General features: G+C 47.6%; 1 protein-coding gene and 2 long non-coding RNA genes across 6 annotated transcripts; 1 reads left to right on the top strand and 2 right to left on the bottom strand.

The window, feature by feature from the left end:
* Window positions 1–8458: 8458 nt before the first annotated feature.
* Window positions 8459–29412, bottom strand: LOC120368986. The gene is made up of 5 exons (XR_005582874.1): window positions 29254–29412; window positions 22947–23097; window positions 14985–15090; window positions 11264–11325; window positions 8459–9252 (listed from the first exon to the last, which is right to left on the bottom strand). It is a non-coding gene; the product is annotated as an uncharacterized LOC120368986 (long non-coding RNA).
* Window positions 29413–39212: 9800 nt separating this feature from the next.
* On the top strand, window positions 39213–137066 carry PAX2 (paired box 2). 3 transcript variants are annotated; one of them, XM_039482394.1, is made up of 10 exons: window positions 39213–39255; window positions 42706–42871; window positions 43977–44174; window positions 79563–79648; window positions 81624–81743; window positions 104778–104953; window positions 106698–106824; window positions 126289–126390; window positions 132789–132875; window positions 134324–137066. In XM_039482394.1, exons 1-10 carry the CDS (start codon window positions 39213–39215, stop codon window positions 134398–134400), a joined length of 1182 nt encoding a protein of 393 aa, XP_039338328.1. In that variant the 3' UTR covers window positions 134401–137066. The 3 variants fall into 3 exon arrangements, with proteins under 3 accessions (XP_039338328.1, XP_039338327.1, XP_039338329.1); XM_039482393.1 differs by having other exon boundaries at window positions 42703–42871; window positions 134343–137065; XM_039482395.1 differs by lacking the exon at window positions 126289–126390 and having other exon boundaries at window positions 79563–79588; window positions 81588–81743.
* On the bottom strand, window positions 47988–63706 carry LOC120369279. Of its 2 annotated transcripts, none has more exons than XR_005583029.1 (3): window positions 63574–63706; window positions 53932–54165; window positions 47988–49293 (listed from the first exon to the last, which is right to left on the bottom strand). It is a non-coding gene; the product is annotated as an uncharacterized LOC120369279 (long non-coding RNA). The 2 variants fall into 2 exon arrangements; XR_005583028.1 differs by lacking the exon at window positions 47988–49293 and adding an exon at window positions 52820–52987.
* Window positions 137067–144179: the final 7113 nt, after the last annotated feature.

Raw genomic sequence — 144179 nt, 5'->3', positions numbered from 1 at the left:
CAATCTAACGGTGACTCATCCCAAAGTCCTGAGAATCATAGAATCATAGAATATCAGGGTTGGAAGGGACCTCAGAAGGTCATCTAGTCCAACCCCCTGCTAAAAGCAGGACCAATCCCAAGCTAAATCATCCCAGCCAGGGCTCTATCAAGCCTGACCTTAAAAACTTCTAAGGAAGGAGATTCCACCACCTCCCTAGGTAACCCATTCCAGTGCTTCACCACCCTCCTAGTGAAAAAGTTTTTCCTAATATCCAACCTAAACCTCCTCCACTGCAACTTAAGACCATTACTCCTTGTTCTGTCATCCACTACCACTGAGAACAGTCTAGATCCATCCTCTTCGGAACCCCTTTTCAGGTAGTTGAAAGCAGCTATCAAATCCCCCCTCATTCTTCTCTTCTGCCAACTAAACAATCCCAGTTCCCTCAGACTCTCCTCATAAGTCATGTGCTCCAGCCCCCTAATCATTTTGTTGCCCTCCACTAGACTCTTTCCAATTTTTCCACATCCTTCTTGTAGTGTGAGGCCCAAAACTGGACACAGTACTCCAGATGAGGCCTCACCAATGTCCAATAGAGGGGAATGATCACATCCCTCAATCTGCTGGCAATGTCTCTACTTATACAGCCCAAAATGCCATTAGACTTTTTGGCAACAAAGGCACACTGTCAACTCATATCCAGCTTCTAGTCCACTGTAACCCCTAGGTCCTTTTCTGCAGAACTGACATCAATGGATGGGACCAGCCACTGATCTGGTCCCCATGCCCCAAGGTCCTGCTTCTCCACTTCTTTATGGAGCCACATACACCAATGCAGGGTGGATGTCAAATACTATTAAGTCAGAATTTTGCTGGCTTAAAATACTATTAAGTCACATTTTGCACCTGCTTTGCCTTAGTATAAAAAACTTCATGCATGCCAGGGAGTGGGGAATCAGATCTATGCACTGAAATCTGCTCAGCTTTCATATCAAGTCTCAATGAATTTTAAAACAAAAGGAGAAACATAAGTTGCAAAGTCCTATTGCATCACAGCCTCCCTCGGGGTGAGGGGACAGCCATCTCCAGAGAGGAGGAGCCCACTTCCAGGCAGCTTCTTTCCTTCCTCCTGCAGAGCTGACAGATCTTACTTTCTTCCCTCACTGACAGTCGGTTTGTTCAGTATCCCTCCCCGCTTGACATGCTCCTGGGATCTGCGCTCCACGCACCCTGCTGCTTGTGCCTCCAAGCTTCAGGTTGAGTGCCATTAGTCCAGACATTCAGGGAATTATGGGGTCCTTGTTGCTGCAGCTGTTGGTTTAAAAACAGAAGAGTAAGGGGAGACTTGGAAATATTAAACATAGCAGTGGGTGCAGGTGGCCTCCATCTGGTTGTGTTCCAGGAATTGATGTGACCATGGGCAACTCCCTTCTCCACTCTATGCTCCTGTTTGCACTCCCAGCCTTTGTCTGTCTTGTCCATTTAGACTGTAAGTTCTTCGTGGCAGGGGCTGTCTCCTGGGATGTGTATATACAGCACCTAGCACTTTGGGTCCTGATATTGGTTGGGATCTCTAGAGCTACTGTAATGCTAATAATAATTAATAACAACGGTAACCACTGCATGCCACTTAAGGGGAAAGTCATGGAGAACTGAGGAAACACTGGGACAGACATGACCTTCAACAACCAGCGGAGAGACAGCAAATGTTCCTGTACCTTTGTAGCGGCCCTTAAAAAAGTGTCTGGCAAAATCCCCCTAGAAAACCAATGTCAGATCAGCTTGGGTAGAAGCAGCATCATGTGGACTGAAAACGGGCTGCTGGACCAGAAAGCAAGGGTCAGGTGACATGGCGCACCGAGCTGGGGGAGATGCCCTTTCGGGAACTTTAGGGTTTGGTGTTCAAATAGTGATTAATGATATGGGAAAGGGATGAATGAATGTGTGGCTGATACTTAGAGGGGAGTAGTTGCAAAAGTCACTGGAGACAGATAAATAACGGGCTTGAAGAGAATGGGAGCCCTGCCATTGACTCCAGTGGGCCCAGTAACCCAAAGCAGCCAGGGGGTTAGAAGCATGAACAGGAAAGAACAGGAGATGGTCAGATGAGGTTAGAAACCTGTTCATAAAAAGTCTGCCAAATGAGACAGTGGTTGTCAGTTTGGCCTGTTCTTATCCCTGTGTTATTTGCTGTTCATGGACCTTCAGATAACCAGATATGAGGCCAGCAGCTCCCAGAAAGTGGGTATCAGGTGAGTCACCCAAATTCATGTGATCAACAAACTAAATGAGCTAGGCTGCCAAGCTGGGATAGACACGTGCCAGTCACGAAGCAGGAAGGGAATGGGCCTTCCCTAGCAGAGTGAACAAGAGCAGCAATAATGTTGGAGGGTCTCATAGGAGGAGAGCAAGTTACAAGAACTAAAGGGATCCGATCCTGAGCTGGTGCAAACCAGCATAGTTTGTGTGATGTGTCGGCTGGCCAAGGGGGTATCGGGGAGGAAAGAGTCTCTGCAGGGCATCCAGCACAGTGAGGAGCCAGATGAGTTATTTAGGGCGTTCCACAGGGGTGGCACTAAGAGTGATGGGGCGGAAATGAGCAAAGGGGAATTTAAGCTAAATATCAGAAGAAACTTCCTGGCAGTGAGATCTCTGCAGCTGTGGAACAGCCTCTCCATGGAAGCAAAGGAAGCCTCAGGGTTTGAGTCATTTACAACTCGACTGGACAAAGCACTGGAGCATATACTGCAAAAAAAACCTGCGGTGGCCCATGGGGAAGGGGGTGATAAAACGACCTAGCAGGTCTTTTCCATCCCATTGGCAGATTAGGAGATAACAAGGTACAACTTACAATGCATGCGGCTCTTCCATGGAGAGGAGCATTGCAGCGCATCCAGGCAAAAGCCAAACTAGTGATTAGGACGCCTGTCAGGGCCTCGAGTCCTCGCCGAGAAGTTTGGCTCATCAGCCCATGATGTGAGTTCCTTCCTTTGCCCAAGCAGCCTGCTGATTAACTAGGAATTAAGCTGGCATGAGACAAGAGCTTGTTGATGTCTCTATAATGCTTCAGTTGATAGACAAAAATAACTTTTGTGACATCTATTCTGCTTCATCTTCTGCAAACATATCCCACACTGCTGGGCTGTCAGCCAAGGTCCTCCTGACAGTGCAGTATTATACTTGTACTGCAACAGGAAGAGATGTATACACTCACTTGCACACCCAGCCCTGCGTACTCACACAGATCATGCACAAACACGTCCCCCTCCCACACTAAACATGTATGCACACATTCACATGCAAAGACTGAGGCACCCACACATTTGTATGAGGATACGGACTTACACACTACATGCATGTGCAAAGATCCACAGGCCAACACACACAGAACATACAAATCCGCAGGGACCTATACATTCACATCCACCCTCGTACACACACATGCATGTTCACAAACATACAATGATGCACACTCTAGCACCCACACGTTGATGCACAAGTACACAGAAATACACACACATATGTGCAAAGATCCACAAACATAAAGCTACACAATCCTACTCACATGCACACTGACATATAAACATGTCTATGGATGCATGCTCACACCGCACACACTAAAGACATACAAACACATATATACCTGCAAAGATGCACAAGCATCTATGCACAAACACACTCACATATGAACCTACACACATACTACACACTCAGACATGCCTGCACAGGCTCACAGAGCGCATGCAAACCCCTAGAGAGACTCTGGCATTTTCAGAAGTACACTTACATTCATGCACATGTCTGAGTGAGGATGCACTGGGAAATGAAGTGATTCCAGTCCCATGAGAGAGGGAGCAGAACTTCCTTTGCTGGGAATCCGCTCCTTGCTGCATACCCCTTCAGAGACAGATTATTGTGGCAGGAACCTGGAGTCATTTTTAAACTGAAGGTTTTTGTCACCATATTAAGCAGCAAATAATTTAATATGCGTGTGTCTAAAAGTGTTTTCCCTCCCACAAACCAGCTGTTGGGAAAAGACTGAAATGCCACCCTGTTCCTGGTACATGGTCCTTCTCCCGCTGCTTCTTGCCTGCACCTCTGCGCCCAGTGCAGCGACACCTTCCTCCCCGGGGCCTGGCACAGAACACCACCCTGCACTTCTGGGCCTGACACTGCATGAGAGTAAATTACTGGTGTAAGCCCTGTTTTGCACCGAGTCTGTTTGCACTGGCATAACTATGAATATAGTTCCCTTGTCTAGACAAAAGCATAGGCCTGCCAGGCCTAAAGACCCAAGATTGCAAGTTCAAGTTCTTTTGCTGACAAACACCTAATTTTCTCTGTCACACAGCCTGTTCTCCATGGTTGGCTCAGTGACACAAATCCAGCCATCCTCTACAGATTCCATTTCCCCTCCACTGACTCCCTATTGCACACTGGGTTCTCTGCAAATTCTCTGATGCACACTCAGTTCGCCACAGACATTCCGATGCACGTTTACTTCACTACTGCGGTATCTACTGCATATCTAGCTTTTCAGTCGCTGATGTAAACGCTGTTCCTCTCCAAAGTGGCTGCTTCATAACCACTCCATTCACATTAAAAGCTTTAATAACTTTTTAGTTGGAAAACAATTTCCTTCAAAAGTAGCTAATGCACCAGCTAGTAGGAAAATCTAAAGGCATGAAAAGTTTGCATTTATTAAACCCATCTGTGTTGGAATTAGGACACCCCAAAAATATGTGAGGCGCTAAGCAGAAGTTAAAACCAGGCTGCATTTTCACTAAATGCAAGTGGGCACAACTGCTTCCCAATAGCCACAGCGATCGGTCTCTGGCTTGGCACTAAGCCCCAGCCTTTTCAGGACAGGACCAGTGGGGTTTGGGGAGAAAAAGCAGAGTATAGAATGGAAAAGTTCTTACCACTTTCATTGTGGCTTGACTTCTTCCATGAAAACTTAAGCTACCCCTAGAGATCCCATCCTAGTGGAGTATAGCACAGGCTTTTAGGGTTTCCCCTTCAGCTGACTCCATTGTCCATGGCTTCTACCTTCACTTGGTACCCCACAGCAGCCAGACAACTTCTTATTTTCTTTGAAACATCTGAAAAAGCAGGTTGGCTGGTTCTTGTGGTAACTAGGAAACTAGTAACAGGACAGAGAGCCTTGCATGATTTCATCACCACCACTCTGAGTACAACCCCGAGCTACAGAAAGTGAAAACTGTTACCCTCTCATGTCTGCATTTCACTGGTCTCTGCGAGAAAGGTCCCACTCCAGACGGGGCAGGTGTCCCCATCACACAAACCAGCACCACTGACGGGCTTCCTCTACCATGGTCTCTACAGCAAGGCCAAGGACTGCATGGCTGGTCCTTCCAGGCCAGACTTCAGGACATGGATAGGGACAGCACAGGGGATTTTGCACTGTTTCGACCTGTGGATAAAGGAAAAGCATGTGCCTGCCTCATCACTGTGTTACTCCTGTTTTATGCCAATAGACCGCTATTATTTATTTGTATTATTATTAATAATATCATAATCAGCCAGCAGGCAAAATTTGAATATCAACTCTGTGCCCACATAGAACTAGAACAGGGGTCGGCAACCTTTCAGAAGTGTTGTGCCGAGTCTTCATTTATTTACTCTTATTTAAGGTTTCATGTGCCGGTAATACATTTTAACGTTTTTGGAAGATCTCTTTTTATAAGTCTATAATATATAACTAAACTATTGTTGTATGTAAAGTAAATAAGGTTTTTAAAATTTTTAAGAAACTTCATTTAGAATTAAATTAAAATGCAGAGTCCCCCAGACTGGTGGTCAGGACTCGGGCAGTGTGAGTGCCGCTGAAAATCAGCTCACGTGCCGCCTTCGGCAGGCGTGCCATAGGTTGCCTATCCCTGAACTAGAAGATCCCAAGTTAGGTTCGGAGTTCAGTGCATTGGTTATTAGAGTCCCAGTTCAATGCTCCAAAGCCCATTGAAATGGATGGAGAGATTCCCCATTGACTACAATGGGCTCTTCCTGAATATATCCGCAATCCCTTCCTGCATCATGTCCCCCTTCCCCTCTTTACGCCTCGAGGTGACCCTGGACCTGGTCCCTTTCTGAGATAACAGGAGTTGTTGGGGATCATATTTCTGCACACTCTCTTCCTCACCTTCTTCTTTCTCCTGCATCACCGTAATCTCTGCCAGTCTTGCCCCTTCCAGTGGTGCTTTCCACAGCTGTCGATAGATCTGCTCATCTGCTCATTCTTCGGCTGACATGGTCATATCCCTTCATGCAGCAGAAGTCTTCTTTGTCTTCATAGCAGAACAGGATCCCAGTGCATCCTCTGCACTGGCTCGCCCTCATTCCATTGCCCACTCCTCTGTCCTGCTCAGCTTCACCTTGTGGCTACGCTCTCTTTTATTTTTCCATGCCTTCCGGGAGTTATAGGGGCAGGAACTGTCTTTTTGTTCTATATTTGTACAGCACCTGGCACAACAGGCTCCTGGGCCATGACCAGGGCTCCTAGGTTCTACCACAATACAAATAATAAATGATACTCATAATACATCAACAGATACTTCTGCTCTTCTCTGGAAGGCCAGGGCACCCATCTGCAGGACTGGGGCCTTAGTATGAACCTTCCACTGTAACTGAATTAGCGGCATCCCCTGTATGGCAACCAAGCCCTCTTGCCACCTTCTATGTTGCCCTCCTACTTTGTAACTCCAGGTTAACTACATCCCTATGTCCCTCTGCTAAACCCTCAGCCTTGTATTCTAAATACATATATTCACTGGGCTTGAGGGCAATAGCAATCACTTATTGGCCAGGGTTTAATTTAGCTTTGGTTGGGCTTTATTTATTTCATTTAAGAACATAAGAGCTGCTATACTGGTTCAGACCATGGCCCATCTTGCCCAGTATCCTGTCTCTGACAGTGGTCTGTACAGAGCTTCAGGGGGAGCCTACAGAACAGGGCAATTATCAAGTGATCCACCCCATCTTCCACTCCCAGCTTCTGGTAGGAAGAGGTTATGGGTTGCCCTGAGCATGGTTGCGTCCATGGCCATCTTGACTAATAGCCATTGATGGACCTACCCTTCCTGAACTTATCCAGTTCTTTTTTGACTTGCTAGTAACAAATAACTAAAAGCCACTAGCAAAGTGAGAGTCATTAGCCATTGGAACAGCTTAGCAGGGCTGCCGGGCATTCTCTATCACTGACCATTTGTAAATCAAGATTGGATTGTTTCTAAAAGCGATGTTCAAGTTCAAACAGGAATGATTGTAGGGGAGGTTTCTAGCCTGTGTTGTGCAGGTGTCAGACTCGATAGTCACAGTGATCCCTTGTGGCCTTAGAATATGTGAATCGATATTAAAATCACATTCAGACAAGGCTGGCTCAGCAGCCTCCACTCATGCTGCAAAACCACCAAATCACCAAGAAGCAAATCCAACTCTAACCCCAGCGATATCCCACCCCCACAATCGCCTTCCAGTTTGTTCTGAAGGTCACAGATTTGGGTCAGAGTCAAGGAGCTACCCCATAGAAGACAACCCTATAACTTTATTCAGGATCACAGCTGCTATTTTCCACTTAGCTCTAAAACTAGAGGTAAAATCCCCTGTGTTAATAGGCTGGGCTATGGACTCTACTGCACTTACAGCGTGATAATATACAGCCTTGCACCAAAGCCCTGAGTTTTGGCCATCAGCCTCTTCCGAAGATTGTAACTCCTTGGACTACCATTCCAGGGTGAGGATATCGCTGACCTGTAAGGCTGGGAATGGGAACCCTGGCACCAGATGCTGGTGTGAGGATCCTTCTACACCCTCAGACTTGGCATTCTGGACAGGCTCTTTCTTCTCCCCCACTCCCCCTGCCGTGTGTGTGTGTGCACACACGCATCAGGTTGAATTAGCATAGTAAGATCCACAGCTGCTTAATTCTGAGGAGTGACTTTATTATATTATTATTATTTGTTATTTGTATTATTGCAAAGCCTAGCAGGACCAGGATGCCCAGGTGCCAGGCCTTGGACAAAAAGAGTCCCTGCCCCAAAGAGCCGACAATATCAGTGTGATGTTGTCACAGGCTGGCTGGCCCTTTACGGCAAGCTTGGCTCAGTCTTGCCTGTGACCTACCAGCCAGCCCCCAGCTGATGGTGAAGTGGCAACTGAATGATAATTTGTGACCCCACCTGTGTAAGAAGCAGTCTAAGAGGCATTCTGCAGGGCCCAGGAGTAGGGGCAAAGCAGTAGCCTTTAGAGCCAGGGCCGTCCGGGGGGGGGGGCAAGTGGGGCCCCACAGGGGCCCCGCAAGCCCTGGCCCAGTGGCGCTCCTGGTCTTTGGAAGCATTTCGGCGGCGGGGGGCCCTTCAGTGCTGCTGAAGACGTGGAGTGACTGAAGGGCCCCCCGCTGCCAAAATGCCGCCGAAGACCCAGGCCGTCACTGGGTGAATACAAGCGCCGCAGCTCCCCCGCTTTCCCCCAGGCCCTTGAATCCTCTGGGTGGCCCTGTTTAGAGCAGCCCGAGAGGGGCAGGAGAAATTATTAGCTTAGAGATTGATTTTGAACTAACAGTGGGACCTTTATTACCCCCCAGGGGACTGAACTTGTAAGTGACCTACCCAGAGGCCCAGGCCACAGAAGACCCATCAGAGACATGCAATGGTGGGGCCAAGGACTTGGCCACCAAGGGCCATTAAAGACAAGGATTCCCTGCAACATCTTGCCATGCTCTGCGAGGACCCAGCCATAGCAGATGCATTCCTGATTGAAGTGCTTTTGCTTTCTCTAGGCTGGATAAAGATGGCCTGGAAGCTTTTTTACCACAAATAAATAAATCATCTTGGGGCTTGTCTTGTTTTGCAATTCATTAATAAAGCAGGTCTCCAATACCCTGGGAGAGTCTATGTCTTCTAGAGAACTAGTGAGACAATGGCATCACAGGAAACTAAAAGCTGAGAGGGAGAAGGATTTTTCCTCAGACTATGTAAAATTCTTGGGTTTTGTGAACACCTATTGAACTCTGATATCTATTGAGCATGTGCAAAAAAGGACATCTTTGTTAAACATTCAACACTCCCGGTGTTTCCAAGTCAGGCTACTAGAGGTCACCAAAACACTGGTGAGATCCCAAGTAGTCCTCCAGCAGAACCAGACGTCTGCACCTTCAGGACTTCTTTGTTCAGTATAAATCATCAAAAACTGGAGGAGGGAAGCATCAGATGTGCCCCTTGGCAGCCAGCAGTTCTGTGCCTCTGGCGGTAGATCCTATAGACATGGAGGGGCTTTGTCAAAAAGGGGTGAGGCCAACCCCATACCCAATTCTGCACAGAAAGCTATACAAGAAGGGCACACCACATCATGCATGCCAGTTAGGACACCTCTTGAGGCAGAGTAGACAGGGCTCACATGAGTCCTTCGCTAATGTGGAGCTGGCAGGAGCCAACTGCCAATGTATGTTTGTGCAAAGGCATTAGCTGCTGCAAAAAGCCTGATGCAAACTATTGCATCCAGCAAACATGTTCTCTAGCTTCTTCTTTGCTTTATTAGTTAACTCATTAATAGACTTTAAGGCCAAAAGGGACCATCATGATCATCTAGTCTGACTTCCTGCACACTGCAGGCCACAGAACCTCACCCACCCATTCCCGCAACAGCCCCATCACCACCTCTGGCTGAGTCACTGACGTCCTTAACTCTCCCCTCCTGACACAATGGAAAAGTGGCCTGATCTTGCTCAGGGCACTTCCCAGTCAATTAAGACATTTCATTTCATAATCCCTTATAAAATAGTAGGGTAAAAATCATGAAATCCAGCATGAGCACCAGACTAAGAAACCAGACAGGGGTTTGATCCAAAGACCATTTAAGTCAATGAGATCCATTCCACTGCTACGACTAGGCCCTTAGAAAGGAAGGATGGCCTTGTGACTTAGGCACTTGTCCATCAGGACTCAGGAGAGCTAAGCTAATTCCAAGCTCTGCCACTGACTTCCTATGTGACCTTGGGCAAATCACTTGACCTCCTTTTTATGTCTCTGCTCTTCAGCAATAAAAAGGGGATAATATTCCCTTTTGATGCCTTCTCTGTTTAGACCCTGATTCAGGAAAGCCCTTAAGCACATGCTTAACTTTAAGCATGTGCTAAGTCCTATTGACTTCAATGGTGCTTAAAGTTAAGTAAAGCAAAGCAAATGGTCTTAAAGTTAATCACATGCTTAAGTGCTTTCCTGCATGGCGATGTTTTCCTCAATACGGGTCTTAGACTGCAAGGTCTGCAGAGCTTGGACTGTCTCTTATTAGGTGTTTGTGTGGTACCTAGCACAACAGAACCTTAATCTCAGATCAAGGTGCTACTATAATACAAATAAATAATAATAATAATAATTTGGATCCACTAAAAGATTAAAAAATCAAGAGGGTTTAGAAAGAGACATTTGCAGCTGTGCAACTCATTTGTTTAAATTAAGAGCATGAAATAAATAACAGACACCTACAATGTTATAATTGTACTTGGAAAGATTAGATTTTTATCAGTAAATGTCAATAAGTGTTGATTTCACCGTACACATACAAACCAATGAAAAAATATTTCCATTGATAATAGCAGAAATTTACAGATACACAAAGTAAGAAAAATGCTGCTTGAGAACTTAGTAGCGTTTAATTTAAAGCTATCTACTCTACATTTTAACATGTGATGTTGACAATTTGTATTTTAATGGCTTTAAAGCTTTAACTTTTTTAAATCAACATTGACTGTCATTAAATATTTATTGTCTGATGCCCCCAATAATTTCCCCAACTGTGAAAATTTAAATTGATAAAAAAAGCTTAAAAAGAGACATCAGTATTATCTCTCAAAATTATAATAAAATCAAAATCTGCCAAGCATAGTTATAATAAAATTAAAATAACAAAAATTAAAATGAGAAATCAGGAAAACTGTATATATATATAATTAAACTGTTTTTGTTTGTTTTGTTTTCATTTTCAGATTATTCTTTGGACTCTGAATTTAAAGCAAATTATGCATATGGCCAACTAATAGCATTCTAAATTAGGGAAATGATCTTTGCCATTCAAACTACTGAAATGACCTGTTTTGTATTTGCAAAGGAGGTAGAAGCTGTTTTAATAACTAAACACACTATATGCAATATGGCCAACCCCAAGCATTTTGAAATCACAAGTCAGGCCCCTGAAAATTCATTAAATTTGCTTATTGATTATGAAATGTTAAAAGAAGAAGAATAAAATTTGGATTCTTTTTATTTACCTTCTGGTTTTTGAGATTTTAGGTTCCATTTTGGGTTACATTTTCAAGCTTTTTTCCTTTAACTACAATGACAAGAAACACACTTTTTAATATACACAAGAGCTGGAATTCTCACATATCAACTTGACACCAAAAGCTTTTTAAAAAAACACCAAATATTGTGAGACTTGCAATTTAGCTGCTCTAGGGGACCGCAGCCTGAGATATAGCCCTAGCTAGTAGCTGACCCCTATTCATGCTGCTGTCATGAATATGCAAGCCATGCCTGTATTGCGCTCTCAGCCACCGTTTAGGCTGAGTATCAGAACAAAGTTCTGAAAGTCTAACAACCCAGGTAAATACAAACCATCTAATCAAGGTTAGATATACATTCAGAATTCCCCATTCACCAGGGGAGGGGGCATTCAGTCTGTTATTGGGATAGGATTCTTTTTCCTGTTGGGTGGTTATTTGCCATTGCAAGTCTAATTCATCATCAGGGCACTGACAGCTTTTTGGCTGGTGCGGGGGGGGGGGGGTATTCCTATTTAAATCTAAGGAACTATGGGGCAGTTAATATAATAAGTTTCAGTACATTATTATCTGAAAATTCACCTCCGCTAGGCTGGTATGGTTTTAGATCTTTTACCATCCAGCTCTACTGGGGGGCTCCCCAAAGGTACTTACACACCTAAGTCCTGTTTTTAGGCACCACTGCAACTCACAAAATTCCCACTTGGCTACCACCTACCCTGTAGGCACCTAAACTTGCTCATTGCCTAAGTGTTTGGAGTAAATGGTCCCCAGGTGCCTGCATTTCTGCCTCTGGGCCTGCACTGTTGCCTCAGTCTAGGTATCCAGGCACCCTTCTCCCACCTGTACTTTGGAGCAAGTCACAAACCAGGGAAAATGGGCTTTCAGCACCTAACTCATGTGCCGGGCCAGGCTTGGTAGGCATGCTCAGAGGCCACCTATCAATCAGCCCCGGCACACAAGGTCACTCAATACAACCGTGGGACGGAAGGGGCAAGAGGTGCTAGCTCCCTTATAACCATTAGCCTAGGGGGTCAGAGACCTCCCCTAGGGGTGGGAGGCTCCTAGGTCAAGTCTCCCCTCTGCCTGATAAGGACAAGGAATCTGCCACTTCTCCAGTGAGTGCCCTAACCACTGGGTTATAGAGTCCTCCTAATGCTTTCTCTGGCCCAGTGATCATTTAATTATTTAAATAAAGCAGAGCAACTTCCATGGGACACGCATATCAGAATAGCTCCCAGCCACACGCAAAATTGCCCCTACCCCCAAAAAAATCCTGGGAGAGGCTCTAGTGAGACCTGCCAACTCATGACACCCAGCAGTGCAGGAGGATTAGCTGCTGGGTTCCTCTCCCCAGCAAATCAGGGTCAGGTGAAGCTGGATAGCGCTCGGCTAGGGAAGGAAATGGGACTCCTTATTTAACAGGGGGGGGGGGAATAAACCCGATCTAGTAGAGGCAGCACAAGAGAGTGGGAGAATGGAGACTTCTGAATACCCCCCCTCTCCCTTCGAAGGGAAGCTGAAATAAAAGGCAGAGGGAGCCTTGTGTGTGTTTTTATTATTATTATTTCTGATTAAAGAGGAATTCATTTCATCTCTGCCTCCTGCCAGGGGCTGAGGTGCCACCATTGAGGTTAACGGTGCGGAAGAATACAAAAAAATTTCATTGAGGAGGATTATAAAAGTTACTAGCTGGAACATTAACAGAAGAGTAACTTGTAAAAAATGCAATATTACAATATTCACAAGGACGGTAGAGCGTGGTAAAGCCATAAAATTCAACATTAAAATCTTCTACAGCCTAGATAACCTAGTTAACAAACATTGTATTGGAACTACTTTTCTGCAGGGCTGAGGGATACGCTTGGCCCAGGCTGGAGTGCTGGGGCCAGCAGGGAGAGGAGGCAGCTGGTGGGATGGGTGCTGGGGCTGGGTGGCCATTGGGGTCCTGGGGGGACGCTGTGCGGTCGGTGTTTCTAGCAGTGGATAGGGAAGAGGGGGGTGGAAAATGGCCTGATCTATGGATCCCACTTGAGCCAGGGCTCCAGCCCCACAGCATGACATCTAAGGCGTGGGGGGCAGAGGGGACACTAAGGATGCCCCAGTTGAACCCAGTCCCTCCTGGGCTCTCCTTCCCCCCCTCCCCGCGCAGTGCCTTCGGTCATACCTGCTCCCCCTTCCCTTGCCTCGGGGTCTCTTTAAAGCCATTCCCCGGAGCCAATTGCACTTGTAGGGTTTGCCTAACACGCCCAATTTACCCCCGCCCCTCCCAAAGGTTACCCCGTGGTCCAAAGAAAACCTCCAGGCGGCTAGTTCGCTTCTGGTGGCAGGGGTTGGGGAGGGTGTCTCCGGCCCCTTTGCAGTGGCCTTTTCCCCTATCGAGGGTCCCTTTCCTCCTGGGATGTCAGCACCCAGGAGAAGGCTGGCGGGCAGCGGCTCAAGGGACGGGGAACACCCCCCCCCCCAACCCCCTGCCCTCCTTCGCCAGGGCAACGTCCCAGGCCCCTCGGGGTGCGCAGATCTCCGGGCAGGGAGAACAAGTCACAGCTGTTGGGGGGGAGGGGCTGCCTGAGGAGGGTCGGGAGCCAGGCCCCCGCTGGAAAGGATCATGGGAAGGGGGAAGAGGAGACGCAGATGCGAGAATAGTAGGGGAGCGGGTGGGGCAGAGAGAGGAAGGCGATGGGGCTGGAGAGGGGGCAGGGAACCAAGCGTGCCAGAGGGTAGGAAGGTGAGGGTGGGATCTCTGTAGTGGGTCCCCGCGCGACCCATATGTCACCCTCCTCCCTGGAAATGGGACTGCAACGATTACAAAGCCAGTGTCCACTACACACGTGGAGTCGGGAAACACGGGGCTTGAACCACAGAACCACACGGCTCCAAGGTCTGGCAGGCAGGAGGGGCGAGCAGCTGGGGATCCGGAAGTGGCATCAGGCCTGGCTATGCTCAGCCTTGAGTTATTTTGCAGGTGGCCAGAGAGGGAAATACCATCTGAACTTGCTGGAAAGTTACTTTAAACCACGAGGCCAGTTGTATCCGCCCTGGTTGAATAGTTAGATCCACAGAAAAGTGGGATTTAGACATAAAATGGATAGCCGAAAGAAAGGAAGGAAGGAAGAAAGAAAAAGAAAGAAAGAAAGAGAAGCAGTAATGGTGAAGTGGAGTTAGCCACAGGTGACCTGTGCATTATCTGATCAGAAATGCGCCTTAGTGCCCTGGGTCACCCCAGTCCAATTTGCGCCTCTTGGTCATTTAGTTTCGCTCTTTGCAAGGAATATGGTCTTTACACAACAATTCCTCGGGGGTTCAGTGGGGGCCCTGCACTGATGCGGAGCTGATGAACTTCTTCTCATTAGCACGGCTTGGGCAGTGATTTGTCTAATCCAGAGCAGCAAACTCAAAGCATCGATTCTTTGGATTTGTCGCCAGCCCGATGTGCCCATATAAACGACAGCCAATATATTTTGCAGCGCCAATTGAATTTTTCACGTCAAAACAGTTGAGGTGTTTTAAATGTTGCATGGAGGAGAATCCGGTTATTATATTATTGTGTTATTATATTACTGATTTTATTAAGCGTTATAATGATAATTAATTGAGAATTAATAGGGACAGTTCTGTTGCAAAAACGCCAGATTAAAGGAAAAGTGCTCAGGCGGCTTCCAAAACTGTTACTGACACTTTGAGCTGTTACGGCATCAGGCGAACTTACTTCTCTTGCAATAGGTGGGGGGTTCATTTCCCTGTTATCTGTTGTTTTAATGTTGCTTGTCGCTGCATCTCTCTTTCTGTTCTCTGCTCTCTCGCCGTTCTCAAGGCTGTTGAGATGCAAGAAGCAGGGAGTGTGAAAGGGCCAGAAGAAAGACAGGGGAAGAAGGGGGGCGGGGGGAGAGCGAGAGAGAGAATTGCTCTGAGCTGCTATGGAGTGAAATTCAGTTCCCTGGGGAGTTAGCAGACAGTTTGTGGAGATGTTACTCCAGAGTTTCAGACTATGATAAATATGATAATTTGTATAAAATTTGAATGGGTTCTTGTTTTCAGGGAGAATGCCTCTGATGATGAATGTTCATGATTTTCAGATAGATGGCTGATAAAAAGTGTATTGAATTGTTGAAAGCGATTTTAATTTTAATTCTCTACCTGCAGATGTCTGATAATAATAATGTCTCCTAATAAAATAGGAAGGTGTCAGTTTAAGCAGCAGTATCTCGCTTCACTTCATCCTTCCCATCCCCAGACTGTGGCAACATTAACCTCTTCTTATAAAAAGGCACATAAAATTATTATAATTACAGAGTTATTAATTTTAAAAAGAGGGTTAGCAGGATTTTTATTATTATTAATAGAGCTCGCACACTACCCCAGAAGTAAATCCCTCTGTGAAATGATGGAACCGATTGCTAATTCTATTATTAGATATTGCCTCGGAATTGCCTTTCGGGTTTTTAATTAGAGCCATTGAAACCCAAAGAGGGTGGGGCTAATTATTTGTATTCCCCCCCCCTTTGTTGTTATTTAAAAGCCACTGTCAGAAGCAGATTTCCAGCAAAGGGGAGATCCGGTATAAAGATCGCTGCGTTTGTAGGTTTTTCTTCCAAGCAGCGTGGGTGGATTGCGTTAATTGGGTTCTGTGCGATCGCCTAGACAAAACTAGTTGGGCCAGGGATGCCGCTTTGCACCCGGCTCCGAGTGCCTCTGATCTGGGCTGAAATTTCACATCAAAAAGCCAACCAAACAAAAAAAACCCACCACAACTTTGGTAACATGAAATCAATGACCTGGCAGTTACACTCCAATTAGCGCCTCCTGCGAAGCAGCCCTGAGCCAGTGCAAGAAAATTAAACACAACACAGAACTAACATTCTTCAAAGGGTCTAGCCCCCACTCTGGGCAGCCCAGACCCAGCCAAAAACTCTTTCGGATTCCTTTAAAATAAGTTCGCTACCAAAAACTATATTTGCACACACACAAACACACAGAGAGGGAGTATTCGGCGCTATCATATTTGGGGCTGTGGATTGAAAATGAATCCGTTTAAACCAACAAAACAAGAATCAAACCCACTCCGATCCCTGCGAGGTAGCCACCAAATAGACCACGATTTTGGTGTCCTTTGCAGGGCTATTCCCCCTCGCCCCCGAAATACAGAGATAAATTTTATATTCATCAGAGGCTGAAATTTGGCGCTTGTGGTTAATTCAAAGTCGGATGATACAGGACAAGAGCTAGGGAAATTATTAAATATTGTGTATTAGTATTTAGGGGACAACCCCCTGAAATAGGAGTTTCTTTGAGAAATAGGAGTGGTGTTTTAGCAACAACAAAATCATCTTGCGAAAGAGTAGAGAACTGGGCAGATCTTATCAATTCTTTATAGAAGACATCAAGTTAATATTTCATATACACATGCCCAGAGAAAGAGATATCCATATAAACACACGGAGATATATACACATATGTCTATATACGTGTGTACCTTTCTATAGATGTGTGTGAAATGTTAACTTGATGTCTTAAAAATAATTGGTTATCTGCAATAATACATGTATATATTAAATGTTTTATATTTTATAGAGAATTGGTTATTTATATATTTCACTGGACACATATATACAGGTCTATACAGAGAATCAGAAAACTGGTAATACAGCGAGTTAGAATTGATAATATAAAGAACAGTCATAGATAGTTATATAAAAAGAATTGGTAATATATAATATAGTATATATATTCTAAATTCTTTATATGACTATATAAAACAATATACACAGAGATGAACATATGTATATGTATGTATGCACGTATAATATATAAACACACACACATATAGAAACATATATTTATATATATTCTCGATTCTCGATATGACTATATAGAACTATATATATATAGTTTTCCACTCGGAATTAGAGCAGTTGCAAGTTTCTGACTACTGTGCCATCGAGGCAATTACCAGAAGGGTTCAGTTGTCTGGTCACCCTCAGATCTGTATTCAGGGCAATTAGAGAGCAGGTACCGCTTCAGAAAAATGGATATATTAAGGGGGAAAGGAGTTCAAATTATTGTAAAAAATGCACATAAACGATTCCAACAAAGTAGGGAAGCAGAAGCAGCTTGGCGTGCAAGGTTTCATATTGGAACTGCTTCTGCTTTAGACCTCGGGATTAATCAAAGAAATCGGTGCATTTGATGAGGAGTTATTCAGCAGCTGAGCTCTGGAAAACTGCATCCCTGCTCTCTTTATACATTTTATTATTTTCAATTGGGTTGAAAAATTAGGAGTGTTTAGAAAAAAGAAATACACATTTCTTCTTCCAGCGGGCTGGAAAGCTTTTATTTATATTCCCCCTCTTCTTGTCTTTCCTTCCCTTTCTATTCCCCCACCTCCCCCTTCTTCCCTGATGGGGGCGTGGGGGATGCATTTGAGACTGTCAAAGCGTGGACTGGATGTTCATGTCCTAACTGATACTTCTTCCCAATTCTAGCCTCCAGCTCCAGCATTTGTTGTGCTGGTTTCTATTTAGAAGCCCAACTCTCTGAGTGAGTAGCCAGATCTGCTTGGCCCCTCTATGCCAATGCGTGTCAGAGAGATGAAGATGGCACACTTCGAGCTAAGCATGTCAGCTTCCTTTCAAGTCTCCTTAAACTTCTCTCTCTCTCTCTTTAAAAGCTCGGGGAATATCTCTATGTCTGGGTGGGGAATCCGCCCACGACTCTTCAAAACTGTAGTCTCAGGACTTGCCAGCAGATTGAACTCTTGGCATGGCGAGAAATTATCCCTGCAGCCAGAGGTACCCATCACACACCGCCCTTAGTAACTTTCTCTGCTGAAATGTGCTTCCAGGGCTGGCAGCCGTTGGGCGGGTTGCTTTCTTTTTCTAATGCAGCTGGTTGTTTGTGCGGGACCGCGCTCAGAAGCTGCCCCCGTCACTTAGCTGTGCTGGGGGTGCAGCTAAGGAGATCTTGGAAAGGGGACACATAGGAAGAGGCGATTCCTGCCGCACCGTTGCTAAATCCTGTCCTTGCCTGCACAGGGACCGCTTCGGAAACAAGGGAGCTTTCCTATTGATTGGCTGGAGAAAAGCAAGGTGTTTTTTTTCCTTCCTGCTGCATGGGGGTGGGTGGAGATCTTGAGCCAATTTGTCAGTTATTAAAGGACCCTGCCTGGACCTGGAGAGCTCAGGGGCATTTCTCATCTCAACTCCAAATAGGAGAGAAAAAAATGGCAGTCAGCTATCTGTGATCATTGACTCGAGGGCACATTTCACATCATCTCGCAAATCTGCATTTTGTATGAAGTGGCCAAAACGTGTGCTGGGTGCCTAATTTTCTCTCCCTTATAGGCGCTAAGGAGACTAATGAGAAATCGGCTTGAAATTAGCTTGTTCCTACCCCTGCAGCCTTTTCCCCCCATGGGGGAGATTGGAACCCCCTCTTATATCAACTGGTTGAGAGCCGGCCCTAACAGAGTTAGGAGACAGACCTGCAACTTTCCTTTCTGCAGCTCCCACGCCATAGCAGGGACACCCGGTCCTGGTCCTGGACTAAGGTGGCAGGCCCAGGAGTTAAATCCCCCCCTGCCTCTTACAGTCTCTAGTGACGTTCTGAGCCTCCCCCTAAACACAAAAATCTTTGTCGCTCTCTGAATGTGCAGAGAGGGGGTTCACATAGCGGAGCTCAGCCAGTCCGGAGCAGCCGGTGGGGGTATTATTACAATTATTTCTACTTATAATAATTTGTTTTCCTAGAGCATTTCTAATCCCCCTCCATTCAAAGCGGGCTGTTATGGGTGGGTACATTTTATCTGGAACTTCTACAGTTCTCCACCCCACCAAAACTCCCCCCCCCCCCCCCCCGCTGAGAGGGGAGAATGGATTTCAATCTATTGAAACTTCAAGTGTGGTCACATAAACCACCGAGGGTGAAATCCCGGCTCCATTCAACCCAGCAGCGGGCCCGGATTTCACCCCTGCTCTTTTAGAAATCAGTTCTCTATGGAAGGTGGCTGTTTATTCAGCTCTCTAGTGTTTTTTAAACTGCTACTTCTGCCAAGCTGATTTTCCTCCTGGGGTGTCAGTCCCCTTGGGCGACTGATCTCGTAGTAGCAACGGTACCAGATGCGGGGATCTCTGTGTTAGCCACCCAGTTCTGGCTCCGAGAGGCAAGCTACTGAAAAATACCAGACTGTGCCCAGCAATGTCCTCTGGGGGTTATATGTAAAAGCAGAAGGCTGTAGTCAGTTCAGACCAAACTTCCTGGCAAAGTTTTTGAGAGTCATACAGGGCGTTCGATTATTCATTATTATTGTTTAGTTGTGGAGGGTGAAAGAGGAGAAATGAACCAGAATAGATATAAACGGGAATTCCAGCGCCGCAGAAGGACAGTAGCAAGGGCCGATTCCCTAATCAAATCCCCGGTTCTTCTAAGAACTGTCAGGAGATCACTTTCTGGAAAAAATGGAGAGAGAGAGAGAGAGAGAGAGAGAGAGAGAGTCCCATAGGGGCGCGTGCACACACGCACGCACACACACACTCTCAAAGAATCCTAAACCGAAGGATAAAAATTCAAGCTAAAAAAAAAGTGTGGCAACAAAATCTTAAACTTTAAAAACAAATTAAAACAGCGATTTAGGGGCTTCATAAAATTCCAGTGTCAAAACCACCTCCTCACGATGTGTGATAAATGTTGCTGCTTTTCCGTTTTCATGCTAATATCCACCAAGGGTTTGACTTGCTCTTAAAAAATCTCATCATGTCTCTGCTTCCGTCCTGCCTTTCTCTCTCTCCTCTTTTTCCTCATTCTCTTGGTTTGTCGTTTTCTTTCTTAAATACTATAATCTATCCACCCTCTTTTTCATTTTCTCATTCAGTTTCTCCCCTTTTTTATTCTCTCACTTTGTCTTTTGTTAGTAAAAAATCTCTCTCTCCTGGTTTTCATCCTATCATTCACTTTTATCCTTCTCTTATATTCTCCTTTTCCTTTCTTCTCCATGCTAATGAAATTTCCTCGCTCTCTTTATATCTCTCCCTCCTTTTGATTTTCTCTGTTTTCTCTTCCTCTTCTGCTAAGGACATTAGCCCCAACAAATTCACACCGACAAACCCAAGCTACTAACTCTATAGTGGGGGGTTCCCTCCGCCCAGCCCAGGCTGTCCTTTACAGAGGGCAAACCCAGCCCACCCCAGCTGACAGCTCCTCACCTGGCAAACCCGATCTCTAGCTAGAAACTATTCAGAACCCACCAGGAAAAAAAATAATAATAGTTCACCAACCCATGTGCTTGTAACCCGCCCGCTTCTAGCAACTCCTTCTCACTTTCGTGCGCTGAGCAGCCACCTAGGGGAGTTTGCATCTCAGAGCAACTTCGCTGGGTTTTGTTCTCGGCTGGGTGGGGGCTTTGTGCGGAGAGCGGCTGGGAATGGATTTTGTTTTATAGCTGAGCTGCAGTGGGTGTCCAAAAATATCGCCCCCTCGCCTGTGCTCCAGGGCACCTGGCCTGGGGGAGACACCGCAGAAGAGAGCTGCAGCCTGCAGGAGTTTCTGGGTGGGTAGAAGCTCCCCGCACAGGCCGGCTGTACTGCCCCCTCTGGTGAACTGATCCGCTCCCCGTGCAATGCCCGAGTAGAGTTATCGCTGGGCGCTTAAGCCTGAAATAACAACCGGCTAGGGCAGGCGTCCTCCTCGCAGTGCCTGGGTCATAATCGACAGGCATCAGGTATTGCCTTCGGCAGCAAGTTTAACCCGCGGTTGTTTCCGAAGGGAGAAAAGTCTCCCTTTAGCAAGGATAGGTGGATAGAGCCGCTTCAACTTTGTGTGTGTGTGTGTGTGAGAAAGAGAGAGAGATGGTTAAAATTCCCTTTGCGAGGGCAGGTGTTTGAATTGCAAATGTTCTGAACATTTTGGTTAATAATTTCCTGGAGCTCCAAACTCTGATGCTAATGATACCCGTCAGCCCAGGACTGAGCAACCTGGGCTGAATCCGCTCTGCTGTAGCTTCCAAATTGCCCTGCCCCACACGCCCATCTATTCCGACTGCAACTTTAACCCCCGGCCCAGCCCGTTCGCTTTTTCGCTCCGCTGGTCCCTGCCTCGCACCCAGCCCTCCCAGCTATGTCACTTCACGTGTGTCTCAGGCACATCCCAGAATAATCCCCCACAGAACTGCCAGACACTCGGACCAGCCCAGATCCTGGCCCCAGGGGGTCTAGTCACTGATCCCTGTCAGGAACAACGCACTGAAATCCCCCCCAGGCCAGGCCAGGCCCAGCTCACCCAGTAACCTGGCCTGCCTCGCCCACATCTTGGTCCTGCCCCCTGGCAGCTCCTCTACCTGTTCCCTACTCGCCCATGCCCTGTGGCTCCCTATTCCCTGGCCTGCCCCAGACCCCATTGCAAACCACGTGCACCATCTCTGCATCTCTCTCCAGTAGCAGATGAGCATCCTCATCTATCCCACTCCTAAACCCGGCTCGCCCCACCCAAGAGCCATCGTTTTGCCAATCCTCTACAGCCCCAAAGCATCGCTATCCCTGAACCCTGGCGTTCTCCGCCCCGTCTCGCTGCAACCCGAACCTCTGGCTCCATCCCAGCCCCGCAGCTAATTCCAACCCAGCCCAGTCTCGGCCAACCCAGCCCAAGCATGAAGCCGGCCCAGCGCTAATCCCACAGCAACCCAGCTACAGTTGGATCCCAGTGCAGTTTCACTCCAACGGACTCCTCATCCAAACCCCCCTAATCCCACTCCCGCTGTAGGTGGGACCTACTGCAAACCTGGACCCCGTTCCCACCTGTTTCCTCTGCAATGAACCGGGGGGGGGGGACAAAATCCCGCAGTTCCCGGCTGTCCTCAGCGCCCAGCAGCACCCCCTTCTTCCTTGCTGCCCCCATCACACCAAACACCGCCCGGTTCACACTCAGCCCCTGAACCAGAGCGAATCCCAAACCACCCTGCTCCAGCAAGCCTTATTCCAAACTCAGGCTCCTCTCAAACTCCCCCTTACCCTGGGCGGTCAGTGCCCAACCCACCTTAAAAACTCAATGGCAACCCCAGCATCCAGCTAACCTCCCTCCCTGCACCAGCCCACCCCACTTCTAAACCCGGAGCCCATCCACTCAGTCCCTTCGACCAGGCCAGCCCCGAAGGTCATCCCAGTGCACTCCAAAGCAGCGCCTGTCCCCAGCCAGCGCTCACCCCCAGCTACCTTCCTCCTCCGACACTCACTGCTCTGTGTCCGGGGAAAGCACCCAGAGGAGGTGGGGTGAGTGAGCCCTGGTTTGTGGAGTCGGGTTGCTAAAAGACCTATTCTGCATTGGACAAATCGGTAGGCAATGCCAGGAAAACGGAACAGTCCCGGCTTCCTGGCGATTCTCTACAGGGAAACAGGCGAGAAACCTGCATTTTTATTCTACACTAAAATGTACCACCCCACGGAAGCCAGTTGCTTGTGACTGTGTTGCCTGTTGCAGTGAAATCTTTCTTGACCTATGGAGAAGGTGATTTGTGCCATCACCCCCCGTCTCCTCTGTTTCTTTAAATGTTGGCTCCGTGATTTATTTCCTAAAACGACCAGAGTCAGCTGGTGATCTGAGCCCGGAACTAAGGAGCAGATTTCTCCAAGAGGGGGCTTTATGAACTGAATTATCGCAGTTATAGGAATGAGTGCCAGGTGCTCACACTTTGCAGGGGAGAGTCGCTTCTGTCTCGCTGCACTTCCCTGGGAACTTTCTCTTCTAGAGTTAACTATTAACTGCTGGAAAGCAGGCAATTTTCTTCGGAATGTAAACTATTTCCTTTATACGGGAGATAGACGGAGTGATTGATTAATCTGAAAATAGATATTAAAATTAAATATGGCTAATATGTGTGTTCATTTTAGATATACCTCGCCCAGAGAAATACAAATGTAGGTCTATGCAGACCCCAGGAAAAGAAATTAATTAATGCATTCAAAGTGATCCTCTTTCTTATTTTTGTTTGCAGGGCGGTATTTTAATTGTTTAATATGTGCAATTACTAATGTCATTATGTACTGTATGAGATTATGTACTACATGCATGTTATGACTTTTAAACTAAACTTAGTACTTTTGGATAATTAAGCATTATACCCAGATGTACAGACACTCTTTCCTTAACCTGTGTATTAGATAATTTTAACATTAGCTTTATATTTAAAACAATATACATTCAGATAGATAAATAGATGTGTATAATACATTTTAAAGAAAAAGACTATGTATAAACGTATACAGAATTATAAGTGTATACTGTATGTTGCCTATATAGGGCTAAAATATATAGATTATATATAGTACGTCTATAATAGGTCTATATAGTATGTCTATTTCTAGCATCTAACTATATATTTATACGCATATCGATTTGAATGTGTGTATATATATATATATATATACACATACACACACTATGTAGAAGTATATGCATGTGTATGTACAATCTAATTAGATATTTACACACGTATAGATTTGAATGTACACAGCATATATATATTTATACTATAGCCTTTATTTTCTTCCTATATATGAACGTAGAGGGTACACACATATATATATTTATACATAGTGCGTGTATGTATATATATGTGTGTGTGTACTCTCTATGTTCATATATAGGAAGAAAATAAAGGCTATAGCAGATGTGTCTATATTTCTAGATTCTAATTAATTGTATATCCGTTTAGCAAATATAGCTGATATATACATAGGTACATACGTACACACATACACATACGTATCTCGCACTCAGGGATTTACCGGAATTATTTCGGTAAGCACTTTTGCGTTTTGTTTAAGAACAAAGGCTCGGTGCCCTCTTGCCTGACCCCAATGGGAAATGTTACATCCCGGAAATCTGGGAAGAGAGCGATCAATATAAACCCGGATCCTTCCATGTGTTGCTTTCATCCCTCCGCCAATCCCGCTCTAATGAAATGGTGCCTATTTGAATGAAGAGGAAGAAGTGGTCGCACAGAAGGCGCTCTGCAAAGAAGCGCCCAGCCCCACGCCGCACCTGAGACAGGCGCGGGGGCTCAGCTCCCCGGTCCTTGCCCTGCAGCGAGCTGGGACTGCCCCGGTACATAGCACAGCCGCACAGCCCGAGGCGTGCGGGGACACCGCCCGGGTCTCTCCGCGATGCTTGGAGCCCCTCTCTCCTCCAGCCAGGCTTGGCACAAGGACTGCCCTCCTTTGTCGTCCCACTCTGCCTACCTTTCTCCATTGCTCACCCTCTCGATCCCTCTCCCTCCTGTCCCACCCTCGCTCTTTCCTGCCCCTGTTCGCTGTGTCTCTCCCGCGCCCTTTTATTTTCGTTGCTCCTGCTATTTTTTCTTTCATCGCCCTGAATTTCTCTTTCTCTCCGCCCTTGCCCTGGGATCTCCCCCTGCCCCGTTAGCCTCTCTTTCTCTCCCCATTTCTTTCTCTCTCTCTCTCATTCCCCACAGGCCCCGTTTCCCTTTCCCTGTGTTATTTGTGTGTCCCCATTTCCACCCCCCAGAACTCCAACACACACCACACTCCCCCGCCCCCCAACAATGACCGCGGTGTATGAAGTTCTAACTGGTTTGCGTCAGACAGTTCTTCCTCACTCCGATGTAGCCTGGCGTGACGGATTAAACATCAACTAGTTAAATAAAAATTAATATCAACTGCCTCCAAACTTCTAATGTCATGTTGTTTATAACTAATGAACTGATTAGGGGATAAACACATCAGGAAGACATTTCTGCTTCCCTGCTCTTTTGAGAGAGGTTTGCAGAACTCGAAGTAAAGCTCCCAGCGTCCCTTTTGTTGCGTTTTCCCCCAGACTAGCTGGGGAGGGGTATCCTTCGGCGGCTGTTGGGGGCAGGACTGGCGGAATCCGGGGTGCGTGTGTGTGTTGGGGGGAGGTATTTGGAATTATTTAAATATCTCCCCGTGGAGGCAAGTTTCAAAGCAGCGGTTCTGCTTTGCTCGGAGCAGGGTTCTGCCCGGGTGAGGGGAGCTGGTGAATTTCACTAGACAATGGCACAAAGTAGTCTTTGTGATGATGCCTTAGGAAAATAATCGTTCCCGCGATCACTGGCTTTTTATTGTCTCCTATTTTAATATTTAAAGAGAAACTTTTTTCTTTGCTTGAAGCTACAATCGATTATTTTTAAGTGTGATGAAACCAACGTCTCATTCCAGCCCGGTATTTTATACAATCATCTACTTCGCTGCTTTGTTCCCCCTGTATCTGGTGTTAACATTTTCCTAAAGACTTTAGGGAAAAAAACAACAATTCAGCCTCATTTTGGAGAAAAAACCATCCCAAGCTTTTAAATACTGTTTGCCCAGTACTGTCGGCCCTGACAAGACAATAATAACAGGGGAAGCTTTTTAAAACCAATTTAGCAAATGCAGAAATGCAATTTTAATGAAGAATCGATAGGAGAATGGTTCATTTTTCCTGGGACTCCTTGTTGGAGCTGAGAGAGATTTTCAATCAATGCAGGGATGGTGGGGGGAAGCGAAAGAGAGAAAGAAAAATACTCGCTCAGGGGTGTGTTACCACTGAGGATTTTTCTTCACAGCTCTTACGCTTTGAAACCGTGAGGTCTTTAATAGGGCTTCCAAGATGTGACAATCGTAGATAGATAGATAGATAGATTAAAACGTCTCACTGAAACAAACACAGCCAAAACTTCATCATAACAGACAGAGACTTTACAAATCTGCCTGTATATGTACCCAAACCGAACTTCTCCCTCTAAACGAGCGAGCCCCGGTATGTCTGGAAACTGAAGGGGCAGGGTAGCCCCCCAGGCCAACCTCCAGAGTTGGCCATCTGTTTAGATGAGCTGCACTGAACCCCGTCCTCCTTGTCCACTTCCCAGCCTCCGCACCCCCTTTCTCTCCGGCTGGAAAAGCTGCCTGACACCACTCAGCATTCCCTTCGCTTGCACCCAGTTCTCTCTCCCCCCCCCCCCCCAGCCCAGCAGCCTCCCTGTAAACTTCCAGGAAGTTGCTCCGCAGCCCTGCCTCACCTCGCGCCCCTGGCCCTGCCCAGCCCCGCGGCTGCACTGCCCCGATGCTGGGGTCAGGTGAGTCCCGCTGCACTTCGAGAAGCAGCAGCGCGGCATTGGCGTGGATTGTTATTTATTTCCCCCTCCTTCGCGCCTGTCCCGGCTCAGTAGAGCGGCGGCTCGCTCTCCGGGGCTGGCTCTTTCCGTGTGTGCGCGGGCCGGCTGGGTGCGCGCTCTTATCTAAACCGTTTAGTTGTGGGTGGTTGCGCCTAGATCCTGCGAGTCCGCGGGGGAAAGCGGGACACCCAAGCGGGGAGGAGACGCAGCAAGCCAAGGCCGCGGCGGATCTCCTGGGCTGCAGCCGTCCCGGGGAGACGGACCATTAGGCAAAGGAGCCATGGCTCAGAGCTCAGGGAGAGCAGGTAAGGGGCGGGGGCGTGAATATTCAGAAGGGAGGGGATGAGCCAGTCACCCCAACTCCCTCCCTTGGCAGGAGGCAGCTGAGCTGCATCACCGCTTGGGCCTCCTCTCCTCCACCAGGTCCCCCAACATTTCCACCCTACCTGCTAAATACCCATCCCCCAGCACACTTCCTACAGCGTCCGCGCTTCGGACCACGTCAGGCTTGGGTTCTCACCTTGTTTCTAGTGAGTGCTTTGCTGGCAACCCGCAAGAGAACAGCCAGATGGGTGTGAGAGACATACACGCATGCACTCTGTGTGTGTGTGTGTGTGTGTGAGAGAGAGAGAGAGAGAGAGAGAGAGAGAGATGCATGCAGTGTGTGTGACATGTATGTACTACGTGCGTGTGACATGCATGCACTATGTGTGTGTCTGTGACATGCATTGTGTGTGTGTGAAATGCATGAATTGTGTCTGGCTGGCATGCATTCACTCTGTGTGTGTGTGACATGCATGCACTGTTTGTGTGACATGCGCTCGGGGTGTGTGTGAGTCTGTGACATGCACTGTGTGCGCGTGTGTGTGCATAGTACACTGCCTGGGCTCCTCGTATTTACTCTCGCTCGCTCTCCCCTTCCCAGTTCAGCCGGCTGCATCTATTGCAAACTGAACCCCCGCCCTACCCCGTATATAATTTTATTTTTGAAACTTCTACTTTTCCTAGCACGAGTTTTGTCCCGCCTGGAGAAGGCTAACGGCATTGTATCCAACTCCCCTCGGACGCTTTTCCCGTGGGCTGCTTGGTGCGTGTGTTGGGTTTCCCGCGTGTGCTGAAGGTTGTTTGCGCCTTGCCAGTGGGAGTGTGGGGTGTGAGGAGCGAGCAGTTCTCGCGTGTGTGTGTTGTGCGCCCTGGGTGTGCTGTGCTGCGCGTGTTGTGAGTCAGGGCATTGGTTTGAGGGAGCGGCATTGGAGAGTTCAGGTTCCAGCGCTAGGATCTGGAGCTCGGAACAGGGATTGCGAGGTTTACACTGGGAGCTAATGATTTGGCTCCATTTAGCTACTCCACACCCACCTCCTGCCCCCAGACCATGCTCTGACAGGGAAATCTTCCTTTCCCATTGACGGCTTTTTTTTTAATGATTTGCAAACAAAGCTTCAAACAACCCCTTCTGTGCAGGAGAATTTCCTCGGGGCTCCTGACCGGCTGATCACGGGCTAGGCGCACCATTGTGCAGTTTGGTTCTTTCAAATTACATCTAGAGCTGGGATTTTTAATGTCACTGTGAAAAACAGAATCCTACTTGAGGTTTGTGTGACAAACCTTGCCGTGTGCCAGCGCTGACTCGTTTGCTGTCTTAGTGTCTAACTGCTGCTAAGAGCCAGGATTGGGGGGGGGGGGGGGATTCCATGTTACGTTTGGTAACTAATGTTTGCTGCTATGATTTTCTTTTGCCATTTCTGATCGAGTCATAAAATGCAATATCCACGAGCTAGGAACGTGGGAGTGCGCGCGCGCATATATACAGATCTAGGCAGAGAGAGAGAGATACATATGGATATGCACACACACATACATACATACATACATATGCACACACCCCTACCAGGCGGCAGGTCTAGTACATATATATGAGTACAGTAGAGTTATATACATCCATAATATAGGCACGTTCATTCGGTATATATAGTGGATTTGATTGTGAATATATACTCGGTGTTCCTTTTCCCTTCTGTGTTTTTAAAGGGTCTGCTGAAGTCCCTTTGCATCTGAGGTTTAAGTAGGGAGATCAATAGCAAACAGTTGTAATGATCTAATTAATTATGGCAAAATTAAAAGCGAGTAGAAAATCAATCTCTGATGGTGTTGAAGATGGAATTAAATTGATAGTCCATCTGTTCACCTCCTAGACCGTATAAATATGCAACCCAAGGACGGAGCTAATGGGATCAGGCTGCCTGGGAGACACTCTCTCTCTCTCTCTCAATCTCTCTCTTCTTTTTTACTTCTCTCATTTCTGAAGTGCAAACCTGCAAAATCAGCCTCCGCTGCGCTTTCCCCTCCGCTCTGTATTTACACTGCACATTAGAGACTCGCAAAAGAGGCTTGTCCCCCACCACCAAAACCAGCAACAACCGCCACCGTCCCTGAGTGTAAACAAATAAATCTCTATTTTCAGGGTGAAACCACGTGCAATAATATGAATTTTCTCGTTCGCTCCCCTTTATTAAGACAGGCGACCGGGTTATTATATTAATTATTATTATCATTATTACGTATTATTTATGTATTTAGATATTAGTACCCAGGTTTTTCGGGAATCTCGCGCTCTGTTTTAAGGGTCCTTTTGACTGGCTCAGGTTTGAGAAAAGTGATCAGTTCCTTTAGCACTATTAGTCTGAAATGGCATGTGAGTGTTTCCCTGGAGGGAGGCCCAGGCTGGCAGGAAGGGAATATGCAGATAGTTGTTGTTTGATTTTGTTCTGGCCATATGGAGTAACCTGGAAACGTATCTAGTTAAGGGGGGCTTCACAACCCATAACTGCCCCGTAACCCACCCTCTCTCACCTCCACCACATACCTGCACCTGTCCCAGCTCCGCCATCCTCCGCCAAAGGGCCGCTCGCCTGGCTGGGAACTTCCTGTGGCTTCCTACAGCTACACAAATATTCACAACATTTGTTTTGTTTTGCATTAGCAGAGGCATTTCAAAGAAAGGAGACCTGATGTCATGGCTACATTACAGAGCGAGCATCGAAGTCCTACGACACAATCCATTATGCGCTACGTGTATACGGTTCTTTTAAAAATAATAATAAAGTCACTATTTCCCTCCCATTTCCCCTCTGATTTGTATATGTGGGAAGCGTAGCAGCAGAAGAGAGAGCAGCCCACCTAGGATGAATTGCCAGCTTGGAGGAGTTTTGTAGCTTCCTGGCCCCTTTTAATTATGAAAAATGAAACCTTGGGGCTGCAGTTCACTTTGAAATTAACCGAACAAAACCGATGATGTTTATTCCCCGGGTCAGAGTTGCGTGGCGTGGGGTAGGGAGAGGGGGTGTCGTTTAAATAAGTGCAGGCTAAATATCAATCAAATAACGAGGGGAATTTACAGGCCCTGTTCTAATCGCGCGTACACACACACACACACACAAACACACACAGAGACAAAAAATATTCGCCACTGAGATATCTCACTAAACTGTACTAATTTAACTGCACAGCCTGAAGGCTCCACATAGGGAATTCTCTCTCCTGTTCATTTCCCCCTCTCTGTTTTCTTTCCTTCCCTTCCGTCCTTGTGTGTCCCCTTTTTAAACACCCGGCTTGTTTCCACAGGCCAGGGCTTTATACTGGCTCCTCAAACCTTTGCCTCGCCTGAGATCTCATTCTGGTTTTGGCTCCTTGTCCTTGTACTTATTTTTAAGCTCAGGATTCGAATGCTTCTCAGTTCATGCCTCGAGGAGGGGGGAAAGGTGTCTGGCTGCTATTTGAGGACAGTTTCCTTCTAACTTCGCGTTCCCCACTCACTTACCCACCCAGAGAGGTACCCTGGAGGCGCTATCACCAATCGGATTTATTAATTGGTGTATTGAAAAGGATTGATTGGCATTTCCTAATGGAAAGTACAACCTCGTTTTCTGCCGGACGCTACGCTCCCGGGTATCCCTTAATAAAGGAGCCCTGAAAGCGAAAGGTAGATTTTCATTTAAAGTGGCCCCAACCTCAATTTCACAGAGTAGATACATTTTAAACACACACACACACACTGCAAATTAGAGCTAATTACATTAGAACCGAAACCTGGGCATACATGTGGATTCGCCCCCAAAGATTGAATGCCACAGTCTTCCCCCTCAGTCTGGTAAATTAAAGATTTATTTCGGTTAATCACAATTTATATAGAGATATATTTAAATTACTGATTCTGTATATTGTTAACAAAATCCAAGGGGCTGTTTTGTTTGCCCACTTTGGGGCGTCAAAACCTTCGTGTCAGAAATTAACTGATCCCCTGCTGGTTGTTTCTCTGCCTCCGTCCCTCCCAGAGAAAGGATTCGCTTACACAGAAAAGTTTGTATAGAAGTATAAGGTTGTAATTCGGAACTTACAGGTAATGAACAAGTCGGGAGCGGCAGATTTGGGAGTCCGGCCGGTCAGGATCACACACACACGCACACGCACACACACACACACACACAGCGAGAGGCTTATCGATTGGTGACGTTTTGTTTGCAAACCTCAGAGAGAGGAGAACGGAGGGCAGGGAGCAGGGTGGCAAAGGAGGAGAAGAGCGGCAGGCGAGGTGGGCAAACCCTTCCGCAGTTCAGTAGAGAGAGATCCTTTCTTCCTCTGCCTGGCTCTCTCTAGCCCGTGTGTTTTTCCCCCGATGTCTCTCTCGCTTCTCTGATCCTGCAGAGGCAAAGGGGAGATGGAAAGGGTTGGTGACTGCTTACAGTTTAGTTCTGGGGAGCCGGAGTCTGCCCCTCCCCCCGCGCTTTTATCCAGTCACTCCTTTTGGGGGGGGGGTCTTTCTCTTTTTTCTGTTTCTTTTCCTTCTCCCCCCCCGCGCCCCGTAAATTCTCCTTCCCTTTCCCAGTGGCTCTGATTAAATCCATTCTCGCCTGCTTCTCTCGGCTCCCCTCTCTCACAGTCCTGTCCTCGGAGTCACTAGAACTCCGAGCCCGTTAGCAGCTGATGCTAGAGATGAATGACTCTCGCTGCCACTCTTTTTAATTAGGCGTCAGACTCGGGCTTTAGCTCTGACCGGTGGAGGAAATCGTCACCTTAAAAAAAAAATAATAAAGACGATCGAAAATCGTCATTTCTCGCTGCTTTCACAGAAGGAAAGTGTGTGTGTGTGTGTGTGTGTGTGTGTGTGTGTGTGTGTGTGTGTGTGTGTGTGTGTTGGGGGCCCCCCAGAAACTTACTGCCCGTTTGTGCCCGATCCCTGAAAATGCCCCATATGCAAATAAACTCCCTAGACAGGAGCCCCTGACTGCTCCTGGCAAATGTCCCCAAGCCCTCTCCTCACCTGCGTCTCCCTCACTGGGGAGGGGGATCCCTTTGTTGGTGCGTTTTCATTCTTTGTTCAGTGGCGAAAATGGCCCTTCCTTCCCCAGAGAAACTCCCTCTCGGATCCCCTCTGGTTATGAACCTAGCCAGTTCCGAAAGGGGACCCGGGCGGGGGGGGGGTGGGGTGGGGTGGGGAGAGAAAGTGTATGGAGGGGGGGGGGTAGCGGCAGGGTTACAGAGACCCTGGAAAGAGCTGCTAGAAATGTCACATTTTGCAACTTTCTTTCTGTCTGATGGATTCATTTACCTAAAGAATCGGCCCTTACTTAGCTCTGAAAGAAAGAAAGAAAGAAAGAAAGAAAGAAAGAAAGAAAGAAAGAAAGAAAGAAAGAGGGAGGGAGAGCAGTTGCTGGGAAATATGGTACTTTCTTACGAGTGTGAAGAAGTCCCCACCAAACTTGCCTGCTTGGCCCTGTAACATGGGGAGCCGGCTGTGGTGCCGGACGCAGTCGCTGCCTTTCTGTCCTCGGGTCTCTTTATGAGCTGATTTTTGGAAATGAATTCCAGGCAGTCATTACCCACCTCGGCCCCTGGGACTGCTGGAATTACCCTTTCCAGGAACTTTAATGGGAGAGCGAAGGGGTTTTCGCTGATCCGCAGCACTTTTCGCTCTCTCCCCGTTTTATGGGTGCATTATAGCGGGGTTATAGAAATGGGTTTGTGTGAGAGAGAACTGTAAATCCGAACATTTGCAAATGGCCCTCAGGCAAACTAGCCTTGGACGGGCAGAGAGAGAACGAGAGAGGAAGGGGAGAGAGGGAGGGTCTCCCCTTAGCACTGATTAAAAGGAGACTCTAAAAAGCGTCTAATTCTCTCATCTGGAGTTTTATGGAGAAATTAGAGGAGGACAAAAAATATCTCCAGCAGGGGGAAAAATCCCAGGCCCTACCCCTACCTCCTGCCCGGAGCAAAGGGAAACCCAGCAAGGTCGGCGTTATGGCTCCCAGAGCTCCATACCAACATCAAGGTACATTTGGACCCAGTTTGTCTGGGACAGCCAAGCAGTGTCCACCTCTCTCTCCCCGCACATACCTATCAAGAAGCACCCTCCACCGCCCCGCAGGTCCCCAGGGGAAGAAGAAATGAACTAGGATTTCAAATATTCTGCTATTCAGGGGAAAGATGAGAGATCCGGCAGGGTTTTATCCCTACATCTCCAGATCCCACAGCGTTCTGACTGTGGCTATGCTGTCTGCCTCTGCATGCATGTTTGCTGTATGTATGTGCAGGCAGGACAGAGGGATGTCTAGATGCATGCAAGTTTGCAGTCTCTTTGCAGGTATGTCTGTTATCTGTAAACATGTCACCCCAGTCATGCTAAGTACACACATGATCACGTCAACACACCTCTCACATGCATGTGATGTCTGCCTGCATGTTTGCCATCTGTTCGTGTGCCGGTATATTGGTGGTGTGGTTGCCTGGATGTTTGCAGTCCATCTGCATGCATGCACAATGACGAGGTGCACACATGCATGAATATGTACAGTCTGTCTGTACACACGTGTTTGGTAGTGTATGTGCATGGTATTATTATCTACAGCATGTATGTTGATGCACGGTTGCAGTCTGTGTGCCTGCATGTTGGTGCTGTGCACGCAGGCATGTACCTCTGCTTTCTGGATGCATGCTTAGGAGGATGCACGCATGCTCCTAAGCATGCATCCATGCACGCATGTTTGCATTATATCCATGCACGCATGTTTGCATTAAGGCTGTCCGTATGTCCATGGCCTGGGACGCTACTTGCTGTGTTTTTTTCAGCCCTGGCCAGGATCTGCCTCCAGCTCTGGCCGGCCCGGTGCTCTAAGAGGTGGCTTTGTTGCAAAAGAGTCTCTCCACAATGTTGGCTCTTCCCCCCACCCCCTCTCAATGAGGCTGTAAAAGGTCTCCGGCTTGTCTCGTTTTTGTGGCAAACCCTCTCTTGTAAAGAGGAGAGGTTAAAGTGTCGGTTACTGAATAAAGAGCAGCACACGTGGGCTATTACCATTCAGGGCAAACAAATGCAGAGGGGGAAAGCCAACAGTAGCAGCGGCAGGCAGAGCAAAGGAGCAGAGCAAAGCCCCTTCCTCCCTTTTCTGCCCAGTGCCAGGATGCCCAAGGAGCCTGTCCCCCAGACATGGAACCCACCCATGAGTCACAAAAGAGAGAAAGAGGGAGAGGGAGAAACGAGGGGGTCTTAGATGGGAGGGGGGGGAGAAAAAGAAAGAAAGTAGCTTTAGGGGGAATGTGCTGTGGAGTGTGAAATTGCAGCCCATGGTGCTCCATATTGTACCAGAAGCTCTCCAAAAAGCTCATCCTCCAACGTGACCAGAGGTGCTTAGAGAGAGGGGGGCTCGGAGACACACGGGGGAGGGGCCGAGACAAATATTGGGCGTTTTTAATTGTTCGTTTGAAGCTAACTTTATTTCAAAAGGGAAGGGAAAACAGTGGCCTCGTGTCTCCCCGATGCATCGATTTCGGGGTGTGAGTGAGAGAGTGCCAGGGACTTTAACCAGGACCCCCTAATTCCTCTCCCAGAGCCCCCTCTCTGCTCGAGCTCTCCTGAAGTCCGGAGTCGTCCCTTTGAGCCGCCCTTAAATTTCGGAATTTCTTGAATGCAATACTCTCCCCCCCGACACACACACCCCAACAAAATCCCCCCGAGCGCAGCTCCCTAGTTAAGTTGTTGGGAAAAAAGGAGAAATCAGACAAAAAGTTTGGGAGTTCTCACTCCCCCCCTCCCCGCATGTGTGAGGGGTATACGGGCCGCGGGGGGTATCAAGGACAGATCCAAGGTGTATCCCCATCCCTACCCCCTCAAATCAGATTCTAACTCGCGGGATCAAATCCAAGTAGTCACATAATGGTTCCATAAACCCTCCAACACCTCACCTTGAGGCAACCCCCTTCCTCCAAATTGACTCTCCCCAGAAGCAACCTACAGGATCGGGTTTTCTTCTTCCTTGGGAATAAGGTTCTTGACCCACTTGAGGTGAAAGGAGTTTGCAGAGTTTGAGAGGGGGAGATAGCCAGGGTGGATTTTAATGTCAAATCATGAGAGAGAGAGAGAGAGAGAGAGAGAGAGTGTAGGCCCTCTGAAATAAACCACCTAAAAACGAAGGATATTTAGAATGAATCATTTCACAAGCCTGCAAAAAGAAAAATTGATTTTGTGACGCTCAGGAATTAGCAACATTTTTAGATAACATAAATATGAGAATTGTCCCCACAACAACCCAATTCCGTAGGAGTAGATTCGGCGCCTTTCCAACCTTATAGACATGTATATAAAACGACCAAGCTATGGTTTTGGAGTAATGATCTCAGTCAAAACCATTTTTTAAATAGGCCCGAATCCTAAAAAGAAATAAACAAAAAGCCCCGGATCATTATTCCCACCACCCCTCCCCCTCCCCCTCCCCCGCTTTCAGATTCGGAAATCGCTTCCGCTCCCCACTTTTGCGGGACTGGGAAGAGGCGGTTGTTAAAACTAACATTTCATTAACTCCCTTCCAAGAGCGAATACAAACTTGCCAGGTCTGAAGAACAGCCCCAGAGCATTCAGCGAGAATTTGAGGGGAGCTGAGCAGGGCATTGGGGTGTGTGCCTGGGGGTAGGGGAGCGAGTGGGATCAATAGCAAAGATTTGGGCTTGATCAGTCGGCGAAAGGCAGCTAATGAAGCAAATCCAAAGATCGGTATCACCTCAACTCCTCCAAAAGTTTATTTTTCTTTAAATTTCCGCATAGAGGCGGTCGCCTCTTTTGAAGTGTAAATGTTTCTAGCGGAGGGGAGGGAGTTAAGGGAAGGGGAGAGACTCTCTTTGGAATAAAAAAGAAAGAAAGAGACAGAAAGGTTCATTTAAAGTCGGACGGGAAAAAGCACCCAAGCCTGACCGAATGGGAGCCGAGTTTGGGGGGTTCACCTAAAAAGAAGAGTGGGCGCTGCCAGCAGACCCCGCATTGTTTCTGATCTTGAATTATTAAACGTGCGCGGGGAATATTCTCAGAGATCCTTGTGGTCTTGGATATTCCCCTCTCCCCCCGCAAATAGAAATTGTTCTGTGGATTTGAACGTTGACAAAGCAGTTCTTCCAGGAAGCCGTGGGGAGGGAAGGGGCGCCAGGTGACGGTGCGGTATGGGGCGGGGAACTCTCTGAGATTATCTCCTTCCCTCTTGGGGAAGCAAAAGGCTTCCTTGTCCACATGGGGAAATTGGCCCGATTTAACTGGATCAGACACTGGTTTCGTTAAACTGGGCGAGCCGCTGGCGCCGACGCGGCTCCAGAGTCATTGCGGGTTCCTGGACCCCTTTGCTAATGCGGGGACTGTAGTAGGGGAACAGGGTCAAAGTGACAACTCCCACAGGCTCGGGGGGAAATTCGTCTTCTCCCCCGGCCCCACCCGAGGAAAGTTGCTGTCTCATTAACACACAAGGCGTTATAACGCCCCAAGAGCATCTGCGTCGAGGAAGCTCCCCCAAAAGGACTCCCCGAAGCGCTAATCTGGTCCAGGGGGTCCCCTAGCAGCGGAGGCCCCTGGGGCGGGGTGGTCAGGGAAAGGAGCTATCAGACTGGGAGCTAGGACAATTCCTGGCTTTCCCAGTCCCCAATGCAAACCGAAGTTATTGGAGGGGGGAAGAGGTCATGGCAACTGACTTTGTAATTGTGTGTGTTTATCAGTCTGTCTCTCGCCCCCCCACCCTCACCTTCCCTTTCCTTCTGCCCAGCGCTGGCCGGTGAGTGTCAGAGGCTTGTCAGCCATTTGCTAATATTTGCTGCGGCTACTGGGTGGCGGATTAAGTTCAAATCCGGTTAATCTGAAACTTTTCCCCTGCGATAGGAATTGACGTGGATCAGTTTGTAGCCGCGGACAAAAACCAAACCGGAGAGCGCCATCTACAGGCCACGGGAGGGAAAGGAACGCCCGCCCCCTTCCCGCACACCTTACACGGGGTTTGATTCTGAGCAGTCAGGCCCGCTTCACCTGCAGCCGTCCAGTCCTGAACGCTGCCCCCTTCCTCCTCCCTGCCAGCTTCCCCCACCTGCTCCGTGCGCGAGCGGGGAAAGGGTTCCTCTTTGATCTACCTCCTCAGCCGGGCGAGTGGAGAAAGGCAGCTAGCAAAGTAGGAGGCAGTGAATAATAGAAGGGAGGGGATAGGATGGATGGCGGGGGGGTTCAGCATGGGGAACAGTGAGTTTGCCGATGGCAGACTAGGGCTATGTGAGTTGCAAAGGGGAGAAATGAATGCTCGAGAAAGGGACACAGATGCCCTCCCTCCCCCAAACCAGACGTAATAATGCTCCGTACGGAGTATTTCCATACGCACACACAGGGGCTCTGAGCCAGAACCGCTCACAAGCCTCTTCCAAACTTTGCACCTGGTGGAAATTCAAAGTCCTGGGATTTTTCTCCAAAAATCAGGGAGGGAAATCACAGTCATGCCGGGCTTGATGATAATAATAATGAGCATTAATACAAATAAGCATTAATTGTAACAGCAATACTAATTATTATTACTTATCCGACTACAAATACTCCAAACCTCCATTAAAAACATAAGAAAAATGTAGCCTTCGGAGAGAGAGTTTGGATATTTTGGTTTCCACTGGCTTTTTTTTTTAATGTACACCTCTAAAACAGGTATTGTTGTCTTTCTCTGCATTTAACCATATATAGTGTCGGAAAGATTTTTAAATCAGGGTTTGCAAACTCAGGGGAAAGAGAGAGATAAAACATCAGCTGAAGTGCCAAAATGATTTATGAGATGGTGGAAAATATTTCATAAAGATCTCTCGGAGATTCTTTACTTAACCAGTCAGAAAACAAAGGGGCTATTTTGTGACAGATAAGCAAAGAGGTGGGGAAGGAGGGACCAAGAAAGGAAGAGGAGAAACGAACAGTGTTTCATATGATGATAAACACATATGGAAACAAAAATTTAGCTCACAGCAAATTGCCCCATTTTCACGTGTGAATTTATTTATCCCCAGGTAGGCGTTTCTCTTCTGCTTTCTTGTTAGGTTAAAGCCGCCTCTTTTACTTTTCGACCCGTTTCCGAAATACTTTATAAATCCTCTGCAGGAAAAAAACCCAAACACATGGGGAGGGGGGAAACTCTGGGTTATTTTATTGTCCTTATTTTGACACACGCGCGCGCAAAACCAGAGAAACTTTGTAACCCCCGGATTTGTCATCTCCCAGTCCCAAATATGCCACTTCAAAGCGATACAATAAGGAGGTTTTTTTTTAAGTTAAACACCGAGAAAGCTTTGATGTGTATCAAATCCCAGCCGCTTTAGCTCGAGAGATCTCCTGGATCCTGACGGCGGAAAGCACTTTCATCGGCGGATGAGGGTGCAAAAGAGAAAAAGAAAAAAGGCCGAGGAAACTGACAAGCGCCGTGTATGCGTGGGGTGGGAGGGAGAATGTGCTTAAATAGGGGAGTTGAAGGCGCCGCAAACAAAGCAGGGAATCAGGCTGTTTAAGCTCAGCTCATCCTCCTGTGTCCCCTAAACATTTAGAGCCCCGTCCCCTCTGCAGCCCTTATCTAGAGTTTGTCTTATCTGGTAGTTTCGTTTTTCTCTGTAGTTTTAATCCCAACTCTACCCCCCCCCCCCCAGCGCCCTGGCACTCCCCCCTCCCCCTCTCCTCTGCCCGAGTGACAGAAGCACGGACCTCCTCGCCCGGGCTCCGTCTCCGCGCGCTGGCGAATCAGAGAGTGTTGGAATCTATTGCCTTTGTCTGACAAGTCATCCATCTCCCGGCAAAGGGGGAGGGCGAGGAGGGGTGGGGGTGGGGTGGGGGGGAGAGATCTGGAGGGGGCTTTGCAGCTTTTAGAGAGACACACGCGGGGAGAGGAGGCTCCATTCTCCAGCCAAAGCTCCTCGCAAACACATCCCACCTTGCGAGAAAGTCTGCCAGGAGCGGGACCCTCTGCCTGGGGAGCAGGAGGAGGCGAGGGGACGCAGGGAGGGGGCTGCCGGTGCTCAGAGATCCCGGGGATTTCTACTCCACTTTGAACTTAAATGAACTAGCCCCAGACTTGGCGAAGGAAGAGGAAGGAAGCCGCATCATCCTCGGCCGCTGCTGCTGCTGCTTCACCACCGTCATCATCCTCACCTTGCTTCCGACGCGCTCTAGCCTCCAGCCCCTCGCTGACCCGGCTGCCAGGGATGATCTGACCCGAGCGCTCCAGCCATGACATCCACCTGCCCCCCGGCCGCTGCCTCTCGCTGCCCGCTGGGACGCCGCTGACCAGAACCACCGGGCTCCGCTTGCTCTGCCCCAGCTCGAGCCAGCTCCCAGTCCACGGCCCCCGGAAAGTTCTCCGCTCCTCGGGCAGGGCCGAGCGCCAGCCCCCCGCCTCCCCTCGCCCTGCTGGCTGTTTTTTTTTGTTTTGTTTTCTCCCCTAAGTCTTGAAGTTGAGTTTTAGAGGCGACACGGCGGCTTCAGCCGACTTCTTCCCCTTCCTTTGCCTCCCCATGGATATGCACTGCAAGGCAGACCCCTTCTCGGCAATGCACCGTGAGTACCGGAGCCCAGCTCCTTCCGCTGCATCCCTCCATGCCTCCTTCCCCAACCCTTCTTCCTCACCTGACCCTCTGTCCAGGCCATCCTCCCAGCCGTCTGCCGCCTCCGCCAGCCAAGGTGGGCTCCGAACCCCCTGCCTTGCTTTGCCACCACCGGCCACAGCTGCTCCCTAGCTCCTTCGGGGCTAACAGCCCCACCAAGGGGGATCCCCGAGCCTGGAAAACCCCCAAACTTACTGGAGGGAATGAGTGTGTGTGTGTGTGAAAGGGAACAACAACAACAAAATCAGGTCTTGCTCCAAATCCACTTTGCAAATTGTGCCTCCGAGGGGGAGTAGTTGATTCCGACGCGTGTGTCCAATTGTATTTTTGATCGTTTATATTTTAATCTGCAACGTGGGTCAAAGCTTAATTTTTTAAATTTTAAATACATATATATGTGTGGAACCACAGCCCTCCCTGTAATTTTTTGTTCTTTAAACCGAAGAGGGGGTAAATGTCATTTTTAAATGACTGGGAAGGTGATTGTTTGTTTTAAGGATGAATTAGTGGAAGAAAGAGGACAATTATGTTGTTGGGAAATCTGGCATTTTCGAGGGTTATTAAGAAGTCACAGTCCTCCTTTTTTCTTTTTCTTTTAAATTTATTTATTTCCAAGATCCCTGGGGTGCATTTTAAATGCATTATTGACATACAAGAAAGTGGATTCCTGGTATGTTTTCAGACTAGAATCTCGTTTCAATCGAAGGAGTGGGGAAAGGAAAAAACAACCCATGACAATTATTGTAATAATGAAATTGCAATTCATTTGAGCTAACCGCAGGCAGGAAAAATAATTCAGGGATTTAAAAAGACAGGAAGAAAAATAAAAATCTGAGATAGAGACCATACTGAGTCAGGAAATGAATAATTAAGAACAATTTGTAACTTTCCACGGCGAAACTTTTCAAGACGCTGCCCTGGCAGCTGTATAAAAATAACCCATTATTTAAAGGATACACTCTACAATATTTGGGGGTTTAAAAAAATGATTTGCAAGAAGAAAACGAGCAGAAATATAAAGCCCAAGAAAAGGGTTGGCTGCAGCTTTATTTCTTTTTCAAAATTGCTGATTTCTGAGCGATTTTGTTAGGGAACAAATATTGTTTCCCAAGTATATTCACTGAAAATACTCCCAGCGTTTGGAAATATTTTGTTTGCACCCCGGCGGCTTTCTTTTTTAATTGATTGCAATACCTTTGCATTTAATTTAATTTGGAAAATATATTTAATCGATAGAAATATTTCACAACACAGCGGATGATTTAAAGAAAACCCAGTGAGATTTGGGAACGTTTTATTTTTGCTGCCGAATTTTGAAAAAAAGCATGATTCAGTTTGGGCCGTTTATATAATATATATATTAGCAGGCAATTATAATACACATGAGCGCCGATTTCCTCACGCGCTCACACATGTATACAGACTATAGTATGTGTTCTGTTCAAAGGGACAGATGTGTGTCTCTTTCTTTATATATATATATATAAAGAGAGAGAAAGAGAGAGAGAGTGTGTGTAATAAGGTTTGAAAGGGACCGATCTAAATTAAAACAAGCCGGGGGGGGGGGGGGAAGAAACACTGGGTGCAATAATTTGAATTATTAATTTTTTAATCTTTTTTGCATCTGATGCCTTTTAATATTCTGTAATGCGAGTTATCAAAGGTGCCTTGAATTATTTATCAGTGAGGTGCTGAAGAAACTGCTGGCTTGTAACTTTAGAGGCAACATGTGCAAAAGGTGGTCTGGACAAATGAAGAAAAAACACACACGCACCATTCAAGAAAGACCCAAATGATACCGGGGGGTGGGAGGAGGTAGAGGGCAGGAAGAAATGTCCACTACCACCACCCAATAATCCCAAGCCTTTTTTTCACAAAGAGGTTTTAAAAAAATAACTAATCTGGCCAAAAAGAACGGTCTAAAGAAACCATCCTGGGATTATGTGCAAGGCAGTTTGGAGGGTGTTTCTTAGGTGTTAATGGGGGGGCGGGTTGTGAGAGAGGAAAAAACTCTATTTGTGAAGAAGGACTTGGATCGATCGTAGGGCAAATGAGAGTTCCCACTAAGTTCAGAGCCAATAAGTCAGTGTCAAAAGCAGGAGAGAAAAAAAATCAGCAAAAATATAAACAGATCATTTTTCAGCAACCTGCAAAACCAGCTGAAGATCTCTTTCCAGGAGAAGCTGCAGCAGGTTAGCGCTGTGTGAAAGGAAGACTCTAAACTCAGTATACACACACTGCACAGTTCTATCGATACGGATACCTAGGGATCATGGCAAATGAAGATATACCTTCTGTAAATATTTATGGGCACATACATATCTACGAATGCGCGTTTGTAGTATAGCTCTGGCGCACACACTTAGGTGCAAGCGTCACAAACACAGCTCATATTTTGCTAATATCCGAATGAAGATATTTCCTCATTCCTGGCAGCCTTCCTGCCTGACAACATTTATTTAGCAGGTGCAAAGCCCATCCTTGCCGTATTCATCCGAATTATTACTTGAAAAAAGGCAACCCAGGCGCCCCATGGAAGACAGAGCTGGGGTTTTGTCTGAAGGGGGTTGAATGGGGAATTTTTATTTTCCCTTGAACAGAATCCCTGTTTAAAAAAATCAAGGCGAGGTTGTTGTTTTTCTGGCGGATTTCCCCCCCCCTAAAAGATCGAAATCTTATGAGAGAGAGAGGTTTTGTTTATATAAACTGTAACCGTTTGCGGGACACAAAGACAGGTATCTTTCTTTCTTTCTTTCTTTCTTTCTTTCTTTCCGAAAATAAATGGTGAAAACGAGCTAGACCAGGTAACAGTTCTCCGGGGTGAGAGGCGCAGAACTAAATGCAGCAGGGAATGTGATGGAAAATCATGGCACGGGAATGAAGTGAGAGGGGGAAGGAGCAGCCGCAGAAAGACGGGGAAAATCCGAAAGGGCTCTGCCTGGAGCCGCTAGAAGCGAAACTCAGGAGTTCGGGAGAAAATCTCTTCCCAACTCCTGGAGCAGGCACGAGCCTGGGGATTGGGATTGTTCCCGTGCTCGTCCCTAGAATAATACCCCTGAAATGCTGCTGTTCCATCAGGCCGTTTCAGAGATCCTGGGAATAAAGGGGCACAATTGCCGCTGGAGAGTATCTGGGTGTGTGAAGGGAGGAAAGAGACATTCGTTAGAAATTCACTCCTCTGGGTTAGGTTTTCTCTTCTTTCTTTCTTTCTTTCTTTCTTTCTTTCTTTCTTTCTTTCTTCCGTCCTTCCTTCTTGTCCTTCCCCAAACCCTCGCCCCCTCCATCGCCTCCATTCATAGCTAGTCACTGGAGATTTTACCCGCGGGTCGCTAACTGTCCCCGACTAACGGTCTGTTTCTGGGGTGCGTGGGTTGTTGTGTTTTTTATTCTCTCTCCCCAGCAGGGCATGGGGGAGTGAACCAGCTCGGGGGGGTGTTTGTGAATGGCAGGCCCCTACCTGACGTGGTGAGACAAAGGATAGTCGAGCTGGCTCACCAGGGAGTGCGACCCTGTGACATCTCCAGGCAGCTGCGGGTCAGCCACGGTTGTGTCAGCAAGATCTTGGGCAGGTAAGGCACGGGCGAGCAGCGTGTGCACCCCTCCCCTCCAAACAGCCTCCTATCCCGTCCCCCCGGGGTCCGCCTCTGCGCCCCCGGGTTGTCACGCAGCCCGAAAGGGGAGAAGTGCCATTTGCAGGACAACCCCTCCCCCGCAATAGCCACCTCTTCCTCCCCTTTGCCTGGAAAACAACCTGAAGCAGGGACATTTTGTGAGTACGAAAGAAAAGGGAAAAAATCCCCACCCCACCCCTACTCTGCCGAGCAGCCTTAAAAAACGGTCGCAACCAAATTTGGTGTGAAATCTCCCGGGAGGCAGATCGGGTGGGGGAACCTACCTCAGCCCGGCCTTGGGGTTGAGGAAACAGGCTGTCTGTGTCTGAACCTCCCGGCTATCCTCCAACCTGCCCTTTGCAAAAGCAGTGTCCAAAGCGTGCCGAGCTAATGGCCAGGCGGGGACGTGGGGGTGCCAGGGCCAGAGATGAGCCGAGAGGGCCAGGAACCCCGAAATCCCAGCCGCGCACCCAGGCCAAGCAAACCGCTCTCTGCCTCCTGCGGCGCGGCCAGGCTGTTCCAGCGGGGGAGAGAAAAGATGGGGGCTGGGGTGAGAATGGGGGCCAGGGAAGGAGGAGAAAACATCCGCTAAAGGGGGTTCATTCGGCTGTCTCCCCTGGCCCCTCACCGGCCCCCAGTCCCCTGGATTTTATCCGGCGGACGGTTTCCGTTTTGTTTCCCTGTCGCTGGCTGGGCCTGGCGTTCGGTGGAGAAAGCCCCCCCCACACACACACACACCCCGCTGCCTAAGGGCACAGCCCCACCTTCGCTGCCCCCGAGCCCCCCACCCCCACCCCGCTGCCTAAGGGCACAGCCCCACCGCCACTGTCCCCGCGCCAGGCAGCCCAGGAGGCAGGCAATGGCTCCCCGAAGCCGTGCGCCCCCAGGCCCCAGGCTGGGGAGGCTCCGCTGGGCTGCAAGGGCAGCTAGATTTGCGGGGCTCGGGGGCGGTGCGGGGTGGCTGGCAGTGGGGAGGACATCGCATGGCGGCCGGTGGCCAGGTATGGGTGAGCTCGGGCGGGGAGCAGGCCCCGGGCACTGACCGCGCTCTGCTTTGGCGCAGGTATTACGAGACGGGCAGCATCAAGCCCGGGGTGATCGGCGGCTCCAAGCCCAAAGTGGCGACCCCCAAAGTAGTGGATAAAATCGCCGAGTACAAGAGACAAAACCCGACCATGTTCGCCTGGGAGATCCGGGACCGGCTCCTGGCCGAGGGCATCTGCGACAACGACACGGTGCCCAGCGTCTCCTCCATCAACAGGTAAGGGCGCCCCTCGGCCTGGCACCCAGCGCCCTGCCCAGGGCCCGGCCATGCGCTCGCTGCCCCGGGCCAGTCCCTCCGTGTCCGGCCCCCTCCCCTGCGCCCAGCCCGACCCACCTTTCCCACAGCTCCCCTCCCCCCACGCCACTTCCCTTTTATGGCCCCCATAAAGCTCTCCCAGCAGGCAGCCAGCCAATTCCTTTAGCCTGCGGGTTGCCCGGCCCGGGGGGCGCTAGCATTTCCCCCTCTAAGGCGCCCGCCTCCTCTGCAGCCCTGGAGTTCCCAGCCCTCCAACACCGAGCCTGCCGCTCCCCCAGGCCCGGCGTCACTGCAGGCAGCGCGCCCCATCCGTGCCCGGGGCTTTCCTCTCCTGGGGCCTGCGGGTGTGGGAAACCTGCTTGGAGACAGCGCGCGCGGGCGGCCCTCGGAGGGGACCGGCTGGGCAGGGAGATGGGTGAAATGACTGGGGGAAAGTACGCGCCGCGGGGTGTTGCCAGGCTGTGCATGGCAGGGCTGGGAGTGCGAGGGTAGGCACCTGCCAGGAGACTTGCTTCCTTCTGTCCTGCTTCTCTAACGCTCCTTCCCTCGTGTCAGTGGATGCCAGTGCTTTCAGTAATTAAGACTGTGAGATTAAAAGCGCCCATATCTAAAGACAATCACAGCCCGCACTCCTGAGCCATTAAACCACCAAATGTTTGTTTATCTTAAACAAACAGACTTAGCTTCCCAAATGCGAGGCTCCTTCACCCCACCCCCCGGGGCAGCTGCTAAACCAGCAAGGACGCCTCTTCTGAAGGCAGGGAAGAGCTCCATGAGGCGTCTAGCTGCTGTTTCAAACCTGCACAGATCACAGCCCCTTGCAGAAGTTTTGATTGCAGCGGGATGAATGTAAAACAAACCACTCACCCCTCCACAACCCTTAGGGAAAGAATCCTTTCTTTGGTGGCAAAAAGGATATATGCCAGGTGACAAAATGGGGAATGCTGCAAGATGTTGTGATGCATTTAAATGTGTATGAACAACACACACATGCATGTGTACACACATGCACATTCACCTGCAGCATACATTGCCACACATTGGCAACACACAGGTAGACGCTTATGCATGCACATACAAATATCACACCGGCCCAGGTACAATAACACAAAGATACAAACATACTCAAGACTGTACATACTTGCACACACATATGCCACACTGTTAGAAATATTGTAACACATATAGTCAGGCACTTACAAAAACATACACATTTACGCACTCGGATACAAATACTACCCCAATAGAATAATATATATATATATTATTATACATATATATATATACATACATACACACACACACTAGAAAATACACACACTACATGAAGTATATATACACATACCTTAAAGACACATGCACACTGACCAGCATGGTAGTATCTAGTGCATTCATACACGCATATGCCTGTATATTTACACTTAGGCATAGCTAGGATGTTGAAAAACCCTGTATGTTCACACCAACATCAGGAAAAATAACCACTGGGGAAACACTACAGTGTTTTTTGTCTTGTGCTGTCCGTGGGAGATTTATCAAAATAAGTCTAATAACCCAGACAGCATATATTTCTGAAATTGGCATCCTATATAAATAGCTTTAAATATTTTGCAAATGATATGAAATTATCCCAAATCATCTTGAAAACAGCAGGTAGAATTAGCTGGTAGAATGTACCTTGGCTAAAGAAGATTCCCTCAGACACACAGTCTCTGTAATATACTGCTCTGCTACCCCAGGAAATTATCCCTGTGTGTGCCATCTGTATTAAAATGGTTATTAAGTTATGAACAGGGTAACATAATACTGATCGGGTAATTATACACCCTCCTAAAAAACCTCCAGGTCCCTGTTACTCTCTCAGTCAGGTATAGAAATAATAACAGTTTGACATTCAGACACCTTACAAGGCAGCTGTGGAAGGACAGCCAGGTATCCCTGAAAGGAATTAAGCCAGTGCCCCAGAAATCCAGAGGAAGGGTTTTAGGTTCTTTGAAGGAACAGCACATTCTTTCAGAGAGGGGCAAAGATGCAGTCTGCTTAGCTGGAACATGCATGCTGGGTTAGCTAGCCCAAAGCAAATTGACATCCAATAGCCACTGAAGGCAGGGACTTGTAGCCTATTTGGGAAGAGTAGCACATTACAGCAGGCCGCACGGTGTCGTATTCATGTACAAGACCAGAGCCACATGCTTTCCAGCTCTAATCATACCTTTGCTGCTGACTTATTGTGCTGTCTTGAAGTTACTGTGCCTAAGTTTCCCCACTTCTAAAATGAAGATAATAATAATGACCTATCTCAGAGGGGTCAGGGACATTGTACTTAGCTAACGTTCATAAAAATCTTTGGGGATGTAAATTGATTTATAAATGGTAAATATTATTATATCAGATACGCCCAACTGTGATGCTCCAATTCTCGCCATTGCGATATTTCAGTGTGAGATTGCCATGGAAGAATGGGATCTTTTCAGTTTCTGGTGATTAAAACTCTCTTCAATCTCTTTCATAATGCAGGCCCAACCTCCTTTCCATTCACCCATTAACTTTGTGTGGGGATTCCAGAATCCCCGACTGGCAAGGAATTGATTCCTTTAATGGCTGCGGCCAATGATAGAAAAAGCACCATTTTAGGATGTGTGCTGGGGACGAACACAGCAGTGTGTTGTGAGAGAACCACAGCAGAACAGGAAATAAAGAGAATACAAGGGCCCAATCCTGCTGCCGTTAACAATGCAAGTTTCACCATTCAGTTCACTGGGAACAACACCGGGAAGATAGCAGAAAGAGACAGGACTGCGTTTATAATTAAAATGCAAATTCTCATTCTCTTCCATTGTCGCAGCAAACATTTCGAAATATCCAGATCATGTAGACATCGCATATGTGTGATAAATTGCTGAGTCATGTGACAAGCTGCATTTATCATGCATCTGTGTCCACCTCACCCGCCCTCTGGTCACCACTTTGGCCCTCCCTGGATTTACTCTAACATTCCAACTCCCTGAACAGCTTCAGACAGATGCCATTTCTTAAAACCAACCTGCCACAAAAACATTTCATTTCCCCTGCAATGTGGAATTTACCCCCAAAACTGTATTGGCCCAAAGTCCGCCGTGGGCAGTTTTCAGATGTGCACTAATGACAGGTTTAAAGTCCAGTATCTAGGGGCTCTAGAAATGAGATCTTTGCAGAAATGGCAGAATCTCAGTTTTCTAACAGGAAATGAGAATAGTGTTTGTCCCTGGAAAGACCAGATATACTAGACTTTAAAGCCGTGTGTGACATTTGTATGTATTAAAAAAAGCTATTCTAGGGCATTTTAAGAGGTTCTGAAAAATGTATTAATTACATTTTGATTTTGCTCGTTCTGAATTCTGTACAGCTGGACTAAGACTAACAAAGGCACATGGGTTTCTAGGTGCAAGGATACAAAAAATAGTCAATGTGAAAATTTTAAACTCTTCCTAAAACCGTTTCAAATAGATTTTCTGTTAAATTTTTGGCACCTACAGAATACATGCTGGACTGTAAAAGTTTGATCAGCATGTATTTGGGACAACACTTGTAACTCACTCTCGGCTGGGCCACTTGTGAGTAACACGATCATCCCAAACTTATGCTGATGTAACCTGTATGCTGCAACACTGTGTTTTAGCTATAGAGTACATTGAAAAACCTATCGTAACCCTCAAGACACCAGCAAAAATCATTTGGCTACCAGTTGGTGGTCTTCTGTTAATGGTAGTGAATAAAATATACACAATGCTTTAGTCAATGGACAAAATAGACTTCAATTGGTAATCTCAATACAGGAGGTTGTCTAATATGGGAGATTTCTAGTACACATTTCATATATTATATAATAATAATTAGTGCAGGTTTAATATATTATATACCTATAGGATAGATATTGTATATATCATTGAGAAGCAATTAAGTGACATAAAGTTTCAGTTCCATCAACATAGCAAGCAAAGAATGTTGATCTCAAAGGACTAGAGAGAGTTTCCATTATCACATGGAAGCAGACTGGTTATCCTTGATCACTTAAACATGGACTGTTTAAATTGGGTTTGCGTCTGCATTGCTGTTAGCAGTACAGTGGTTTCTCTAGTATGAATTGGGATGTCGGATATCACTTCCCACTGGGACCAGGCTATCTGATGTCAATAGGGGTGTTGGCTTTGTTTTGCTGCTCCCGGAGAACCTTAAGAACCCAGGTTGTGCATGTTATGATAACCCACTGAGATCTGTACGAGCTATGCTGTGTGCTTTAGTGGGAACAGCACATCATGGAACCATGTTCATAGTTCCGTAGTTAAGGATTCAACCCCCATTCTATTCTAAGCATTATTTTTTTATCTCCCTCTAACACTCAATATACTGTACAGTTTCCCAAGTGCGGAACACAGCAACCCAGCCCACAGACAAAGTGCCCCTCCATTCCAGTACTGAGGTGGCTTTCAGTACTATTAGATTTGCAGTTTGTGAGAAACAGGCATGATCCCCCTCTGAGAAATGCAGGAGTCACAGGCTTGTGGAATAATATTATAGTCAGTTTGCATGCTTATGGTTACTCTTTGGACTGTGTGTTTCTCTGATTCGTATAGCAGGGTATGCAGTTTGCTGGACATGATAAACCTCAGTTGGGCTGTCACATGCTAGGTGGCAGGATAAAGCTTTTTCAGTCCCCTCCGAAGAAGTATCTAGTATACGTACACTTCTAGAATTATGTGATTGGTTTTGGAAAATGTTTTCTGTTACGTTATATAATAATTGGCCAATGAGTCCTAGTTATTGTATATCTTCACACTGCCTCCTTTTATGATGTTCTTTTATAAATACAAATGGAAAGACAGACTGAGTCAGGTGATATCATCCCTGGAACTGTGTGTGTTGTATTGTGAAATATTGAGCATGTGGCTATAAACCATCAGTGTCCACAGGCAGCCTTGTCTAACAGTCGGAGCAGGGGATTTCATGTCGGGAGACTTTGGTTCTCTTGCCGACACTGCCACTGACTCGATATGTAATCTTGGGGAATTCACTTCATCTCTCTGGGCGTTAGCTTCACCCTCTGTAAAATGGAAATAAGATACTTCGTTACCTTTGTAAGTCACTGCTGTGTGTCTTTACCTAAAAGATCCCATATAGCTCAAAGTAGAATTATTACAGATCCAATCCTGGAGTAGTGCTGATTTACATCAGTCAAGGATTGATCCATCCATCCATCCCCATACACACCCATCATTTTATCTATCTAATCTCTATACACACCCCTCTCTCTCTTCCTCTATAGTACACAACTTTTGTAATTCAGTCTGTGAGTTATCCCAAAAGAACCCCATACCCATCTTTGTCACTTGGGGCTGAGACCTGGAGTCCCTGCCACCTTCCACATCCCACTAAGTAGATGTGAAATCTGGAGGATGGATAATGATTCTTCTGATGACTCTGGATACCTCAGATCACCAGTAATGTGAGAGAGGTCAATAGTGACCGAAAGTAACAACTACTGGATGGTCTATATTAAATGAGTTGGTGCCTCTCAGTCCAGTTCCTAATCAGCAAGCGTCCACATCACATAGTGCCATAGCTGGTGCTTAATGCGCCACTTTCTTGGTTGTCTCAGCAGAGCGGCCAGGGATTAACCCGCCCAGGTACAGTGAACAAGCCTCGGACTCGAGGTGGGTTCCTGTAATCCAGTGACGGAGAGCAGGGGTGGGGAATGCTTGCCCTAATGCTGAATCTGCTGTCTGGATAAATAGGGGCTGTGGCTCTCAGGTCTCTCAATCTAGCACCTCTCCTCACACACAAAAGAAATTCTTTCTGGATCCCAGCAAGGGGCCGGCACCTTTTAAAATCTCCCCATTGATCTAATGCTGGATACCAGGTTTCCATTCAATTTTCCACCCCAGGGAGAGCAGCTCCTATTCCCAATTGCTTTCAACTGAGTGACGAATGTGATTGGGTCATGTAGGACTGCATTACATCCTCCTTTTAAGCCCAGATTCCCTTGGTCACACACAAACCCAGCGTTACCTCCTTTCCATCATTGCAAATAAAGGACAGGCTGATAAAACTGAGCTCATAGACAATGTTGCTTCAGTTAAAGGACTACATTTTTGCTTGTGGCACCATTACTTGTCGTGTTCCTCACATCCGGCCATTGGCAGTTTGTATCGTGATGCATGGACTGAGTTAATCATATTCCCTCTGATTTTCCTATCTGGCCCAATGAATGGGGCTGGAAAGGAGAAATCTTAGCTCCTGGCATTTATCTTTCCTGCTCTGTACATTTTGCCTTTTAAAAATCCCAACCCTTTTAGTCTTATATGGATGTCCCAGAAGGTGCATTGTTGTTGTGAGTTAAGCTAGTGCAAGTTTTTGCATATAGTGAATGGCTGCTGTACTACACCCTAGAGGCAGCTGCATTTCAGTGCTGGGTGAATGAGTCCTATGCAGTCAAACCTCATTTATCAGAACTTCTGTTATCCAAAAAACTCGTTTGACTTTGGGGGAATGAGTAAAGAAATAAGTAGTTTGGCTAAGAGACGAATAAATAGGGGGACAAGAAAATGATCTGCAAATATCTGATGGGTTCAGACACTCTGAGGGAGAAAAGAAATTACGCAGGGTTGTACAAAGTGGTATACTAGGCGTAAAAGGATTAAATTAAGAAAGGAAACATTTAAATGGAGTAGCAGAAGGTATTTCCTGGTAGGGAGATCTGTTAGGCTGTGGAATTGTCTCTCCCAGGAATTCCTCACCACTTAGGAATATTTAAAACTAGACAGGATAAAAAACACAAGAAAATGTAGGGGACACTCCTGCTTTGGCTAGAGAAATGAACTGGATGATCTAATAGTCCATCTGTAACCTTTACAATAGGATAATATGATTGATTCAAAAGAAAGTCGTATAGCAAACACATGGAAAAGCCCCTGCTTCTCCATAACCTCATCTTATCAAATGACTTTCACGTTATAGCAAAAAAAAAATCCAGGATTTGACTTTGAAAACAGTTAAACTAGGCGAGATCTTGGCCTGAATTAAATTGGCATCGACTTCAAGGGAGATTTGTCAGTGCTCCATCTGCGGGTCCGGCAGGCAGGGTTCAGTCAACAAAGTACATGGGCATCCTTCTTGGTGCAAGGGACCACTTAAACATAAGTACTCAGCATCAGTCGAACTGTGCCCCTACTGAGGTCAGTGGGAGTTGACGTCAATAGGAGCTGAGTTAAGCCAAGGTTGAATGCTGTAGAAGACCCCACCCAGAGTATGGATGATTATGACGCTGATTGGGGGTAGTCAGAAAACTTCTGCTTGGCTTTGTCAATCCATCATTCTTGAAATTGAAAAAGCTGATTAGAATGGGGCAGGGGGTCTCCCCCATCCCCAATTCATTTGTCATATGCTATCAATCTACAGGCAGATTTGTCAAGCCCAGAAATCATAAGTCAGGGCCCAAAAGTCATGAGAGTGGCTTAAAAATCCTGAGTTTTAAAAATAATAATAATAATAATCCAGTTGGGGGGGGTGGTTGCCTTCTGGTTTCGGAGCCGTCGGGTCACTTTTTCAAGCTTCTCTCTGGGCAGGTCTACACTTAAAACACTGCAGATGCCCTGCTCTAGCACTCCAAAAGCCCTCCCCCTGCATAGCACTGTGTACACCAGGGGTTAGCTTGGTATACCTGTGTCACTGAAGGGTGTGGGGCTTTCCTGAGCTATGTAGTTTTGCCGATGTACGTTTATAGCGTAGACCTGGCCTGTGCAACCACAAGGGCTAGAAACTTCCTATTTTTAAAAACTGAGAGCTGAGCATCTCATATAATCAACTGACCCCAGTAGCTGGGGCTTTAAGAACAGCAAATACCATGGCACCTCTGATAAGACAGCACAGGGAGCAATTTTTCAGAAGCAACCTCCCGTTTTCACAGTGCAAGTATCTGGGAGCATGTTTCATACCACGTGGACAGCCATCTACCTGATTGCAACCTGCAAATCAGATCACAGCGCACCCAAGTGCTTCAGAATGCGCCTGGAAATGCTCGCACCCAGGAAATTTACACTTGCAATTATTTGTGGGCACCCAAATGTGGGTACCGAATAAGAGGGAGAGTTACTGTTATTATTTATCATTTGTATTACGTCCCATTCACAGATCAAGCCCCCATTGTGCTAGGCACTGTGCAAACACTGCATTTGCATGGGGCTGAGTAGAGGCTCTTCTGGAAAATCAGCCAGTGGACCTCAACATTCCTCTCGCTGGCAGTCCAGAAAAAAATCTAGCATTTTAAGGGTTAAACAAATATACATGGCTAGCTGCCCGTCAGACTTGCAGAATAAGGGAGCTGTTTGTGGCTAGGGCTTTCCCACCAAAGCATCATCAGCATTGGCCTATAGGTAAGAGCAAGATTGGAGGGGTCCTGCCATCCACTCCTGTTCCCCTAGGGCACAGCTCAGAAAAAGATCAAAGGTGGACGTTGGCTAGTGCTACAAAATAAATAAAGAAATGGGCTCCTAACTGTGCTGAGAACTCAATAAAACAATCACATCAAATACGAGGCCGTATAAATCCACGTCTGCACAGGTAACCCACTCAATTGCTTTTATTACGGCTCAGCCTGGCTCCATTTATTATTATCTGCGGTCTGGGTGAAGGATGCTGGCGTGGAGGGTGGTCTCTTTGTGCAATCCTATCCCCAGAGCTGCAACAATCAGCCCACAGAGAGGTGGGTTTCGATGGGCGACCAGGACGGATCCATCTGTCTGCATGAAAACCAATCAATAACCCTGTAAATAGACCCCTTGTCACTGGGAAATGGACAACACAATAGTTCAATATCGGGGCCATGGAAGAGATTAGCTGTTGTTGGGGGTGAGGGAGAAAAAAGAAAGAGACCATGTGTGATGTGTGGACAGCATATGTGCATGTGTCCCTGCAGATATGTGTGAGGAAGAGTGAATGTGTGTGTGTGTGCGCGCACGCGCATTCAGGTGGGTACACTTGTGTATATGTGTATGTAAATTGTGGGTGGGTTTTTGGGGGTGTATGTCTGTTCAGTGAGCGGCATAGTGGAACTGTGTATAGGGACTGTATGTGGAGTGTATTTGTGTTGATTGGATTATATGTGCGTATCTAAGTGTCTGTACGCAGGGAACATATAGTCCTTGGGAGGTATATATAGGTACATATGGGGAGAGGGAGTGCGAGTAAATTGAGAGAAGTATATACCTGGGCTATGTATGCTTGTGAGGTGTGTATATGTGGCTGGATGAGTGTATTCCTTGGGGCTTTGGGTGTATGTTTGTGTCTGACGGTGGAGAATGTATGGCTGATGTTGTAGATAGTGTATGTGTGTGCAAAGCAAGAGAGAAGTGTAACATGCTTGGAGATATAACTCTGAGCTCATAGACTGTTACACAGAACATGCTGTTCAGAAACATCGCTGATGAAATCTTTACCCAAAGCTCTAAGTGAAATTGGGGAAAACCAGGGAAAGTAGGTTCTCATCTCATGTAATCCCCTTGTCCAAAGAGCAGAAATTTAACATTTCCTGCTACTCTCATCCTATAGCAATGCCCCTCCCATAAGCTCACTGGCTGTGGGCGGCCTCTTCTCCCTAGGGCCCTTAGCAAGCCCCCCACACACACATACACTGGGGTTTGACTCTGTTAGTTGTGCTCTCTCTGGAGTCAATTACAGTCTTTACCTTGCATTCTTCCTGCCTTGTTCCTGGCCCCACCTGAACAGCTTTTCTTCATTTCCAAGGGTAAATCCCCTTCCCTCTTTGTAGACTGCAGGACACAGGATTAAACGTCCATCTCTGGCAGGGGGAGCAAATCCCACCAAGATTAGATGTGGGCCTAGGCCAGAACCCCAGAGCCAAACAGCCTCCGACTTTGGCTGAGGGAAAAGGTGTCCAAACTTTGCTGATCGGGCTCACCTCAAATCAAGATATAGAAGGAAAAGTGAATAATGCAACAGAAAGAGGGGAAGAAGGGATAAAATAAACAAGCGGGGCACAAAATGTGTGAATTTATTCCATAGCAAGTTTGCTCTACACAAAATCCTGACTCTCTGATTTAACAGTGGTTTAGCTTCTGGCAACAACAACAAAATCCCCCCCCCCACACACACCCTTTCATTAGAAGGGTTAGCAGCTAGAACTGGTCAGAAAATTTTATTAAAACAGTTTTCCATCAGAAAATGCCATTGTTATCCAACTGATTTTTTTTCAAAATTGTATTGATTTGGATGAAATTTTGTTTAGAAAAAAACTGGAAAATGAACATTTAACATTTTCAGAAGGAAAAGTTCCTTTTGTTTTGAAACCACTTTTTAATTTGAAATTTACTTAATTTTATATTGAAAAAATTAAAGGACTGAACTCAAAATGAAACATTTTGATTGACCCAAAACATTTTTTTTTCAGAATTTTGTTTTGTGAAAAAATTCAAAATGTTGGCTTTTTGTCCCAAACTCAGATTGAAAAAACCTTCAAAATCTCACCATTTTTTCTAGAACAGAAAACCCATTTTCCGACTGGGTCCATTGACATCCCAATCCTTTGTTTGCTACAGAGAGCTCTAATTTTTGTGACGAACAATTAACAGATCTACTGTTTCTTTTGGTTGGGGCTGACGTACAAGGCAGTGTGAACTCACGCAGGGTCTAACGGATTCTCCTATGTGGGGCAGGAAAGAATTTTCCTCCAGGTCAGATTGGCAGAGACCTTGGGGTGGCGGGTTCTCCTTCCTCTGCCACATGGAGTGTGGGTCACTTGCCAGGATTATCCGGGTGTATCTCACTTAACCATTTCCCTGCCATAGCAGGGGCCTCGAGCACTAGTGCACCTCAGTCCCTCCTATTCTCTGTCTGTGGCGCATAATAGTCTAGTCTCCTGTGGACTGTAATATTTTGGTCTAATTTTAGGAGTTGGGTTTAGCATGCGGGTGATGGGTGGTGGTGGTGGCCTGTGAGATACGGGAGATCAGAATAAATTCTAGATCATCTGGTGGGCCCTCCTGGCCTTATACTCTAAACCAATGTCCATTTCCAAGCTCTTGATTTAAATTGCCATGGAACCTTCAGACATTAATATTTGGATGCCTCTTAAAGGGACCATCACCTTGTGAAGAGCCATTGCTCTTCTAACAGTTTCTTAAAGGATTGGTTCTGGCTAGTCTGCCTTTAGAAAACACTGCAGCCCAATGCAGCTGCATAATATTTATGGCCAATATTTCCAAAGCATGGTGCTGGAAGCCAGGCTCTTAAATTCACATTTGCTTGCCTGAATACGGGTATAGAAGCCCAGCTTTAATTCTGCAGACTGAAAGTGTTGGCCTTTATTTATAAAATGACTGGGGAGGCAGATGATATAGGGGGGATGTGGAGGGGGTTATTTTTGTGTGAAGAGGGATTTGTTGCGGGGAAGGAGAGAGTGTGTTTGTGTATGCACTGCCTACACAGGGACCACGCCTCTGGCAGTGGAAGAAGATTGGAATAGGAACAATGTGATGCAGGCCGTCCTCCCACTGATCAAACAGCAAATCAAAAGTTTGAAATAGACAAAGCATGTGGGGTGCTGTCCCTTTAACAGCTGCTAAATTGAATGTTGTGGTCTGACGGTTCCGTAGCAGGCGGGAGAAAGCAAAGGTGGCTGCTGGGTGGGATGGGCTGAGAGAAGAAAGAAGCATCTCATGAAGGCAAGGGGGTAGGAACAGAGTGAAAGACTAAGCAAGATTTGGCCAGATTATTATCACTGAAAATAAATCTGTGGTGTTTGTACATAGCGTTGCCGTGGCCACCGTCCAGTTCATCTTAGGGATGTGTGAGGTGCGTAGAGGGAGTTTACACTATTGGCAGATGGAATGTTGGTGCCTGAGGGTTCCCAGGCAGCTGTAAGTGGCAGAGCTGGTGGGGACAGTGACCCTGCAGCTCACAGGTGAACATGTGTGCGGGGAAACGACCCCTAAGCTGGGTAGGCAGGGGGCAAAGTGATCCTTGGGAATGCAAAGGGTAAAGAAGCCCTGTAGGAGCAAGAGTGGAAGGAAGAGGCAGGGGGCATTCAGGCTAATCATTTGTGTCAACTCAAAAGACCATCTTTGCCAAAGAGAAAGTGCTGACTGCACCAGTCGTACATGCCACTGGGTACTTAGTTGCACAGCTGACTGATCTGTGCATGCAAATGCAGCAGCATGGGAACACAACAGACATGTGCATTTTTGAGGGTGCACCATGGGGCCTGTAATGTTTGATCAGATGTTCTTCCCTGTAATGGATATTTAGGTGAGGCATGACCTCTACACCGCAACGTGTAAGAGAAGGGGTGTGTGTGGGTCTATGAGGAAATGTGTCTGTGTGGGAGTGTTATGTTTGTAACTAGTATGTGACTGTATGTATTAGGGGTCTATATGAGGAATGGGGAGGATCATATCCGTGAGAATGTATTGTGTCTGTGGTGGGCATATGCCAGGAGTTAAGTTCATGTGGCGGTGCATGCGTGGGCATAGATACATGCTAGGAGAATGGTTTTGTGGGGATCTGTTTCTGTTTCTGTCTGAGTATGTGTGTGGTATCCTGTCATTTGGGCAACAGTGTGAATGTATTTGAGGAGTTTGTTAGTGTATATCGAATCACAAATGTGAGTTTGGGGACAGCACATGCATAGCAGTGTACAATTAGCACTGGAGGTGTTTGGAGTAGGCTCTGTGTGCATTTGGGGACAGTGTGTGCTGTAATATGGAAATCATATACATATACGTGTTTGGGGAAAATATGTATGTGTGAGGTGGGTAGTGGGTATTATGCAAGTGTGTATGCATGGTAGTGTGTGCGTGGCAGTTTGAGATTGTATGGGTGAATTTGTGTATGCTAGTGGGCATGGTAGAGTGTGTGGGCAAGAGAGAGACTGTATGAGTGAGTGTGTATATATGCAGTTGTGAGCATGGTAGAGCATGTGCATATTGAGATGATGTGGATGGATAAGCGTATATAGCACGGCAGGTATGTATTCGTGGGAGATTGTGCATGAGGGAGTGTGTGTGAATGGTAGTATCGAGGACAGAGTGGGGGTGTTAGGACATTATGTTTGGAAGAGTGTATATGTGTGGTACAGAATGCTTGTGTTGGTGGATTATTTGTGTATGAGAGAGGGTACAAATGAGGATGGGGGCGGTATAAGATATATCAGACTCAGCCCCCCTCTCTCCTCACACTCTCCTCCTCATTATCCAGGTTATCTTGTTTGGGTTAAGAGGCCAGTTTCAATAGACTATAATTGAAGAGTGAAGAGAAGCTGATAAGATAAGGAAAGGACATCATTCCTCAAGGGACCAATAGAGGTTTCATATTCCCCCTTTCTCTGCTGCGTCCCTAACACTCTCTGGCTGTCCACAGGCCCGGTCTAATCACTCTGCGTGTCTGCAAGTCAGAGAGAGAGAGAGATATGGAAGTGTCTGTGTGTGGGGTGACTGCAGAGCCCCATCCGTCACAGAATTGGGGCAGGAAGTGGGAAGGAACAGTCAAGAATATCTGTGGCAGGTGATAAAAGGCGATTGGACAGGTGTAGTATTCCTGGCTCCAGGAGGAGGCAGTGATGCGACAAGTGCAATTCCCTCCTGATGCTGGAGTGAGTCAGGGAGCATAGATTCACACAGTACTCAGGACAGGTGGAAATCTTTGACCCTTTACCTCTGTGTCTTACTCTGTCAGGGGAAGGTACTGAGCAAGGGCAAATAATCATCTGACTGTCTCTCTACAGCTTGATTTCTAATGGGCCCATCACCACCATGGTTTTTAGGATCATTCTTCTAAAATGCCTTCCATCAGAAGATTTCAAAGCACTTTACAAACATTAACGAATTTCACCTCACAGTGCCCCTCTGAATTAGGGAAGTGCAATTATTCCATTTACTAGAGCTGGGCCGAGGAGGCAGTAACTGGACTCCAGTCTGGACTAGATTTAGGTTAGGGTTTGAGGTTCAGGCAAGAGGCTGAATCAGCCCTATGGGGTTGGGAAAGCATTTGATGTGCTGAAATCTCACAAGCTCTTCTTATCCAAAATGGCAGAATTCTCATTAGGGGAGCTGCTTTGGAAATATCTGACCGGCATTAGAACCAGAACCAGAATATAGGCCTCTTATGGTATAGGCTCCTACCTAGATCCCAAACCACCGAGCCAGGCTCAGATCCAGAGATGTGGATCCAAGATCCCCTGAAATGCAAAGGGCTTTGGATTCCTTGTTTTGGCTCATTTCTCTTTTAAAAAAGCACCTGGGGAAATGGACTCAGAGAGCAACTCAGTCACACAGCTAGCGTGCGGCAGAACTGGGAATATAACCCAGATCCCCTGACAACCAGCCCTGCATTTTAACCACTAGACCATGCTCCCTCCAAGCCACCTTGAACTTGTCTTGGTAACTAGGGACTGCTGAGCCTCTGAGGGCTGCAGTTTACCAAGCTGTCAGGAGTGTGCTCACTGGACCGCCTCACCAGAGACAGCCTTCTTCACACGCGCTAAAAAAGTTGAAAAGAAATTCATTTCATGGACGGTGGTTGCTTAAAAAAGGCGATTCCAGCATATGTATGTGATAAATGTTAACCGTGCATTAATCGCATTAAAGAGAGCCCTATAAACTTTTCATTTCTAATTAAATTCTAGCCAGTGATTCTGGTGAAGCCGGCACACACTGGGCCTTTGTTTATGTGGAAAATTAAAATGCAAATATAATGGAATTTATTTCCATTACCCGAGTGATATTCTGCGTTCTTCTGTTTAACAGCCTCCAATTATTTTCAACCAGGTCTCTTCCCCATGCCCACCTACCCGCATGCTGCTCCTCCTGAGTGGGGTGAGGGGTGTGTGTGTGTGTATATATATATATATAAATAAACAAACAGGAGGAGGGACTAAGAATAGAGTTGTATGTTCAAGGTCAAATGCAGAAGGGAGGCAGGGAGAGTAGAGGCGGAAGGGAAAAAGAGTGGGAGAGAATGAAGAGGCGAGAGGGAGGTAGCAGAGACAGTCACAAGGACTTAGCTAGTGCGAGGAGGAGTTGCCCTGTGAAAAACCTCACAGGGAAATATCAGCCAAACTTACTGGCCTGCTGAGTCCCTACACTGCAGCTGGCTCCATGGGTAATCAGAGCAGGGTATAGGCTGTCTCCTGATGGGCTACCTCGGTGAAGGAACAAATCTGAGAGCTCCCTCAAACAGTTTCCAGTCCTCTAATGCCCCTGTGATGACTTTGCCGCTAGACTGAACCCTGATGGCACCAAAATAAATGGAAAAACTCTGTGTCAAATGCATTGACAGTATGTAGCAAATAGACAAACAAAATAAAAATACACATCATCGACATAAAAATAAACAATGGAGCTTGCTCATTGATTTCCATGGGACCTAGATTTCAGCCCAGTCTGAGGCTCAGTTGTCGTGGGACAATGGATCATAATATGTCTACAAAAGGGAAAACACATTGTGTGTGCACACACACACACACTGCATCTTTTAAAACATACACACATATATACATACACACAACACAGGCTTGCAGACACAGACGAACACATGCATATACCTATAGTTCCCTACACAAATTCATACATATAGTTGTATATGTGTGCACCCACAGTCAATCACACAGTCACTCATGCCATGTAACACATGTATGAACATGTATGCATTCCTACATGTATGCACAGAGAAATACATATGCACGTGCACACACCGGGCCTAGAGACATCTACAGCACAACATACAGGCAGCCATACAGACCCACATATACACAAGACATACACACAATCATGCAGATGCACACAATTAAGTGACTTCACAATATTCATTGAAGCAAGCAGCTACAAGCCATGTCCTTTCTCTCACACAGTCCTATTTGTACACACATATGCAAGCACTGTAGTCTGAGCACAGCTCAATAAAGAGGACAAGTTGGGAGCTGAGGAGACATTTATACTTCATGTGAGCACCTTAAAGAATCATCTAGTGTAAATTAGCCAACCCCAGCAGAGACATGGAAACAGGAGAAGGACACATTCACTCACAGCACTGAAACGAGGCCATTAGTCAGTCAAACAACAACACAAGCCCTGTCATCATTATTCAATACACAGGAGCGCTGAGATGCACACTAACTCAATCACGGAGACACACAATTACAAAATCATCCCGATCAAATCAATGAAACAGACATGCAGTCATACAAAGCGCACACCCGGGGATTAATACACAATAACGGCCGCCCAGCTGGCTAACGCGGAGCACAGCCATTCAAACACACAGTGCCAAGCCATGTGGGCTACATTTTCAAAGGGAATCCTAAAGTGTGACCACAAAAGCCGACATAAGCACAGGGGCCTGTGGGTGAAAATTAGCGCCCTTGCAAAAGCAATACAAACAGTGACAGAAAGCCTGAGCGAGAAAGGTGCTGAGCACACATGACACAAACATATCACAGCTACACCCTTATATAACACAAAAACCATCTCTCACAACATAGTAACACAGACATCCCCATGCCGCTGTCTCCCACATGCACAACATCGGAATGCAACGGGCACCCCTACAAAACACGGTCACAATGACACAAGCCCACACTCCAATACAACAGCACACCTCCTTCAAGCTCATCAGTGCTCCCCGATGCTAACACAACTGCTCAGGTGCCCTGGCCAGTGCACATCAGTGTAACCACACAACACAGAACCAGCACATCCAGTCTTTGCAACTCCTACATGGTCTTCGTGAGAGTGAGAGAAGGGAACCAGCCCCTGAGTCGCTTTTCAGGCACTGGACACATCAGCTGTAACCAGTTTTTGTGCATAAAAGGATTTTGCTATTATTGGAGATGACAAGGACAGGGGAGGAGTGGATGCTGTCGGGTGTGTGCATGTGTGTAGGAATTCCCCTTCCTCTACCAAATGCTTCTGTTCATAGCCATTAAAAAGCCCAGTTCCTCATGCTGGGTGTTCAGTGGGTATTGATTCAGTCTGCAAGCAATTTTAATATTTCTTCAGGGACTTTCCAGCAGCAGCACAAGTCATTAATTCACCCTCCCAAATTGCTTATTCAATAGCGGGAACATGGCTCCTGAATAAAGTCCCAGAATTTATGTGACTCGCCCGAGTCAGGAGGTCAAACAACTGTTATGGAGCGAAGTTAAAAATCCAAATAAAATATTGACACTTTTTTGGGGCACGGGGGAGGCATGGGGGGGAGGGGAAGCAAAGGTATTTAAAACAGGGCTGTGGTGCAATGCCCCCAGGATAAAGAATGGAAGGAGATTGAAGACAAGTTGGAGTTTGTAAAATCAATGGGATTTATTGCCTATCCGCTTGGCATTTAATAACTCTTTGATTGCCATCTCCCTTTGCCCTGCGCATACGCATAGGGAGATAAACACTCAGCCACAGGAACACACGCACACAGTCACTGGTTTGTGAGTGCATATGCATTATTAGAATGCAATTACATTAGCACCTAGAGGCCTCAGTCAGGATCAGGGCTCCACTGTGCGAGGCGCTGCACACGTGTAGTGAGATTCAGACCGTGCCCCAAAGATATTAGTCTACATAGACGAAAGGTGGGAGGAGAACCAGAGGTGAAATGATTTGCTCAAGGTCATACAATAGATCACTGGCAGAGCTGCGCTTCCTGATTCCCAGTTCTGAGCCCTGTCCACTAGGCCATGCTGCCTCTCAGAGCTGTGAAGGCTATGCAAAAACACAGAGATTAATGCAGAAGATCCCCCTCACAATACACACACCATCTATAAACCTGCAAATATAAGCACATCCAGATGGATGACACATGTGTCCACATATACAGCTATATATGCACACACAGAGAGATGTACACAAATATATAAACACACGTACATTATCCCTATTCATAAAACACAGAGGCAGATGCCATACAGAGGTAGAAACATACACGCAGATTGACACACAAACACAAATAGATGTCTATACAAATGCATATACAGATACAAATTAAATATATGCACATACGGATGTATATACCCACAAATAAACCCAGATGTGCATGCAAACACATGAAATGATTCAAATACATATTTTATTTATTGCTATTTCTGTTCATCTAGATGCATATGTAGCTATAGATATATTGTACATACACATATGAACACAAGGGACCAGATCCTCAGCTGGCATAAATTGGAGTAGTTCTGTTGGTTTCAATGGAGCTATGACAGTTTACACTACTCAGGAAGTGACCATAATACTGAGCCTGCAAAATACACACTGGTATAAATCCATAAGCACATACACCTATAGAAACATAAGCACATATAAACATAACAACAGATATGCACAAAGGTTAATAGCCCTGTAAATAGAGAGCACATGATAGTGTGGGTGATACAAAGGGTAATTTTTTCAGCCAGAGTTCAGGATGGATGCATTACTAGTGAATAAAACTGGTTGACATTTTCTAGATTTTGATTTTTAATGAAAATTTTCATTACCATTTTGAATTTTTGATGACTCCCCTCCGAGATCCCTCTAACAGTTTGACAAAAATTTTCATGATTTGGTGGGTTTTGACCAGCTGCAGAGAGTTTTTTTTTTAATTTCAAAAATCTCATGAAAAATGTCCAAAGTTTGATGGAAAAATATATAAAAAAGTGAAAATTTTTGCAAAAAGAAAAGAAAAGAAAAGTTTTTCTTTGTATTTCCCAACTCGCTCTACTCATGGTTGATTTTGCAATTCCTCTTTTAAAAGTGCACGTAAAATCTTCATGCCACCCTAGGCCATCAAGTATTCTCTTTAAATCACATATTTTGCAGAAAAAAAATAAATGTAGAAATAACTTAGGGTGGTTTTACAAATGTCTTTGGCCCTGTTCTTTTATATCTTTACCTACAAAGCTATCTTCTCAGGGCCTGTCTACATAGTAAATAGACTAACTAACAAAATAACTAAATCAGTTCTCATTCACACCTGTAGTTATTTCAATTCAATTCTGTCAGCAAACACTTATTTCAGAATAAAAGCACCCCATTTGACAATAACAGCATTAGGTAAAAATGACCTAACTCAGGTCCTATACAATATCATGAATTTAAGAAGCAACTTCTTGTGACCTGTGGGGACTCAGAAACAAGTGCTGTATCCCACGGGCAGTGGGACATTTTCAACTCTTTAATAGTGAAAAGTTTACAAGCCAGATCTTCATCATGGAGTCACTACAGTCAAGATTTACACTTGTGAAGACTTAGACCCACAGAGCAGCCAGCCCATTACTTCTAGCCCTAGTGGCTTGTGACATATCAGACCTGATACGTGTTACAAGTCCAGTATTGAGTATTACCTGTCGTGCATCCCAAACCAGTGTAATTTTAGGAAGAAATGCCTCATTTTGGAGGAAGGAGGGGGGGAAAAGGAAACATTTTTTGACTATATAATAGGATAGCCTGGAGCTGACCAGCCCAGTCTAATTAGCCCTGCCCCCATACCTTGGAGGTAGTGTGGGGCTTAATTAATAGAACCAGCTGGGTGCTGGGGAGCTGATTACCCTATAAAGAGCAGCAGGAAAGTGCAAACCAGAGTGGCTGCTAGAAGTGAGTAAATCCTAATAAGGAACCCTGTGGTATTGGGGAGAAATGAGGAAGGCTCTGCTGGGAGTGAGTAGGAGGATCCAGAGGTGAGCAACAAGGATGATCAAAGGGATGGAATGCAAGTCATATGAGCAAAGGCTGAAGGAAGTGGGTATGTTTAGTTTGGAAAAAATGAGATTAAGGAGGAACATGGTAGTGTGAAAGCCGGCCACAAAAAGATGGAGAAAAGTTGTGCCCTCTGTCCACAGAGGGCAGGACAAGAGGCAATGGGTCCAAACTACAGCACAGCAGATTTAGACTAAACGTCAGGAAAAACTTCCTAACTGTAACTGCCTAGGGAAGTTGTAGAAGCTCCTTCTCTGGATGCCTTCAAAAGGAGGCTGGTCAGTCATCTGTCTTGAATGGTTTAGACCAGGAGTAGGCAAACTTTTTGGCCTGAGGGCCATATCTGGGTATGGAAACTGCATGGTGGGCCATGAATGCTCAGGAAATTGGAGGTTGGGGTGTGAGAGGAGGTGAGGGCTCTGGCTGGGGGTGCAATCTCTGGGGTGGGCCAGAAATGAGGACAGGGTGCAGAAGGGGGCTTTGGGCAGGGATGCAGGCTCTGGGTGAAGGAGGGTGGGTCTGAGGGGTTTGGAGGGTGAGAGGGGGATCAGGGCTGGGGTAAGGGGTTGGGGGTGTAGAAGAGGGTTGGGGGTGAAGGCTCTGGGTGGCGCTTGCCTCCAGTAGCTCCTGTAAGCAGCGATATGTCCCCCCTCTGGCTCCTATATGGAGGCATGACCAGGCAAATCTGTGTGCTACCCCGTCCACAGGTGCTGACCCTGCAGCTCCCATTGGCCCCATTTGTGGGGATGGTGCTTGGGGTGGGGGTAGTGTGTGGAGCCCCCTGCCTGCCCCTATGCATAGGAGCTGGAGGGAGACATGCCGCTGCTTCCAGGAGCCATGCAGAGAAAGCCCCTGACCCCACTCCTGGGCCATACTTTGCCCACTCCTAGTTTAGACCCAACAAATTCTGCATCTTGGCAAGGGGTTAGGCCTAGATGACTCTTGTGGTCCCTTCTAACCCTATGGCTCTATGAGGAGGAAACCCTGAGCCTTCCTGGAAAAGGTTCCATGCTGGGAGGGCCTGAGAGACTCCCAGTAGAAGCACAGATGTAGCTCCCAGAACTTCATTTTTGGGAGTGAGTTTGTTTTAATAAATCCATCCCTAAGGAGGGTATTGCTGAACCAGAAGAGTGTGTGTTTTTTTGTTTTTTTGTGTGTGAGAGAGAACCTGGAAGAAGGGAAACTGAGGCAGGACTGCTGTAGAGTGAGGCCACACAAGGGTGCTCAGGAGTTGGCCAGTCCTATCACAAGGCAGGCTTTTATTTAAGTAAAACCCTGGCAACTGTTTGAAAGGTGTTCAGAGGTTTGGCATTTTAGAAGTAGCTTCTGGTAAGATGGCTGTGTTGAGAGAATGCAGTCTTGGACTGCAGACTCCTAGGGCCAGGGACTTTGTTTGTACAATGGCTAGCACAATAGGGCCCAGATCCAAATTGGGCCCTGTAGCTGCTACTGCAACTGGAACAAGATGTGATCTAAACAATAGCACAGTTGTCCAAGGTGCAAGTTGTTATATGCTTCTGCAGATCAGCAGAAGAACGTATTATATGGGCTTTGTAAAAAATGTATGCTCACAAATATCAGACCTTCTATATTAAGGTTCCATTTAGAACTAGCACATAAAAGGCTAATAAATGACTTGGATGTTATAAGCCTCTAGAACGCTGAAATTCAAATCTGTAACATGGTGATAAGGACATCTGTATAAACTGCTCTTGATGATTCTAAGACAGTTAGAAACAACCCTATGGGCCTCTTGAACTCTGACAACTAAGCATTTAGTAAAGCATCTATTATCGGCAGTGTTGGTCCCAGGATATTAGCGGCAAGGTGGGCTTTTTATTGGACCAACTTCTGTTGGTGAGAGAGACACAAGTTGGACTCAGACCTGAAGAAGAGTTCTGTGTAGTTCAAAAGCTTGTCTTCTACCAATAGAAGTTGATCCAATAAGAGATTACCTCACCCACTCTCTGTTTTCCCCTTTATAAAGAGGATCTTAATATAAAGTGTGACCCAAATGTCTAACTCTAGATGGACTTGGAGATCATGGAAACCTAGGGCTGGAAGAGGTCATCAAGTCCAGCCCCCTACACAGAGGCAGGGCTAAGTAATCCCAGACAACACTGACAGGTGTGTTCAGCTTGGAGGTTTTTTTTAAACAGTGGTGAGACTTCCACAACCTCCCTTGGGTGCCTATTTTGAGAGTTTAGCTATCCTTAGATATTAGGAAAAACTTTCCAACTCTAACCTAAATTTCCCTTCTTACAGAGTAAGCCCATTGCTACTTGTCCTACTCTCAATGGACATGAAGGAAAAATTGATCCCCATCCTCTTTATAACTGCTCTGAACATATCTAATGACTGTTATCGGGTGTCCCTCTCTCTTCTCTGCCCCCCCCCCCAGCCTTTCCTTTTTCTCAAGACTAAACATGCCCAGGTTTTTAAACCTTTCCTCAAATATCAGGTTGTTCTCCTCTGGATTCTCTTACACTTGTCCAAATCTTTCGTAAAGTGTGGTGCCCACAACTGGACACAGTACTCCCGCTGAGGTGTCACCATTGTTGAATAGTGTGGAACAATTACATTACTCCCTCTCTTACATATACCCCCCCCCCCCGTTAACACCCCCCAGAAAGATATTACTTTCACAAGTGCATCACACTGTTGATTTGTAGTCTATTTGTGATCCACTCTAATGCCCCAGATCCTTTTCAGAAGTACAATCACCTAGCCAGTTATTCCCTTTGTTGTAGTTGTCTATTTGATTTTTTCCCTTCCTAAGTGAAGTACTTTGCCCTTGACTTGATTAAATTTCCTCTTTTATTTCAGACCAATTCTCTAATTTGTCAAGGTCATTTTTGAATTCTAATCCTGTCCTCCAAAGTGCTAGCAAGCTTTTGCAGCTTGTGGTCCTCTGCAAATTTTATAAGTGTACTCCACTATCAAACTCATTAATGAAAATATTTAATGGTACCAGACCTACCTCTGTAAGACCCTCCAGTTTGATGGCAAACTGCTGATGACTACTCTTTGAATACTGTCTTTCAACCAGCTGTGTACACACTTCAGGAAAATGAGATCCAGATGAAGTTACTATGAACAATAAGCCTTATGAAAATCAATTGTGTTGCCCCATCCACTGGGCTAGTAACCATGTCAAAGAAGAAAACTAGGTTGGTTTGGCATGAATTGTTTTTGATAAATCCATGCTGGTTATTCCTTAACCCTGTTATCCTCTAGATGCTTACAAATTGTTTTTGTTCCAGTATCTTTCTGTCAAGTATCAGAGGGGTAGCCGTGTTAGTCTGGATCTGTAAAAGCAACAAAGAATCCTGTGGCACCTTATAGACTAACAGACGTTTTGCAGCATGAGCTTTCGTGGTCTTGCATCTGAAGAAGTGGGTATTCACCCACGAAAGCTCATGCTGCAAAATGTCTGTTAGTCTATAAGGTGCCACAGGATTCTTTGTTGCTTTTACAGTATCTTTCTGGTTATTGAAGTTAGGCTGACTGGTCTATAATTCCCCAGGTCATAGACTCATAGATTATTAGGGTTGGAAGGGGCCTCAAGAGATCATCTAGTCCAGCCCCCTGCTCAAAGCAGGACCAATCCCCAAATGGCCCCCTCAAGGATTGAGCTCACAACCCTGGGTTTAGCAGGCCCATGCTCAAACCACTGAGCTATCCACCGCCCCCCCCTGAAATCTCACTTCAGATGCATGAAGTGAGGTTTTTTTAACCCACAAAAGCTTATGTCCAAATAAATCCCTTAGTCTTTAAGGTGCCACTGGACTCCTTGTTTTTGTGGATACAGACTAACATGGCTACCCCCTGATATTTAACTTATCTGAATATTCTTTAACCTGCTCTTCCCCTATCTTAGTGTGTGGTTCCCCACCGCCCCCGTTAATTTGTTACATGTCTAGTCATTAACTTTTTAGTGAAGACTGAAGCAAAATAGGCATTAAATACCACAGCCTTCTTGATGCCATCAGTTTATTAGCTCTCCTTCCCTGCTAAGTAGAGGACCTACGCTTTCCTTCATTGTTCTTTTGCTCCTAATATTAACCTCTTCTTACTGCCTTTGTCTCTTGCTAGGTATAACTTATTTTGTGCCTTAGCCTTTCTGACTTTGTTCCTACAGGCTTGTGCTATTCTTTTGTAAACATGTATGCACAGATACACATGCACCCATATACACTACATAAAACATACACTGGTCTTTCTCCCTGTGTAGCTCCATACACAAACACAGTGCATACTTCTCAACCTTCATTCCTACCAATTATTTCAATGGAGTGAGGCAGATTTCCATCAGCTGAGGATCTGTCCTCTGGTTGGAACTCAGAATTTCTGTTCTGTGGGAAATTCTGATGTTTCAAATCTTGTTTTCATTCTGAATTTTTAAAGTTTTCTGCAAAATGAAATGTTAAAATTTGTGGCTCAATCAAGATATTCTGTTTTAAGATTATCAATGTTTGTTCTGATTTTGACTTTTTAAGGATAATATAAAATTTTGAACTGAATTTGTTTTAAAATGAAGAATTAAAATGTTCTCCTCTGATGACAAAGTTGACCTTGTCTAGATGCTTCATCCCCCCCCCCGCCCCCCAGAACAAACTTAGGTTGAAATCACCACACTCTGCACAAAAATTCTATTTTGATTTTGACAATGGCATTTTCTCACAGAAACGCTTCATTGGAAAATCTTTTTGACCAAATCTATCAGTACTCGGACATGATCCCTTATGTACACACAGATACAACCACATACGGAGATGAAGGTTACAAAATCAGCGCATGATCCAGCATGCAAAAATGCATAAACATTTATAATGTATCCACTGCCACCTATTTATAACATGCAGTGTTCCAAACCACAAGCATTCAAAAGTCATGAGATTGGCATAGAAATCATGAGGTTTTTAATAATGAAAGTCCCAAATTAATTTTTTTATCTTTGCTGTGTGGTTTGAGCTAGTAGGGAACACTTAAGTTATGTTTTCAAGTTTTTCTTTACAACCATGAGAGCTGACTGTGTCTCTTCTAATAATAAAACCTCAGATTGACACAATCAGTCACTTCCAGGGGCTGGGGCTTTATATAAAACACCAAATAGCATGAGATGCAGAATAGAATTGCAAGAGTTGGTAGCATTTACCTGCTTCTTCCTAGTTCAGAACTCTTTGTAGCATGCGCCTGTCTATGGTTAATCAAAATGAAATGTCCATGAGGAATTCAGCACTTTAAATGTGAACTTATTAACTGGAAATTGGTTGAAAGTAAAAATATTCAGGTAATGTTCCAAGGCTCCATACCAAGGCATTTGATTTTGGAATGCCTAGAAGACCTGCAGCTGTCCTGAAACTCACCTGCTGGCACAGCTACTGTCTGACACTTCCAGGCTGAGTCAGACTCTCTCAGAAGGATTAACTCTTCATTCCTCAAAGACAAATCAGGAGCCAGCAAAGTCCATGTCATTTTTAAGAATTTCTTTTATAGTAGGGATGCCAACCACTCAGCCTTATGGCTGAATGCAGCCTGGTTCCTGTATTTTTGTGGCTTGCATGGCATTCTGTATGTTGTGAATATGGCCACTTTTGTTTAATAGAAGTTTTCAGCATTCATGTTTGCAAAAATAACCTCTCAAATGGGAACTGCATGTAATCAAAGCACTGACTGCCTGAGTCTGCAGCCAGCCTGAAATAACCACTGTGAGAAGTGTAAACTCCCCTGCCTTCTATTGATCTCTGGGGTGCATCACCTCAAGCCTCATCACAACACTAAATTAAACACATTAAAAAAAATGTAAGTGTTAACTACTTCACTGCTGGATCCTTGCACTGGAGGGAATGGGGATGGGAACTGGGTGCTGCTGAAGAGAAGGAAATGTAGACCAAAGAGCAGGGGAAATGTTGAAAGATGGGGGAGAGAGAAAACCAGCAAAAGGAATTGAGGGCAGAAATAGCTGTGGATTGAAAGGAGAGCATACTTTCCCACTGACCAATACTAAAGGTGCCAACCAAGCCACTGATAAGTAATGAGAGTAAAAGTTAAGTCCCTGTTCAAACCAAAATATTCTATCCTGGGTCTTTGTGTAAACTACTGATTGACCCCCTGTGGGAGTTCTGCAGGGGGTTGATGGACAGGGGTGGCCCTAAATTTATGTCCCAACCCATAACTCAAAATGTAACTCATCCTTCTCCCCAGAGTGACTTCGATACCCTGCTTTATCATCTGTCTTTCCTGGTAGCATCCCCCCATTGCCTGGATTCTTTAGCTGTTCTGTGTCCCAAGCCCTGGATGCCCTATAATACCTCAATGGACAGAAAGGGGCTGCTCAGCTGGTGATTCCAAGGGCTTGGTGTAGGGTGGGTCCCTTTTCCAGCTCCTGGCACAGAATTCACATCAAATTAACCCAAAGCAAAACTACTCTGTAGAGCCATGGGCATGGCCAGGTAGGGCCAGATTCTTGCTGGTGTAAATCAGCATCGATCCATTGACTTCAGTTAGTGGAGTTTGTGCCTGTTTACACAGCTAAGCATCTGGCCTATTGAGTGTATAAATACAAACATACCATGACCTGGTCAGATAAAATTAAAAAAAGTTGATGGCAGTTTTGGTAGCGCGAGCCTGTTTCCCATAATATAACACTGCTCTCTGTTCAGCCAGACTAATGGCTACATGGTGTAACCTTTACATGCCTTAGGCCATGTCTACACTACAGGTGCTGTAGCACAGATGCTTCCTATGTGGATGGGAGAGGTTTTTCCATCAATGTGGTTCATCCACCTCTCTGAGCGGTTGTAACTACGTTGATAGAATAACTTTTCCATTGACCAAATTGCATCTAAATCAGGGGTTAGAGAAGGGGTAGGCAACCTATGGCCCAGGTGCCGAAGTTGGCACGTGAGCTGATTTTCAGTGGCACTCATGCTACCTGGATCCTGGCCACAGGTCTGGGGGGCTCTGCATTTTAATTTAATTTTAAATGATGCTTCTTAAACATTTTTAAAACCTTATTTATTTAACTAAACTATTGTTCTATGTAATATATTATAGACTTATAGAAAGAGACCTTCTAAAAATGTTAAAATGTATTACTGGCATGTGAAATCTTAAATTAGAGTGAATAAATGAAAACTCGGCACACCACTTCTGAAAGGTTGCCGACACCCTGGGTTAGAGCATTTTAGCTACGTAGCTCGTGGGGGGTGTGTGTGAATTTTCTCCCACCCCTGAGCACTGTAGGTAGATTGATCTAAATGTGAAGTGTAGCCCAGGTGTTATGCTAACTAGATGACTAAAGCCAATGGGGTGTACTTGAATCACTGCTCGCCCACATGAGTTAGAGCCCTCAAAATCCAGCCCTACAAAATTGCTCCCCCAACCCCTCCCTGATCTGGCTGCCACTCTTCCTTCCCTCCACCAATCTTCTCTGCTTGGGGACCGCATAGTGCAGTGGAGCCAGGATGGACAAGGAGCTGCTACAAGCTGCCGTTAATGCTCTGCTCAAATTAAATGAAATAAAACCGTATGGTGTCATCACAGATCACCAACTTAAAACAACAAAACTCCAGCCCCTCTAAGCCCTTCAGATGGTAAAACTACTGCTGAGGATTCTACCCGTCTCTGGCATGCCAGGAACCTTCTCAGTCTGGGGAAAATCTCATCAGAGACTTGCGGTGGGGAGGGAAGGGATTGGGCTTCTCTCTTGCACAGGGGTTGGGGCTGAGGCTAAGTTGGGAGAGTGGTTCCTTTTTCCTAGATCCTCAGCTGCTGTAAACCAGCATAGTTCCATTGAAGTCAGTGGAGCAACAGTGATTTACATCAGGCGGGGATCTGGCACCCAGAGCTTGTCTACATGTTACTGTTTGCCAAGCCAGGGTGTGACTCTACAGCGCACCAGCTTGCCATGCAGTAACATCCCGTGTGCATACTGCCACAGTGCAGCATCTTGGCGTGCAGTTTGGTGCCCGACTACTTGCAAGTGTAGTAGGACACACTGCAGGGCGGGACTTTCAGTGTCCATGTGGAATGTTGCACAGAAGGCTGATGGGTGTAGATTCACACCTTGGCTTGCCGCACAGTAAATTGCTGTATAGACGATCCCCTAGTGTGCAAAGCAGGACAGGCACCACAGTTTGACTGATGTGCACAAGGTAGAAGGTATGAAACCTGAGTGTGTTGAATAGAGACCAGTACTGAATTCCTTCCCCACCCTCAATCACCTCAAAGCTTCAAAAAAATAAATACATCCCCTCTGCCTGTCCTCCCAGATCTAGTATCTAGTTACCCAGTCTATGCTTACCACGGCAGTATCTGAGCTCCCTTCTTGTCTCTCCCTGCCCCAAGAGCAGGAAAAGCGGTATTTGTTTTTCACTATCAGGGAAAGTCTGGGTGAATACATGGGTCTTGTGTTTCCTCTGGAAAGCGCTGAACTCTGGGGGGCCTTCTGAACTCAGGGCAAGGTGCGCCATCACCTCAAGTTAGCTACCAACTTGTGTCTACTGCTCCTACCAAAATATTATCCATATCACAGAATGGTGGAAATTAAGCTATGGCTATAGTACATGGCTGCTCCATTTTGCTGCTACTTCTCTGGCTGCATCTACACTAGCAAATTCAAAGCCACAGTTCGCCACCAACGCAAGTCCCCTACTGGGAGCTTGAGTGTAGATAGAGTGCAGATGTTCTTACCAATATGATGTCCAATCCTACCCTTAGAACACCCAAGCCCTGTCTACACTAGACGTTCCACTAAGCAGGGAAGCTACACCAGTGCTGAATTACAGCTATTTATCATAGCCTCCATCATTGTAGTAACTTCAGTTTGTAATGGTATTGTGCTCAAGACTGCACGGAAGCACGAGGATCTATCTATCATCTTACCCCGTCTAACATAACTGTGGATGTTTTCATTGTCTGTATAAAAGTGCAAAGCATTTCTGAGTTGTTCTGTAAAGGAAAAGTCCTTACCCTCTACTTCCATAGAGCAGGGTCTCTGAGTGGTAGCAATGGTTCAGTCTGCTGTGCGCTGTGTCGTATGTGCCCCATACTGTTACACCCACCCTGGTACTAAATGGGGGAGAGAGAATGTTTGGTTCATCCATTTTAAATCATCTAAAGGCAGGACGTGTGAGAGCTACGGTGACATAACATGGCCATAGTGCATGGCTTGCGGATTTTAGAATATAAATAGCCTAGTAAATTACTTATTTAGGCCTCAGTTCATGCAAGGTGCAAAGCACTGGCCTCTCAAGCCCTTGTTTAAAATAAATATACTGATAATCCATAGCTGAGTAAATTAATAAACTGCTGAGTGTCTTTACTTTCCATGCAAGTAAATGGGAGCGGTGGGTGCTCACTGATGCTGTAAGTCAGGAATGCCTACATGAATGTAGGTGCCTAGCTTTTGGCATCCAACTTTGAAAACATTGACCTTCAGTTCTGTAATGAGAGAGACTCTGAAGAATACTGTAGAATGTGGCACAAACTGCAGAAACCCTGAAATTCTGGACTCCACAATTTTCTCCTGTGGCCAACGCTGTGTCAGTTTCTGGCGAGATTTGACTGTATGTGTGTGTGTGCGCCACTGAGGCACTTATCCATTTCCTTTCACAAACCATCCCAAGCTGCAGTAAGTCTCAGGGCCTAGCAGGCTGGGAAGTGAGAACATGTAATGATGTCACAAAATGGGGTAGGACCTTTCTTACAGTTGATCACAATCTTGGATTCTCACTGAGCAGAAGGAATTTTTCAATTATTTGTTTATCAGGGGAAAAAATGCTCTGCAGGCTAAGCATAAGTGAGGATTATGTCCATGCTGCTAAACTTCACATTTTATACTTCATTTTCGTTGTGAAGCCTCAATCAGATAAGAGTCCTTAGCAGATTTATATTTAATGACAGGAAAGGTGAATTTTTGTAAGCCTCTGAACTCAAAATTAGCTGAAGGAACATTCCAAATATAAATTTAATTTAAACTTAAACTTTCCAAAAATAATCACCCCTGGGCAAAGGCCACGCATGGAAAACTTCAGTCCAAACGATGAATGTTTCAGGAAGTTATGAGCATTTGAAAACAGGGGGTTGGTTTCAGTGGAAACTGTTTTGCAATATTAATTATAGAGGGTGATACCAGGAACCAACTACAATAACTCACAGGTTCCTGAAAGACACTATTTCACAGTGTGATGTCATGTCCTGTAATGATATAATATACCATTACTTAACATAATATTGCATATTAAACTCAGTTGGCAAAATGAATTTGTTTCTTTATTGCCATCAAATGTCTTTAAATGTCCAACAATTTGAAGCTTCAGAAGTTTATATATTAAATCTTCTGCATATTCTATTCAACTCGAAGGAGCCGTGTTTTCAAAGATCAGTATCAAAGTTGCATCTGTGCGATTTGCACACTCACTGCTTGTGCAAAAGTCTCCCATTGGAAAATGAAAATGGGAATTTACAATAACTACCAATTTGCCCATGCACTGGTAGCCAGTTTGCTTTTAGTTAACACAAATGCTGTTACATCAGCCACTGATTATGAGGGGGTGAAACCAGGGATGGATCTACCCCAATGAGACATTGTCTAGATAAAAGAGCTTTGAAAGGATTCACATGTACTGCAAGGAAGTTTATTGCGTTATCTGGGTGACAACCACTGATTTGAGTCGTTGAGAATCATGGCTTCTCTGCATTTGAGAAGGACTCAGGAAGTAGTTGTGCAAGAAGGTCAAAAGCATATCTGTTTCCAACTTTTTGGCTAGGGAATGTCAATGAGGCAGCAGCAAAGAGGTGAATTGGACTCCTGCTCTCCCATAGCAGTAATCCAGAAGGCCCAGGTTTCAGGGCTGCCTAGGGATCACATGTGGAAGAAGTTTCAAAGTTCAGGAAAACCCTAGTGTTTGAGGGTTGCATTGTTATGCTGTGTGGGTTGCTGCAATGGCCAGGATTGGGTCAACTCTGTTCAGCTTTCATCTGCTGTTTGCCTGGGGAACACGCTTCAGGTGTTCTTGTTCACAGTGGGCTCACTGTACCTCTTAACGTGACAGAAGTAGTTGTTAGTAGGGCTGGGCAAAATTTTTTTGTACAAAAAACATTTGACAACACAAACATTTTGTGAATTTGTGTCCCCCTTCTCTCCCACCCCAAAAAAAGTGAAAAAAGGAAACATTTCTTTGATGTTTTCTAAATGGAACGTGCCAATGTTTTGGTTCAAGACAACTTTGTGTTTTCAGATGTATTTCAATTTTATTAAAGGAACAATCAAAAATGTTAAATGCTCCAAATCAAACCAAAACATTTTCAACACTTTTCAAATTCACTGAAAACTGGCTGAAAACTGCAAAAAATCAGCTATTCACCCAGCTCTAGTTGTTAGTGTGACTATGTAGCTCCATCCACAGATAGACTGCAAGGTAGTGGAATGGCCACATTCTATATTCCAAGTTAGTTGCAGTCAAACCCATCCAAAAGCTCCATTCTTTCTTTTCCAACAGTGTCATTCATGATTGCAACATGAGGGTTCTTTTAGGGTGCCAGGCTGTTTTTAGCCATAGGAAATGTCTTTCATTCTGAGACTCCACTGGGTTTATCCCTTATATGCCAACAATTACTACGCACGTAGCATTGTTATAGCCGTGTTGGTCCCAGGATATTGGAGAGACAGGTGGGGGAGGTAATATCTTTTATTGGCCCAACTTCTGTTAGTGAGAGAAACAAGCTTTGGAGCTGACACAGAGTTCTTCTCCGGGTCCTTCAGCGCTGTGTCAGCTTGAAAGTTTGTCTCTCTTACCGATAGAGGTTGGGCCAATACAAGATATTACCTCACCCATCTTCTCTCTCTAAGAATTACTTTGATCAGATTTATTGGCGGGTTGCAGAAACGCAGCCTCAGTACTTCTACCCACTTCCTTGTGAGCCAGCTTCATTCAAAACCAGCTTCATTCTTGAGACAGGAATATTTTCTACAGAGCCTGTCACCTTCAGGTCACTGACTGAACTCTGGTCCTGTAGTGACCAAAAATTACCAGCTGCTGGTGAATCTAGATCCAGTTCCTAAAGGACACATCTCAGCAACCACCATCCCAATTGGCCCTACCTGGCAACCTTGTAATGGTGTTCCCAGTGGAAAGTCCAAGGTGTGGGTGGATATGGACACTGACCTTCCCTTCTCACCCCTGTGTGGGTTGGTGGGACATAGCGGGCAATCTTGCATGGCTTTTATTCCTGTTCTGTGGACAAGGAGGCCTTTTGGCCCCGGACTGTCAATCCAGAGCCTTTCACTGTGCTGAATTCACTAAAACCTCCCAGAGAGTGACGCAAATACCACGTGTCCAACCAACCTACAGAGGATGGTGTGGTAGGGCAGGCAGGGCGTAGTTCTCTGGAGACCTGGGTTCAATTCCCAGCTATGCCATTGGCTCTGTGTGATTGTGGATAAATCAGTTTGTCTGTGGCTCACTTCCCCCTCTGAGAATGGGGCTATAGCTTCCCTGCCTTCCAGAGGTGTGCTGTGAGGTTAAATATGCTAACGTTGTGAGGTGCCCAGGTAATGTGGTAAGGTAGGGAGATAAGTTTCCCTGTAGAACAGCTTCCCATCCTGTGAGATCAGAGCTATTCACTGGTATGTTAAATGCCACCTCAACCTCATCCGCTCTTCCCCTCCGTCCTGCTTTCATCAAGACTCTCAAAAGGTGGAAGTCTTGGGAATCAAACTGAATAGAAAATCAACCATGTAATACCAAGAGTTGGTGAACAGAGCTTGTGAGAGGCTGCCCTCAAATCTTATAACAGCAGGCCAGGATATTTCCGTTTTACATTTAATTTGTTTATATTTCTCACTTCAAAAAAGTCCTGCTAGCATCCCTGCAAATGGAAGCATCGCAGGTCACCCTAGTATGAATAAGGGCCTCTGATGTCACTTCAATGCTCTTCTAACTGTATTTAGGGTAAGACTCTAAGAATTGTCTTCATCTGTTCATTTCAGTACAGAATAACTTAGTATAGTATGAGGTCATCTCAAAGTATGAATAGGGATGTCTGATGTCATTTCCCTGCTAATAGGACTTTTTACAGTATGTCATCTAAGGCTGCAGGGGAATTCTTCTAACTCGCTCATTTCAATATAGTACAATACAACATAACATAGTATAATGTGTAGGTTAACTCAGACCTCCCCTTGGGCAGAATTTGGATGGATGGATAGATGAATAGATACATTTATACTAAGCATACATACATTATATCACTCTATCGATTTTTTTTTTTTAAAAGTTCCAGGTCTGCTTGGCTGTAATGAGATTTTTTGAACTTTGTGTTGCGATCAATGAGAGGAATATTATTGGCCTGGAGAATTGATATACCCGCTCTGTGTGGCTTGTTCTGCTCCCAGTCTGCCCCTGCCCCCTAGGTGTACGATTCCATCAGACACTTAACCTCTTTTACAGTGTCATCAGGCTAAAAGGAATCTAATAGTGACACGGGACTTGTGCTCAGCTCTCTGGCACTATTGCTTTCCTGTCACAAATAATTTATAGCTTTCTATTTCCATCCCTGTGCCTGCACCCCAGCCCCACTTTCTGCTCTCTCTGGGCTGGGCCGAATCAATAAACTCACACAAGCACCGTGGCACTTCAGGGTGCTTCAAGGGAATGGGGGAGAAGGGGGAAAGAAAGAAATTACAATACCTGCCCCTTCATGGACTTCTTAGGTGAGCTCCTCAGCTGGTGTAAATCAGCATAGCTCCAGGATCTGGCCTCATATGTACAAGGCTCTCAAATACCTCCTGACCAGATCCTCAATTGGTGTAAATCAGCACACATCCATTGACATGAGTGGAGCTACACCAGCTGGGCCTCTTCAGATACAAACCTTTACATTACCTGCCTCCACATACTTCCCAAGCACCATCCTCTGCAACACCTGCTCCTTCCAGTACACTTCAGGCTCTATCACCTGCAATGCCTGAACATCCTGATGCTTCTGAGGTGCTCAGCCCTACAATACCATTCTCTGGCCTGGGAACAGCCCCCAGAATCCCAGACTTACCTATTGTGCTCTGGCCTGGCCTCCCCCAGGCCCTGTACTGCCCTGCCATGCTGGGCCGCAGAACATGCCTTTTCTCTTTGAAGTCTGGCCAGCTTGTTGTGTAGAAAGAGCTCTGCAGCGTATCTGACTCCCACCTTAGGTGGAGCAGGGGAGGATGTCAGGCACCTTCAGTTATTTGCTTTCACTTTTAGGAGGGACTTTAGGACAGAGCTTAAAGTGAATTTAATACAGGATTGACGGCCCTGGAAACCAATCCCTGAACAGCATGGGCAGCCCTCGTGCGGCCCCTCCACCCCATGCCTCAGCCCTGACCTGGAGGGACCCCCATTTACGGTCTGAGGGGGGTTCGGCCTTCATGGCCTCTCCAGTTCTTGGTGGCTTTCCTGAGCTCGCCAGCAAGAGGACTATTAGTGAAGGTGGTGCTTGGGTCGCAAACACTTGCCCATCAGCACAGGCTAGGGAGCTCTCCAGCCCTTTTTGCCAGCAGCCAGCAGGAGGTAATGATTTTCTTTCGTCACTGACCTCAGCTGGATTTGAACCAGCGACGTAGCAGCAAAAAACTTCATATAACAAGGACAGGAACATAAACTGAGCTTTAACTTTCCATCTTCATTCGGGGATGTCTCCTCTGCTCTGTCACATTCCCCAACACACCTTCTCTATGCTTCTGAGTTATGTTAATTCACTGCCTGATAAATGCCGAAGCATCATGCTTGTGGGAGCTTTGTTTTTGCTAATGATCTATGTCCCACTGCCAGTTCCTTCAGCTACCCTGTGCCCCCAGTCGCTCACTTGTCCAGGGAAAAGTCCTTGGTAATGCTTAATCGGTTAATAAGTGCTTTACTTTATTAAAAAACACAAAGTGCTTTATATTTCCAGTCTCTTGCTCTCTTGGGTCAGCATAATGTTGACACTCAGATGGGTCATAATTACACACATTATTGGGTTCAATACAGGGGAAAGTGGGTGAAATTCTATGATCTATGACATACAGGAGGTCAGACTAGATGATTTAATGGTTCCTTCTGCCCTTTAACTCTATGAATCTATGTCCTTGGGCCCGTCACCCTTCACACATATTTCCCTCTCAGTCACACTACAGATCAGATCTGCACCACTCACACATTAAACAGCGATTCTGCAAGTTGCTACGGTTGCCGAAGTCTGGCAACTGAGCTGGGTTCGTCCAACCTCTCACAGCATCACTGGGAATAATGGTCCAGAACAGCCAGTACATCAATGATAACCTAGTTGCTGACACATGAGACAGCCTGCTATTCCTGGTGCTCGTTCTGAGCTGTGTTAGCTCTGCAGTGAAAACTCCCATCAGAGAAGGGCTCAGAGGGACTCTCATTGACATGGCTGGCAAAACCCCCATGACCATGTTGTGGCCATGCTGAGTCAGAAGAAGCCATTGCACAGGGTTATTTTCTGCTCTGTGCTGCGCATTGACAGCTGATCAGGCCTCCTGGTTTGGCAGCTGGGGTTGGTGAGGGCAGTGCCAGAATTTGATGGGCTCTGAGGGGTTGGAGGAGCTGTGGAAGGAACTGAGTTCTGACCCAGTTTCACTCTTTTACAGGATTATCAGAACCAAAGTTCAGCAGCCTTTCCACCCGACACCAGATGGGACTGGGACAGGAGTGACTGCACCTGGACACACTATCGGTAAGAAGGCAGTGGAGGGGCCGGCACAATGAGGGATGGGGCCGGTGGATCTAGACACAAGGGAATAAGGATGAGGTGGGGGGAGTGAAGCAAGACGGACACTAGGGCAGTCTAGCATGAGAGAAGCACCAAACAGCACAGCTAAAGGCAGAGGGTAAAATTCTCCGCCGGCCTAACTCCCAGGGGGTCAGTGGGTTACGTCTGAGTCAGAATGCGACTCAGCATATAGATGTAGACTCATATTGAGTCATTCTTTATCCTTCTACCTCCCTTTGTCTTTCCTCTCTCTCCTTTCCCTCCCTGTATATAAAGTGTCCATCACCAGAGTGTCCAAGCACATTTGTCCCTCTGCTTCACTTTTCCTACCTCATTCACACTCTTCCTCTTCTTTCACCTCCCCCTCTCTGTTTATCCATCTCTCCCCTCCCTGGCATGAGCCCGTTTCTCAGAGACAAGGATATGCCTGTAGCAGGAAAAGACATTCCCGAGAGCTGGCCACTGAGTCCAGCAGTGCCGGGATGTATTTACCTGAGACGTTAATGGGAAATGGTTTGACTATTTTGTGCGCAGGATTCTGAGCCTGTAATAAAGTCTACAGAGCGTTTGCTAGTCTATAGTGTTACAGACTCCATGCTAAGGACGTATAAGGCATTTTTTATTGTTGGTTCTGTGGTCTTATGTGTATGTTCTGCTCCTGCTGGTACAGGGTGGGGTTACTAATCTGTGCTGGAAGAACAGTGCTGTGTGCTGGGAAGCTGTGAAATGTGATGGCCTATCTAGGGAGGCGATTGTGGGTGTTTTGTTCCTGGGAATCAAGCACCGTATGGGGATCTCCTGGGAAGTGCTGGTCTATACTGGATGGGGCTGGTGGGTTCTGTTCTGTACTGGAAGAAAAGTGCTGTGTCCTGCAATGTAGTAGAATGGATTGGCCTCTATGGAATGGTGTTTGTGGGTAATGTCACTGGAAGTGTGACACCATATTGGGCTGTACTGGGAAGTACTGGTCTGTACTAGATGGAGCTGGCAGAGTGTACTGTACTGGAAGGCTCCTATTGCACAGAGAGGTTGTTGATCACATCAGTACAATGTTCAGTGGGGGGCAGAGATGCACAGGGAAGGTTGCACAGGGGAGTGCCTATGTATATCTGGGCTAGGATGCATACAGGGATGTACTGTGAAGTGATGGCATGCCTCCTGGAATGCATTGTATTATCCTGCACACCTGCTCATTCTTTCGTTCGTTCTTTCTTCTGAATGAGTTTTCTGAGCTGATACTGGGCTACACTGGAACCTGTTGAGAGATGATGGCCATGACTAGGTTGTAGTGGGATACTTCTAGCCTATACTGGGAGATGGTCTGTACTGGGATGCACCACCATGGTGTTAATCTGTACCGAGATACAGACTGTGAGCTCTTGATCTGCACTGGGAGATTATAGAAGGTGTTGGCTTGTACTGAGATGCACTGAAATGCTGTGCACCTGTGCTAGGCTGTATCCTGGAGGGGAGGTTGTATTGGGAGGATGTCTGGGATATCATGTGACAGGTACCTCTTGAATGGGGCATACTGGGAGAGAACGCTCTACACTAGGCTTTCCTGGGAGGTGCTTGGCTGAACCTGGATGGTCATTAGCTTGCGTGTTACATGCAGACCTTGCATGGGACTCCACTGGAAGGCACTGGGGAGCTGTTGCTCTCGACTGGGATCTACTAGCAGGTTGTAGCTGCTTGGTGGTCTGCACTGGGGTCTGTGGAGCTGCTGTATGGTGAGATATGTGGCAAGATTGAGAGGCAGCAAGAGGTGTTGTCAGTCTATGGAATATCAGTCTATGGCTCCTTCGTTGACACGAACTGGGGTCTGTTTGGTGCCAGGGGCTTTCCTAGGAGAGCGCGGGAAGGGGTAGCTTACAGCTGGGTGCTCCCTGAGTGCTGTGCTGCTCTCCTCATGGCCCTTTTCCCTTTTCCTTTTGTCCAGTTCCCAGTACAGCATCCCCTCCCGTCTCCAGTGCCTCCAATGATCCAGTGGGTTCTTACTCCATTAACGGGATCCTGGGCATTCCTCGGTCGAATGGCGAGAAGAGGAAACGTGATGAAGGTAGGGGGAGGGGAGAGGCTCATCCTCCCCTTTTATATTCTTTGTCCCCATGCACAGGCTCCGATTTCAAACCAGGCCTTGCAGCTGCTCCGGGGCTAGATCAGTTTTAGCAGCAGCGGCCGATTCCCCACACCGCCCTGCTGGCTTGGAATGTTCTTCTTCCGAGGCCTTTCGTGACAGGCTACATTCTCCAGACATCTGCTCAGTGGGCTGAGCAGCCGCTTCCATTCCTGGAGCTGATCCCAAGCCCATTCTCCACTGGAAAGGGCTGGAACCCAACTCCCCAGGTGCCAGCAGGTGCCCGCGCTTTGAACTGCGGGGAAACCAGGTCATTCTGACTCACTTGCTTCCTAACCTGATGCCATCTCGGCTCAGCACCTGCAGTGGGATGGGAGGAAATGTGACTCTCAGACTCTCGGTGCAAGCAGCCCTTTCCCTACAACGTGCCATCAGCCACTTATTTACAGTGACATTAAGGGCCCCGGGTTCAGCTGGCCTCCTTCACGGCACCAAACAGACTTACTTCCCCCCAGGGCCAAATACTTAGTAGGTCTCCTGTACTGTGCAAGTATCTAACCCCCCACCCCCAAACCCACAGAAATTAGGGATCAAGATTGTTCCTTCTCTTCCCCTCCCCGCTTCCCAGACTGGTATGGATTCATGGCTAAATAGATCTTGGAATGAGCAAAAAGCTGGGGAGCCAAGCCCACTTGCTGGCGTGTTTCCAGGTGGGCAGTGTAAGGAGGGGAGGGGAGTCTCAGCATTTGTGGGGGTGGGGGGGCATAAAGCTTGTGTACTTGTTGTTGTCTTCAATCTGTTCTTGTATTTGGATGCACTGAACATTGGGGAGGGGCTGTTCAGAGTGTGAGGCCTGAGTTGTTTGACCCGTTCAATCCTGCCTTAATTGAGTGGTTCTCAACATTTCCAGACTACTGGACCCCTGTCAGGAGTCTGGTTTCAGCCTTGGGCGGCGGGCTCAAGCTTTGGCATGTATCTTAGCTTTGCGGGGCCCCTGCTTGCCACTCCCTAATGCCGGCCCTGCACTTGAGACTCCTCTAAACCCATCCCATAACCCGGCGTTGACACCCCCAGGTGGAGAAACACTGGTATAGTAGATAGAGCAGTATAAACAAGTTGTTGTCTGTATAAAATTTCAGTTTGTACTGACTTTGCTAGTGCTTTCTAGGTAGCCTGTTGTAAAACTAGGCAAATAGCCAGATGAGTTGATGTGCCTCAAGGAAGACTTCCGCAGACCCCCAGGGATGTGTGTATCCCTGACTGAGAACCACTGCCTTAATCTGTCACTTCCCACTCTTGTCTGTTGTGTGGATGGCACCTCCTAGCAGTAGGAGGCTGACTTGCCTGCAACCCCCAGGCCAAACGGGGGTAAGTTAATAGCAGGGAGCCTGTGTTATCTGCTGGGTTGAGGGGAGATGGAGGCTATATCACAGCAGAAGAGCTGTATGCGGGTTGTGCCAGCTACTTGCATGGCTTCGGTTCTCATAGGGTTCACGCACTCCTGAGTTTCACTTTAAGTTTCAGGTTCAAATGAACCCAGTAGCCCCTAGCAAAACTTAGCTCCAGCAGCCTCATCCTGCCTGGTTACTGGTGAAAACCAGGGACTGCGTCATTTGGAATGCAGAGATTCAGACCCCATTAAAGCAAATGGGGAAAATGCCCCCTGATTCCACTGGGAGTTGGATCAGGACCCAGCTGCAGATCCAGTCCCCAGGCTGATGGCAGTGAGGTCCTGGGACAGTCCCACTATGGAAAGGGGTGGACATTAAGGGAGAGGTTGAGAACTCCTGCCTCAAACTTTTGGAGTGCTGGGATCCAGGGTTTTGGTTTTGGTTTTGACCCGTCACTACTGGAATGCAAACCCTCCGGTGGTTTTCATGGTTACACCTAAAGCATAAATTGACCTGGTCCCTCAATTTCAAGTGAATCCAGGTTCCCCTATAGATTTGCAAACCTCTGTGTACACCACGGCTGCGTTTGGCGTTGTCAGGAAAACCCAGATTTGGTAAGTTTCACCTGTAGTAGAGTTTTGTGGTGATCTGGCTCTTGGCAGGATCCCTTAGTACTCAGTATAATGCCAACCAGATCATCTGGCATCAGTACTTTGCTCTTCCCAAACATCCCAGGAGCTTTGCCCATGACAGGCTGATCCACTCCCTAGATTTCAGTCCAAGAATTTGAGCTGTTTGGCGCAGTACAATGAAAGTACCAAAAGAAAAAAGTATCTGAAACCCAGACATACAGGGCAGCTTTTATGGGTTGCTCTGATTCCTCCCGGATTTGATTTATTAAGGAAAGGAGATTCTCGTCAGTCCCTGCTTCCAGTCAGGAGCTGGGGGAGTCATCGGCCATTCCCTGTGTCGTGCTGAGAACCCTCAGCTTTCAGTGCTGCCAGTGGCTGCTGCATCTTGCAGCGTGTGTTCAGTGCCTTAGAGGAACCTGCCCTTATGTCTCGATCCTGCTCCCACTAAGGATACCCCAGCGTCATACCCCACCCACCAACAGTACTAACTGCAGGTCCCTCTGCTTCAGATCTCTCTTCCTGGCAGGAGCTCTCCCAAGGTGGTGTGCAGCCAGTGCCTTTCTCTTGTTCTCCAGCAGTGTTTGCCTAGTCTGGCAGGCTCTAGTTTGTCTTAGCTGCAAGGTGGAGAGGGGTGGGAGGCATGGGAGACTGGAGGGGGTGATTGTTGGCAAGCTGCAGGTATTTTGTACTGTAAAGAGTCATCTTCCCGGTGTGTTCCATGGGTGCTGAATGATGTCCGTACCAGTGATCTACTCGCATCTGTTCCCGACTGGGGCTTGCTTCTTGCATTTAAAGAGCAAGAGTTTGCCTCTGAAGGCAGATCTGCAGTCCCAGCCATGCTAGGGGGCAGGGAACAGCCCTGCCAATTCCCCCCTCCCATCTATGGGGTAAATGGGAGTGCTATCTCAAGAAGTCCCAGAGCAGAGGGGACAAGCCAGGCTGCCCCTGGTTCTGAAAACGTCGTTAGCAGCATGCGAGGCGGCTTGGAGGGGAAAGGGAGCAGAGAGGAGCCTCCGTCCTCATCCCCTGCTCCCCTCCCACTCCTCCTTGCTGCAGCTGGTGCCTGCATTAGACAGCGGCGCAGATGATTAAGAAGAGGGGAGATAATTATGTGTCAGGATGATGTAGCCAAACTCCCGAGTCAGGCAGAGGTAGCCAGACGGCTGTGTGAGGTGGGCTCGGCGAGGGACGTTGGCAGCCAGGTGTCTCTGCAGTGAATTGATGGGGGGGGGGGGCTAGGTGGAGAGTGAATAGGGAAGGGACGCTGTGCGCCCGTTAATCAGAGTAGGGAAGGGGCCACTCCCTAAAGGCTGCATAGGGATTGCAGGGTCTGTCCCCCGACGAGTACTTAGCACTTCTCGTCATTCCAGCCCCTTGTAGACATTCACAGGTGAATCCTCAGCCCTGTTGGGGGGAGGGGGTGTCTACACTGCAATAAAAAACCTGAGTCTCAGAGCTCAGGCTGTGGGCTATAAAATCCTAGTGTAGACGTTTGGTCTCGGGCTGGAGCCTGGGCTTTGAAACCCACCCCGCTCGCAGGGTCCTAGAGCCCAGGCAGTCAGCTGACTTGAGCCAGCCATGGCTATGCCGTGGGGCAGATGTATCCATTGTTCCCACCCAGCCGGCCCAAGGAACCAGGCACAGCGAGGGGAATGGACCAGCTCGAGGCCACAGAGAGCCTTGTCCCCATATCACAGCCACGGTAGGATCCCTGGCTCTTACTCCTGTGCTCCCAGCCCTAGGCTGAGCCCCTCCCCCTGCTGTGCACAGTAGGTCCAGCCAGGTACGGCAGCACCGTGGCTGTGGAAGAGAAGACACGAAGGCCCCCTTTGAAAAGGCGACGAGCAATTGGCTATTCCCCTCCTCCTCTCTCCCTCCTTCCAACAGGGTCAGAAGGGGCCCTGCTCAGATGCACCGATTCTAATAATAAAGAAATGAGCGCCGCTCAGCTGCTACGGTGATGGGCATTATATACGAGCTAGATGGGCACATAAGGGGATGGATGGGTGGGTGCATATGGAGGAGATGGATGAATGGATAATCAAAGCACCATTCCCAGTGCCCTCTTGCACCCTTGGCCTCTTCAGGCTCCCAGGAGGACTTTTGCTCCATGAGATAGGCGAGACCACTGTGATCGTTAGAAAACCGTCATGATTAAAGGCAGCTCTTTCTCTCGAGAGCAGGGTGTGGGCGGATTTCTTTTATAGATCCAGATTCTCATTTTGGATTCCTGTTCTGGTGTTGATAATTCGGCAGTGTTTATTTGTACTGGCCCGCGACAATAACAGCAATCAGATCTGCGGTGCTGACAATGGCAGCGATATTATCCACAAGTACTGTCAGCATTAGCAGGGATCATATCGGCGGCGTGTTATTGGCAGGAGCAGCCGTAATGTGTCTAGTATTATTAGTATCAGCAGTAATAAAACCCACAGGGCTGTTAGCATTATCAGCACTAATATCAGCAGTGGTTTTGTGGGAGAGGAGGTAGACGGGTGGTTGTTAGTATAAGAGGCAATAATATCCAGAGTGCTTCCAGTGTGATATCCCCAGGAGGAGAGAGGCTGAATACAGTTCAGCGTTTTCCTTCTCTTTTGTAGTCTGACATCCGGATGATTGGAATGATATACATCTAAGTGTGGGACACGGGGCTGTCTCATCGCAAGGGGTGCAATTGTGCTGTTCCAGGCGGGGCAGTTCTGTCATTGCAGGGGGTGCAATTGTGTTGTTCAAAGTGGAGTGGCTAAGTCGTTGCAGGTGGTGCAATTTTCTTGTTCAAGGTGGGTTGTGTCATTGCAGGTGGTGTGAGCATGTTGTTCAAGGTGATTGCATCATTGCAGGGGTGTGTGTGATTGTGGTGTTCAAGGTGCGTCCTGTCATTGCAGTTGGTGTGATTGTGTTGTTCAAGGTGCGTCCTGTCATTGCGGCGGGGGTGTGACTGTGGTGTTCAAGGTGCATCCTGTCATTGCGGCAGGGAGGGGCGATTGTGATGTTCAAGGTGCATTCTGTCACTGCATGTGGTATGATGGTGATGTTCAATCTGTCACATGTGGTTCTTCCTCTCCCCAGGGGGAGAATCGTGGGTGTGGCGGAGTGGTCTGGTTTTGGAAAAGGATTTGTTTTGGTGGTTTTGTTTGGTTGTGTTGGTTAGTTTGGTGGTTGTCGTCGTTCTCCCCCCGCCCTTTTTTTACATGGCTCCGTGTTTATGTGAGCAAAGGCCTCTTGAAGATATGTGCCTTGCTCTTAGAGCGGAAAGCAGGGAGGTTTGGGCTGGCCCTTAGCTCCTGGGGGAGTTCAGTCCACAGTCCAGAACTGGCAATCGCTGCACAGATGAGCTTTACCGTTATTGTAGAATTCCACTGGGTCAAAGGAGTGGAATTGTCAACCACCATGTCCATCCAAGAGCTCTGGGCTCTTACATATCCTAGGCCCCTGCCATGAAGATCAGGATGGAGACTTTTCCATGAGGACAGGTGTGGTGTGCTTGCTGCAGCTGGTTGCGTCATTGACGGTGTGGTACAATAGTATTGTTCGAGGCAGCATGGTTATCTCACTAGCGGTGCTATGGTTGTCATTGCAGGTGATTTGATTGTGTCATTGCTGGCAGCATGGCCACGGTGCTCATGTGGGAGGCTCTACCGTTACTGCTGATGGGACGGTATAGCTGCATCATTGCTTGCAATTTTGCAGTATTGCAGCTGAAGTGATTGTGTTGTTTGAGGAGGCATGATTGAATCATATTGATGGTGTGTTTGTGTCACTGCAGGCAGTGAGGTTGTTCCATCGTAGGCATCATCAGTACATCATTGCAGGCAGTATTGTTGTGTCACTTCCACTGAAGAGGTTGTCATTGCAACAGATGTGGTCATTGACTGCAGGTGGTAGGGTTGTGTTTGGGAGTGTTTGTGTCATTACAGGGATATGCCTTTGCGCTTTTAAATGTGGTGCTGCAAACAATATGCTTGGGTCACACTATGGGATTATATCGCTGCATCTGATGTGTGTTTGTGTGAGTGCAGTTGGATGAGTTTGTGTCTTTGCAAGTGGTTTTGTTAAAGACAACTGAGTGTGCAGGGTCCCTGCAGGTGAAGCCTGGCAACGTTGTCTGTGGTGTGGTTGTGTCGTTTCATGCTGTGCTTCCGTGTCAACCCAGAGGGGTGTTTGCATTATTCTCTATGATTGCTTTGTTGCAGGTGAATGGTTGTGTTCGTGGCACTGCAGATGGGTGTAGTTGTGTTGCCTCATGCGATAGCCATGTGTTCTTATTGTCGCAGGTGGGTGTTGGATGTGTCACTTTGGGCTAATCTGGTTGTGTGTGAGGTGTGGTTGTTTCGTGCTGTGATTTTATCCCCCTGGCCCTATTGATTGTGTTGTTTCAGGCAGCGTGGCTGTGCCTGCCCATGGCCGTGTTGTATCCCTGTAGGCAGCAGTGTCTGTGCTGAACCTACAGTGTGGCTGTGTCAATGCAGGCAAGTGTAGTTAACAGCTCCCTCATGCACTAGATGAAGTTGTAGCTCTAAGAGGCAGTTTATTGTCTGTGAAGCCCCCATAGTCCTGACGTTGGTGAGACTCCCAACAGCAAGAGATTAGAATGTAGAAATGAGCGACACCTGCCAGTCGCCTCGCACCTCTCTGAGCGAACTGCAGAAGGCTGGCCAGAGAGGGCAGAGCGTGCATGGAAGAAAAGAGGAGGAAGAGGTGATGGCAGAACAAGGCATCAGCAGCACAGCACTGATGAAAAGGGGCAGAATTAGCAGGTGCCAGTGTGGCTGTGCCAGAAATATGGGTTGTGGTTGCATGAGGTCTGTCTGTAAGCGAAAGAGACAGCCAGCCTGAGTGTGTGTGTGAGCATGCGCTAGGGATGGTGGGGAGGTGTGTGATGGATGTGCCGCTGCTGAGCAGAATTATAGGTAAGACAGAGTTAAAAGAGTGCATCACAGAAGGCTGGTTAGGCAGAACACATGCAAAGCTGGAGTTGCTGTTTAGTTTGCCATGGATCAGTAATACCGAGGACAAGCGGATCTGTCCTGGGGGTGGGAGAGAATGTGTGTTTGTACCTCTCTGCGTTTGTATTTGTGACTCCAAGAACGTGTGTGTGTGACTGGTTTCCACTTGCCTGTACATCTGTCCTTGGCAGAGTGCCACTTTTATGTATTTGGATTTTTGTGCATGTTGATCTGTGCATTGTGAGTATAGGCACGTTGTACATTTCTGTAAATGCTGTATCTGTGTGCATATTTTGAGTGTATTTGTGTGAACACGGTGTATCTAGATTTATGTTCGTGTTGTGTATGAATATATATTTTGTGAATGGGGTGTGCTTGTGTGTATATTTTTATGTATGTGGGTGGGTGCTATGTACTTGTATGTATTTGGGGGGGTTGTGTATTTAATAAGTGGAGATATACCAATCTCCTAGAGCTGGAAGGGACCTTGAAAGGTCATTGAGTCCAGCCCCCTGCCTCCACTAGCAGGACCAAGTACTGATTTTTTTTGCCCCAGATCCCTAAATGGCCCCCTCAAGGATTGAACTCACAGCCCTGGGTTTAGCAGGCCAATGCTCAAACCACTGAGCTATCCCTCCCTCCTGTGTGTGTGTGTAAATTAGGTATAGGTGTACCTGTGCAAGAGTTGGGCATTTGTGTGCATATTTATGTGAGTGTTGTGTATTTGTGTGTTAACATCAGTGGATGTGCGTTCAGGCTGACAAGTTGCTGTCACAGCCTTGTGCACATGAAGTTATTACCCTAAGGAGGGCAGGCATTCTTTGTTGCTCTGAGCTGCAAGGTACACACAGTGTTTGAAGGGGCGAGGGGGCCGCAAGGGGTTGCAGCCCCAGCAAAAAGAGAAATTTAACGATCAAACCAGCTTGCTGAGGGGCTTTAGCCCAATCTTACCACAGCTGCAGCTCCCGGATTCTAACAGACCCTCCATTTTTCAGCCCGCTTCTAGCCCTGCGTATACAGAAAGCTGGAGCTGGGGGTAGCAACTGGCTGTTGTGGAGTTGTGTTGGGTAGAGCTCAGGAGACCTGGACCCAGGGGATTACATGTGTCCATGGTGGAAGAACTCTGGAGACCCCCTCCTCTGTCTGTGTCTCTGAGGGTGAGTTCCCACTGACATGTCCAGTGGGAATCATGCAGCTGAAACTCCTCGCAATGCTTCAGAAAAGCACCTTCCCGGGTCCATCTCATGTGTCCTCTCTGTGTGTTTCATCCCAGATCTCTTGTTGGTCATCTGTCTCTTGGGGTCTCAGGGTCTTTCTGTCTGTCTGCAGTCTAGGTATACACTGCTGCTGTCTGCATGCAAAGAGGTGGATGTTTGAATCTATTCTGGACTTTGAGTGGGATGGGGGCCAGGGGTAACATGGTGGTTGGAGTCAGGGCTAAGAAGATGAGGAGGGACAGGGGAGCACATGGGAGGGTAGCATAGCAATGGGGTAACAGGGCAGTGGGGCACCGGGTGATATTGTGACAAGGATCAGCAGTAACATGGCAGTGCAATGCAGGGGTGATGTTGTGTTGTGGATCAGGAGTTATATGGCAATGCTTGGCAGGATGATGCAATGAGATCAGGAGTAACATGGTAATGGGGCGCTGGGTGGTGATGTGACAAGGATCAGTGGTAACATGGCAATGGGGTGCAGGGGGGAGGCTGCGATGGGCCACGGGGCTAACATGGTAATGGGGTGCAGGGATGATGTTGTAACATGGTGATGGGGCACAGGGGTGAAGTTGTGATGGGATCAGGGGAACATGGCAGTGGGGATCTGGGGTTATGTTGCAATGAGGCAAATGAGAACATGGGGTAACCTGGCAATGCCCCAGTTTGATGTAACATTACAGTACAGTTGGGGTAACAGCACTGGAGGTCCGTTTGACATGGCAAAGGAGAACAGGAGTAACACAGTGATGAAGCTCTAAAGTAGCAAAACTGGATCCGTGTAACATGGCAATAGGAGCCAAGGCTACATAGTGACAGGCCCAAATCACAGTGATTGGGATCTGTTGTAGCGTGGGGATTAGAGAGTCAGGGTAGCCCAGTGATTTGGACTGGTGGGGTTAGAGAATCAGGTAGCCAGTGACTCGGACTGGCTGTATCACAATGATGCGGGCTCAGCTGTATCATGGCAGTAGCACTGGGGTACATTGTAATGGGGACTGGTAGCATCTCAGTGATGTGGAGCAGCAATACCATGGGTGGGGTGGGGAATCGGGAGTAATGGGGTTAACACCACGATAACACTGGGGGTATCACCATGATGGAGGTCGTGTACCATGATGATGGGGCAGGTAGGGGCATTATTACCAGCTGCTGGAAAAACAAAGAACCTACCAGGTAATAAAATAAAAACAAAGGCAACTTGGAAGCACCTGACAACCACAATTCATCACAGCCCAAGTTTTTTTGTTTTTTTTTTTTATGTTCCCATTATATTTGTTTGTAAAAGTGGAAATCAATTTTGAAGGTAATTTTCTGGAAAGAATGGAAGGGAGGTGGGAGGGCCGGATAAGGCAGAGATGGCAAAAGGGAAAAAAAAATTTAGGCCAGGCACAGCCCAGGGGCAGCTCTTGGCAAGGTGAAAGAAAATTGCATATTCAATCTCCATCCATGAGTCTCCCTCACTGCTGCCCGCCTCCTGCTCGAAAACAATGAAGGCTTTCTCCCCTATGCCATGCAGCGCCCAAGTACCCACGCTCACTTTAACTTCAGGGTCATTAATTCACCTGATTATTGCAGGAGAAGAGAAGGCTGCAGCAGCATCCGTTCTAAAGCCCTCCCTTAAAAACAACTATCCTTTGACTAGTCGGGGGCGGGGTGAGATAATGTGTTGTCTTGGACTAGAGCTGTACATGTTTGAAATGGGGGTGCAAGCCATCCGGGTTGTGGAGAGGAGGGTTGGAGAGCAAGCCTGGTTGCATAGCTTTGTTGTGGTGTGATTGCAAATTAAAAGTAGCATGTTCCACTCTGCAGCTACCTTTTGGGGAGGGGAGGTGCATGGCTGTGTGTGTGTGTGTGTGTGTGTGTGTGTGTGTGTTTAGGGGGGTGGTATGTGAATGCTGCTTCTTCAGCAGCCCAGCCGCAGTGTCACCGTGCGAGGTGACATTTGAATTTACAATTCCGCTGAGAAAAGCCATTAATTCACAAATTAACATTTCTCCCTCTCTCAAGCTCTCTCTCTCGCTCTCCCTCTCTCTCTCTATCTCACATGGATGTGCAAGCAATTGAAAAGACAAAGGAAATAGCCTTAAGGAAGAGACTTTACTGCTAGTCTGTCTGTGCAGAGATTGCTACCACTGCTTCTAGACAGATAAACCAATTACCTGAGCTGCTCTGTGCATGGCAGCCTGCTATTACCTCCCTTTGTAGGGCTGAATCCTTTGCCGGATTACGCTGTGTGTATCTCATTAATGTAAACCAGCAAGACACTGGCTACTGCCCCCCTTCATTCTTTGCAGCTGGGGAGTGAGGGGCAGGTAGGATGTATCTGGCAGCGGGTAGGGTCTGGGGCTCTGACTTTGCTGGCCTGAAGAAGGTTGAGTCTTGGGAGTGTGTGCCAACAACCATGGTCAGCCTATCACAGCCTCAGTGTCTGACTCAGATAGTCCCACCACACATACACCCCTAGGTGTACATAGGTAGGCAGATGCACAAGTATGCACAGGCCTTCGTTGATGCACATACACAGGGTAGCCAGACAGAGATACATACGTGTACAGCTGTACATGCTGGGGCTTATACACAAGGAGGCGTGTGGTGTGACTATAAACATATGTATGTACTGGGCCACGTTCATCTCTGTCGCAACCCCACTGATGTCAGTGGAGTGATGCCCAGGGTGAATTTGGCCTATAGAGACATGTATGTAACTAGGCTTGGCAGAATTCAACTTTTTTTTTTTTTTTTTTTATTATTTCAACGTATAACATCAATGTTTGTTTTTAAGCATTTTTTCCAGTTTTGATCTATTTAAATGTCCATAGTTGCAGAAAATTGGGGTAACGGGGCAGATGATAATTATTTAATGACCATCAACATCACATCAAAGCATATAAAGGAAATAGCCTTAACCTCTAAGAAGTTCTCAAGAGCATTTTTCTTACTTTGCCTCGCTGTAAATTTCAGTTATCAGTGGAAATATTGTTTCATCAGTTTGCACATGTACAGTGACGTCAACGTTCATAGACCTTCACCAGTGAAAATGGAACCCTTCCAAGCCCACATGTACAATGGCAAAGGCTATTTATGTGGGTCCACTATCATTCTCTTGTCCCTGTATGTCACACTCATTCGCATGCACATTGTCGCCCTTGCCCCTCACACTTTCACACCTGTTGTGTATGCAATGCGCGCACACACGTGCACCCACTCACACCGGCACCCATGCTGCTTCTCTCGCACAAATGCTGAGGTGACAGTTACATTTTTCAAGTCATGTCACTCCTCCCTACAGAAACTTTGCACCCCAGCCCAGCAGTCATGTCCCCTTGGGGGCGATGAATCTAGGAGCACACTAAGTTAGTTCAACCCTTTATTCTCCTGTTCACACACATAGGTGTGTTTGGGGCAGAGGACCCCCCTGCAATGTGGTTTCTGTAGAGGCCTGCATGTCTTTCCATGCTCTCAGACTACTAAAGTCATGTGCACAGAACCGGATGGAGCTCATGGCCAACAGTCCCCCTCTGCACCTCCCTAGGGCTCGGTAAATTTTAGTTCCCGTCATTTCCATAGAGGGTGGAGATGGGGGGGAGTTCAGAGATCTCCAGGTTGGGGAAAGGGGACCAGGGATGTTCTGTCCCCAGAGGGAGGTGAATATTGAAAGCATAATCTCCAGCTGGGGTGTCCTCAAGAGTCATGGGATATGCATCTCTCCCCGCCTTCTCCCTGTGCATGGAGAACGTGCTGCGGGTCCCGCACTCTCTTTGACTTCGCTCTTGAAATGTGGCTGAAAACTCATCTCCTTTCTGGAGAGCTCTTGCCTCTCCCACGTCCCTGTGTGTGCCCCCCCCCCCCTACACACACACACTGTGCATGGCACAAGGGCGGGGAACGGCATCCCATGGCCAGGCGCTGGAAGGCGGATCACAATCAGCGAGGGAATCGGCAGGCAGCGCCGGTAATTCAAACCGTCCTGACCGTTCAGTGAACCCGAACCTGCTGACCTTGACGGCAGTAGACAACGGCGGCCTCAGAAATCCCAACCTTTACGGAGGCGTCGGTGGAGGATGGCTCGTGTTCTCTCTCCTCAACTACATCCAAGCAGCTCTGGGGCCTGACAGTCAATCCCCCCTGAGCCGATTCGCTCCTAATTTGGCCGTCTCTGTGCTCCCAAGCCCACAGTGGAGATGACGTAACATTAAGCGTTGTTTGTTGCCCACAGATGGAAACCGCCCCTCCAGAGGCAAGTCTTCATCTGCTAAGGAAATGCACTGAGTACCTGGTTCTCAGTTTGAGCCAGGGGAAATCTCCCATCTCCCTCGAAGTTGGGGATTTTAGAAAGGCTGGTGTTATTTGAAAGAAGAGCAGGAGTGCTTTGCTTGTCTGGGGATGGTATCTGACCCTCCAGCTGCGTTTCACTTGATCCCAGGGGGAGGCGGGGAGATCTCACTTAGCGATTAGCCCACTATGAGTGGAGTAGAGGGGGGAAGGTGATTGGAGACGGGAGAGAGAGAAGGCGCTTTGGCTGAATTGTGCCACAGGCACTTGCGTTCAAGAAAATGCAGTTTATGAAGTTATAATTCACCTCTCAGGGAACACTGGATCCCCTCCAAACGCGAGCATTGCTGCCAAACGGCTCCTGGAACAGACGCGCCTGCTGGCTGGGTCAGCCTGCCGAGGCTGGGGCGAGGTTATGATCCTGTGCATCGAGGACGTCTCCAGTAGGACCCCGGGGATGAACTACCTGCCTGTCTAATCTGCCTATAACTCTTTAACCCTCGTTCTCATCTCTAGGAAAGCCCCTTGGCACTGTTCTGGCAGCTTCAAGTGGGTCCCTATGTAATTTGTGCCCACTTTAAGGTTGCCATAGTGGTGTAAAGGGAGGGGCCTTAGTGTCAAGGAGAATAAAGGCCTCAGTAAGTGCTGCTGTCCACCTTCTTATTGGTCTCTCTCGCTCTCCCTCCATGTATCTCGCTCCCGAGATGTGTTGAGTGCTGAGCTCCATGGGCTGTAGGAGTTGGTTCTCCCCCTTCCCCCAAGCCAGGAGAGTGCAGGGGGTGTCTTTTGGTTCAGGGAGGCAGCCCAGGCCAGGCTGAGGAGCTTGCCTTCTCCTCCCCACTGCCCCTGTGCTGTGTTTGTCAGCAGCTCACAGGTGTCGTACAGCTGCTGAGGCAGAGAATTTCCATGGGCGCAGCTGGTGGGCTGAGCAAGGGGGTCTGCATGTCTCCCTAGGACAGGCTCCTAATGAAGTGTCTTCAGTAGGCACTTAATTAAACTTTAACGTGACACCAATTGCACATGAAACGCGCGCCAGGCTCCGGAGGGCCTGCTACCCTCCTGGAGACGCTTCTCCACAGTCAATGGCGTCGCAGAAGGTGGCGCAACATTTCCATAGCTGGGCTCCCAGACGGGTGACAGCTTTTGTGGCTGCCCAGAACACTGGGCTGGGGGAGAAAGGCAGGAAGTTCTAGAGAGACAAGCACAGAGTTTGACCCTGCATCCAGATCTGAACTTTCCCATATTTTGGAAGGATTTCATTAAGTCCCATCTGCTTTCACCTCTATGACATTGGGTACATCTTAGCCTCCCAGTGGGAGAAATAAATATCCTGTAGGGCCTTAAAGGTCTTTCGGGTTCTTTTCTGCCCTGCTCCGTTGTGTATCTGGAACTGTTTTGCTAATGATGAGCAGGCCTCATGTTGCTTTAAGGGACTGTTTTTCATCACTTTCGTTTTACATTGATATGGCACCTTTTCATTCAGGAGGATCCCAAAGCGCTTTCCCAGCGAGTTCCAGGGAACTAGGGTACAGTGACACTCTGTTTATATGGTACTGAAGTAGAGTGCACATCCCAGCTAGTTGCAGTGTATTATAGCATTGCATGCATACAGTATTTCAGTGCGTTTCACTTTTCAGTGACCTTTCTGTAACAGTTCAGTTGCTTAGTGAGAGGGAAAAAAAACAGGCTGTTTTGGAAAGTTTCACTGTATAGGAACCACTTTAGTCCTCACTGAAATGCACCTAAGTCTGGGGTGGAGCACAGCTGTTACTGAACAGTGCAGAGCAATGACACAGCAGTTTAGGAAGGAGACGGCCGTGTCCAATTGAAACTGCATGGGGGATTTAGCTAGGCAGTGTGTAATCACTCAGGTTGGAATTTGTCAGGCCAGCCAGGTTAATGTCTGCACTCTTGCAAAAAGTGCCATGGGAATTTTAACGACTCAGAGTGATCAGAGCCCTTGTTTTATGGCACATCAAAAAGATGGCAGCCTCTAACAACACCCCCTCCGGGGCACTGGTTCACTGCTGACTCAGAAGAGTGTCCAATAAAATGATTCACTGGCACCTGGCTCAGGACTGGAGTGTGCGTTTGCCCCTGCTGGTGTGTACGTGGGGAAAGGGGAGAATGATGGGGAATGGGGCACAAGGACAGGGCTGTGTGGGGTCTGAGGGGCCCCAGGGTAGGATCCTGTAGGGGGAATGGGGTCTGGGATGGAGTGAGAGCAGAACGGAACAGACAGGGGAGAGGAAGTAAGGAGTATTTTATTGGGAGGAGAGGATGGGTGAGACCAATAAAATCTGGGGAGTGCATAGAGCTGCCTGGGGCTTGAGTCAGGTCAATTGAGCTCAGGCAGCCAACAGCTAAATCGGGCGCTAGTGCCCTGACCAGGAACCCAAGCTTTCAAGAAGCAGGGAGCCGGGGCTGCACGGGTACCACCGTCCCCTCCTCATCTTTATTGGTTCCGGTAATGGTGTTGATTTGCATGTCAGGCAAAGCGCTGCTTGGAAAAAAAAATCCCTCTGAGCGTGGCGGTGTCAGCGCTCGCTGTTGTTCGACAGTGTAAAATTAAATTAATAAAGCCCCCAACACAGGAAAACATAACAGGAAATTAATGGCCTTTACTGTCGGTCTGATGCAGTCATTTGCAACCCTGCTTTCCGCACCAAAGGCTTCATAAATGCAAGCAGTTTCTCTAAACAAGCATAGTTAGGGCTGCATGCAATGTAATTTTTTGCCTTGCTTGCGTCCTTTTGAGCTAACAAAAGCCACCATTTTTTATAAACTCACCAAGGGGATCCTCAGCAGGTCCAGCACCACGACACACAGGCTCAAGATCTGAAGGGAGAGAGCCGTACCCCATGACAAAGCCAAGTAGGTCTTCTGACCTGGGAGACGGAGCTGCGGTAGCCCTGTTTGCTCTGCATTAGCTAGGCAGCAGCACTCTCCCTGCTGGCTCCATGCTGGAGGAAATGTGTGCACCAGCTGGGGAGAGGATAGGAGGGCCAGATCCTCAGCTGGCATAAATCAGCATTGCTCCATTGAAATGAATGGAGCTACTCTGACTTACACCAGTCGGGGATCTGGCCCATTGTGTAGTAGCATTGCTGCTGCTGCTCCATTGACATAAAGAAGGCAAATACACACACCGAGGACAGCTGCATTTCTAGCTTCTAAAGGGTCAAACCCAACACAGTCAACAAGAGTTACTGGACGCACATTCTGTTTTCAGTTACACTGGTATAAACCCAGAGTGACTCCACTGAGGTAAGTGGAGTCATTGGAGGTTTACTACAGCGGAATTGAGAGCAGAATTTGCCCAGTCGGCTCCAATACAGCCCAGAGAGCCGTCATGCTGCACTGGATACACAGAGGCCAGCCACAGTACACCCTACACCAGGGGTAGGCAACCTATGTCATGTGTGCCGAAGGTGGCACGCATGCTGCTTTTCAATGGCACTCACACTGCCTGGGTCCTGGCCATCAGTCCAGGGGGCTCTGCATTTTAATTTAATTTTAAATGAAGCTTCTTAAACATTTTAAAAACCTTACTTACTTTACATACAACAATAGTTTAGTTACATATTATAGACTTCTAGAAAGAGACCTTCTAAAAATGTTAATGTATTACTGGCATGCGAAACAAATTAGAGTGAATAGATGAAGACTCGGCATACCACTTCTGAAAGGTTGCCAACCCCTGGCCTAGACTGAAATAGCACAGCCACAACCACCACCACTACACACAAGCATGTACATGCTCATTCAAACACAGCCATCGAGCATGGTTATACATGTTGCACATGTGCATATGGCAGCTGTGTGCATGCCGACACAAAAGTGCCTTTACTCATGCACACTACAGCTGTATTCAGTACAGATGAGCATGCTCACTCACAGCCTCGGGTATACAACCAGACACCGAGACCGTGTTCAATATCTGTGGTGTCCCACAAACCCTGTGCTGAATTTGAATTTGTACATTTGCAAACGGTATTGAATGCATATTATTTGTGCATGCACACACCCACTTCATTAAATGCACATTCACATACTCCATAGTAATCCAATGCACATTTGCACACAGACCTTAATACATATGCATTTACACAGCTAAACATGACATTAACTACATGCTATTTGTGTGCACAGACTTCATCCAATGCACATTTGCATACTCACACAATATTAAATGCACCTTAGCCTGCACAATTAAGAATAAGCTTGCACCTCCTGTATTAAATGCCCAATGCACATACCACATTATCCATTCTGTATCCAGGCACATATGTGTATATGCAGTCTTCCTCACTCATAGATTCATAATCCTAGCTATACATTGATGCCAGAACACACAACCTTGCTGCCCTCCGCCTGTCCAGATACACAGTAAATGTGCTCAGTTTGAATGCTGATTGGTGATAGAGAGCCCTAGTTACAAACTGACATAGATTTGTTGATGTGGGGTTTGCATAAAGAGGTTCAGACACATAGGTTTACCCAATGCATGTGGACATGGGGATTTGAACACATATTTGGTTCTTGAAGGCCAATATCCTACGAAGCTGCTATCCCCCCCCCCCAACTATCCCTGCTACACCCCCCACTACCTCAGTATCCTTAACGCACCCCTTCTCCACCTCATTACCCTCCCCACCTTCCTGGCACCCTTCATACCTTGCTCCCATCCCAGTGAGCTCCTTCCCAGCTGAATCCCTGCCCTTCCCTTCCACCCTGTCTGCTCCAGTATCCTCAGTCAAAGCCCCATATGTTCTGGCAGCCCTGCTTGATATGGAATTGACTCACCCAGAGATGGTGGTACCCTAAATGTAGGGCAGAGCCCTCTGGGGGGAGCTGCAACCCCAATATTTCAGCCTCCCCTGCTGGGTGGGCCCAGAGAGCTGCACAGACAAGATCAGATTGGTGCTGTTGCTTTCTGCGCCCACCACGGGTAAAGGCCTCCTTAGGCATCACAAAGGCTTAGTATTGATATAAGCATCAGGGGCCAAACTAAGGTGCCTGGAAATGCAGGAGCTGTCAGACTGTATCAGGCCACAGGCCCACCTCCTCCAATATCCAGTCAGTGGCCAGCACCAGATGCCTCAGAGGGAGGAGGAAGAACCCTGCAGTGGGCAGAGGTGGAGTGAGATGCCCTGCTGTGTTTCCTCCTGGCCTCCTATATCAAAGACTGGACTGAACCCTGAAGTAGGAGGCTTAATCTCCCTTCCAGAGCCGGGGGAGAGCTGCCCTAGGGCTTTGGAGCAAAGCTCTTTGGGTCCCTGCTGAATGCAGTGAGAGCAAGAGGGTGTGCAGGGCTGGCTGCCGTGAATGACAAGCGCTGCGTATTGATCGCGTTCTGAACTCGGCCCAGCCGATGGAAGGTAATTAATGACTCCATTTGCCTCAGTACTGAGGAGAACAATTGAGTTTGAAACTGCAACAACTGGCAGTGCTGTGAAAGCCCCCTCAGGGGATGTCCAGGAAAGATACCTGACAGGCCCTGGCTGCACTGGGACCCAGCAACACATCAGAGGGGGAAAAAGAGAAGGGGAGAAGGAGGAAGAGAGAGAGCAGTGTTGCTGTAAGGGGACAGGTGTGCGTGGTTAGAACAGAGCCGAGGCAGCGGTCAGACAGAGGGTTAGGGTAGGGTGACCAGACAGCAAGTGTGAAAAATTGGGATGGGGTAGAGGGAAATAGGCACCTAGATAAGACAAAGTCCCAAATATCGGGCCTGTCCCTATAAAATTAGGACATCTGGTCATCCTAGGCCAAGGTAGCACTGGGACAGACAGATCGGAGGGGACCACCCCTGGTCTGACAAGGCTGGGGAAGAGGGACAGCATTTCTGCCGCAGTTTCGCTTACCCAGATGCATTCCCCTCTGCACTTCTGATGAGTGTTGCTGTGTCACCAGGCAGGTGTCCGCAGGTCAGACTCATCCATTTTTGTTATGAGTGTGCTAGGCGCTATACAAACACACAGTGAGAGAGTCCCTGCTCCAAAGAGAGCACGGTGTGAGTGTTATGTCATTTGTATGGATGTTCTCCTGGGAGACATAAGTGTTTCTGTGTCACTTGTAGGGCTGTTTCTATGATACATGGGGTGTCCCTGTGTCACCTGTAACATGGAAACACATTGAACTGTAGGGCTGTTTCTGTGACATCCTGGGATGTCCTTGTGTCACCTGTCAGCATGTTTCCATGTTACCTGGACGGCTGTTTTTATGACACCCATGGGGGTGTTTCTGTGTCACTTGGCAGTGTGTTTCCATGTTACCTGTTGGGGTATTTCTGTCACACACACAGGGGTGTTGATGTGTCTCCTGTCAGGCAGTTATGCCAGTTGTGCAATTGTTTTCAGGTTCTCCTGGCAGCCAGCTGGGAGCAGATGTGGTTCCCATTATGTGTGTAGGATTGAATCTGATTGTACTTACACCATTCACACTCTGTTGTAAGAAAGCTTGTGACTGAGGTCCATGGTCCAGCCCTCAAGCTGGCTGTGCAGGCCTTCCCAATCCAACATGGGTGCCCTGTGTCACTGGGCTGGTGGGGTCCCTGGGCCAGGCACAAATGGGGGGTTCTTTTGCCAATCCCAAAAGCATTGCCATGTTACCTGACTGGGCACTCTCTTGCCTGTCACCTGTCCAATAATCCTGCCTGCAGCCTCACTTCATCATAATAACGCCCTGCTCTGTCATTCCTTCCTTTCTACCAAACCTAACAGTGGTCCCTCCCCAGCTGAACCCTGTCTCCTCTCAGAATCTCCCTGCTTCCCCTGAGCCTTCCCCATGACTCTCGTCCTCCTCCAGAAGCTCTCTCACCCCATGAGCTCTTCTGCTTGCCCTTCCTCCTTCTAAACAGCCCCAGGCTCTTTCTCCAGCATCCTCTCTTCCTGAGCTACCCCCTTGAACCCCCCCCCTTATGTCTCACTCTCTACAGTCCCCCCTTGCCCATCACGATACTCATTCTCCACAGTATGTCCTCCCCTTTCCCACCCTGTACTCTTTCCCCTGAATCTTCCCTTCACTCTGACCCAGTGTCCCCTGTCATCCCCCCATCCCTTCTCTATAGTGTCCCTCTCCTGTGTTTCTCTCCCACCCATGGTGCTGTCAACCCTGGGGATTTTATAACAATTATCATGACATGTGGTGTTTTCCCTAAGGCCTCAGCTCCTGGAGTCATGTGATTAGGTGAGAATCTCAGCTCTTTTTTTCTAAAAACAGAAGTAAGTTTCTAGCCCTTGTGGTTGCAGTTGAAAAGGAAACCCAACAGGGTCCGACGGCAGCAGGCAAACACAAAGAATTATAGGACTCCCTTTATGGTCACATGATTTTTGAGACCGTCTCATGATCTTTTGGCGCCAAACTCATAATGGTGGAACTCTGTGAGCTGGCGACACTCCATCTGGAAACCACCAAATCTTTGACCTTCCCTGTTCATAAACCACCTCTCGGGGCATTGTAGGGAACTCAAAGCACTGCACTGTAGGGGCTCTGCTTCCTTGTGGGTATAATAACAACACTTACCTCCTGGCAGTGGCAGATCTCAAAGCACATGGCAGGTTTTTTAATGTATTTATCCTGTGAAGCAGGGAGCTGGTATGATCCCCATTTTACAGATGGGAACTGAGACAAAGCGAGGCTTGATAACTTACCCCAGGTCACACAGAGCAGGGAAATAAACCTGGTTCTCCCAAGCCCTAGGCTACAAAACCATCCTTCTTACCCCTAGGGAGAGTTTAGGAGATGACCCTAGGCCAGACCAGCCTTCGCTCCTCCCTCCTGCACTGTGTTCCTCATCTCTCATACATTTAAAGGCTAGCGGGGGGCCATTCTGATTGGCTACTCTGACCTCCTGTTTAGCCCAGGCCAGAGATCCTCATCCAGCGATTGTTGCACCAAGCCCATAACTCCTCTTTGAGCTAGTTCATTCCCTGTGTCTCTTTCTCTTTATAACTTTCCTTATGTCCCTGGCATAAATCCCTTTTCCCATCTAGTCCCTCCTCCTCTCTCTTGCTTTGGCTCTTCCCTCCCTCCCTCCTTTCTCCCATTCTCATCCTTTGCCCCGTCTCTTGGGGACTGTGCAGGCCCTGTCTTATCACCAGGTCTTGCGTTTACCAACAAAAATAATAAATAAATAAATAAAAAGGTCAGTGAGCAGAATAACCCCTAAAAACAGTACTATCAGTGGGACATGATTGATCAATTGAATTCCATAGCGGCTGAAAAATGTGGGATTAAGTAGTGTATTATACGCACAATGAGTTGAGGCATGATGTTCATTTCAAGTTCATTTCGCCAGCCCTCTGCCACCAGATCAGGCAATCAATAGAGGCAGCAGATATCATATATCACCTCTCTCCGTGCTGGGGAGAGAGCACCATAATCTCTCGCAAATTTAGAGTGACAGATTTGTCAAGATCTGAAGGGCCCCTGAATAAATGAAGGAAAAGAGACTCCTGCAGCAACTTAAGAAAGCTCCTACACATACAAGCCTGGCCAGTGCCTGTGCACATACACACAGAGATGTTGGAGATACACAAGCGCAGAGCTATAACAGACACACAAATGTACACACATAAATTGCAAATGCACGTGCTCGCAAATGCACATGAACAGCCAAGCAGAGACACAGGGTGAACTGACTTCTGGCCCCACAGAAGTTAGTGGGAGCTTTGCCACCTAGCTACGCCATGGATATTCAGACACACTGGCATGCAAACACACAAATAACTGAAATAACAGGTACACGTAGAGATGCAAGCCCTCATAGGCCTAGAATCACACATTCGTACCAGTACACGCAGCACCCACAAGTAGATGGAGAGACACACACAGTGACATATGAGGTACTGTGCACACACTCGCACAGACATGCCCACTGACTCAGACACACCCAAAGAGATACACACCCTTCTCTCCAGAGAGACAGGCTGAGGCACACACATACATCAACACACACATGCTCCTCTTTCTCAGCGTGGACCCAGATTTTTCAAAGAGCACCGCACTGGCTTTCCTTGGGCTCTGAGCTGGCAGCCTGCATTTTCAAAAGAGCCTAACTGCCGTTTCGGCACCTCGAGAGATGATTTTCAAGCCACTGAAAGCCACTGAGACTTGTGCTCCTTAATGCCTGAGGTACTTTTGAACATCACCCCCTGAAATAACAGCCAGTTCTCCCAAAGCTTGCTGCACCTAGCTCTTCAACAGTCAAGCCCTGCACACTGAAATCCTTGCTTTGCCTGGATAAAGACTTCAGGACTTCGCCCCATGGAATAAGACCAGAGAGAGGGGGAAAGGGCTTAGTGCCAGGAAATGCTGCCCCCCTCCCAGGCCGAGGAGGGAGAGTGAGAAGGGGAAGGCTGCCAGCTGGGACAAATCAATATGTAATATTTTCTATGGTCGTGCAAGTGGCACTGTACTAGGTTACTGTATATAATGTACTATTGATTATATCATATCGTATAATCACCTATAAAGGGATACATCTTACAGCCAGGAGGGAGCAGGCTGGGCTATTCCTCTGGGCCACTGCAGTCTGGTCTCAGGTTGGGGTAGGAACTATGCCGGGGAGGCAATTGCTCCAGGGCAGGAGGGTGAGACGAGTGACAGCAGAGCTCTGGGGGGTGAGGTGCCCATGGGGGCACTGTCTCTGCCACAGGCAGACCACCATGACACGCAGCAGGTGGAGGGCAAAGTGGGTACTTGCACCCTGCACCACGGCCTAAGGAATGAGTGTCGCTTGGGAGCCTCACAGTTTGGGCGACTCAGAGACAGCCTGACATCTGGGGAGGTGGCACAGTCCCTGGAATGGGGGTGTAACAGAGAGGCTGCCAGGGACTGGTTAACAAACACAGCTGAATGCTAATGGGGGGAAGGGGAGGTGAAAGAGGGAGATCCTGACCTCGGGCGAGACAGGGCTTAGAACGCGGCCAGACTCCCCTTGGGCAGGAAGGGGGGTTAGAACGTGGATGGACTCGCATCAGGCGGGAATGGGGGTTAGAACGCAGACAGACTCATTTTGGATGGAACAGGCTGTTATAACACACACAAATCTGCCACCGATTTGATGCCACACCACAGCACTCCCTTATTTCAGGTGTTTTTGGTGTGCTGTGATTTGGCTACATGTCCCCATCCCTCAGGCCCATCGCTTTGGAATGAGCTGCATCTCTGGTGGTCCCCTAGCAATGCTAATCTCTGCGCTTTGCTCCCATTTTACGCTCCGCAATGGAGATTTGGCGATTTTTAACACTGGAAATCAGTGGAACTGAAACTCATCTCCGAGCCAAGTGCCATTCTCCATGGCCTCAAGTGTGCTGGGTGGGAGCACTGTAATGTTCCCCATGGAAGCCAGGGGTGAGGGCAGGGCACAGGGGCTCACCCTCAAGACCTCTCAGCCTCCCCTCCCCACGGGCACAGCTCCCTTGGAGTAGGGGGTGCTCCTTTCCTGGCCCCTTTGGGGCTTGCACTGCATCACTTGCTGATCTGAGCCAGCAAACACCTCTCCTCAGGGACTGGGTGGGGCTAACTCCCTGTTCTCTCTGTCTGTGTCCCACAGATGTGTCTGAGGGCTCGGTTCCCAATGGAGACTCCCAGAGCAGCGTGGACAGTTTGCGGAAGCACCTTCGTGCCGACACTTTCACCCAGCAACAGCTGGAAGCTTTAGATCGAGTCTTTGAACGTCCTTCTTACCCTGATGTCTTTCAAACATCAGAGCACATCAAATCTGAGCAGGTGGGGGCCTTGCCCGGCAACATGGGCACAAATGGGTGCTAATCAGGCACGTGGGGCACATGGCAGGGAGTGAGCTCCTTCACTCTCCCATGCACCCTCGACACCCACACCAGCTGCAGGCACGCCTGTCTTGGCACTTATGTATATATACACATACCCCCGTACCGCTTCATGGACACACGCATCCCTCTCTGCATGGACACACATGTACAGCCCTCTCCGGATGGGCACGCACATGAACCCCTCTGAATATCTACATGCACACGTCGTTGTAAGGAAACGTGCAACTTCAGATTCTATCAGTAACCAGGGAGCTACGAACTTGTTACAAATCCCATGGGCTTCTCTCTCACGGCCCAGCTCCTCTCTGTGCTTCAGCAGCGCCTGCCCCACACTCCGCCTTTTATCCCGAAAGCTGTTTGTCTTAATAAAATGAAAATCAAAAGTCTTTTTAAACCGCCCCAAGCCATAAACCAACAAAGGAAGGGAAGGAGAAGCTGGCTGTAGACTCCCTTCATCCCCGAGTCCCTGGCTTTATTACAATGAATAACCTTTATTTACTTTCATTAGACTATTAAACACCGACACAGTCATTTTTCCCCCTGAAACTCTGAGCAGGGCCCATAAAGCAAATCCAAAGCCTAATTGAGTTCATTTTAATTTCTCTCCGATCACAGCGAATTACTCTGGTGATAAATCAGGGGGCAGGCTCACCCCCACTAGAAGGCCTAATTTGCAGCTAATTACAAAACTGATTTCTACAGGAAGATCAATACAAGAAGGAATTGGAAATGACTAGGCAATCGTGGCTGGACGGGGACAGAAGGGGGCAGGGAGGGGGCAACTTGCAGGCAACGTATGGGGGGGTAGGTGGGTTGGGGAAGCGGATTGAAAAAACAGAGCAGAAAGAGCAGAAAATCAGTTTTAATTTAATGTAATATTAATCAGAGCAACTTTTCCTGTGTTTTTGTAGTCCCTCTGGTTTCTGTGGCTCCGCGTCTGGTCTGGAAGCTGCCACAATAAAAAGGCAATTACCAGAGCCTTTCGGACAGGACTCCCTTTCAGATTCAGTGGCTCTCCCCCTCCCACCCTTCTGTTAGCCATGTGGCTCTCCCCCTCCCCAATTTCATACCCTGATGCACAAAGTGACAGTGGTGGGGGATGAGGCATCTTTGTTTCTCAAGAGCCAGGAAAGAGGTGGGGGGAATCTCCGAGCAAACTGAGCTCAGATACAATGGCCACCGGCCTACACAGGCCCTGTCTGCAGCAGAAATGCCCCAGCATCCCTGTCATTTCCACTGCAACCTCCTGCCCCAATCATGGGGACATATGTGTTAGCCACGCCCTCAACTCTCCTTTGCCAGAGAGGCTGCCACATCCCTTCTTGATCCCCCTTGAGCTTCTACCCACAAACTTTCCTCCTCACCCACAGGCCTGGAAGCTTGGTCACACCAGAGGGAATGGGCCAAATTCTGTGCTCGGCCACAGCAGAGTAACTCCCATTGTTGGTCCCTCTCTGTTGCTGTTGCCCAGATGGGGAAGGAGCCACTGCTTACAGCAGAAGTGAGGGTCTCGTCCACAGCTCCCTGCCCCCTGTCACCTTTTTCCTTCATCTGCTCCGTTTCCTCCTCCTCCTCCCATCTGTGCAGGGTTTGGCATCGCTCCTCTTCCTCCCTCCATCTGTATGCCGTTCCCTTCCTCTCGGCACATCAATAGCGAGCTGTCTCTCTCCTCTCTTCCCCAGGGTAATGAGTACTCCCTCCCAGCTCTGACCCCTGGTCTTGATGAAGTCAAGTCAAGTCTATCTGCCTCTGCTAACCCAGACCTGGGGACCAACGTGTCAGGACCCCAGACGTACCCTGTGGTGACCGGTAAGCTGCCTGCCCAAATGGCACTCCTAAGCCTTTCGTTTATTCCCTAGTCATCACCATTAGCTTCTGCTTTTTCTCCTGATGCAAGATGCAGCTCTGTGGCTAACACTGGAATAGAAAGAGAGAGCAAGGGAGCCTGAGGAATATAAGAGGTAAAGACAAGGTTAAAATTCACAGCACTGGCATCCTGGGGTACATACAGGTGTGCCCAGGTGTGACTCAGGGACAGGTCTGCCCAGCTGTTCATTGGGATAGGATAGGCAGACAGAGAAGAGAACCTGTGTTGCTGTGTCCTAGATTTGTCCTTCATGTTTGGAACAACAGACTCATTGCTCACACCTGGACTTCTCGGGGAGAGCTAGCTGTTTAGGTTTGTATTTGGCCTTCATGTTTGGAAGGGATACTTGCAAGCCAGGACTCTCCTTTGCAAGCTAGGGCTGCTAAACTATCCTGGCTAAGCTCCCCCTCCCCTCAGCACATGTGCCTCCTACAGCATCTGTCAAAATAGCTCAGCTCCCAGCTTCCCCTCTCCCTCATAGTAGGCACATTAAAATCAGGTGTTTGTGGGAAGCCAGAGGGAGGAAATGAAACCAAATGTGAGACAGCTGGGGGAACAGAGCACAAAGGAGCAACGGACAATTCTGAGCCAGCAGGCTCTTTCGTTGTTGCATCCACATGCCATGGATGGCTCAGAAGGTGCTAGTGCTGGGGGAGGCACCCTTGTGCCGGAGTTAGACTGTCTTGATCCGTAGCAATGTAAGATGAGGAACGGCTAAGGGGTGGCTTGATTAGTCTGTAAGTATCTACGTGGGGAACAACTACTCAGTAAAGGGCTCTTCAGTCTAGCAGAGAGAGATCTAACACCATCCAATGGCTGGAAGATAAAGCTAGACAAACTCAGGCTAGCTATAAGGCGTAAATGTTTATTAGTGAGGGTAACTAATCATAGGAATGATATACCAAGAGGCATGTTGGATTTCCCATCACTGGCCATTTTTAAGTCACAATGGGATGTTTTTCTAACAGATCTGCTCTAGGTATTATTTTGGGGACAGTTCTTTGGTCTGTGCTATACAGGAGAATCCCAATGGCCCAGGTATCTATGAATAGCACAAGCCAGGGACACAGGTCCTAACTCCGGTAGGTGAAGCATTTGAGGCTCCAAGAGAAAGGGGCAGCTCCCCAGGAGACAGGAAGACTGAGAATGGTGGAAGATGTGGAGGTATCCCATGACTGAGTGAGGAATAGGGGAGGTACAGGGAGATGCAATGACCTTAAGCATAATGGCACTAAGGACTGGTGGTAATGATGAAGGAAGCAAGGTGGAGCTGAGCCACATTCCTCACTAGGGAAGCAGCTGGCTGGGATCTCAGGCTGGGCCCAGACACTCTTGCTGATCCTTCAGAGGAGATGCACGAGTGAGACATGGGACATAGCCTGTCTGTGAGGGCCAGGGCACTGCTCTCCAGCCTTGAGAGGTAGCTGAGCCAGTAGGTGGATGGCTCTAGTACCCAAAATCTCCAAGGTTGCATTTGCCTAGGTGATCTGTTTGGGGAGTAGTCCCCTGAAATGAAAACTGCTCTGTGGCCAGTGAGGGGACAGTTCCGGGGGGACCATGTGCCCTCACTCATCTTCTGAAGGAGACTCCCACATTTCCTTGCAGCAGCCTTGCCTAGTAGCCCACAGGGTCAGTGTGGCTGAGTTGGGTACAGCTCCTAGGCAGCTGGCGTGGCTGGCTCCAGCATCACTCAGCTTCCCCCAGAGTAGTCACTGACCACAGGGGTTTTGCACGATGCCATGTTAGGATTGGAGACCTCTGACTGCCAGGTGGGATCCAGGAGCATAGGTGAGTCACCCACAGATACATGGGCTATTTGGCCAGAGGCCCGCAAAAGATTACTGGGCACTGGGGCAAGGTCAGGGGCTCGGTTTGAGGGAGCCAAGCGATGTGAGTCCTGAGACTTCCTGGGGGATAGGTTTTGGTTTGGCTGATATCAGAGCCTGACCTGAGGTATGTACGAGGCTGACCCAGCCCAGCACTACAGAGGTACTTAGACAGCTGGAATTTGTGAAACAATTGTGCCTCTCCTCCTTCCTACTCAGATATATATGGCTGGAGATGCACCTCCGGGCACAGCCCAGCTGTGGGGGCCGGACACACCTCTAACAGAGGGTGCTTTCCTGACAAATAGCACAGGATCTGGGGGACCTGACCTTGCTTACCTATGGGGCAGTGCCAGAGGAATAGGGCCCCCTTATCTCTCTCACAAGAGGCATCTCTCTGACTCGGGGGCAGGATCAGACACAGCACATCCCCTCGTCTTCCTTCTACTGGCCTGTGATGAGGGAGGGGAGCAAAGATTCATGGCTGTTAAGGTCAGAAGGGACCATCAGATGATCTAGTCTGACCTCCTGCACAGCACAAGCCAGAGAACATCATTCAATGTGGGACTCGAGCAGAATCCCAGTAGGCCTGAGACTCTGCACACGTTTTGGATCTGACTCTCAGGAATGGGTTGGAGGAGAGTGGGCTGCAAAGGAGGCCCTGAACTACTGCAGAAACTGAGCTCGGTGCCTCCCCCATCCATCCACCCACCCTGCACCATGGAACACTCCCAGCTCAGCTTGGGAACATCCCCGCCTGATCCATCTGGATCTGAGAGTGAGAAAAAGTTCATTTCAGGCCCAGCTTGACATTCCCAGGTGGCAACTTAGCACTAACATCTCAATCTGTATGCGACATTTCAATCAGGCACAGAGTAACAAAAGCAGAACCATTAACATTGGGAGCTGTTTGCCAGCGGTAATGACGGGGAAACTCAGAAACTGGAAATGAAAAGAGGATAAAACCCAACCCAAGAGGCGTGGGGAGGGGTGAAGAACAAGGGGTGGAGGATTATTCCTCTGCACTTAGGCCGGGATCCAACGTTTGGATTAATGGCGCTATTACCCGAGAAAGGGCTGCAGATAATGCTCATTCTTAAAATGTTTTTGCTGGCAATTAAACGGCTGCAGTTATTGATCTTCATTGATTTGATGTCCTCCCTGATTTGCATAAGCCATTAAAGATGAATGGTTCACAATGTGTTTGTTATGGGGACAGGCAGAGTTTTTTGGAGGGGCTGTCAAGGTGAGGAACGGTGAATCACTTCCTGATCATCCATTGGCCAGGAGCTATGTGGGGGCAGGACCATGAGGGGTACTCTGTGGTAAAGCAGGTTCCCCCCTCCAGCAAAGGGACACTGAATGTGCCTGCCTGAAGTTCAGGGCTTTGGCTGCTCAGGGTGCTTGGAGGAGGCAGTGTGGCATAGTGGATGCAGCCCTGGACTGGGACTTAGGAGAACTGGGTTCTGTTCCTGCCTGTTTCTCACTTGGACTGAAATTCTGGCCCCTATGGGGTTTTGCCATTGACTTCAGTGGAGCCAGAATTTCACTCTTGGTGTGTAACATTGGGCAAGTCATGTGACCTTCCAGTGTCTCAGTTTCCCAGTTGCATGGGGATGACCATCACGACTGAGCGCTAGGATGAGGGCCAAGTCTTATGAGGCTGGGAGGTGAGATAAAGGGGCTTCGGGGTCACCCATACCTTTTGTTCTGTACAGTTGGGGGTCTCTGTGACTCCCAGCAGTGCGCCATCTCAGCTTGTGGAAAGGGCGACGCCTCTGAACACTGGACATGCTACAATCTGAGACTTGCATCCGAAGAAGTGGGTATTCACCCACGAAAGCTCATGCTGCAAAACATCTGTTAGTCTATAAGGTGCCACAGGATTCTTTGCTGCTTCTACAGAACCAGACTAACACGGCTACCCCTCTGATACTCTAATCTGAGACTGTAGAGTGCTGCCTATTGTCCAAGCTCTGGCCAGTTTAGGAGGGGGCTGGATCGGGGGAGAGGCTCTCCAGGGGCTCCAGCCAGCTCGAGCCAGAAGGAAGGGCTCTCTCTGAAGTCTCCAGAAAGAATAACATGGTGGTTGGCTTTCCTTTGGCAGCGGTTGATGGTGTCTTTTCTGTCTGTGAAATCTGATTGGGAGGTGTGTAAGTTAAATATTGCAGCCCATAACCCCAGAGGGATTGCAGAGCATGGCTTGTGTTCCTCTGGTGTCCCACACAAGGGCAAGTTCACCGATGGGCTCCTTGATCCACAGGGTGCTCTAGGGAAATACTGAGAGCAAAGGGAAGTGTGTGGTGCTGAAAGTCAGGGCCACTGCTCACCGACACTGCATGATGTTACTGGAAGCAAAGAAGGCAGGGACCTCCCTACCACAAAGGGAAGAATCTGCCAAGAGCGCTAACAGCATATCACAGTGCATATTCCAAGAGCAGCTGCAGTGGTGCGGTTACAAAAGGCAGAACCTTGCTTAGCACGGCCAACACTGAGGATCAGCCTCCAAACAGTGAATCCTGGAACACCTTTGATGATCTGTTTGCCCCATCACCTCCTGAAGAGAGACCACCTCACGCCATTCATTCATAGTGGGGTGGGCAGGCCACCCTTACGCTTCCTCTGGAACATCAGCTGGTTGTTTCCTTCCCAAGTTGATGCCAGTGGGCTAGAGAAGTGCAGTTGTGTAGTGTGCTGCTGCTGTCCCCCAGGTGCCAGAGGATGGCCTCAGAACTGCTAGAAGCCCCATTTCCTTCGGCTCATCTTCTGCATGCGTCGGGGGATGGGGCAGGCTCCTTCATGCCAGCAAGCTGAGTGCTCAGGAGATGAAACTTGGGGCAAATCCCATATCCTTGGGAACCAAACAGCTTTCTCAGAAACCAAGGCCAAGCCTGGGGGCCTCAAGTTAGGCAGCTGCAGCCATATCTGAGAACCTAAGAAAGAGCGAGGCCTGATTTTTAGAAGTATTTTACACTGAAATCAGTAGGAGCTGCAGGTGCTCAGCACCTCTGAAAATTGGGCCCCTTACCTAACTAGGAAGTGAGGAGACTAATGTTGGGCCACCCACATGTGCCAATTTTTTTAGATTTCAAGGCCAGAAGGGACATTTCCGATCATTTAGTCTGACCTCTTGCATAATACAGGCCAGAGAAGGTCTCCCAGGGATCCCTGCATCCAGTCCATATCTTGTGGCTGAGCTAGAGCATTTATTTTAGCAAGGGTTCCCATCTTGATTTAAAGACTTCAAGTGATGGAGAATCCACCACGTCCCTTGGTTATTTTGGCCCTGAATGCTCCTAAGTGTTTTGATAGTCCCCATAGACATGTGAGCAGGGAGGGTATGTAGTACTGGGAAAGCAAAGAGCAACACTAATGCGACAATATATACAGTGTGAGCTGATTTTCAGAGGTGCTCAGGGCTTGCAGTTCCCTCGATAGGAGTGCAGCACCCCAAATGTCTGAGAAGAAATAACTCAGGAGCAGCCACAGTGAAATGGTACAGAAAGTTCTTTACCCGCTGGTGACAACCAATAAGAATATTGTCCTCCATGGGGTTGTGCCTTATCCATGGGATTGAAAGCATAGTCTGAGCCTAACCCAGGTTTTGGGTCTCAATGCATGTGCATGGAAGTGTTGAGATCCTGGGTGCAAGGACAGCCTGTCTCCCTTGTTTGTAACTACCAACCCAGAAGCAACAGCTCTAAAAGCCAGTAGGCATAGAGAAGAGATGAGCGTGCACCTGGAGGGGGAATGTAAACCCAAAAAAGTTCAGCAGCTTGTTCTCGTCTCTCATCAGTGGCTTCACAGATCCCCATTCTTGAAAACTAACAAGTAGCTATCACACAGAAGGGAACAGAGGAAAGCAGCATGTTTCCAGGAGTGCTGGTAATGGGGTGTAGAACTTTTTCAACGAAATAAGGAGGCTTAAAAAAGGCCTTAGTCCTACCAAAACAACAGCCCTCCTTAACATCCACCATATGGAGGAAAGTCTCCCCTTTGGGAATATGCACCTGAGAACAGAAGAGAATATTGAGATGGAATTCCGAAGTGGCTTTCAGTAATAGCTTGGTATCAGGATGGAGGTCCTTCAATTCAGTCAAGGAGGGTTAGCCAACAGGATAGCCATCAGAAGGTGTGAGAAGGCCAATCTTGAGGAAAATAAAACCCAGTGAACACTCACAATTGGCTTGCAAGCTTATTTGAGAACCTTCTATTTTGCAGGATGCTGTATCTGGAGATGGCCCTTTGAGAAATATTTGTCTGTAGGCAAGGGAAATTTTTTCCCCCCTCAGTTCGCTCCTAGAAAGGTGCAGTATCAGCTAAATGAACCTTGACTGCAGCCACCTGCAGTCCAGACCAATCTATGGTCCAAGCAAAGGGGCAAATAGGTACTTTAAAACACTTTGTGATCAACTGAAATGGAAAAGGACCTCCATTTGTCTTCCGACGCAGAGGATTGATACTGCAGTGATCTGGTTAGCGGGTATGGACAGGAGCAGGATAATCTTCACATCATGGTTCTCACCAGCAAAGCCACCAAGTGCAGGGGGGCTGGCTCTCATGGAAAACCCTTCCCTCTCCCTGAGAAAGAAGGCCTGTTCTTAGAAGAACAAATAGCATCCAGAGCGTCAAGGCCTGAGAACTAACCCAGAAATGTGCAAGTGCCCTAAAGTCTCACCTTCCTCAAGACCTTGTGCATCAGAGGAAAGGTAAAGAGGATTTCCTCATGGAGAAAGGATAGAATGAGTGTAATAGAGAACCAGGATCCTATCTCTTTCTGGAGCAAAACCACATGTATTTGAACTAGTTCCTGGAGGCACATTAATGTGCTTGTGATGATCCACATTTAAGAAAATAGAATTCACCACCTGTTGCAATGATGACCTCCTCTAAGGGTCTATTGACTACAGCACACACCTTCAGCTGCTGTCTTTGCCACTCAAGCAAGTTGCAGTTAAACAGTTCAACAGTGAGCTCCAGTTAGAAATAGCCTCTCCAATGGCACAGTGAGAGCCCCAGTACTTTGGTGGACTGCGCAAAGAACTTGAGACAATACTATAGGCACAGATTAAAATGAGGCAGAACACTCTCCCTCCTCTCCTTGGCTTGAGATAGAAGCAACCTCCCCTGCTCCTTGCTTGGGCTGATGAGAATTCCCCTCTTGCTCCAATCTACTGTAACTGCTGACTCTAGAGAACAACTCTGCTCAGGGATTGAGTGAGCTGACCTAATAGTTCCTCTGCAGTTAACTGCTGGGAGTTAGGAATTTGCTTCATAGATAGCAAAGGCTAGAGAAAGACAGACCTCCAAGCTTTTACAGGTCACTTGCTTGGCTGGAACTTCTTACACCAAATGCTCACTCCTGCATACCCAGTGCCTCTACTGAATGGCTGTCACCAAGAGGTATATGACAAATACACATGGTGCTGCCGCAAGCCCTGAGAAGATCACTTGTTACTGGGAATGATTCTGCTCCTCCAGCAGAATGGAGATACTGGAGATTCTGTGAGAAGGACAGACTGCAGCATGGAAATATGTCAAATTAGGTCAAGGGCACAGAGCCAGTGCAGATTAAGGCGGAAAAGGAAAACTGCATTGAGGGTGAAGATCCACAACTGTATCCTTCCAAGATATCTGTTTAGACTTTGGAGAGCAAAGATGTAGCGTAAGCTCCTTCTCTATTTGGGATCAGACAATAGCAATAGATCTCATGGCACGTCTGCAGACAAGGAATGACTTTCCAGCACCAGGAGAGATGTTATCTCCTTATCTCATCAGAAGAGGTGGGAAAGCAAAAGGCATCACTCCGCTCAATGACTTCCAGGACCAAATGGCCCACGGTGATGGTTGGCCAGACAGCTTAGCAATAGCAGGGAGAGGACAGGAATCAGAGGAGCTGGTTCCAAGCTTTCAGGGGAAGGTTCATTGAGGATAATTGTGAAGGCACAGAGGAGGGAATAGACAAGGATTTTGAAAAGGAAGGACTTAGTGAATCTCAGGCTTGAATGGGCATGAAAGGCAGATGGGTGTGATAAGCTGGATGTGGCTGGACCTGCAAGAAATGATGATGCCTTTAAATTATTGTTTAAGTTAGTTTGGTGCTAGAGATAATAGTGAATTGACATTCCTAGATCTGTTTGGTCTCAATGCAGGTACAACCTTGCAATTGTGCCTCAACCCTGACCACAAGGAGCCACCTCTAGGGAAGAAGATTATGTAGTCCCCATGCCCCTCAGTCCTAGGATTTAAGAGGCTGCCAATGAGTGCCTCTTGTAATGGCAATTTCTGTGACATGGACCCACCAATCTATTTTACATCAGAGTCAGTCAACAGCCATCATTAAATGCATGCCTTCTGAGAGCTGGATAGTGTGTGGAAGGCTCTGGCCTTCTCTCACCAGTGTAGAATTGGGGAGGGATTTTCCAGGAAAATTCATTGTGCCTCAATATCAATAGAAGAATATCTCTACAGAGGAAAGACTGCACATGCCTAGGATGGCCCTGGAGTATACTGGAAACTGACCTGTCTCCTGCTCTGACAGTATTTCTGAGCATACTTTGAAGGCACCTTCATTTAGTTGGCCACATTTAAGCCCCAGTGCAGCGAAGCACTTAAACACATGCTTCACTTTAAGCATGTGAATTCTCGTGTGAATGCAACATCCCAATGAACTAGGAGTCAGCAAATGGGGCTGCACTGAATTAATGCATATGCCAAATTTACCAGGCACCACATTCTTTGTCCAGGTTTTAACAGTTGTATCTGCAGATAAATGTTCCTAGAGCCATGTAGACTTGATTTCAATGGGGCTACACAGCTGATTAAAGTTAAGCATGTTCTGTCAGAATGCATGCATCCAATATACTGGAAGCTTCATGCTGTACTGTATTTGAGGACTACAGAACCTCGATTTTCCCAGGAGGGGAGGAGGTGGAGATAACACGTCTGTTTGTTTATAGAGCTACTGTCAACACCAAAAATGTAGATTTTGTAAAATACAGTTTTAAAAAGGAAGGTGCAAGGGCATTACAAAACCTGATATAAACATCAATAAAATCAAACCAGCTTTGACTTTCAAGAAAAAACCAGGTCTGGGGTTGTTCCTTTGCATATGTATTTCAGCAATTCCCTGCAGTGCTGAGAACTCAAAGGACAGCATTGGGCTAGGGCTTGGAAAATGATGGATGAATCGGAGCAGAAACAGAAACTAGCTCCACATGGTCCGCTGTCCACCCAGAGTGCAGTGCAAACAGAAAGCAAGAGCAGTTGCCCTGAAAAGCAGATTAGGGCCTTTGCATTCTTTCCACTGTTATAACGAAGGGAATGTTAGCAACACAGGGAAAGAGGGAGAGAGTTTTAAATACAGGATGATTTTTAGCCTGAGCATGATTTTCGTAACGTTCTTGCAAAAGGAAGGTCAAAGAAGGAGTGGAAACAGCCACAGCGCAAGATACAGTATGTCACACCTGCAGGACTCGTAAGACCTCTGGAGCCAGATCCTGACTTGATGGAAATTGACTTTGGTGGAATTGACTTACGGCTCCATTGACTTTGGTGGAATGTCACCAATTTACAGCAACTCAGGATCTGGCCCTACCAGTTTGCACGGGACAATCTGTTCTAAGTGAGGGGGAGCTGCCATGGGGAAGAAGGCTGGTTCGATGGTTAGGGCATTAGCATAGGACTTGGGAGAGCTGGGTTCAAGATCCTGCACTGCTACAGACTTCCTGTGTGACCTTGGGTGAGTTACTTAGCTTCTCCGTGCCTCAGTTCTCCATCTGTACAATGGGGATAATAGTACTCCCTACCTCACAGAGACAGTGTGAGGATAAACATACAAAAGATCAGGAAGTGCTCAGATACAATAGGAATAGGGGCCAGATAAGGACCTTAGATAGACCAGGGAAATGCTGAGGGACTCATAAATATTGGCAAGACAGTGCACAGCAGTGCATTAAGAGGTTGTGCCTAGTGACCCCTTGAGTGGGGACATGCCATCTGGGAATTCCCTTCCTTGTTTTGTGTAAAGAAAAGAAACCCTGAATGCAGCTAGTTTGTCCTCCAGGAAACTAGCTCTGAAAAACAAGCAGCTTATCCCTCCAGCAAACCAACCCGCTTCCCCCGCTGCCCCGTAAGCCGCAGAGAGGGCAATAAATGCCAAGAGGAGTCTCCGAAGGAACCCAAAGCTCTGAATCTTCCTCTTGCTCTGTCTGACCAAAATCATGGGGGAATTTAGGCCAGAGAGCACCAATTTCACCTGCCTGCCAGGATAACAGAGGAGAGTGTTAGGAGGGAAGGAAAACAGCCATAACTCAGCCAGTGCAGTGGGGAGAGGGGAGCTGAAAGTGGGGAAGATATTTAGTCCTCTGCTGCTTTGTCACAGATGAGTGTCGTAGTAGCTACACCCCCCATACCTCTGGCCCCCCAAAACTTTCCCCAACATGACTCTGGGCAGCATCAGGACACCGAGCACCCTTTACACTGTGTAGGGAGCCTAGAATAGGCTAGGATGAGGCTCTCCACTTCTTGGGAGGGGTCACAAGCTGTTCCATTTTTTATTCAATTGCTGGTTGATTTCCATAGTAATAAGACATTGACAGATACCACCGGGGTTCCCTAATGCAATCTTACCGAGGGATGCCCCTCCCAATGAGAAAGAGACAAGCCAGCGTGTCGGACTGATGCCATTGCTAGGATGTGTGTGCATGGGGGGAGATGTGGGGAGAGGTCTGCCTTCCTTTACCTGAAATACTACAGGATTAAAGAAAATCGATGGAAAGGGCCGACCATCCAGACTGAATCAGTAACTGAAGTTTGGGATGGGTTAGAATGAAAAAATGGATGTCTCTTCTAGGTGCTTGGGGTGTGTGTGTGTGTGAGAGAGAGAGAGAGAGAGAGAGAGAGAGAGAGAGAGAGATTCTTAGGAGGATGGGATCAGTTGGTTGATCTTGTCTACATGGCACACTGTGTAGCTGTACTTCACTACCTGGGTAGCTCTACCAGTGGTAGCAATGGGGAAAGCTATGTTGCAGACAAACATAGGTGCTTTTACTCAGGGCAGGGTTAGATAACATGATGGTAGATGTGTGTATGTGTTGTCCACCAGTGGAGTTGTGTTGCAAGTGAGTTACAACTATGCAGTTTCCTAGTGTAGACTGACAGACAGATGCTCATCTTTGGCCCTCTGATCATTCATTCTTTGCCCACCAGAGGAAGGTCTTTGGTATATCTGCATCCCTGTAGCCGATGCTGTTGCTCTCCACTCCTATACCCCCCCCCCCCACATTGAGTACAAGGTGCTGCCTTTGAAAAGTGTGAGGAATTTTTCTTCCTAAGCCCTGATGTGTGCAAGTGGGGACTGGGATCATCTCCACTGCAAGTCTGGCAGGGGCTTTAACCACCTCAAAACACTGGGACAAATAGCTTCTGGTCCCTTAACCCTGCCCAGCTTTGCAAGGCAAGGTCTGGCGCTGTTGTTCCCATTGCGAGGGCTTTAGTAAGCCTTTCAAGCTGAAATCCTCTCTGTGGTGGCTGGGCAGAGAGGAAATCCAGGGGCTGGATCAGATTGGCCTAATGCTGCAGCAGCTTAAGCAGTCTGTTTTACCAGAGATTATGGTTTCACTTACACAGAGCGCCTGAAAAATGTTGCGGTTTAGAAAGGATTAGAGCTGAAAATTCAATGCTTTAAAAGAGAAATAAAGCAGAGGAGGGACTGGAAAAACCCCATGTGCCTGGGGGCTGTGCAAACAGGATTAACCTCTGCCCATACCACCTCTCACTCCTGCCCACCCACGATTCCCTCCTTCTGGGTGCCAGCCAGACCTGCTGTGCTACGCTGGAATATAGAGACCTGCAAATGCCTGAAGCTAATCTGTCCTGGGTTGGTTATTGAACCCCGGTTTGGAAGGGCAGCTTCTCCCCAGTTATGTGGGAGATGCTCAGCTTCTACGCTGCTGGGTGGCCATGCAAATCTCCAGACTACAAAGGTAGGGAGTGATCATGCTAGACCACAGTGCACTTGGTACAGGTACCTGGACACTGATTCACCACATTGGTCATTTTGCACTGAAATGTGTCATATACTTGTGGTCCTCACTGCAGACAGATTTGTTGCAAAGAGGTCCCAATGCTCAGGGTTCTTTGCTGGCCACAAAGGTTCCAGATCCCTGGAGGAGACCATACATAGCAAATTTGCCTTTTTGACTGCCAGCAAACCTATCTGAGACAGATGTGCTGGAGGCAGACATGTTGGAGATTGTATGGTGCACTCAGAATAAGCAGCACTCAGACATAGAAATTCTCTCCTCTCTCACCACCTAGACAGGCATTACAACCTAGCATCGATTCGTGCCCCTGAAGTTGATAAGGCCCGCCCAAGTGATGAGAGAGTCTGAAAGACTTTGCCATCTATCACATGCTTAACTCTATGCAAACCAAGGTCACCCAAGCTGACTCACCTGTACGCCCCTGGCAATACCTGCCATGAGGGCAGAGTGATGCCATTCATTAACATGAGGGTAGAGGTTTGCCCTGTCAAACTTGAATTGGGCCTGGGCCCACCATACAGTCTTCTCTTCCATATTTTCTGACACTTACCTCATTCTTGAGGGCACAAACGACCGTGGGTGCTAGTCTATAGCCACCTTTTAAATCTCTGAGCTGGGTGAGTCCCTGACATAAACACCTAGGTTGGGGGCCCAGGGTTTCTGTCTGGTAGCCTACCTCCCAGAGAACTAGGTTCTACTTGGGTCTTCACTGAGTACTCTGATGGCCAATCTGACCTGGCACATTTCTGCCACATCTGGGTTTCCCATTCAGAAGTCTCTCAATGGAGATGTACCATACTCCTCCACCAAGGAACCCTAGCTTGGATCTGAGATGACACAGCAGTCACTTTACCTAGGGAAAAGGGTTTTGGCACCACATCACCATGCACCTTGACCCCACAAAGAGGACGGAGGAGCAGGAAGGACAGTCCAGAAGCTTCAGAGCATCCTTCTTCTATCCCTGCCCCCTGCACTACTTCTGCCCACACCCCATTCTATCCTGCTTGCCTCTTCTTGCATCCCTCTCCTCCCCACCCTGTTGCACTGCTCCGTCCCATCCCCGCAGAGGCATCACTGGGATCAGAACCTGGGCCCTTTCATATATTCCCTGCTATTATCTCAACCCCAGCTCCTTGGATCTGCCCCCAACCTTTGTCATTTTTTAAATTAATCTCCCTGTTGTTTTTTTAATCACTCCATTTTCATTCACCCATTTTGTTCTCCCTGTGCTCTGTCTTTCTATCTCTCTTGATCCCTTACCCTACCACAGAAAGCCTCTCCTCTCCCCTCGGGATAAAGCAAGAGCCTCAATGAGCCTTGCTCACCCCTTTCACCTGCACCTCACTGCCCAGCTGTGGGCAGGCTGACTTCCAGCCCTTCCTCATGACCTTTCACCATGGCATCCTTTCTGGGCAGTCCAGCAGCCAGCCTCGGATGGCAGGGAACCGGGATTATTCATGCATACAGGGAATGCTGCCGGCTAGGGGCTCAGTCCCATCTGAGGGGGAGATTAACTGCACACTCCTGAAATGTCAGTTAGAAAAGTGAACAGGAGCTAAAAGAGCAAGCCCCAAAGCCAGTGCTATCCTCAGAGCTGTATCTAAGGCGTGGGCTCTCTATGTGTGGGGTTCTCTAGGTGTGGATTCTCTACGTGGGGGGCTGGTGTCACAAAGAGGTTTCAGGGTTGTATGTAGTTAAATGGGAGAAGGGGTCACAACTAGATGGGAGTAGGAGCTGGGGTGGAGCTCAAGTATGGAAAAGCTTGAGAACCACTGGGACTGGGGAATCCTGGGATGAACTAAAGAGGCTGTAGTGCTGCTGTGCATTGCTCTGGTGCATGCTTCACCAGACCGCTGTGAGCAGTCCTAGCCCCCAGCTAGGGAAAGAGATCAAGAAGCTGCAGCTAATACAACAATGGTACAAAGGCTGAAAGATAAGAGGTGTGGTGGGGAGAGAGGGGAGGTGATAAAGTTCTGTAGTCTTCAGATGGGCCAGCCTTAGAGCTAACAATAGAAATGAAGAAAGAGGCTTCTTCATAGTGTAAAAAGCTGCTAAGACAAGGAGCAGAAGCCTGAGATCAAAGAAGGAAAAACCTGAGCTAGATACTAGGGAAACTTTTTACCTGCCAGGGCAGTTGAACAATGGAACAGACTCCTGTGGGAGGCAACTGAGGGACCAACACAGCAGAGATTCACAGACAGGTTAGATGAGCAGGAGCAGGTAGGTTATTTTATCTCTTCTGGAATCCTGTGTCCAGTTCTGGTGTCCACAATTAAAATAGTATGTTGACAAACTGAAGAGGGTTCAGAGGAGAGCCACAAGAATGATGAAAGGTTCAGAAAAACCACCTTATAGCGATAGATGCAAGGGGCTCAATCTATTTAGTTTAACAAAGAGGAGATTAAGGGGTGACTTGATCCCAGTCTAGATGTACTGACATGGGGAACGAATATTTGATAATGGGTTCTTCAGTCTAGCAGAGAAAGATCTAAGACCATCCAATGGCTGTGGAAGTTGAAGCTAGACAAATTCAGACCAGAAATAAGGTGTACATTTGTACCAGTGAAGGTAGTTAGGCATTGGAACATCTTACCAAAGGTTGTGGTGGAGTCCTCATCACTGGAAATGTTTAAATGAAGATTGGATGTTTTTCTGAATGATCTGCTCCCGTTCAAACAGGAATTATTTGGGGGAAGTTCTCTGGCCTGTGCTATACAGAAGGTCAGATTAGATTATCACAATGGTCCCTTCTGGCCTTGGAGTCTATTAAATAATAGGAACTCCATCCTGCAGAAGTCTGTGGTGACTCAGACTGGATGACCCAAGGTGGCAGTTCTGGCTCTACCATCTGGGAACGTGTTTCATGTCCTTTCCGTGCATTAAGCTTTTCAGCTCAGAACTCATAACTCCTTTAAGTTTGGAAAGTGCCCAATGCAAACAGTGCTACCTCTACCTTCTACTTCCTATGTTGTTGTTATTCCCTCTAACGTCTCCCTTTTCATCGAGGTTTGCATTGTTAAAATCTCTATTCCTCATTTTCTGGCTCTTTTGAGGACCTCCCAGTAGGAGACCAGAGAGCAAACCAGTATCGTGAGCTCTCTTGGTCCAAGCTTTAAGGCAGCCTCTTGGTGCTTTTATGTTCTGTGTCTATCCTAGCCCGAGCTATTTCCAGCAATGCTCCTCTAGTTGCACATTTGACAAGCAGCATCTGGAGCAGAGCACGGTGAAATGTTTCAGGAGATGCAGATTACTTCAGTATCTCTCTGCCGTCAGGCCAGAGAACTGTAGATGGGAGAAAGCTCAAGGTTCTGTTCTCTAGCTCAGAGAGCCAGAGTTGAGTTGAGGGCTCCATTTTGATCACTCAGGAGGTCCCTGGGTTGCGGGAATGGCCTGGCAATGGAGGCTTGTCAGAAATCGGACAGTAATCTGGCTTTGTCATTGACCTGTGAGCTCAGGTGGGTGATGAGCAGTGTTCCCTCTAATTTTTTACATCCATGTGCGGAATGAATTTTGTTCTGTTCACCAATATGGAGGTGATGTGTGGTGGGGGTGGGGCCAAGGGGTTCAGAATGTGGGAGGGGGCTCAGGGCTGGGGCAGAGAGTTTGGGTGTGGGGGGGTGAGGGCTCTGGCTGGGGGTGCAGGCTCTTGGATGGGGCCAGAGATGAGGGGATTGGAGTGCAGGAGGGGGCTCAGGGCTGGGGCTGGGTTGGGGTGGTGCAGGCTCTGTGGTGGGGCTGGGGATGAGGGGTTTGGGGGGCAGACTACCCTGGGTCTGTGGGGCCGGCTTTAGGAAGTGCGGGGCCCAATTCAAACAGTTTCGACGGGGCCCTGGCAGGGATGACTTAAAAAAAAAAATGTAAAAAAACACGTGGGGCTTGTATTGTTCGGTGGTGTTCTGAGTCCTTGGCAGCACTTCGTGGTGGGTCTTCACTCTCGCTCCAGGGGAAGCGGCACTGAAGGAGGTTGCGGTTAGAAGTTCCAGACCCAAGAAGGACCCGCGCCGCGCCCGCCACCGAGGACCGAGAAGAGAACGAAGAGCCGCTGCTGCTGCCCGCTGCCCGCCGAAGAAAAAAAAATAAAAAAATAAAAAAAAAAAAAAGGCGCCGGGCCAGGGGGGACTGGGCGGGGGCCGGGGGGGGGGGGGCGGGGGATTTGGGGGTGGGGGGAATAGGCCTAAGCCGGCCACCCTGTGGTGGTAAGAGAGGACTCCCCTCAACCTTCTCTCACCGCAGCAGCTTGGGGCTGGATTAGAGTTGCCTCTCCCCGGCCATGGCAGCTCCGGCGGGCATGGGCTGGGGGAGGGGCTCCTCTCCCAGGCAGCTCTGGTGGGCCTTTGCTGGGCCCGGCCGGTGGACGGGCTCCCACAGCTCTGGTGGCACTGGGCTCGGCTGGGCCGGGCCGGGCTGGCAGACGGGCTCCTCTCCCTGGCAGCTCTGGCAGGTTTTGGCTGGGCTGAGCCAGGCGAGGGGCTTCTCTCCCCGGCAGCTCCGGTGGGCCTGGGCTGGGCTGGGGAAGGGGTGCCTCTCCCTGCCTGCATGGCGGCCATGCAGCTTACAGGGAACTTATGTGATGAGCCTGTTTGCGCACTGACACTGAAAGAAGTTTGTGTGCAGGGCATGCTCAGGGCTCCACTGCAGAACCCTTATTTCCCTTGTTGTTCTCTTTCTTATTTGAATAGTCCCATTGATGTCAGTGAGTGTTCACCACCCTGAAAAAAGGTTCCTCAAGGAGGCCATTGATGTTTTTTGAGAGGCAACCAAAACCCCATCTAAAGAACTAGGCAGCTTTACCCCGCTCCCCCCCCCCCTTGACCCCAGAGTGTCACAGGTTCTACCAATTTACAACCAAATGAAACCCCAGCAAAGTAAAGCAGGGCCCCCATGTGATGTCAGCAGAGAAACCCACGGAGAAACTCTGATGTGTAATCTGGTTTGATTCCACCACAGCCAAGATGGTGGCACAGTCTGCATCGCCACACTGACCCAAATGGAGACCTGTCACCTTTTTCCAGGCTGGCACTGTTGAAGGAGCCTTAGGGAACTAGGTGTTCAACTCCCACTGTATTTTCCACATCTGGGTATGAATGTAGGGGGGGGGGGGTGCCTATACTTGGATGTGAATCTGAAGGGGGTGTACCTAGATCTGAGTGTGCGTAGATCTGATGTGATTTGTGTGAATGTGCCTGCGTGCCCACATTTGAGTAGGAATGTCAACGTGTATGTACTTCACCTGCCACGGCAGCATTTCAGTACAGGGATATCAAGCCTAGAGGTCTCCACCACTTTTCAGTGACATTTTTCCCCACTTGACACCTGCTGTAATGTGCCAGGCTGCTCAGCCTGGAAAAGCCTAGCAAGTCCAAAGCCTGGACACTCCACTGTACACACAATTCTCCCATGAGGGAGAGGATGAAAGAAAGAACAACCCACACCTGACAGATGTTAGTTACGTTGCTTAATGCATGACTGGAAATCACCAAGGTACAACTGTGATGAGGGTGGGATAAGAACCTATAAAATAGAATAGAATGATACACTCTTAGGCATCACCTCTCGGGGCTGGACAGAGTGCAGCAGAACCAACACGCCAATTCCCATCATCCAGGGTGAGGAGAGACGGCAAGGGGTGGGGACCCTCTCAAGGGACAGACCAAGGCTTGCATTTCTTCTTCTTTTAACCAGTCTGCTCACCAATCACTAGTCAAAGCCCAAAAGCTGTGACACTGATTCTACCCACCACATCCTAGAGGGAACTCACCCTCTGCGGGGACGTAAGATTCATTTACCCTGAGTGCCAAGTGGAAGGCTGGTTCCAGGGCCCTGTCCACAGATTTCATTTCTCCCATAAGCTGAGCTGAAACAGTGGGCCTGGTTTTCCTTACATTTACATGCACCAGTGCTACTCTGACTTCTGGGGGATTGCTGGTCCTGATTCACATGGGCACAGATGAAAGAGAATTGGGACCCAGGTCTCCAAACAGAACAGAGAATGTATTTAACAAGGCAGCAGCCAACAGCACAAGCTCCATGGCAAGCTACAGCTCAGCAGAGGAATCTGGAGGGCTGGTGTGGGCTGAGAGCTCAGTCGGCAGCATAAGAGGTTGAGCTGGGAAGATCCCAGCAGCTGTGGGGAAAGGATTGTCTTAATTTATTTAGAGGAGTTTTTATTTTGGTTTTGGCTTGAAACTCCCAGCAGCTTCTGAGATGATTTTAATTCATTTAAATGCAATGAGCACTCACAGCAAAATGCCCTTCTCGCTGGCCCGCTTTCAGGTGAACCTGTCCCAATGAGGACATGCCTCTGGCAGCAGGCAAGGAGCCTACAGCTGCACTTACTCAGCGGTGAAAAATAAACCCCTGTCATCTACCGCCTGTACCCCTCTCCTCCCACACCCATCCCCATGCCCATCCCCTGCAGGGGAAGGCATCCTGACTCTGGGGCTTGCAAAAAAAAACAGTGAAAACTTGTACCTGTGACAGAAGTAAAGAAGAGATCAAATTAAAACCCCAGGTCCTATTTGTTATTTGTATGACAGCAGCACCTAGAGGGGCCCCATTGTGCTAGGTATTGTGCACATATGGGAAGAGATAGTCTCTGCCTAGAGCTTACAGCCTAGACCGATAAATAGTGGGAGGGGAAACAGACCCAGAGAAGTGAAGTGACTTGCCCAAGGATGGACAGTGGCAGAGCTAGGAATGGAAGCCAGGTCTTCTGACAGCTCTAGGCATTGGACCATGCTGCCTCTCTCTGCCTGCACCACGTGCAGGAGGTCAGCTACACCAGTGATGAATGTGGTAGAACTCTCTATGCAGCTTAGATTCGCGTTGATTAGGTTAAATAGATCCAAGCTGCCCAACTGGCTTCGGTGTATACAGTGGGAGGAAAGAATCACTCTGAGCCTTGAAGAGGCTCCTTTTCAGTGCCCTCTTTGCAGCTTGGACTCAAAAGCATTAAGGTCTCCAAAAGAAAATCTTCCAATGAAAAGGAAAATCAGAGGTCCCAGGCAGAGTCTCAGAGTGTTTGCCCAAGAGGCTTCTGGCCACTTGGTGTCAGGGGCGGCTCTACCTTTTTGGCCGCCCCAAGCAGTCATGCGCGGGAGGCGCCCCGGAGCCGCGGGAGCAGCGGACCTCCCGCGGGCATGACTGCAGAGGGTCCGCTGGTCGTGTGGCTCGGCTGGACCTCCCGCAGCTGCGGACGGTTCGCAGGTCCGGCGGCTCCGCTTGAGCTGCCGCAGTCATGCCTGCGGGAGGTCCAGCCGAGCCGTGGGACCAGCGAACCGTCCGCAGTTATGCCTGTGGGAGGTCCGGTCCTCCCGGAGCTCCGGTGGACCTCTCGCAGGCATGCCTGCGGCAGGTCCGCCGGCCCAATCTGCCGCCCCCCCGGGAAAGGGCCGCCCCACGCGCGTGCTTGCCGCGCTGGGGTCTGGAGCCGGCCCTGCTTGGTGTGAACAAAGAAGGAGACGCCAGCTCTGTGCTGAAGGATCTCAGTTCAAGTCACTGCTCATCCTCTGTCCCCACTTCCTTCTCTCTCCAGGTCGTGACATGGCGAGCACCACCTTGCCCGGTTACCCACCCCATGTCCCGCCGACTGGACAGGGCAGCTACCCAACCTCAACTCTCGCAGGAATGGTACCTGGTAAGTCAATGCCAAAAGCATTTGTGTTGTGCTTAGCCAGTGTATAGGTCTTGATCATTCTGCTCAGGCACTGGAGTATTCTGCTAAAGCTCTAAGGCCTTTCCCATCAGTGTCTCTGCTGCCCTTAAATCCCTGCCTGCTACCCATGGCTCACAGTCAAACAATGCACTACCACTGCCCATGAAAACTGATTCATCACAGCTAAGGGCAACTAGCTATGTATAACCTATGGTAATTAATTAATCTTAGTATTCATTAACTATCGTAATTAACTTCCAACTGTCCAGGTAAATTATTATCCACTATTCATGGCTCAGGATAATTAACTACCCACCCACCTAGGGTAACAAGCCATCTTTTGTCCAAAGCCCAGGACAGCTAAGGACCAGATGCCAATGGTAACTTAACATCTACAGCCATGGGTGGCTACAGTGCTACCCACAGCCTAGACTCACTCCGAACCCATTGCCCACATACCAGGAATAAGTAGCACAACTTAAGGAAAACTACTTATTACAACAACCCAAAGGCTAACCAGCCACCCACAGACTGCTTGCTCTTATACACAGCCACTGCCCACAGAATAAGGATATCTAGCTACCTGCTCCATGCATCCAAGAGACAAATGGCTCTCTGCCACCCATTGGCTACGGATAAATATCTTCACTCAGCACATGTCTGACTAACTTGTACTGCCTGCTGCTCACAGAAAGGCCAGCTAGCCATTGCCCAGACCCCAGGAATAGCTAGCTAAGGGTCTGATCTGGTAAACGTTATTGAGCATACTGCTAGTCAGTGGGGCTACTCACAACAGTAAACACTATCACTGATGATAAATGTGTGCAGGTCTGAGCTGTAATATCCTTAACTGACTAATCCCTGATTACATCCCTAGAGGTACTGGCTAGTAGTAGTAGTGTTCTCTGCCAAGGGCTAACAAACTACCCACTGCCTACAGCCCTAAGATAACTGGGGATATACTTGTAAGGTTATAGGATCAGGAAAAGTGATAGGGCCAGATTCTGGCTCCCACTCCAGCCCCTTGCACCACTCCAGCCTTTCACCATTCCAGCAGTGCAGAGGGTCTGCAAAGCTTGCCCTGCCACTAGCTGTGTGTTGAAATCTCCAAGTGGTGCAGAGTCAGCATTATTTAGAGCAGCCCCAAACCTGCTCTAAGTTGTGCCAAGAGCTGGCTTGGCCCCCAGCTGGTTCGAGGGCAAGAGGAACACAAAGGTGATGTATAGCAGTCAAAAACCAGTCACAGTGGGTGAATTCAGGTAACCACATATTTAAGGCTTATAACCAGTTTATGCTTAAAGCAGTGTTGCCGTGCCTTCTCTGCTATTTTAACCCAAATTAAGAACACCCCTTTTTTTGAAGTGTAGACATACGCTTAGTAACCCACAGGAGTCGATTTAAGAAGTAATTCTCTTTTAGGCACTCGATATTAGTGACCACTGTATAATGAAGTTCATCATCCCCATGGCAGAGATCATACCAAAAACTAGCTCTGGGACAGTCCGCGTTAGAAAATGTACATATGACAACAGTGAGGAAGCTAGTCAGAGAGACCCTTAAGTCAAGGGTAAGGGAATTCAGCTTAATCATATGACAGCAGCATTGACACTCAAGGCATACAGACACCCAAACAAAGAATAGAAGCAGGAAGGTAAGGAAAAAAAACAGGCTAGTTAAATTGCAATGTGTAAGAAATTATTCAAGCCAAATAGGTGTCCTTCTGAAAATGAAAATCCAACCATGTTGGGGCTTAAGCCAACCTCAGGGTTAGGAGGACATTTTTCCTGGGGCCTACTTGGACATGCTGAGGTATTTCTTACACCTCCCCATGAAGTGCCAGGTGCTGGCCACTTTCAGTCACCGGATACAGGGCTGGATGGATGGACCACTGGTCTGATCCAGTCTGGCAATTCCTGTATTCTAGTACAACTGGAGCCATCATAACTGTGTTCCATAGAACATATGATAGACGTTGATAGGCCTAATGGGGAATGTGAAATGCAAACATCCAGGGACTTAGATACAAATAGCAGGAAACTCTTTAAGTGTATCAGAAACAGGAATTATGCAAGAGAAGGTTTCCTGCTGACCAATCGGAGAACATCTTCCTGGGATGTAATCAAATGTGCTGATATGCCAGAGAGCTGCATCGTTCAGTTGCTTTGAATGTCCACTCCACTGCAGGGATCTTGAGGCTAGGTCCTCACCACTGGAGCCTCTTTGGGTCCTCCCTGATTTACTGGTTCCTGTGTTAAGCTGCCATGATGCAGATGCCAGAGCATAGATGTGATTCTGTGGTTGGACATAAAGTGCAGATGTACGGCCTAAAGAACTGAATCATAAGACAACACAGACTTCTGCGAAGAAAGGTTCAGATTCAGGGGATTGCATTCAGGATCCAAAGGGACACACATGGAATTTCTGTCCTGCAGGAAATTCCAACATTTCCAAATTTGTGTTTTATCTCAAATTGGGACAAAAAATCAAAATATTGAAATATTTGGTGCAGTAACATTGAAACAAAACATTTTGATAATATCAGAATGCTTCGTTTCAGTAATATATGTCAAAGCAAAATAAAACAAAAGAAGAAAGTTAAACAAAACAAGAAAGTTAAGATGAAATGAGAAAGTTGAAACAAAACAAGGAAGTCTAAACAAAATACTCAATTGTGAATCATTTTAAAGTTTGTCTGTTGAAAATTTCATTGAAATCTACACATTCCTGTGAAATATTTCAATTTAGTTGAAGCAGCACTGTGAGAAGGAAAAGTATTCCATCTAAAACATTTTGACCAGCTCTAGCCAAATGGATCTCTGTTACATCAGTAAAACCCTGCTGACATCAATGGGGTTGCACTGTTGTAACAGAAAGGAGTTTGTCCCCCTTAGAGACACACAGACATGTGCAAAATGGGTAATCTGGGGTGCAAGTATCCCTTTGGCTCATACAGAGGCTGCCTTAAGATGTGTCCTGCATTCACAGTCACCTGTTTGCACACATTTCACAGCTGCAACTTAGGCTCACTGGCTCTAGAGATGGATGGTAGCTACTAGGTCACTGAGTGCGTCTTCCTGCAAAGGGCAGGAATTGGTCACTCGAAGGAGGATTAATCAGACATTACTTTAATGTTATGCTAGATCTGTGCATGTTCCAGGCTTGGGAGGCTTGCTGCTCAAGTGACAGGACACCTTCAATCCCTGTCTCCCTTCCCCCTCTTTCTTAGAGAAGCCGTCAGCCCCAGCCTCAACCCCTTTGCCTGCTGGAGTCACTCTACAAACCCTCTGGAGGACTCTCCAAAAGAAGGGGTTTAGCGAGAGCAGCATGGAGCCTGCAGAGGGCTGGTAGCAGCAACGGGGGGAGCATTAAACAGAATCCAATGCTGATGAGGAAATTACACTTGTTTCATTAGCGATCGGGAAAGGCAATAGCTCAGTTCCTCTTGGTCACAGTTGAGCTCAAAAGCTCATTATCCTACTGCATGCATGCTTTCACTCCTCGTCAATAAACACCGTTTCCAGTGGCTGCCCTCCATCCTCCCCAGCTCCCCATGGCTGCACCAGAGTGGGGCTCTTTCTCCTCTACTTAACCTGTGGTTCAGGATCACTGTAAACAGTTTAGGATGACAACAGAGAAGAGAAAGAGAGAGAGAGAGAAGCATTGAAATATCAGAATTTTGCTCTCCCCCACAGCCATACCGAGACATGGGCTATGCTATATGAGCCAGCTTGGAGCAGAAATGCCCATCTGGTTGGCCTTTTCCTTCTCTCTGGGTTGGGTTTCTCCCTGGTACAACTCTGCTGAGCAGCTCACTTCAGTGGTGTTACAACAGGGCCATGCTTGGTACTGTGCCTCTGTGTAGTCTCCCTCTGCCTGCCTCCCAGGGCATCCCGTGTTCTCTCTAGCAGGGCTATTGTGACTATCCCCCATCTATCCATCAGAGTTTCCAGGGCTGGATGTTTCTGGATTGGAAGCACATTCAGTGGTTGCCATTATAAAGTCAATATTTGCCAACAGCTCCAACTCGGTAGAATCTGAACTACTCCCCTCTACTCGGGCCTGGTCTACACTAGAAAATTAGGTTGTTTTAACTACATCAGTCAAGAGTGTGAAGAATCCACCTCCCTGAGCAACATTGTTAAGCTGACCTAAGTCCCCATGTAGAGAGCACTAGGTTGTCGGAAGAATTGGTTGACGGAAGAATTCTTCCATTGACTTAGCTACCACATCTTGAAGAGGTGGATTACCTACACTGATGGGAGAGCCCCTCCTGTCAGCATAGGTAGTGTCTACACTGAAGTGCTACAGCAGTACAACTATAGCATTTCAAGTGCAGACAAGCCCTCAGAGTAAGAACTACTGTAACTGCAGTACCTCAGACCCCAGAGAGGGGAGGATGGAATGGGGGGTGTAGCTCTTGACAAAAGTTGACCTTTTAATGGTGATTAGTTTATGCTATTATTCTGAATTGCTTAGAAAACCCAATAGAACCTTATCAAGGATAAATCATTGTTGACTCCATGGACTCAGTTTCCACCAGCAGAGAATAAGGCCCATTGGCTCTACTGCTCCTGAGAAGGAAGCACTGGCAGAGATTAGAGAATAATGAATTGAAATCTCTTTGGTAATTGTGTCTGAGGCATTCCATGTACTTTGCTTTATTGCTTTTAACCTCCATGCTGTGGATCTCTATTAGAAGGCCTGGATGCTTTCTACACTCATTGTTTCTCTACCAAGGACTCTGGTCCCTACAGAGAATAGCTGGCAAGTTATTATCAGACTGTACAGACCAGGCACCATGGCCACTTTGTTCTTTTCCCACTTCTTTTCAAAGTTCAGACCTATGTTCAGTGTCATTTGAGTGCATTACGGAGGCTCTCGGCTGGCATTGCTCTTTCCCAGCCTGTCTGTAGTTTCATTAAAGAGAGGTGATCAGACAAGTATCTATTTAAAAATGCTATCTCCTTACTCAACAGATTCATAGATTTTAAGATCAGAAGGGACCATTATGATCACCCAGTCTGACCGCAATGTATGTCTTCCAGTCATATTTTCTCAGTTGCAAGTTCATTAGCCCTGAAGAGCCCATATAGCTAGGGAGGTGCACTGGGTGGTCTTCTGAGCCGAAACTGCAAAATTTGGATCCTGGTCCAGATTTCCAGCAATTCACAGAGTTCATAGTCATGTTGGTTTGGGCCCATCTCAGGCAAAGATGAAGAGACAAAGAGAACCCAGAGGCAGAAAGAACCCAGTTTGCCTTTCAAACCCAAGCAGCATCCATTGCACAAGCAACTGGAAAAATCACCTTTTGACTTGTAACCTGAGCAAGTTTTGTATGGAAGTCATAGAATCATAGGACTTGAAGGGACCTCGAGAGGTCATCTAGTTCAGTGTCCTGCACTCATGACAGGACTAAGTATTATCTAGACCATCCCTGACAGGTGTTTGTCCAACCTGCTCTTAAAAATCTCCAATGATGGAGATTCCACAACCTCCCTAGACAATTTATTCCAGTGCTTAAGAACCCTGACAGTTAGGAATTTTTTTCCTAATGTCCGACCCAAACCTCCCTTGCTGCAATTTAAGCCCATTGCTTCTCGTCCTATCCTCAGAGGTTAAGAAGAACAACTCTTCTCCCTCCTCCTTGTAACAACCTTTTATGTACTTGAAAGAGTCATTGAGAGAATATCAATGGGGCGCCCATCACATCAGTGGCACTCTTGTGGCTTGGATGATGCTATGGAGGGGGGAGGAAGGAAAGGGCTGTGCATTCATATTCCACTCTGCAGTTCATATATAGCATTCCCCCTCACTTCCCTGTGAAGTGCTTCTGATGACCACCACCCACGATTTCCTCCTTAACAACCCTTCCCCATTTCACAACCCCCAGCATCCTACTAAGAACAAAACTGACCAATGTGAGTTGCTATTGACAGTGTTGACAATTCCTGTGGTTTTATCATGAGTCTTGCAATATTTGGTGTTTCTTTTAAAGGCCCAGCTCCTGGAGTCATGGGATTAGGTGTGGATCTTGGCTTTCATTTTTTAAAAAAAGCAAGTTGCAGAGCAAAGCTTGAAAATATGACCCCCCAGTGCACCCTGCAGATCTGGAAACCAGGCGGTAAAGAAAAAGAGTCCAATATTTTAAACATTTTAGAAAGATCTTGTGATTTTGAGGGCCTGATTCATGCTTTTTGACTGTCCAGGGTCGGTAGCATTGCACTGAAAATTAAAGAATTGTATATCCTTAAGTTGCACTTCCAGGTGGGTGAAGAAACTACCTAAACTGGTATAGTCAGATGAACCTAAGCGCCAGCTCAGGGGAAAGGTAGAGACATGTCTTTCCCACTGTGTTTCACTTCCCACTTTGTTCCTTGCAGGGAGCGAGTTCTCGGGGAACCCTTACAGTCACCCTCAGTATACGACCTACAACGAGGCCTGGCGATTCAGCAACCCTGCATTACTAAGTGAGTACCTGCCCGCCCGCACACACACTCACCCGCCTCGCGCTCCTTCTGTACGTCTCTTTGTTTTCTTTTCATTTGTTCGTTTGTTTTCTGAAATGGGTCTGCAAGTATCTGGCCAGGCTAAAGTTCCTTTCCCTCACTGTCCAGTCTGGCCTCTCAGTGAGTATTTTCATGACATCTGTTTTTTCTCTGACCTGAGGCTACTCCAAGACTCTACTTCAGATTAGGTCAGAAATCTATTTCAGGTTCTCCTTTCTCCATGGGTTGCACCCAGAGCCCATTCCAAGGGTGGTCAGCAAGTTCTCCACCCAGGAGCAATGCCCACAATGCCTGGGTCAATTTGGTCAAGTTTGTCGGTGGCTGGTGGAGTCTGTCTAGCAGGGATGGACCCCACTGAACCTAATGTTCACAGAAAAAGTAAAATCTTTTTACTTTTTCTGTGAACAGTGGGGGGAGAGGGGAAGAAAAGCCCTAAAACTCTGTCCTCTCACACAGCATTTCCTTGTACGGGAACAGGAGGAGATTTATTGTATGTAAAATAAATAAGCTGTGATTATTAACTACATATTCACTAAGGTTTAACAACTGGGTAATAGATACAAATTTTATTCCAGTGTTGTTAAACCTCAGCAAATGTGATCTTAATAATCAATCACTATTTAACTCCCATCCAATAACCACCCGGAGGGCTTCTCTTCCAAGTGTGACCAAAATCCCAAGCAATGAAACAAAGGACAATTGTTTTGTTTCTCCCCCAACTGCGTTTGGAGATGGCTCGCAGTTCCATATCACATTTGTTCAGTCAATCCAACCCCTAGAGGCCTAGTGCAGATGAATTGCTGCAGCTCAGGTACGGGGTGCTGCCAGAGTGATACTCACACACTGACCTCTCAGCCCCTGTGCAGAAGGGCAACAGCAATGGGTCCCAGATATTTTGCCTGCACTCCCCCATTTGGAGACTTATTGATTCCCACAATGCCAGACAGCAACAAAGCAACCAAAGAATCCAGAGCAGGGTGCTCATTTTGCAGCGCCTCCACAGGGCCCCAGCAGAAATAGGTGTGCATGCAAGATCAAGCAGAGAGCGCCATTTGGAGGAGGTGCCATCATATTCAATTGGGATCGCAGTCTTATCTGCTAATGGCATAACCCCAAGTCGGGGTGCAGCCCATAGCAAGGGAACCGCTGGTCTACAGGAAGGAGGATTTCCCAGCCCTGGAGAGACCAGCTCTGCCAGGAGCATGATGTGTGGCAATGTATCTTCAGAGAAATACAGCAGTTGGGTGAAAGTGTTGGCCCACCTGCTCCTGGCCACAGGTCCTTCCTTTGGTCCTTCTCCTTTTGTTCTTTTGTTTTGTTTCGTTTTCTTTTCTTCTTTTTTTTTATTTTTATTTTTTTACTGTTTGTCCTTTCAAACCAGTCCATTCTTCTCCTGTGTTAACTTTCAGGTTCCCCTTATTATTATAGTGCCACATCCCGAGGCGCTGCACCTCCCACTGCTGCCGCTGCCTATGACCGCCACTAGTTACCATGGAAACCACATGAAACTGCAGGGCGACAGCTTAGGCCTTCATATTGTACCTGTCTGATCAACGTTCTCCATCCCTCGGAAGGGTGAAGAGAACTTCTCCGTCCCCCTCCACGCCCAGCTATCCCTCCCCTTCCCTGCAGAATGTGCTGGATCGAAGCGCTCACAACATCGGACTGAGAAATACGCGTCCCCTGCACTCTGTCCCTCGCCTCAACTCAACTACTTCCGTGGACAACAGGAAAGGCCTGTGGCAAGCTCACCTGCTGCTGTAGTCCTTCAAACCATCCCAGGCACAGTTCAGCCACGCAAGGCCACCCTGATTTTGAAGACTGAGGGGAATTCAAGCAATGCAACCTGTAACCCTTGTTTATACAGGACCCTGTTCTCCAGGGAGCGGTAGAGGCAGGGTGAAGTGGGGAGGAAGCCACCTGCAACAAATTGTTCCCTCAAGAAACTTTCTTCCGTGGTGGATGCTTCAAAACGCTAACCGATAAGCCTGTTTCAGAGGCCTGAGGGACTGGTCTGGCTAGCATGGGGATGGCAGCACAGAGAGGCAACCCAGCTGGCAGTGAAGGAAAGGCCCAAGTGCAACACTCTCCATTCCTCCTCCTTCCCCCCCACCACCCTGGGTCTCTCTGTGTGCTCCATCCCCACTCTTCTCTTCATGCCTTGGCTTCCTTCAAGGTTCCGTTTGAAGGCCACACCCAGCGTGTTGTGACCTCGCAGGCCGGAGTTGGGTTGAAACACACACAAACACGATTTCTGTGACACACAATCAGCTCAGACAGGAGGATGGAGCAACATCAACCAACCGACCGATGAAATGAAGAAATATATAAATAGATATATAAATATAACTGTGTTTTTATGCTTTGTCATGAAGGTCTGTAAAAAGGAAAAAAAATGAACAAATCCCCAATTTTCTAAAAAAGAAAACAAAAAACAAAAAAACAAAATAAAAAAAACCTACAAAAATAAACCCAAATCCCCTCACCCGAATGGCACACAAGTTCCTCTGATGTTTGATGCTCCCCTTTCACTCTTGGGTTTCATTTCCTTTCTGTTTTGCACTAGAATGTGATGGTGGAGAGGATTGGAGGCCAGCTCTGCCCCATCACCTCCTCTTTTCCTAATCCCAATCCCATTCTCTGCGGAGCAGTGTGGACAATTCACATCTGGCAAAAAAAAAAAAAAAAAAAAGTTACCAAACAAACCAACCAACTAAATGCACCCCATGGGAAGTCAGCTTTTTCCATGTCAGTTGTCATCAAACAAAGAAAACAAACCCAGTCTCTTGCTCTAACTTGCACTTGTGGTAGAAAGGAACGTGTGGGGTTTCATGCAGGTCCATTAGATCTCCCTTCGCCAGCAGAGCTGAAACAGACAAATTCAGAATTGACTGGGATTGTTGCTTGGTTCCCTACCACTTGGTTCCCATGCGCTTAAACTTGCACCTACTCCTTTCACACACACCTGTCTCAGTCAACCTGACATCTTAACTCCCACAGCTTAATACCTGTGCCCTACACCGCTCCCTGAATACCTACACCTTAACCCCTACAACCCCATTAAGTGTTTTATTCTCAATTCCCAAACCCCTGCAGCCTTGCAGTCTATGCCATATCCCACTCTCACGGTCCCTTCACCCTAATCCCTACACTTAGTTCTCTGTGTTCTGCACCCTAACATCTATCCTCTATACCCTCATCTTTGCACCCTCAAGCCTATATTACACACCATAATATTCACTCCCTGATTCCTGAATGCGCTTGTAATGATTCTGTAGTGATTCTCTGCTCTCTTTGGTTCACCAGTGATTGCCAAGCACTGTTTTGCAAAAGGCTGATTGTCAGTGGAAATGCTTATTACTCCTGTGTTGCTGGCAACTTCAGATGCTCCTGTTCTTTGGACTGACACTCCCAAAAAGCTAGTCAAAGAAAACATGAAGGCTAGAGCTGATCTCCTGGGCAGCAAAAGGTAGATTCTCATAGTTGGTTTAGAGAGAGGATTGGGATAAGATGAGTAGGCTACTGTCCATGAATAAAGGCAGGATAGAGTCAACCCATTGAGGGTGGAAATGTGAACCATGGAACAATTTCCAAACCTAGCATTTGTATAAAGCCAATGGTTCCCAGCCTCTGAATGAAATGTGCACATGGACTCAGCTTTCTGTCTCCAGGGTTAGCCTGAAGGCAAGAAAAGTCCATCAGCAGCAGCTGGCTGTAATGGTCCCAAAGACCCCACTCACCCAGAGCTCTTTTCAGCACTTGCACATCGCAGGGTGACCAGATGGATGCATTTTCTGCAATGGGATAGCACAGAATGCTAAGAGGGAGTGTTTTTGTTTACACAGAAGATAAGGGCCTAAAATCTGTTCTGGTAAATCCTGAGTAACTCCAGTGAAGTCAACAGAGTTACTCCATCCCCACTAAGTCAATGGAGTTGCTCCAGATTCATTACTGTGAACCCACTGAAGTCAATGGTTATTGGAATTTATCCAGATTTATGTCATTGTGACTGGGTCGAGAATTTTGCCTATTGTCTCAGTCTATCTCAAATGAAAAAAGAGACATTGGTTAATCATTTTAAAAAACTCACCCTTATCATCCCCTTGGCTTGTCCCCCACATACTAGATAAATGCTGGGCCATAAGCTGTGATGTCCCCATTTGAGTCTCTCAGTAGAATCCTGTGCTCACCTTATTCTTCAGATGCACTGCTTGCATCCGAAGAAGTGGGTATTCCCACGAAAGCTCATGCGCAAAACATCTGTTAGTCTATAAGGCCACACACTTCTTTCTGCTTCTTCAGACCAGAACTAGAACGGCTACCCCTCTGATACTTGTCCCCATTTGAGTCTCTCAGTAGTACCTCTGCTCTCCTTGTCCAAAATCCAACTTCACCCAGCATGCGGTCAAGGCCAGAGGTATCTAACCCCAAGCCTGACAACTAGAATAACCCAAGGGGCTAGAAAACATGAGACTGATACACCTCACATTGGACAACATGCAGTTCAGGAAGCCTGTTCCAAAGCAGCTAGCCACTGAGAAAAGTCCACTCTAAAGATGGCACTTCACAGAGAGATAATATAGGCTGAGAAGGCAGGATTTGGTTGGCTCTGTCATGGCTGGCTTAATTTTATGCTCAGAGGGCCAAATTCATAGTTGGTTTAACTCCACTGATGCAAGAGGATTTCCCCCATGCATTGATTTGGCCTGAAAAGTTTAGAAGAACAGCAAGTGGGTTTGATCAGGAAAACAGAAGGACAGAGTAATATGCAGAGGACCAGGCATTCTTATCCTCTTCCATCACCTCCCCCGTAAAGTCCCATGCGAATGTACTGAATTACATTTGCCAAAGAGTTTCTTGTGTTGGTTGTTTTGAGTTACAGTCGATGGATGCATTGTAAAGCAGTATTATAGCTAAAGTCTAGTGCTGACATGGGGATTTATGTGGTGATATTATGCAGAAGAAAACCATCAATATTCATATAGATTCCATTAGATTGGGCTATGCAGGAAACACAAAAATTCTACCAATTATTTAATATTATGTTATTTGCAAAAACAATTGCTGCTTTGTAGGAAGATAATGTGTGTAATGTGAAGGCAATTCCTCTTGTATATAAGTTCATCTCCATCATCATCATGGTAGTTATTAAAACAGCCTCGTCTCATCCTGTACATAAGGAACGCGCTGTCTGTACTGTGCAAGTCTCGTTGTGCTCACTGAAAACAAAACTATCTGTTCAATAAAGCACAGCACAAACCCAGAACCTGAGGGAACAGCCAAATTGTAGAAGGGCTCCTTCCCCAGGAGCCTGGGAGTTGGTTTATTTTAGGTGGATTTTTTTTTCATTTTTCTTAAAAAAAAATTACAACAAAAAACAAACAAAAAATAAAGTTTGGAAGGAAAACAAAATCACTATGCAAAATCCAGCTAAATCTGTCGCTGTGTTTCATTTCTCTCCTCCATTCTCCTCTCTTTCCTTCCCTCGCTCTCCTTTATTTTCCTCCCTCCTTTAATTTCTCCTCTTTATCTCCCTCCCCAACACCCTTTATTTCTTTCTCCATTACTCCTTCATTTCTAGCCCACCATCACTTCTGGAGAGGGGATTGGTGTTTCCAGTGGTCAGACCAGATGACTCCCGAGTTTTCTTCTTGGCTTTGGGTAAATGTTGTCAAGTCACATCATCTCTCTGCACCTCAGTCCCCCACCTATCAAATGGGCATGATCATACTTCCCTACTTTACAGAGGTGGGGTGAGGCTGAATTTGTTAACGTTCGCCAACTGCTTTGAGGTCCTTGGATAGAAACCTCTACAGAAGTGTAAAGTATTATTTCCACTGCCCTTCCCTCCCTCCCTCTCCTTTTTCTTTCCTCTTTCTCTCTCTCTCTCACTTCTCTTTGTCATTCTTTTCTTTATTCTTCTTCCTCGCTCTCCTTGTCTTTTCCATTCATTCTTTGCTCCATCGCCATGTTTGCTTTCTCTAACGGACCAAGCAGAAGGGTGGCACAACCCTTTCTTTTTTTTCTCTTTTGGGGGAAAGAATCCCATGAGCTGTGGCAAATGACGTGCTTTGCTGGAAGGAACAGGAAATGCAGCATTTGGAACCTGGTGGCACTTGAGGCCTGTTCTCTGAAGTTCCTGTGTCCTCTCATTAACTGACCTCTTGTTTAGAGGCCTTGCTGGGATGTGGGAGCAATGGGGGCGGGAAGGGAGGGAGGGAGGGATGATTCCATTAAAAAGACACCTTTTATGACCTGTAAATGTGGGGGTTTTACCTCAGAGTGCTGAAACGGGGCCATGTCTGCATGCTTTCTGATCTGTCAATAGTGCTGAGTCAAATACAGAGCAAGGCTTCAGAACTAATCACAACATGAATGTGAGGATATTAAACAAACAAAACCCAAACAACCCTGCATCCATCTCTCCTCGTGAATGTTAGTCTGGATACATTTTTTCCCCCAAAGGAATCTTGTTTTACTGAACTTGGGGAAAAATGACTTTTTTCACCCAAAGGATATGCAGCCCCCAAGGGAAAGAAACAACAGCCAGACCCGTCCTGCTCGGGACTGACAGGATGAGAGTTTCTGTAGGACCCACCCACGCTACTGCAATGTGCTCCTCGCTCAGGTCTGGGAAGGTGACAAAGATTTGAAAGGCAGGAAAAAGGGATCAAATAACAATTCTAGAACTGACAACACAATCAAGCCAGAACTAGCAGCGGCCGCTGGGAGGATGGTAGGTGGGAGAGGAGGGCATTGTCAGGCGTAGGGTCATACCTGTTGTAGGCTGTTGCAGCCATTCTTGGCTTTTCCTCATTGCTTCAATTCTGTTTGAATCTTTTCTTCTTTCTTCTTCCTCCTCTTCTCCTTTTTTTTTTTTTGTGTGCACACATGAGAAATAAAAACAATTTTTTTTTGTATGTCACCCTGGTGGCTCCTGGTTTGTTTCTCTTTCTCTCTCTCCAGTAGATTCACCCTGGGGTTTCTGGGTTGTCACACTCCCTGCACCTACATCCTTTGGGCACCCTGTAAACAGTAAACACCACTACTTCTAACTGTCACTCTGCTTGATAGAAGGCGCCATATGCATTCTAGCAATGCGTCCCGCCTCTGTGAGCTTCCACTAGCCCAGCTTCCCAGCCCTGTGAAGTGCCAGCGGAACTCCCTCTTCCACTGATTTCTCTCAATGGACTCCCAATGATACACTTACATCCAGTGATGAGCTGGAGCCGGTTTGCACCAGTTCGCGTGGTTGTTAAATTTTGAAGCAGTTTTAGAACTGGTTGTTAACCTGCTTCCCTGCGAGGGGGCGCTGCGGCTTTGATGGGCTCCAGCCGGGAAGTGATGTAATTCTTCCTCCGGCCGCCAGGTGCGTTGCACTGCGGGAGCCTTGTGGGGCACTGCCTGGCCATGTTGCTGCTGCTGCTCCCCTGGCCCTGGGGCTCCCGCTGCTGCCTGGTGGGTCCCCAGCTGGTCTGCTGGGCCCGGGCTGCGTCCTGCTGCTCAGGCTGCTCCGAGCTGCTCTCCCCGTGAGTACCCGCCACCCTGCCCGCAGCCAGCCCCTGTCTCCAGCCAGCCCCGCACCCCCTGCCTGCAGCCAGCCCCTGCCGCACCCCCTGCCCTGTCTCCAGCCAAACCCTGCTGCACCTCCCTGCCCAAAGCCAGCCAGCCCCACACTCCTCTGTCTCCAGCCAACCCCTGATGCACTCCCCTGCGGCCCTGCCTGAAGCCAGCCAGCCCCACACCTCCCTGTCTTCAGCCAGTCCCACCCCCTGCAACCTACCTGCAGCCAGCCCCTACCTCCAGCCAGCCCTGCACCCTCCTGCCTCCAGCCAGCTCCACACCCCCTACCCTGCCCACAGCCAGCCCCACACCCCCTGCCTCCAGCTAGCCCTGTCCCATGCCCCTGTCTGCAGCTGGCCCCATGTCCACTGGTGCCCTGCAGTTCCCAGGGCATTAACCCTGCACACCTGCTTCAATAAGGGGGGCAGGGAGCAGCTGGGACCCACACATGTGCACATCCTAGGGTGACCAGACAGCAAGTGTGAAAAATCGGGACGGGGGTGGGGAGGTAATAGGAGCCTATATAAGTAAAAGACCCAAAAATTGAGACTGTCCCTATAAAATCAGGACATCTGGTCACCCTAGCACACCCCCAGGGAGTGGCGGTGACCCACACATGTGAAACGGAGCTCATTTCTGGTTCAGGCCCATCTTTTTAAAAAAGAACTTTAGGTAGGGTTAACATACATCCGTATTTTCCCAGACATGTCCAGCTTTTTGATTCTTAAATTGCTGTCCGGGAGGAATTTTTAAAAATACGGACGTATGGGAACCCTGTTGGTACAAAAAATACATACTGTGGCACATCCCTTAAAGCACAACTTTTTATAGGGAACCGGTTAAGATTTTGGCAGCTCATCACTGCTTACATCTGGTGTCTCCCAAGCAGTCCAGATGTTAGTGGGCTAGCCATTGCATTACAGTGACCTAGGGCACCTCTCCTGCCTCCGTGTAGTCTCATTTGGGGGTTAGCATCACTTGCTCAAGGTGTCTTCCAGGCATATTTTAACCTTCCAGAGTCAGTCCCAATTCTCAACCAAAGTGATTGGACAGAGTGGGTGTAGTTTGCAAAGCCTCAACAGAAGGGCGAGTGATTGACAGCTGTCAAAGCTAACCCCTGCCACTCTGCTACACTGACAGACATCTGCTTTATTTCTGTGAGTAGAATCCCTATAACCTGGTGCTTTACCACACCCTCCTCTCTACTCTGAATCATCCTGGTCAGTTGAGGGGCAAAACTTAATGCAACATCATTAATAGCCCAGTCACCAGCCTTAGTATTCATCCTCTGCATAAGAAATAGATGTATGTTATTTTAAGGAGCACCGTAAACAGGCGAGATCCTGAGCTGTTTACTCAATGTTTCCTCAGGCATCAGCTCAACGTGAAGTCCAAAGGAGTTTAACTTAGTACAGGCCCAGTGAAACCCTAGCAAGGTGCTCGCAATTTGGCCAAACTAGGTTTGCATCTACATTTTTCATGCTTCTTTAAATTGTTTTTACACAAAATCAATGGGCCAGATCGTCAGCACATGTAAATTTGCATAGTTCCATTGACATCAAGGGACCAGATCCCTAGTTTATGTAAAGCAGCATAGCTCCTCTGAAGTCTGAACAGAAATACTTCCATGAAATTGTTTTGGCTTTGGTTTTTGTAATCAAAACAGTTGGTTCAATTTAAATTTTGTTTTCTCCAGAACATTTTTTCTTTTGGAGAATGCTGATTCATCGAAATTGACAAAGTTGCAACGGAACTGCTTGGTGGACTGCCTCAGAGCCGCAGACCCCAGCGCCTCCAGCCAGCATCCGCAGCAGCTCCCCCAGGCAGGCAGACAGGCCCAGAGCCAGGACTCCAATCCCTTTCACAAATAATTTTGAAATTTTGAGGTTTTGTTCCAAATCAGAACGAGACCAAATGTTGAAATATCAATATCCTCTACAAAACAAAACTACCTTTCTCTGCACAGCTGCAAGTGTTAGGAATCCGCCCAGGCACAGGTGCTGGAACTAAGGTTGCAGGGGGTGCTGCTGCACCCCCTGGCTTGAAATGGTTTCCTTCATATGCAGGGTTTACAGTGTGGTTCGATGACTCTCAGCTCCCACACTATACAAATTGTTCCAGCACCCCTGTGCCCAGGAAAGCAATGGGCTGATGTGTGAGAACTGGGAAGTGAACATGACTACAAACAAAGAAAATTGACCAACCTACATTCACTGTCAGAGATGAGTATCTCACTAAGAGTCAACAACCAGTGTCACTGGTGGAAAGGAAAATGGATTTTCAAATTTCATTCTGTTTTAATAATAGCTACATAGATTTTTAAGGCCAGTCTGTTCATCTAATCTAATCTCCTGCGTGGCACAGGCCAGAAAATTTCACTCTGTAATTCCGGCCTCTAGCCCTGTAATTCATGGTTGAACTACAGCATAGTTTGAGAAAGACATCCAGTCTCAGGAGCTGTTATAGCCTGGAAAAAAGAAATAGTAGAGAGCACCAGATTCTGCCATCCTCCTGCACACTGTATTCCTCTACTAATCCTACTGCAGCCCACAGCCATTCTCAAGGGCAAGGTACTATGCAGTATGAGTAAGGACATCAGAATCTGAACCTCAGCAAGGAGAGGGATGAAATAAGGGATTGCACACCAATGGCTGAGACAATGAATTCCTTTTTATAGCTACCTGGATAAGAAAAAGAGGCATTTGAACTATTCTGACATGATGAAGGCCCTATAAAAAGAGATTTGAATAAGGAGCAGGTAACAGAGCCCTTGGAATCCATCAGCGTGTATGATCCCAGCCAACCTGTCATGATGATATTGTGACAGACCCAGGCCAGTGGGGTACAGGAGTCTGGTAGAGGGCAAATATACTGGTCACTGGATGAGTAGTTTTCTGTTCCCTGAGTGACCAGAGCAGGGGCTGCACTAGAGTAATCAGGAACCTGCTAGAACCAATTAAGGCAGACAGGCTGATTAGAACACCTGCAGCCAATCAAGGCAGGCTAATCAGGGCACCTGGGTTTAAAAAGGAGCTCACTCCAGTCAGGGAGGGGGAGCCAGAGGAGAGGAAGTGAGTATGAGGAGCTGGGAGCAAGAGGCGCAAGGAGGTGAGAGTGAGAGTGAGCTGCTGGAGGACTAAGGAGTACAAGCATTATCAGACACCAGGAGGAAGGTCCTGTGGTGAGGATAAAGAAAGTGTTTGGAGGAGGCCATGGGGAAGTAGCCCAGGGAGTTGTAGCTGTCATGCAGCTGTTACAGGAGGCACTATAGACAGCTGCAATCCACAGGGCCCTGGGCTGGAACCCGGAGTAGAAGGCGGGCCTGGGTTCCCCCCAAACCTCCCAACTCCTGATCAGACACAGGAGAAGTTGACCTGGACTGTGGGGAAGATCACTGAGGTGAGCAAATCTGCCAAATAAGTGCAGGACCCACCAAGGTAGAGGAGGAACTTTGTCACAATATGCATCTGAGGATATTGAGTTAGCTAATGAATTCTGTCCCCTGGCAATCAGTTCTGAAAAAACGTGGTGACTGGGGAGGATGGAAGAAAAGCAAATATGGTACCCATCTTCTAAAGAAAAGAAGAATGATCCTGCTAATTAACAGCTCACGTGTCTACATATTGGTCCTTCTATTCTAAGTAAAATACTTGGGAAATATGGAGGTGAGGGGAAGACTCATGGAACAGCTAGAGGCTAAAG

Source organism: Mauremys reevesii, linkage group 7 (assembly GCF_016161935.1).
Source record: "Mauremys reevesii isolate NIE-2019 linkage group 7, ASM1616193v1, whole genome shotgun sequence".
Classification (NCBI taxonomy): Eukaryota; Metazoa; Chordata; order Testudines; family Geoemydidae; genus Mauremys; species Mauremys reevesii.
The sequence above is the reverse complement of the archived record's forward strand: the minus strand, read 5'-3'. Positions and strand labels throughout refer to the sequence as shown.

Bases quoted from the DNA above. Each gene is read 5' to 3' on its own strand.
- PAX2 (XM_039482393.1), top strand. From the start codon at position 39,213: ATGGATATGCACTGCAAGGCAGACCCCTTCTCGGCAATGCACC. The intron at 81,744-104,777 runs GTAGGGGGAGGG...TGTGTCCCACAG, and splicing joins GAAGAGGAAACGTGATGAAG to ATGTGTCTGAGGGCTCGGTT. The intron at 106,825-126,288 runs GTAAGCTGCCTG...TTCTCTCTCCAG, and splicing joins GACGTACCCTGTGGTGACCG to GTCGTGACATGGCGAGCACC.